This window comes from Arachis ipaensis, chromosome B9 (assembly GCF_059453495.1).
Source record: "Arachis ipaensis isolate K30076 ecotype BB chromosome B9, ASM5945349v1, whole genome shotgun sequence".
NCBI classification, from domain to species: domain Eukaryota; kingdom Viridiplantae; phylum Streptophyta; class Magnoliopsida; order Fabales; family Fabaceae; genus Arachis; species Arachis ipaensis.
In genome coordinates this window covers 12,264,457-12,408,635 of record NC_142444.1, presented here as the reverse complement: position 1 = coordinate 12,408,635, position 144,179 = coordinate 12,264,457, and the positions used below count along the sequence as shown (strand labels likewise).

Sequence of the window (144,179 nt, the reverse complement as noted above, 5' to 3'; positions counted from 1 at the left end):
ATTTATATACTAAATTAATTATTAAAATTAGTCATTAATTTACGATATATATATAGTTTTTTTATTTTTAACGTATATTTTATATTTTAATATGTATTATATATTAATTATTAATTTTAGTAGTTAATTTTAGTATATATTTAATATAATTATAAAATAAATAATACACTATATTATTTTTAAAACACTAAGGTATTAATAATTAACTTAGTCATAAAAAATGTATAGTACTCATAACTTAGTTATTGAAAAGTTTATATAGTCTTGGGGGAGCAATTTTGGGTAAATAATGGACAAATCTATTATCTTAGGGTTTGGGAAGATGATAAGTACATCAAGAATATGATATTTTGACTATATTTGGAAGAGAGATTAAGACTAATTAAAAAAAATTGGGAAGCAAAAATTAAAATATAAAATTAAATTAAGTCTTTATATTATATTTGGTTTAAAATATACATGATTAAATTATGTCTTAGTATTATATTTAATTTAATTAAATACAGAGATTGAAATAAGTAAAATTATATATACTCTTATTAATTAAAAAATAAAAACAAAATATTCAATTACTTAAATTACAATTTCATCAACAATTTTTTTATTATTTTGCAGTACCACCCTCCTCATCTTGTGACTCGTTCCACTTATTCTTCCGTTTTTTCTATTGCTGCTGTTGCGGTGTCGGTGCAGCCTGTGGTGGTGCCGCCTTAGCAGTATCCTCCTCTTCCTTCTTCTTCTTAGCAATGGTGTTCAGGGAAATGATCTGCTCGACCCTCCTTTGGCGGTATTCATCCTCCTTATCGGTAATCTTGCCATCACCGACACCTGACATTTTCTTGAGCAGAGATTTGGGGGTAGTAACCTCATTATTTATGGCGTCGATATTTCTTCATTTTCGTTGGTAGGAATTGAGGTGAGGTAGGAGCTCTTGTTCGGAACTGCCATAAAAGTCAATGTTGAAAGAAAAATGAGGCTGGTCTTTTGGGTGGAACAGGTCACTGTAGAGTGATGCGACATTTTCTCTCTCTTCTGTCCATATTTAATTAAGGTTATAAATATAGTAGGGGTGTGCATGGCCCGGCCCAGCCCGAAGGCCCGATCCGGTCCCGAACACTTTAGGGACTAATTTGGTGTGATTTCATCGGGTCTAGGGTCGGGTATGGGTCTCAAAAATAGACCCGGTCATAATTTCGGGTCGGGTCCGGGCCATAGCTCGGGTCACCTGAAATCGGCCCGGTGGCCCGGTCATCATATATAATTAATATTTTGTGTTATTAGTGATGGATAATGGCTATTATTATGTGAAATTTAAGTGTTGTAAACCTTAATATTTTATGTTATTAGTCATTATATATAAGACTATAAGTTAATATTTTATATTTAAAATGCATAAGACTTTAGACTAATGCATAATCTTGTGTTATTTGTATTGATTTAAATATTTGGTGTTATTAGGCAATATTAGTATTGATTATGGTTATGCTTTAATTTTAGAGAAGAGTTGGTTCTTAGTATATATTTCTAAGTGAATTTTACCATGTCAAATAATGATTGGAGTCTTGGAAATTTGGATATTTTTACATGCTAACTTACAAGAAGGTATCAAGGTAATATAATGTTAACGACCCGGTTTTCACCCGGTTTTTACCCGGTATAATCGTGGCCCAAAAGTGTATAGGTTTCATCGGGTCTAGGGTCGGGTTCGGGTCTTAAAAATAGGCCCGGTATATATTTCGGGTCGGGTCTGGGTCACACCAAACCCGGTTTCACCCGGCCCATGCACACCCCTAAAATATAGTAATCGAATCGGTTAAATTATAGAAAAGTTTTCAGATGTACCATATCACTTTATTGGAAATCTGCTATTCCATTATTTGTAGGCGTTCAGATCTATATTAAAATATTGTAATGGACATGATTGATTGTTAAAAATCTGCAATATACTTCATAAAATGGGAGTGCAAGGAAAACCTTCAACCTGTGATACCCTTATCCAAAAGCACCATGTTGTCAATTACAGAATTACCTTTGTGTTTTCCTAAACGCATCAAGCCATTGTCGATAGTAGGAAGTCGGTTGCCTAATTGCCTGGGGAGCCGATTGAAAAATATTGGGTTAGAGATTTTTTTTTAATGGTTTCATGGACGTTAGATATGGAAACAAAATACTCTGTAGATTATTGTAATTTGCAACAGTGATAAATGTATTGCAATAAAATATTAATATTTTGTTAGATTTATTTTAAATATTCAAATTTTAGTCTAACTTAATATAAAAACAACAAGTTTTTTTTTGTGACAATTCAAAAACAACAATTTATATTAGGTCAATTTAATATATATAATTTTGTAAATTTTATATAATAAATTTTTAAAATCTTATTTTTAAAGATTATATTTAATAATTATATAATACTTATATAAAAATTATTTTAGAATAAAAATAACATTATATATTATAAAAAATATCAATTACAATATAAAAATATAATATTGTTTATTAATTTCACTTTAAAATGAGTATTTTATTTATAAATTATGTCTTTATACCAAGTTAAATCTACATTAAGCATGATTCAAATCCAATTCAAAAAGTATATTAGACCATAAATTTATAAAAAAATAATTATATAAACATTTAAGATATCAAAGCTAAGCATTTGTACAAGAAATAATAAATATAAACACACAAAAATAATCTTGAGTCTCAATTGGACTAATATTTTTATTATTTAAGCTTTTTAGTTATTAATTTATATTATTTTTAATTATACACTACTCATAAATAGATAAAAATTATTATACTAATCCGTCGTTATAATACATTAACAAAAAATTTCATAAGTAGACACTACATACTAACACACACACTTACATATTAACATATAATTAAACTAATATTACTAACTACTAAAAGCTTTTTAAAACTTTTGGGAGTCTATTGCCCACCTTAGGTCCCCAGTTTCCGAGTTTTTTAGTACTGAAGTCTATTAAAACGAGTGTACATTGCTTTTTATTTTGTCATATCTAAATTGAAATATTTTTCTTTATTTTATTAGAAGTTGAATAAAAGATGAACTAAAATGTAATAAATTTAATTAATGTTTTGCTATAAAATTTTATAGTCATCTTTTTATGTAAAATTTAATATAAAAATAAATTATAATTGATAGATAAATAATATATATAAGTTATAATTTATTTATATATAAAATTATTGATTATATTTATATTATTATTTAAATCAATTCGTGAATTTAAGTTCAGATGGTGAATTTAATGACCTGAACTTGAATTTTTGGGTCAGTTTGGCTTAACTTACTCTTATCACTAACCTCAAATGATATGTGTAAAAATTTTATAAATAATTGTAAGTAGTTGATTTGGTAAGAATAATTGTATATACTTATTTTTCTACATAAATATACTAAATAATGAGAATCTACTACTATGATTTAGTAGCTATTTTTGTCAAATAAAGAAGTTATCTTTATTCTTATAAGATATAAAAATATCTATTTTTTATTTTTTGTTAATTAATTTATTTTATTAAGTATTGGATAAAATATGTAAAATATACTTGTTTAATGAACTTATTTAATATCTAATAAATAATAATTTTAACATCATAAAAAAATTTTAAAGTAGAAAATAAAATCATTCAATTATAATATTTATATATTAAAAACATAAAAAATAAAAATTATATAAATAAAAATGTATGTTCACAACATAAAATATGAATAGAAATTAAATAAATTTGTGGGTGTGGATAAAGAAATTGTTATGATATTATAATTTACATTTTATTGTACTAATTATCTTTTTTAGTTTTTGCATTTATTTTGCAGAAATAATTTACACTTACCTGTTTAATACTATACTTCGAAAAGGAATATCGGCTCTAATAATTCTGTCTCTGTCTATCAAAACAACTGAAAATGTCTCAAAAAAATTAAAGTAACATACACGCCTTACAAAAAATTTACGCTCCTCTTTTTCTCTAAAGCTAGGATGTCCTAACCAACGGACGGCTATTCCATCTCCATTATCCAATGGATGTGAATGAGTCGAATTACTTATCTCTCGATCTATTAGTGAAGTATCTCTCCAGCAATTATAAAAGATGTTCCACTAAAAATATTCTTATTATTGTTTTAACTCATATTCCCTAAAAAGTGGATCCTGCTCAAATAGCTCCGAATAAATTAAATACATGCATTAAGATACGAAGACTTCTTATTCTACAACATAACAACGAAAGCACTTTTTCACTTTTTCATATACTAGGAAATTTCACTTGAAAAGGAGAATGTTCCATACGAATAGAGATTCGGATACATAATCATAATTATGGATTCTAATGTACGAGATCTTATGGCAATTACCAATGAGACCCTATCAATTAGTATTATACAAAAGCAATTCATTATAGACACTAATATAATTAGATCTGCTCTTCATAGACAAACTTAGAATTTGCAATCCCAGGTAAGATCAGTTCAAGATCATGGGATCTTTTTCTATCATATAGGAAGGGATATTTCAAAAAATGTATTTCTAAGTAATTGCTCTAACTAAAAAGACGAAATAATTTTTCATTATCTTGATTGAAGTAATGAGCCCCAATATTGGTATATTAGGAGCTCATTACTTCAACTAGCTTAGTCTCTATATTTTTCGAATGGATCTCTTAGTTGTTGAGAGGCTTACCCAAAAGTAATATATAAAGCATACCCAGTAAAACTTACAAATAAATCAAATATAGAGAATTACTCTTTTTTTATTTTAGAACATTGGTGTAATATTAAAGTGCATTTGAATTATTTATATGATCCTAAATATATAAATTTTATTATTTTATTTGTGTAGTATTATTTAAGAATTTTGCTAACTTGTGCCTTAAGAACATAAATTAAGCATACCATAAAAATTAAAAATATGTATTTTATAAAAGTTATTACAAAAATTATTTATTTTTACATTTTCAATGCATTAAATACATTAAAAGTATGTCAATGAGTTATAGCTCAAATGGCATAATCTTCTCATACTCAATTAAAAGGTTACAAGTTCAAGTTTTCTATCTTTCGTAAAAAAAAAAAAAAAAAAACATTAAAAGTATTAAAAAAGTTCTATTGTTATCTTTTTAAAATGTGTCCTTATTTTCAGAACATAAGTTAATTAAGTCCTTATTTTAATTATTTCGGATGATAAAAGTACTGTATTAATAAATATGTATTGAATTTTAAAAATTGCTAGACTGTTAGAGGGTAATTGAAAAAGTTTAGGGAGCTAGTACTTTTATTAAAATTTGGTCAGCATTTAACTAACAAAAGAAAAGTAAGTAATTCTACACCATTAGATGTAATTTCACACTATTAAAAATATTAATGATAACTAATTAATTATTACAAATCACAAAATCTACTGACTCCCTAACACTTCTAATTAAATTTTATTATTTTTTACTATTATTTTTAACTATTGACCTAATTATTTTAGTTTAATAATTCAACAGCATATTTTATTCTACTAATTAATGATCAAAAATAATAAATTTTAATGATTTTTTAGTATTTTTTAAAAATTTATTTGGAGGATAATTGTATTGTAGAAAAATTATGATTGGGCACAACTGCACAAGTGAGAAAAAATGGTGAAATTATGGCCAAATAATTTACAATAATTTTTTCAGGATTTGCCCAGCTCTATAAGTCCGAAATGCTATCCAATAACTTCAAGCCATTGGAACAATAGTTTGGCTCAATTCGCCGCAGTCTCAATTCAACGCAGCATGAAAAGCTGCTTATTAGATTAGCCTTTTTTTTTTTTTTGTCATTTTAAGTATCATTTTAGGGATTCTTTGGTAATTTCCATATATAGTAAAAAACAAATGATTAACTTAAAAACGGACCATACATGGAATAGCAGATTTTCACTAAAGTGGTGTGGTATATGTGAAAGCTTTCCTAAATTATATATTGAAATTATTAGTTAAACTGATAGAACCAGTTTTACGTAAATAAAAAATATAATAGTTAAAAGTTTAAAATTAAAATTTAAAATATATATTTTTATTAATATTTTAAAAATAATTAAATTTTAACAAATTATAATTAATAAATTATAATTGAATTATCATTAAATAAGTATATAAAATTTTAATATTTTTTCATAATATAAATTTTTTAATTTTATTTTCATATTAAAGTAATTATTTTTTATTTCAACAACTAACTAATTAGTTTATATTTATTATATTATTTTTATTAAAATATAATATTTAATAAATATCATATAATTATAAAAAAATAATAATATTGCAATTCATAAAAATATTTGATATTTTTATTTATATATGTTTAATAATATTTCTATTAATAATTATAAATAATAAAAATATAATTAATTTAAATATAAATAAATATAAAATTAAAATAATATTAATAAAATTATTGTATGTTTTTACTATATAATTAATAATTAGCATATAAAGTAACAAAGAATAACATAATTTAGTGGTAAAAGAAATATGTAACAATAAAAAAGATTCAGATTTAAACCACATCTTCAACAATTTTAAGATTTTCTCTAAAACAGTTCGATTGAACTGATTTTTTATTGATTTCTACTAGTTTTAAATAGTTCTCACTGATTCTAATCTTTAAATGGTCATATTATTGAACCAGACTGATTAAAGATTTAGTTCATTAAAGATTTGGTTCATTAATTTTCCAATCGAACCAGCCGAGCTGCTCCAATTCTTATTATGAGGATGTTATGATTTGTTTATACTTTATAATGATTAGTGTACTGGGATTTTTTTGGACATTTTGTTGTATTTATTTTTTGTGTAATATTGGGTTTGATGGGTTATAAGGTAAAGTGTTGGACAGATAATGTAAAAGAGGAATGGGCTATAAGGTATGAATTTCTGGATCCTACTATTTTTTGGCTGCTTCGGCTGTAGAGGGCTGGGTATAGACCGAAATAAAAAAACAACGTATATTAGTGACTGATGAAGAGAATATTATCATAAGTTGCTTTTTCCCAGGGATGATGGATGAGTGACTGAAAGTCTGAAACTGCCGTGATTTGTGATTTACAGGGAAGTCTTAATTTGTTGCATATTAAGATGTCTATGGTGGCTATTATAGTTACCATGTCGTAAAATATATCGTTAAAATTAAAATAATATTTTTTATTATTTAATAATATTTTTTAATTTAACAATAAAAAATATTGATAATTTTAAGATAAATAATATTTTCACTGTTTTTAGCTTGAAATTTGAATTTGATCTTGATTTGATGACAAAAAAGCCCAATCATCTAGAAACAAGTATCTTAATCTACAAATATTCCACCTACCTAATCAAGTATTGTCAGCCACAACACTAAAAGAGGTTGGAACTTTCACATTGAAAGTAAGACCATAGTGATTAGTGACAAATGACAAAGTGAAGATGACACACATGGCATCTCTTACCAAATCCCAAGTTATGCCAAATGCAACGTTTTCCGTCTTCTTCTTTTATATTTTATTTCACAAATATCTTTATTAAAATTTTTTGACTTATGTTTCACATTTTTTAATATAATAGTGGGGGAATATAGGTTGGGTGTTACATCCATGTGCAAAGTACATGATTAAATTATAGGAAACATTTCAAATGCACCCGGAATATCAATACACTAATTGTTTTAACCGTTGATTTCAATTAATATATATTATATATATTTTTATAATTCAGATCAACGGTTAAAACAACTGGAGTACCGATACTTTCGGTGCACCTTATTTCCTAAATTATAATTAACACTCCTCTTTCCGTGTTCCATATGCTTATGCTTATCATATTAAAATATAATTAATAATTTTAATTATTAGTATATACACAAATAAATTTTAAAAAAATTTCATATCGAATGTTTTTATTTCAAAAAGAATTATGTTGAGATTCTTAAAATTTATAAAATAAAGATATATCGATCTTTTTATCACATTTTAATAATTTATTTATTCAAGTAAAAATAATAAATTTAATTAATGCAACAATTTATATATTTTATTATTATAAAATTAAAAAAATTTAACGTAATATATATTTTTTAAAAATATCCGACCCAATATTTTTTAAGAAGTTATTTGAGTATATCTTCATTAATTATTAATGGAAGATTCAAGTGACATAGAATAATTGTTATTGAAAAATAGTATATTTTTCTAACTAATAATTGTTGTTGGAAAAAAATTATACTCTGTTGTGAAATAAAAGATATATATAATAGAGATGTACAAATAGAAGACTCTAGTATTAAAATAATTAGCCCAATAATAATTTATATATATATATAATAATATTATATGTTGTAATGTGTATATATATACAAAGATAGAAAGAAGTATTAAAAATAGAGAGAGAGAGAATCGCATCTGTTTATTGTTGCAATCTCAATATAATAAAGATGGTTAATATTGCTATTAATATTATATGTAAAGAGTAATAGAAAATAGAATTTAAAATACTTATAAAATAAAAGAAGAGAAAGAATTGTAGTAGAAATATAAGGAGAATAGTATTTGATTGTAGCATAAAGAGGGAATAGATTTCTTATTACTTGCTTCTGTGTAAGAAAGAAAAGAGAGAGTATTTTTATTTCTTGTTGTGTGTTGTACGTAAAGGCTATGATGCCTTATTTATAGTAGTACAAAATCAACCTTCATTAAAGGTTGGTCTTCAAATTTCTTCCTTGAAAATAAATCTTTGCATGGGAAAGATTATTAACCGCCCAATTGATAAATGGGCATTCATTTCATGTTTATCCCAACACTCCCCCTTGAATGCCCATTAAGGATTATGCCTCGTTAAAACCTTACTAAAGAAAACCCAATGGGAAAAAACCTTAGTGAAGGAAAAAGAGTACAATATCCTTTAGTGATGGGGACTGCCTCATTAAAAACCTTGTCAAGAAAAACCCAATGGGAAAAAAACCTGACCAAGGGAAAAAGAGTACAGTCTCCCCCTCTTGCCGACATCATTTAATGTCTCGAAATCGGCGCATTCCAATCTCATGTACCAATCTTTCAAAGGAGGATTTTGGGAGTGATTTTGTGAATAAATCTGCCAGATTGTCACTTGAGCGGATCTGTTGCACATCAATTGTCCCTTGATTTTGAAGATCATGAGTGAAGAAGAATTTGGGAGAAATATGCTTTGTTCTATCGCCTTTGATGTATCCACCCTTAAGTTGAGCAATGCATGCTGTATTATCTTCAAACAGGACAGTTGGAGCTATCTTATGATCAATTAGTCCACATGATGACAGAATATATTGAATCAGACTCCTCAGCCAAAAACACTCGCGACTAGCTTCATGAATCGCCAGTATTTCAGCATGATTAGAGGAGGTTGCTGCTATCGTCTGTTTCGTGGACCTCCATGATATAGCTGTACCACCATATGTGAATAGGTATCCTGTTTGAGACCTCCCTTTATGTGGATCAGACAGGTATCCGGCATCTGCATAGCCAACTAGTTGTGACTTGGATCCATAGGGATAAAATAATCCCATATCAACCGTCCCATGAAGATATCGAAAGATTTGTTTGATTCCACTCCAATGTCTTCTGGTTGGAGAGGAACTATATCTTGCTAGTAAATTCACAGCAAATGATATATCGGGTCGCGTATTATTAGCAAGATACATTAGCGCTCCAATGGCACTAAGATATGGTACTTCAGGACCAAGGATATCTTCATTTTCTTCTTTAGGACGGAATTGATCCTTTTTCACATCCAAAGATCTTACGATCATTGGGGTACTTAATGGATGTGACTTATCCATATAAAATCTTTTCAAGATCTTTTCTGTGTATGTTTTTTGATGAATAAAGATCCCACTTTTTATATGCTCAATCTGCAGGCCGAGACAAAATTTAGTTCTTCCAAGATCTTTCATCTCAAACTCTTCTTTTAGAATTTTTATAATTGTTGGAATCTCTTCAGGAGTCCCAATGATATTTAAATCATCAACGTACACAGCAATTATAATGAATCCGGATGCAGATTTCTTTATGAAAACACACGGGCAGATATCATCATTCTTGAATCCGTTTTTGGCCAGATACTCAGTAAGACGATTATACCACATTCGTCCAGATTGCTTTAGACCATATAAAGATCTTTGCAATTTGACTGAGTATAACCCTTGCGAATATTCATTGGATGGTTTAGATATCTTTAGTCCTTCAGGGACTTTCATATAGATATCCCGATCTAATGAGCCGTACAAATAGGCTGTTACCACATCCATTAAATGCATATGCAGTTTATGATATGCAGATAAGCTGACCAAATAACGCAAAGTTATCGCATCCACTACAGGGGAATACGTTTCTTCATAATCTATACCGGGCCTTTGTGAAAAACCTTGTGCCACAAGTCGGGCTTTATAGCGCACAACTTCATTTTTCTCATTTCGTTTTCTCACAAATACCCACTTATATCCAACAGGTTTTACATCTTCAGGTGTACGAACTACAGGTCCGAAGACTTCACGTTTTGCAAGTGAGTCTAATTCAGCCTTCATGGCTGCTTCCCATTTTGGCCAATCATTTCTTTGTCGACATTCTTCGACTGATCTTGGCTCAAGATCCTTACTTTCATGCATGATATCTACTGCCACATTATATGCAAATATTTCATTGACAATTGTCTTATTTCGGTCCCATTTCTCTCCTGTAAAGACATAATTTATCGAGATCTCGTCATTTTCACAATTTTCAGGTACCTGAACGTCTTCTGGCGTTATATCAGAATTTTGGACAACTGCAGGTGTCTTTACTATGTCTTTTTCAACAGGAATCATATTTACCTCTTTTCTCTTTCGAGGATTTTTGTCTTTGGAACCGACAGGCCTGCCACGCTTCTGGCGTGTATTTGCTTCAGTGGCTATTTGTCCTACTGGGACATCAATTCGAATTGGGACATTTTCCGTCCTGCCACGCTTCTGGCGTGAATTCGCTTCAGTAGCTACTTGTCCTACTGGGACATCAATTCGAATTGGGGCATTTTCCGCTGGTATATAAGATTTGGTTATCCTCTTTGTATCGGAAAATGCATCAGGCAATTCATTTGCTATTCTTTGCAAATGTATAATCTTTTGAACTTCTAGTTCACATTGCGCTGATCGAGGATCTAAATGCATCAACGATGATGCATTCCAATTAAGTTCCTTTTCAGGAAGCTTATTCTCTCCCCCTAATGTTGGAAATTTTGATTCATCAAAATGACAATCCGCAAACCGGGCTTTAAACACATCACCAGTTTGTATCTCAAGATACCTCACTATAGAGGGAGAATCATATCCAACATATATCTCCAATTTTCTTTGGGGTCCCATTTTGGTGCGATTAGGTGGTGCAATGGGAACATATATCGCACACCCAAATATTCTTAAATGGGAAACATTTGGCTGCTGGCCAAAAGCTAATTGCATAGGAGAGAACTGATGGTAACTCGTTGGCCTCAAACGAATAAGTGCTGCAGCATGTAAAACTGCATGCCCCAAACCGAGGTTGGGAGATTTGTTCTCATAAGCAAGGGTCTAGCAATTAATTGGAGGCGCTTAATAAGTGATTCTGCTAACCCATTTTGTGTGTGAACATAAGCTACTGGATGTTCAACACTTATTCCATTAGCCATACAATAAGCATCAAAAGCTTGGGAAGTAAATTCACCAGCATTATCAAGACGAATTGCTTTAATTGGATTTTCTGGAAATTGTGCTTTTAATCGAATAATTTGAGCCAGTAATCTCGCAAACGCCAGGTTGCGAGAAGATAATAAGCACACATGTGACCATCTTGAAGATGCGTCTATCAGGACCATAAAATATCTAAAAGATCCACATGGTGGATGAATAGGTCCACATATATCACCTTGAATCCTTTCTAGGAATTCAGGGGACTCAAATCCAATCTTTACTGGTGATGGCCTTAAAATTAACTTCCCTTGAGAACATGCAGCACAACAAAATTCACTAGTTTTAAGAATCTTCTGGTTCTTTAGTGAATGTCCATGAGAGTTTTCAATAATTCTTCTCATCATGGTTGTTCCCGGATGACCCAATCGGTCGTGCCAAGTTATGAACTCATTTGAGTTAGTAAACTTCTGGTTTACAGTGGCATGTGATTCAATTGCACTAATCTTGGTATAATACAACCCAGATGAAAGTGAGGGTAATTTTTCTAATATAACTTTCTTATTTGAATCATGAGTTGTTATACATAAATATTCATGATTTCCCTCATTCATCGTCTCAACATGATATCCATTTCGGCGAATATCTTTGAAACTCAACAAGTTTCTCAGAGACTTGGTAGATAATAGTGCATTATTTATTATAAATTTTGTTCCTCCAGGAAACAAAATTATAGCTCTTCCGGAGCCTTCTATCACATTGCCTGAGCCAATAATAGTATTAACACACTCTTCTTTTGGCACAAGATGGGTAAAATATATATCACTTTTGAGAATAGTGTGTGAACTTGCACTATCCGCAAGGCATACATCTTCATTACATATCCTTGCCATTCTTCAAAAACAAATAATAATAAAATGAGTAGTATGCATAGTTAAGTTGAATACTTGATCAGAATTATTTTCTAAGAAACACTGTACATAAAATAATATCATATACCAAAATTTTATTTTAAAATTTGACACAATTAATAGTTTCAAAATTCATAAATATTAATATTTCGTTATTTATGTACATCACATTTGAAACTTAAATACATAGAAAATAAAACTTTAACAATAAATTTTTTTTTTTACATTATTTATTTACATAGATACTTCACAATTTCACATATTAAACTATTCCATCATTGATCAAATGGCCAATATTTCCTTCAGGGTCCTCAAAGAAATCAGATACATCATAATGAGTGGTGGAGTTCTCAGCATCATTTGAAACAAAATTTGTTTCCTTTCCTTTGTCGTTCTTTTTCAAAGATGCCTGGTAAAGATCGACTAGGTGCCTTGGGGTACGACAGGTACGAGACCAATGGCCCTTTCCACCACAGCAGAAACACTTCTCCTCGGTTGATTTATTCTGCCCGATATTCTTTTCTTTGTCCCACTTCTGGTGAGATCCTCTCTTTTGAACATAATTCCTTTTCCTTCCATAATTTTTCTTGTTATTAAAAGCTTGCCATTTACCTCTTCTGGGGTAATGATTTGCCGCATTTACTTCAGGAAATGGGGCGGCGCCAGCTGGGCGCGCTTCATGATTTTTCAATAACAACTCATTGTTGCGTTCGGCAACAAGAAGGCAAGAAATTAACTCAGAATATTTCTTAAACCCTTTCTCTCGATACTGCTGCTGCAGGAGCACATTCGAGGCATGGAAGGTTGAGAAAGTTTTCTCCAACATATCATGATCAGTTATTTTTTCCCCACACAATTTCATTCGTGAGGTGATCCGAAACATTGCAGAATTATATTCATTTATAGATTTAAAATCTTGTAAACGCAAATGCGTCCATTCATACCGGGCTTGAGGAAGTATCACCGTTTTCTGATGATTGTACCTTTCTTCAAGGTCTTTCCAAAGATCTGCAGGATCTTTTAATGTAAGATATTCATTTTTCAATCCTTCGTCAAGATGACGACGGAGAAAAATCATGGCTTTGGCTTTATCCTTCTGGGATGCATTATTTTCAGCCTTAATGGTATCTCCAAGATCCATTGAATCAAGATGGATTTCAGCATCTAGTATCCATGATAAATAATTGTTTCCAGATATGTCAAGAGCATTGAATTCAAGATGAGAGAGTTTTGACATAATGAAAATTTGTTACCTGAGTCTTCCTAAAAATTTGATCAGAGTCTCGTGCTGATAACGTGTTGTGAAATAAAAGATATATATAATAGAGATGTACAAATAGAAGACTCTAGTATTAAAATAATTAGCCCAATAATAATTTATATATATATAATAATATTATATGTTGTAATGTGTATATATATACAAAGATAGAAAGAAGTATTAAAAATAAAGAGAGAGAGAATCGCATCTGTTTATTGTTGCAATCTCAATATAATAAAGATGGTTAATATTGCTATTAATATTATATGTAAAGAGTAATAGAAAATAGAATTTAAAATACTTATAAAATAAAAGAAGAGAAAGAATTGTAGTAGAAATATAAGGAGAATAGTATTTGATTGTAGCATAAAGAGGGAATAGATTTCTTATTACTTGCTTCTGTGTAAGAAAGAAAAGAGAGAGTATTTTTATTTCTTGTTGTGTGTTGTACGTAAAGGCTATGATGCCTTATTTATAGTAGTACAAAATCAACCTTCATTAAAGGTTGGTCTTCAAATTTCTTCCTTGAAAATAAATCTTTGCATGGGAAAGATTATTAACCGCTCAATTGATAAATGGGCATTCATTTCATGTTTATCCCAACATACTCGTCCTAGATTATTCCAGTAATTCAAAAGAAAACAAGTCATATTTCGTAATTGAATTTGTAAAAAATTTAAATTATGTATTAAATATAGAAAAAATCTGCCTTTCAATCAAATGATCAGTAAAAAATGAAATATTAGTAGTTGATGGTATATATACTTAATTCATTTTTTTACAAAAAGTTTTTTTTTTCAATGAAAAAAACAAATTTACACCATCTATTTTTCATTTAGAAAATTTTAAATAAAAAAATATGTATAAAACTAAAAAAAAAAAGAAAAAATCGAATATTTTGGAACAGAATAGCATGCAGCGAATTAATTTGGGTTGGTTATAGCATAATTAGTTCATTCACCAATAATAAATTTTTGAATAAAATTTAAATTTGTTGCGATTTAATTTTTGATTGAGAAATTTTTGAGACAATAATTTTTAATATTTTTTGTTATCATTTAATCAATACAAATATTAAATTATTATCTTACTAATTTATATTTATAAATTATAAAAATATAAATATAAATTATTATTAATTAAATATTAATTAAAAATAATAATATTTATTGAACATCTAAAATTGATCTGATTCATCCATAAGATCAGAAAATATCATGTGAAAAATATATATAAAAAAGAGCCACTTAGAAAAAGATGTCAAAAACGTCTTTTTTTTAAAGATATTTTTTAAAAATTAAAATTTAACATATATAATCAATTAAATTATATTATTTTTATTAAAATTAGATTGGACAAATTAGTTTAACAAAAAAATTAATAAATTAAATTTTTAAATCGGTATAAATTAATATTTTTTATAAAAAATTACTACAATATTTTTATTATAAAACACAACTAAAATATTTCTCTCTCTCTATATATATATATTAATTTTAAAAATTTTAAATTCTAACCCTATAATGATAGAAAAAAAAATGATTAAAATTTAGAATTCTCAAAATTAATATATATAATAAAAATATTTTAGTAATTTTATATAATAAGGATATTGTAGTCATTTTTTACAAAAAATAATATTAATTTAGATAAATTCAAAATTTAATTATTATTTTTCGATCAAATTAATTTGTCTAACCTAATTTTAACAAAAAATAATATAATTTAAGTGATTATATGTATTAAATTTTAATTATTAAAAAATATCTTAAAAAAAAAAAAAGTTTTCTGCGTTTTTACGAGCATCCCGTAAAAAAAAAAAAACCATGCAGTGGTTTCCCCTATAAATTTTAGCTGGAGCCGGCACCTCAATTCTGAAGGAAAAAAAAAAACAAATCACGCTCGAGTCTAACGAAAAAAAAAAAAAAAAAACGCACACTGAATATTGATCTGAGAAACAGAGCAGCAAGAACGTAAGAATGGCGGAAGTGAAGAACAAGCAAGTGGTTCTGAAGGATTATGTAACTGGTTTCCCTAAGGAATCAGACATGGACATAGTTGAAGGCACCATCTCACTGAACCTTCCGGAAGGTTCCAACGAGGTCCTTCTCAAGAACCTCTACCTCTCATGTGATCCGTATATGCGAATCCTCATGAGCAAGATGGAAGGCCCCGAAGGCTTCCGTACATATGCCCCTGGCTCTGTAAGTTTTTTTTTTTTAATTTCTTTTTTTTTTTGCTTTGAAAATTCTGTTTAATGCAAAAAAAAACCCAAATTATCTCATTTAACTTAACATCTACAATTTTATATAGCTTTGAGCTGCTTTTTTATTGTCGCGCTTTAATCATTTGGATATTAATTGAGGAACCGAAAATCAGGAATTGATGGTAAAATTGAGAGTTGTGTCGGATTATTAGATGCCAATTTTTTTATGATATTATTAGATTAGTGCTGCATGTTCACCTGAGCTATTAACTTGGGAGGTTGGGAGTAATTGGGTTTTGGAAAACCAGAAAAAAAAAAGTGCTGCATGTTTGGAACTTTCTAGTTTTTGTCACATATTTGAAAGTTGAGTAAAGGTTACGCACTCTTTGATGTTATGTTTAAGGGACCTTATAGTGTACAGATGTGGGTGTACAGATTTTTGTCTTTTTGTGGCTGAAAAGCGTGTCACTAAAAGTGTTACTTAAAGAGAAAGTGTTACCCTTAATCGTTAACTTGGCTCTGATACCAATTTTAACATTCGACTTTTCTTTAATTTCAATTTTAACATTCGATTTCAATTTTAACATTCGACTTTTCTTTCTTTTTCGAAATTAATTTCTCAAATAAGATTATAATTTGTATAGATTCAATTGGTGGTGCAAAATTTAAAGTATTTACCATTATTTTTCTTGTGTGATTATTTATTATTAGTCCTTGATTTATAACTCTGATTTATAGTTTTTCAATCTTGTTTTAGTTTATAATATTCTTTTTTGCATGGATTATTGTATATAAAATTTTTTATCTGTTTGTCTTTTTCTTTAATATAATTTTTCAAATCCTCAAGAACTTCTTTTATTTCTACATTTTCTGTTGTTTCTAAATATCTTTTTAATTTTTCAACTTCATACTCCATTTTTTCTTTCAATAGTTTTAATTCTTTTAAGTCATAATATGGTTTTCCAGGCATTTATAAATTTTTTAAGTTTAATTCCAACTTGTTTATGTTTATTCTTATTTCTATCCTTTTTATTATAAGGTCATTAATTTCGATCTGAATATTATTTAATTCTCTTTTATGTTCCTTTATTTTACTTTTTAATTTTTCCGCCCTTTTTCTTTTTATTTTATTTTCTGGTTTTTCAATCTTTTTATACTTCATTATTTATTTTAGAATTTCTGCAAACTCTATCATCGATTCATCACTTTTTTCCAGAGATTCTATTAATTTCTCTAGTTCTTCAACTTCTCTTTTTAACTTGTCATAAATTATTTTTAGAGCTTCGAATGCTCTTTGATTTATTTCAGAAAACTGTAAATAATTCAAACGATTTTCTCTTTCAAAGAGCTCTTGTTTCTTGTCTTGATAAGTTACATATATTTCTTCTCTATTTATTGTCATAATTTAGTGTTTAGAGTTTCATTTAATTTTTCGACCTTTTTTGTTAATTCTTTTATTTCAGAATTTTCTTCCTTAATTTTTAACTTAGATAAACTTAAAGGGCTATTAATTTTAGATTCTTTTATTTGAAAATTCGATGAAAATAATTTTCCTGATGGTTCTTTTAATAATAGAACTGGGTTTTCAATAGCTTTATATTTTGGTATTTCTGTTTTTACAATTTTCTGAAATAATTCATCGACATAAATTCTTTCTCTGTTTTTAAATATTATACTATGATGGCTATTTGTTAAAGCATAATTTATTGCATATGTAATTGAAAATGGTTCATCATCTTGTTCCATTAGATTTTTTCTGTGAAATTTATAAGCCAAACTTATAGATCTTCCAAGATTTTCAGTTGATAAAGGTATAGCATATCCAAGATGGGCGTTGAATTTAACATTTACATTTGCCAAGTTTCCATGAACAATTCCAATTATTTGGTCTATTGGGTCATCAGTAATTCTTTTGTCACAGATTGCTAGGCTTATTGGTGAATTAATTCCTTTCATATATGTAGATTTGATTAAGACTTGTATAGTACTAATATGAATCCATCCAATTTTAGATCTTTTTTGTTGATCCTTAATTTTCTCGATCTGTTTACTTATTTCTCCATCATTTATCAAAGCTATTTCAAGTTCTCCATTGGCGGATTTTATCTTTATAGGGGCTTCAAGTTGAATTTTTCCATAGTATATTATATTTTTCCTATTAAAAACTTCTTTTAAAAGGTTCTGTTTATTAAAATTTTCATTTGATTTGAGATTTAATTCTGTTTTTAGAACAGCCTGTTTTTCATTATCTAATAAAGCAGTTAATCTATAATAATCTGATTCTTCTGTTAATTCTAAACTTTCTAAATAATTCATAATTGAAAGACTAGGATGAAGATGTACCTTTCTGGAGAAAAACTTCCTTTATTTAGTATATTTTACATAAGGTGTTCTTATCTCCAGAGGGGAGATTGTAAATACTAACTCCAGAGGGGAGTTTAGAACTATTTTTTCCTAAGGGAATTCTTCCTCAGACCATAGAATCGCCTTGGCAACTTCCTCCTTGCTCTCCTAGCATGTGAGTACTCTTTGCCTCCTGCTTTCTATTTTCTGATGCTTTCTACAATTGCCTAAGCAACCTATTTATAATGGTTGGGTCTGATGGACAATTCCCATCCTTACCCTTCTTATGACGTCATTGCTTACGTCATTGTTTATTATCTTGCACCAGCTACATTGTTGGTGCTCTATGACCTAAGCGCTTACGTCACTATGCAATAATGTTGAGAGATGCTTCAGATGTGCTGTCTTCCTCTTTCATTATGTGACCTTCAGATGCGTTGTCTTCTTCCTTTATCATGTGGGTTGATTCCGTTTTATTATTGCTTTCTTCAGATAGCTCTGAGACGCATAGCTGGCACTTGTGGTCTTCTCTGTCTTTTATCAAATAGCAGAGATTCCTCTTTATCCCTTCAGGGAGCTTTTCTAAGAGTCCAGATAAGTTGTAGAATGCTGATTCAAATTCTACTAAGAGTCTCATCTCTCTTTCTTCAATTTCATTCCTTTTACTAGACACAAGCAAAGTATTTCTGCTTTTATAATTAATTCTTGTGTGAGATTCCCTTGTTATCTTTTGAGTTCTTTCGAAGACCCTTGCTAGTGTGCTGGCTAGCCTTCCTTCATGACTGTAGATTGTTAAATCTTGAACTTGATCAATTGGTTGAAAATTTCCTGGGAAGACGGACATGAATATTACTTGGTGTGCTGGAACCAAGCATTCTTCTTCTTCATTAAAAATAGGTTGACTGTTCGTAAATTTTAGGGATATATCCCTTGGATTTACGTTGTCAATCATATTTTTAAATCTCTTCACTGCATCAACGAATCCTGCAGGAAACTCACTAATAATTTTTAGATCATTAAAAATTAAAATTGTATCAATTAATCCATACTGGAAAAACTGATAGGTGTCCGATGGGGATGCATCTGGAAATATAACCAGCTTTGTTAGCTGTTCTTTGGCAATAGGATAATATCCCAAAATTGCTCTTCTTTCTTCAGTCCAGTTTAGGACTATATTAAGGGTTTCTCTGAGATTTGATCTACAGACCCTTTTCTTTTCTTTGATTTCAGCCCTTGTAGGAATGTTTCTTATTATCCCTGTTCTCTGGGTTTGAATTGGAGCTTTATCTGCTCTTTTTAGGGTTTGCTCTGGATGAAGAGCTTCATATTCCCTGAAAGATTCCTTTGCTTCTTCCAGTGTTAAAAACCCTCCTTTATGAATTATCCTTGATTGATGTGTAAATGGTGCTGCTTTTTCCCAGGCATCATATACTCCTTTCATGGGGCCATTATAAATTACATAATATTTTTTATCTTGGGTGGATTTTTTGATAATTTCAGCAATTGTTTTATTTTCTGGAATTTTTTCTTCACCTGATTTGTCCACCACGCTTAGCTGGCTGAGCTCTGATGGTTTTGGTTGTTGTGTTGATTTCATTGCTTCGATGGCCTTCTTGAGGGATTGGATCTGTGTCCTTATTTGCTGACAATACTTGCATTTTTCGAGTTCTTGTTCGTATTTCTGAATTTCTTGATCTAATGCGTTGTAGACGAACTCCATTCTCTTGTTAATGTATCTGCAATAACATTTTTGTCACCCTTAATATATTCAATTTTTATTGGATATTGTAATAAAAATAATTGCCATCTTACCAATCGTCCATGATTATAATCAACTTTTAAATTATATCGTATGAAACCTGTTAGGTAGCTTGAATCTGTCCTTAATGTAAATTCTCTGGGTAGTAAATCAATTTTCCATTTCTTAAGAGATTTAATTGCTGCTAGAGTTTCCTTTTCATGAGTGGTATATCTCTGTTCTGTTGGAGTAAAAGTCCCTGAAATATACCTGCAAAGTAGTTCCTTTGGGGAATTTTTAGAATCTAGTGATTCTTTTCCTTGCTCCAAACTTTTTATAGCTTTCTTAGCTTTTAGACATCCTGACCAGGTTATGTCTGAAGCATCTGTTTCTACTATTAAGTAGTCATTTTCTTCTGGAATATAAAGTTCTGGAAGTTTTTCACATAATTCTTTAATCTTTTGAATTTGCATACTATCTTTTTCATCCCATTTCCATTCTTTTTTAGTACTTATTTTTGGAAATAAGCTTTTAGTGTATTCTGTTATATTCTTTAAGAATCCTTGATCAGAAATATAATTTATACACCCTAAAAATCTTTGTAATTGTTTTCTATTTTATTAGGAAATAAATTTACCTTTTCTAGGACATTTGGCTGAAGTTTTAGCTTTCCTTGAGTGGATAGAATTAATCCAAGAAACTCTATTTCTTGTTTTGCTATTCTTGCTTTCTTTTTGCTAAGAACTAATCCTTTTTCTTTACATCTTTCTAAAACTATTAATAATTTTTGAAGATGATCTTCTCTATCCTGTTTTGTAAAAATTAGTATATCATCAATGTACACTAAAACAAATTCATTTAACTCTTTTAGATTTTCTTCCATAAATCTTTGATAAATACCTGGAGCTTGTTTTAATCCGAATGGCAATACATTCCATTCATAGAGCAATACACTTGTTGATTCTTTTGTTGGACACGTAAAAGCAGTTAGTTTCTTTGTTTCTTCGTCTAAACGAAGTTGCCAATATCCTGATTTTGCATCAAGAGAGGAAAACCAAGTTGCTCCTTTGATTTTTTCTAAAATAGAATCTTTTCTTGGAAGTTTATGAGCATCACCAATAGTTGCTTCATTCATCTTCTTATAGTTAATAACCATTCTTCGTTTTCCCCTTTTAATTTCATTATTGTTTTCGACATAAAAGGCTGGAGCCGCATGAGGACTTTTACTTAATCTTATAATTCCTTTTTCCAAAAGATCTCTACATTCTAATGAAAACTCTTCTCTATCTCTTGCGGAATAAGGGATTTTATTTGGAACATTTATCTCTTTTGTTGGATCTTTTAATTTAATGCTTACTAATTCGTTATTTGTATTTTTAATATCTAAAGGATTTTCAGCACAAATTTCATCCAAAAGTTCTTCTATCTTTATTTCAAGATTATTTTTTGGGATATTTATTTGAAAGTATAAATTTAAATAACATGTCTCTAATATAGAAAATATTTTAAATTTTAAGATCTTATCTATAGTAGTAGTCGGTATTTTTATACGTTTTGATTTTTGATTTATTGAAGAATCGTATGGAGCTTTTAAAACTATATATGTTAGTTCTTGAATGAATGGATGATATAGCTTTAAAAAGTTATTTCCTATGATAAAATCCATTCCAGAATCTAACATGTATATAGATGGAACAATGAACCTATAATTTTGAATAAAAATTTCAACCATCTCTGCCTTTTGGTCAATTTTATGTATTGATTTGTCAGCTATTCTAACTCTTAATGGTTTCTTTAATTTTTTCCAATCAAGTTTTATATTTGAACTAGCAAAGCATTGTGTTGCTCCAGAATCTATGAAAGCATTTATAAATTTTTCTGTTATTTTTATAGTAATAAATGTAGCATTATTACTCAGTCTCTGAGTCTGTTTCCGAGACATATTCAAAAATATAGTCTAAGTTATCATCAGATTCTTCTAAAGGTTCCATGAAACAAGACTTAGCAATTTCTATTTGTTTAGTAAGATCCTTTTTATCTTTCTTTTTCGGACATTCATTTGCATAGTGTCCTTCTTCTTGGCAATACCAACACTTACAATTTTCTTTTTTATTTGGGCAATAATCACTTTTTTGTCTCTTATTTTTATTGTTATTTCTAAAATACCTCTTTTTTCTCCAGTTTGGATAGTATTTTCTTTTTCTAAATTGATATTTTCTTTTTCTTTGAAAATTTTTATTAAGACCATATTTTTGAGGTATCTCTTCATTATCCTGACAGCAAATTCTAATTATATTTGCAAATCTTTTTTGAGTTGCTTCTTGCATACAACGTTCTTTTATTTCCTCTCTTATTGCAGAGGTTGCCCCACCAAAATTATTTTCAATTGTTCCTCTATTTATTTCTCTTATAAATCTTCCCATTATAAACTCATTAGCAGGATATGGAAGTTTTGTTATATACATACTAAGATAATGATTTTTATCTTCTTCTTTTAATTTGTAATAATGTATTCTATATTCACATATATAAGACTCCACATTACATAAATCATATATCTGAATATTAGCTAAATGGTTTTTTGCTTCTTGATATTCTTTATTATAGACTTCTTGTTTATGATCTATAATATTTTTTCCAAAAAATTCTTTATATAGAATCATCATTATATATAATATCTTATCATAAGCTGTTGTTTTTGTTGCTAATTCTTCTATTATTTGGTTTTCTATTGATGTCATATAATCTCTTATAGTTCCTTTAGTATGAAACCCTATGTAATTCCAAATGTCTCTTCCAGACAATTCACTAAGTTTTGGGTTGGTAAAGGCTTCTAATAAAAAGGAATTTAACCAGTTTTCGAAAATTTCTTTTTCATTCTTTTTACAGTCTAAATCGAGCATTCTATCTCCTTCCATTTCCTGGATTTTAGGAACATATTTTGATGGTATTTTTGTATATTTTGAATCTTTATTTATAAATCCTTTTTTAAAAGCATAATTATCAAAACCTGTTTCCCATTTAAATTGAGATTGATTATCCTTAGATGTTCCAGCTTCATTTTTTACTTGTATTGGAATTGCTGGTTCTTCGTCACTTGAATAATCTAGGATGTGTTCTTCATTTTCTATATTTTCAGGATTTAATTCCTCTTCTATTTGAAATCCCTGTTCCATAATATTATTTTCTTGAGCCATTTTTAATTGTTTAAAAAGCATTGTAACTTCTTCTAATTTTTCTTCAATATTCATAATTTTAGTGGTGGTTTTACTTTTAAATCTGTTATGTTGATTATATTTTGGAATTTTTCTTCTTTGGGATTCTCTTTTTCCTTATTTCTCTGAAATTTTATGGATACTAAAATTTCTTCAAGCATGTCTACTATAGAATTTAATTGTGGGTTAAAGGTATGATAAAGATGTGGTGAATCATTTCCATGATAACATTTTTTAGAAATTCCGTGTGAAGAATAAGTTTTTTCAGGTTTTTGAAGTCCTTCAATAAAACTTATAGTAAAATAAAGATTTTGAGAGAAATCATTTTGTATTGATTTTAAGAATTCGGTGTCATTACAGTTAACATTAGTTAAAATCATTAATTTTTGATCTATTAATTTTGATAACTTAATTATTTCTTCTCTTAAATCTTCTAATTTACTTTTTTCCATTAGGTGACGCTTTTCTTTGTGAAGAGTTACGGTTTTAGGTGAAAAGTGTAGCTTTAGAATGTGTGGTTAAGATTTTGCCACATAGACAAATCTTTAAAATTGCATCTGTACCTTAAAAATGTCCTATGTTTAAATAACAAACATCACTGGGGCCACTGCATGTTTTTATCACTTATCATTTATCAGTGTCAGAGTCTTGATAAATTATAAAAAATGATACGTGCGTACAAAAAAATCAGACACTATATTTATACACATTTTCAATATATCTTTTGTATTTCAACATGTATGCTATATGAGTGGCTAATTTGGTGACTGATTTTTTCTGTACAAGCAAGAGGGATTGGTAGTAAAAAAAATTAAAGATGTGGAACTCAAGTATTTTGAGCATTATAGTGAATAGTGAGTGGTGATGATATACCTCTAGGTTCTTTGAGCACTTATATAGTTACTTTTAGATCATACGCCATAATAGTCCTCACATTTGTGGCAGGAATTGAACTTGTGTCCTTGTGGAATATGAGTTTGATTTTACCAACTGTATCAACCATCTTTTAAAAAAATGGGATACCCCATGGAAACAGCAATAGGATTAGGATAAAATTCAAACAGCATTTGTTTGTTAGGAAGTCAAATGTGTTAGTTTTCCTTATAATCATGGAACTTTGTAGCTATTGTGTTCTTCTTGATATTAGACTGTACACTCAATCCAATTGAATTAATAGAACTTTTAGTATTCTGTATAATTGTTGTACCATGGGAATGCAGAATTGAGAAATTTGAAATTAGAAATTCATTATTGATTATAATCTTCAACATAGTAAGCCTCAATTTACCTTAGAACAGGATGCTTTTCAAACAACATGGGAAACAATAGGTAAAAAAGAAACAATTCTATAACTTTTGGTTTGGAAGAGTGTAGAAATGAAAAATGGTTTAATGGTGTTTGTACTTTGCGAAACTCCCAATGATTGGTTTTGCAGTTTGATCTGAGAAGCAATTCATGTAGCAATCTGCTGTGTTGATGATTCTATTTCAATAACTGCTTCATTATTTCAGCCATTAACAGGATATGGTGTGGCTAAAGTCCTGGAATCTGGACACCCGGATTACAAGAAGGGTGATTTGGTGTGGGGGTTTACCAAATGGGAAGAGTACAGTTTGGTCCCGGCATCTCTAATACTTTTCAAAATCAAGCACACCGATGTCCCACTTTCATACTATACTGGAATTCTTGGTATGTTTCTTCAACAACTTTGGGTCTAATTGATTCTTGGTGAAATAAGCACTTGATGTCGGTATAATTCTCAACTGTAACCTTCTTATTATGGCAATTTCATGCGATAAATGAATCATTTGTTTGTCAAGTATTATTCGGAAACGGTGATACATTTGTCCTTCCTTACAAAATCTGTACATATAGAGGAGGACTAATATGTCTCTATTTTCTAAATGGAGTGAGACAAACTTTTCTAATAATCAGGGGATTGGTGAGGGATGGATTTGTCATTTTCAATGTCATATAATTGTGAGAAATTGGGAATATTTATGGATGGATTTGTCATTTTCAACTCGGAGAGACAAGTTTCCTGTGTTTTTAATTAGAGATGGGATTGGGGGAGTGAAGGTGATGGTTTCAGTGGCTAAGAGAAGGGGGGGTTGAATCTTAGCCCCTTTTTTTCTTGCTAACACTTGCTGGATTCAGAGGAGACTTTTCTGTTTTTAGCTCGTCCCTAGCCACGAGACATTTTCATTTTGTCTCGTCACTTGGCACGAGACATTTTTTGTTTTTGCTCCTGTGCAGTAGAAAACAGAAATGAAGTAGGAGAGGAAGAAAATCACACCAAGATATATCCTGGTTCGGCTGCTAAGTGCAGTGCAGCCTACATCCAGTCTCCATCACAACAATGATGGAATTTCACTATAATCAAACAGATTACAACTTGTAAAGTGCTAACCCAACTTACAAGGGGATTCCCACAGAATCATGAAACACAACATAGATGAACAAAGGAACTCTAAGACATCTATGGCTTTTTCTTTTAATTTTGCACTCTCTGCCTTTTTCCGCTCTATGGCTTTTTCATTACAAACCTCACTGTTTGCCTTTTACCATGAGACTCAAGACATGACAAAATTAAACAGAAAAATACAAAACTGAATACATTGAAGGAGAAGAGAAAACTGTTAGCTCAGGTAGCTCTGAGAACTCTGTGCCTTGCACTCTCAATTTTTCTCCTTGCTTCAAACAGTGGCTGTCCACCCTTAATATAGAAGAGGGGAGCCTCCACTTATTGAAGCCAAAACTGAACCAACTTCTTCTTCCTTCAACTAAACCGGTTCGGCCACATAGAGAGAGAAGAGATAACCATGCATTAACCAACATGCAATTACCTCTAGTCCTTTCTTGATCATCACCCTTCATCAATCCGAGCTCTCCATCCTTGGCTTGCTCTCCAAGATGAAATTCTGGCCCTTGATGCTTCATGATGATGATGACTTCATCTGCTTCAATCTCTGCCTTCAACCATCACTTCGCCACTCTAGCTACTTCCTGTGGTGGTTGAGCAGAATCGAAGACAAGCCATGCCTCCAAGGATCTTCTCTACTGGCCGAATCTTCTTCTTTCTTTTTGGGTATGGAGGATCCGAGATTACCTCACCAAATCTTACCAGATTAGGTGATAATCTCAGCCACAGCACATTTTTATTTTAGTATGTTTTCTTGCCATCATTGTGATGGTCTTGATGCATGCAACTTCTTCTCTTCGGTGATTGTAGCTTGGTGTAGCTTCCATGGTTCTCTGGTTAAGGACCGAAGAAAGAAGAGAAGCAAATAGAAAGAAAGAAGAAAGAGAAAAGCAAAACTATGAGAGTTATGAAAGATAAATTAATTAGGTGCATTTCTCCAAGCTTGTGAAGTAGCGTGTAAGCTACTATTGATTGCCATCAAATCACTTGACTTTTTCTCTTTCATATTTCCAAGGACTGCATTAACCTTACTTGATAAAATTTGAATTCCATTACAAGTTAAGCATGTGATGTCCGTTGGAAGCACTTTGCTTTCTCTTTTCTTTTGGTTTCGGATCAATGTAAACACCAAGTGTTACTTAATAGATTTTGGGCTTTGTAAAGTTGAAATTAATAGTTGGCCCACATGGTTAACATTTGCTTTCCTGGTGAAATTTGTAACGGATCAAGTGTAGGAAGCAAACATGGGCTTAACTTATTCTTGGCCCAATTGATAAAACTATTTCAGCCAAAACAACATTTAACAAGAATTACATGAGGCTGAAATTTATTTTATTGGGCTTGAGATCCTTTCTTTTTATTTCGGCCCAATATTAACCTGCACAACAAAATTATTTTAATTAGCTCATTAATCATAATTAGCTTAATAATTTTGCTGTTAATAATGTTTGATCATCATTAATTTGGTTTAGAGTTTTCCAAACTCTTCAATCTCCCCCTTGATGACAAACATTATTAAAATTGAAATGGAAGAAATTTAGAAATTGAGTAAAGATTACTCCCTTTGAATTTGAATTTCTCCCCCTTTCAAAATGTCACATTGCTCCCCCTTGATGTATGCTTATCTTACCATGGGAAGCACTAACCTGTAACACTTTAATCAAGCTTCTAATGACAATGTTATTTAGCATATTTTAAGATGCTAAATGCTTGATTTATGAGCAGTTTTAATTGATAATCAAATCTCTTTTGATATCACAAACTGATTTACTGCTCAAACTTACACATATCAACAGAACACAAACCAGTGTTGTTCAGAAAGTTTCCAAATATTTTCCAGTCCAGATTTCAGAGCAATGTCATTCAAAATAAGGAAAATATTTTTGAAACACATATTAGCACATCAAAACATGGCAGTTGTTAAATAACACAGCTTAAAGGAACTGCCAAATGTAAATTTTCAAACCAACAGGTTTATCAAAGATGAACCATCAGCCAGGCATCAATATATCAAACATCATAGTAAACCAAAAGCCAAATGCAGTACATACAGCAGGAAATATAATAGAAACATGCATTCTTTGAATAAGGGTAATCATGAATTTTCAATTTGAAAATTTCAACCCTTATCCCCTGTTTTTCCAGCCCCTGTTTCATTCCAATTTCAATTTTGGAATTTAAATCTCCTCCCCCTTTTGGCATCAAGGGGCATAAGGACCTGCAATAAGAGACATGAGCAATACATAATATTTATAACAAAGCAGTAATTGTTCAGAGTATCATACGGCAGGGAGTATCAAGTCATGCCTTTACAAAAAACAAAAGAAAGATTGAGCCTATTGTTGCCAATATCAAATAAAAGTAGAGAAATAGTCACTAATCATCAGAAACATTGAATTCAGAACCAGAATCATCTTCAGAATCTCCTGTTCCCATTTCATCATCAAAGGTTTGAATCATGAAACCGACCCTTTCATAGCACTTTCTCCAGGCTTTCTCATTTGCATATGCCAATTTCCGGGCAGCCTTGCTTGACTTTAGCATCAATTTGGACATATTGCGGAATTCACTGAGAGCCTCCCTGATGGATGCCGACACCTTTGAGGGTTCAGGGTGGCTATCCAAATCGCTTAGAGAGGGTTCGGAGGCAACAGATTTCTTGCTTTTCTTGTTCGAAACTCCTCCTCCTTTAATCTGTGACACTTTGTTCTCAACAGATTCATTAGACAAATCAACCTTAAAATATTCAAATATACATGTAAGAAACATGCCATAAGGAAGATTAGCCTTTTTTGTGCTTCTTACTGCTTCCCACATATGACGTGTCATAATATAAGCAAATGAAATTGGAGTGGAAGTAATAAGAGCAAAGAGGATGATAGAGTCAGAAACCGTTACTCTATGATGAGAACCACTTTGAGGAGTGATGATATGAGTGATGATACGGTGTAACAGAGAGTTCTCTGGGCCGAGGGATTTGTGAGTTGGTATTAATCCATCAAGCCCGGACAGATTGGCACAAATGTGTTGCATGACTGTTTGTTGAGTAACGCCCACTTGATCATCCCATTTATCAACCATATAAACCTTTGGTCCCTCATCTTCATACCCAAGGGCAGCACCAATGGTTTGAGGAGTGATGGTTATGTAAACACGCTTGACATAAGAGTGGATTGACCCACCAATCAAGCGCATGTTTGCATAAAATTCCCGGACCAGCCCCGGGTATACCAATTTCTGAATGTGAGTCAGAGGAGTCCATTTCAGAGCATCAAACAGAGACGAAAAGTTCATTCCTTTGGTGGCAAGATTTGGAAGGTTCACCAAGTAAGAGGGGCAGAGATTGCGCTGCAGAAGAACGTCTTTGTGAAATTCATAGAATGCACATGAGTGGAAGCGAGAAGGATCAAAATGTGAATGAGTTTTGTGGAATTTGTTTTTGAACTCTAGAGATTCCAGATTGGGGGGTTCGCTTGTGTCATGCAGAGTAAAGGTTTTCTGTTTCTTGTGAGAGCTTTTCGCATGAGAGGTAGATCTTTTTGGTGGTGATGGAGGTGGAGTAGTCTGAGATGCTTCTTCATCTTCTTCAACATTTGTTTGCTTGTTCTTCCCTGTCTTGCCTCTCCCTGAGGTTTTCTGAGCAATAACCTTTCGGCGCATGGTTTCGGTTTTCTTGGAGGGTGGTGACTGAGTAGAGGATGAGGTAGAATGGAGATGGATATGTGTATGGGTTGGAGGTGATGAGAAAGGTGGGTTTTTTGGAATGGGGGTTCGGCTACTTCGCCTAACAGCGGTTTTCTTTTTCATGGTGGATGAATGAGGGGTTGAATATGAAGGGGTGAGGGCCGAATGAGAGGAGGATGGAAGGAGGTTAGAGGTGCAATAAATGAGGATTGAAGAGAGATGATGGGAGGTTAATGACCATAATGGCACGGTTATTATCCAAATGGGAGTTTCAAAAAGTGATAAAGAGGGAGTTTTTCCTTGAATCAAGGGATTTAGTTGGAAGGAGAAGATATGATTTGACAACATGTATCTTCCAACTAGATTTGAAAAGACAATCTAAAAAAATTTTGTGATTTTATTTTTTCAAGGAAGGAATAACTAACTAAACTGCCATGGTAGGGTCAGAATTTATTAGGTGGGGCCCAGAAGAATTTAAATTTGTGTTGCCTCCCCCTGAACAGAGCTCCTCCATCAAGCTTGCGTTTTTTATCTCGTCCAAACCTACGAGACAAAACTGAACTGAATCAAATATTCACAAATTTTCAATAAAACTTAAATCAAACATTCCCAATCTTTTTCTCAAGGTGCAGAATCTGTCTTCACAGAGGGGTTTTGTAAAAATATCAGCAATTTGGTCTTCTGATTTTACAAATTGAATATCAATAGTACCCTTTTGCACATGTTCCCTAATAAAATGATACTTTATCTCAATGTGCTTAGTTCTTGAGTGCAAAACAGGATTTTTTGAAATATTTATTGCACTCATATTATCACAAAATAGGGGTATACTATTGATTTTTAATTTGTAATCTTCCAATTGTGTTTTTAACCAAATTAATTGAGTGCAACATGCAGATGCGGAAATATATTCTGCTTCAGCGGTGGATAAAGCCACTGTGGCTTGTTTCTTGCTTGACCACATGTTGAGAGAGCTTCCAAGGAAGCAACACATGCCGGACGTGCTTCTTCTATCCACTCTATCTCCCGCATAATCTGCATCACAAAACCCTACTGCACAAAATTCATCAGATTTAGGATACCACAAGCCATAATCACAAGTTCCCTTAATGTATCTAATGATGCGTTTAACAGCCGTAAGATGGGATTCTTTTGGGTGAGATTGAAATCTTGAACATACACCCACACTTTGAACAATATCCGGTCTAGAGGAGGTAAGGTACATGAGTGAACCTATCATTCCTCTATACCTTGTTTCATCCACATCTTGACCATCATCATCCTTTTCAAGTTTTGTGTTGGGATGCATTGGTGTACTCATTGCTTTGGAATTTTCTAGGCCAAACTTTTTGATAAGTTCTTTTGCATACTTTCCTTGGTAAATAAAAGTACCACTAGGAGTTTGTTTAATTTGGAGGCCAAGAAAGAAGGTAAGCTCTCCCATTAAACTCATTTCAAACTCACTAGTCATGAGTTTTCCAAACTCTTCACACAAGGAAATGTTGGCCGATCCAAATACAATGTCATCAACATAAACTTGAACAAGAAGTATGTCATCATTAGATGCTTTAATAAATAAAGTAGTGTCGGTGGTACCCCTTTGAAATTGATTTTCCAACAAGAAGGCACTAAGCCTTTCATACCAAGCTCTTGGAGCTTGTCTAAGACCATAAAGAGCCTTAGTTAATTTGAAAACATGATTTGGAAACTCCTTTTGTTCAAAACCGGGGGGTTGTGCCACATACACTTCTCTATCAATAAAGCCATTAAGGAAAGCACACTTAACATCCATTTGAAACATTTTGAAACCTTTATGGGCGGCATAGGCAAGAAGCAATCTAATTGCTTCCATTCTAGCTACCGGAGCAAAAGACTCATCAAAATCTATACCCTCTTCTTGATCGTAACCTTGGGCCACTAATCTAGCCTTGTTACGAACAACTTGTCCATCCTCACCAAGTTTATTTTTAAATACCCACTTAGTACCGGTAACTTTCTTACCATCCGGATGAGGTACTAGTGTCCAAACCTCATTCTTGTCAAATTGAGCAAGCTCTTCTTGCATTGCTTTAACCCATGATGGATCCTCAAGAGCTTGTTTGACATTGTTGGGTTCTATTTGTGACAAGAGAGCAAGATTGCTAGGTTCGGTTTGCCTTTTGGTGGAGGATCTTGTAGTTACGCCATGAGAAGGATCACCAATGATGAAATCATGAGGGTAACCTCTCATAGACTTCCATTCTCTAGGCTTTCGGACAGGTGTAGAGCTTTGATGAACTTCTGGTTGTCTCACTGTTTCAGTTGCTCGTGCCTGTTCAGGAGACAAAATAGAAATGTCTCCTCCAATCTGACGAGACAAAACCGGACTGACAGATTCTTCAATTTGAACAGATTTGGGATTTTCTTTACTTGTTCCAGCCTCTTCACAATCTGAATCAATATCCTTCACAATACTGGGAATTAAGTTAGAATCACAAAAGGTAACATGTATGGATTCCTCTATTGTCCTATACTCCTTGAGATAAACTCTATAGGCCTTGCTTGTGGTGGAATATCCAACAAACATTCCTTCATAGGATTTTGGATCAAACTTTCCAAGGTTTTCTTTATTATTAAGCACAAAACATTTGCATCCAAAAACATGAAAATACTTAAGATTTGGAGGGGTTCCTTTCCATAGCTCATAAGGTGTTTTCTTTAACCCTTTTCTAATGATTGTTCTATTCAAAATATAACATGCTGTGTTCACAGCTTCAGCCCATAAGAATTTAGGAATTTCACTCTCACACAACATAGCCCTAGTCATTTCTTGAAGGCTTCTATTCCTTCTTTCAACCACTCCATTTTGTTGGGGGGTTCTAGGACATGAAAAATTGTGAGAAATCCCTAAGTCATCACAGAATTTTTCAAAATCTTGATTTTCAAATTCTCTTCCATGATCACTTCTTAAATGGGCAATTTTCAAATCCTTTTCATTTTGAATTTTCTTACAAAGGGTGGAAAAAGCATAAAAGGCATCATTCTTATGAGCAAGGAAAAGTACCCAACCAAATCTAGAGTAATCATCTACCACCACAAGACCATAATGTTTACCTCCTAAACTTTGAGTTCTAGTAGGACCAAAAAGATCAATATGTAACATTTCCAATGGCCGTTTGGTTGAGATTCCATCTTTTGATTTAAAAGAGGATTTTACTTGTTTGCCTAATTGACAAGCATCACAAGTAAGATCCTTATCAAACTTGATGTTTGGGATCCCTCTAACCAAATTTCTTTTAACTAGCTTAGAAATTTGATACATGCTAGCATGTCCCAACTTTCTATGCCAAAGCCATTTTTCAGATTCAAAAGATGTGAAGCATGTTACATTTTGTTCCTTTAAATCCTCAAGAGTTAATCCATACACATTGTTGCATCTTTTAGCTTCAAGAAGAACATTCCCAGTTTTTTCACACACAACTAAACAAACAGATTTCTTAAAAATAACTTCAAAACCCAAATCACAAAGTTGACTAACACTAAGCAAATTATGTTTCAAGCCATGTACAAGGAGAACATCATTTATACAAGAAGAAAAGTTTTTACCAACTTTCCCAACAGCCACAATTTTTCCTTTTGCATCATCACCGAAAGTGACAAGTCCTCCATCATAGTCATCAAGCTTTATGAAGAAGGTTGCCTTTCCGGTCATATGCCTAGAGCATCCGCTGTCCATATACCACACATTTTCCTTCTTTTTGGATGCTAGGCACACCTACAAAACAATGCTTAAGTAACCTTAGGTATCCAAATCTTTTTGGATCCTTTTACGTTAAACCATCTTCTATGTCCTAAGCCATTGTAATCAAAAACAATTTTATAAACTTTGTCACCAACCATTCTTTCACCGAAAAAGCATTGAATGGGAAAGTGTCCATTCCGATTGCATAGTCTACAAAACCTTGGAGTTGCCTTTTTGTTAAAGTAGGTGGGATCTTGAAATCTTGTGTCATTAGAAGATGAAGCAATATTTTCAAAATGTGAATTTTCAGATTTATGAAACCCCAACCCAGCCTTATCATAAAGAGGTTTTTGACTAGCCAAGATGTGATTTAAACTTTCAGAACTTTGTGTAAATTTGGCCAAGTCTTCCTCAAGTCTTTTAACCTTTTTAAGCAACTCTTCATTTTGTTTAAAACAGTCCACATATGCAAGAACACAATGGTTACTTTCACAGCTCCTAACTTGGGCTCTTAACTGCTTATTTTCTTCAACAAGATCACAAGCAGTTTCGGCCTCTCTCACTTTTTCTTTTAGAAAACTGTTTTCGGCCTTAAGAATGGTAATTTGCTGTTCAAGTTCTTGATTTTCCAGCAGAAAACATCTTATTTTTTCAGAAAGGTGGTCTATCATAAGATGGAGATCTTCAGTGTTAGGGTTATGAAAGACTACCTGATCTATGTGGTCTGCCATGAGACATGTTTGTGACTTGGTCTCGGTTTCTTCATCATCATCATCAGAATCATTCTCCAAGTCTTCCCATGTGGCCATCAGTCCTTTCTTCTTTCCTCTTTTTGGCTTTTCCTCCTTCTTCAGCTTGGGACAATCAGATTTGAAATGCCCCATTTCCTTGCAATTGTAGCAAGTTACCTTGCTGAGGTCTTTCTTCACTTTCCTTGTGCTGCTGCCTTTGCCTCTGAGCTTAGCCATTTTCCTGAATTTTTTTGCAAATAAAACAAACTCATTTTCAGAAGAGTTATCACTGGATTCATCATCCAGGGGGTTAGTCACAGAAGAAAATGCAATTCCTTTCTTTTTTGTATCTTTTTTCAAATAGGTATTTTCAAAAGCAAGAAGATTTCCTCTCAAATCATCAAGTGTTATGGAGTCTAGGCTACTACTCTCAGAAATAATTAAAGCTTTAGTCTCCCACTCTTTTGTGAGACATCTCAACAATCTTCTCACTAGCACAGAATCAGAATGTGTAATTCCCAGAGCATCTAAGCCAACAATGATAGCATTGAAATGTTCAAACAGTTCATCAATGGACTCTCCTTCCTTCATTGCAAACGTTTCATATTCTCTGTTTAGCATATCTGCCCGAGTCTTCTTGACAATGGTGGTTCCTTCATGGGTGATTTGCAATTTGTCCCAGATTTCCTTTGCCGTTGTGCATCTTGATACCCGTCGGTACTCCTCAAAGCTGATAGCACAATTGAGCAGATTTATTGCTTTGGCATTTAACTCCACCTTCTTCCTATCTTCCTCGGTCCATCTTGCTTCTGGTTTGAGAGAAACAACTCCTTCTGCACTTGTGATAGTTGGATATTGAGGCCCTTCGAGAATAATCTTCCAAAGTCTGTAATCCACTGCTTGTACGAATATTTTCATCCTCTCCTTCCAATAGGTATAATTTTTCCCATTGAAAAGAGGAGGTCTGTTGCTTGATTGTCCTTCAGTTAGATTATAAGACACCACATTTGCGCCACTGTTTTCTGCCATGAGGATCTTTGCTCCAAGCTGCAAAGCTTGATCTCTTTGAGACCAAGCTCTGATACCAATTGATGGTTTCAGTGGCTAAGAGAAGGGGGGGGGGTTGAATCTTAGCCCCTTTTTTTCTTGCTAACACTTGCTGGATTCAGAGGAGACTTTTCTGTTTTTAGCTCGTCCCTAGCCACGAGACATTTTCATTTTGTCTCGTCACTTGGCACGAGACATTTTTTGTTTTTGCTCCTGTGCAGTAGAAAACAGAAATGAAGTAGGAGAGGAAGAAAATCACACCAAGATATATCCTGGTTCGGCTGCTAAGTGCAGTGCAGCCTACATCCAGTCTCCATCACAACAATGATGGAATTTCACTATAATCAAACAGATTACAACTTGTAAAGTGCTAACCCAACTTACAAGGGGATTCCCACAGAATCATGAAACACAACATAGATGAACAAAGGAACTCTAAGACATCTATGGCTTTTTCTTTTAATTTTGCACTCTCTGCCTTTTTCCGCTCTATGGCTTTTTCATTACAAACCTCACTGTTTGCCTTTTACCATGAGACTCAAGACATGACAAAATTAAACAGAAAAATACAAAACTGAATACATTGAAGGAGAAGAGAAAACTGTTAGCTCAGGTAGCTCTGAGAACTCTGTGCCTTGCACTCTCAATTTTTCTCCTTGCTTCAAACAGTGGCTGTCCACCCTTAATATAGAAGAGGGGAGCCTCCACTTATTGAAGCCAAAACTGAACCAACTTCTTCTTCCTTCAACTAAACCGGTTCGGCCACATAGAGAGAGAAGAGATAACCATGCATTAACCAACATGCAATTACCTCTAGTCCTTTCTTGATCATCACCCTTCATCAATCCGAGCTCTCCATCCTTGGCTTGCTCTCCAAGATGAAATTCTGGCCCTTGATGCTTCATGATGATGATGACTTCATCTGCTTCAATCTCTGCCTTCAACCATCACTTCGCCACTCTAGCTACTTCCTGTGGTGGTTGAGCAGAATCGAAGACAAGCCATGCCTCCAAGGATCTTCTCTACTGGCCGAATCTTCTTCTTTCTTTTTGGGTATGGAGGATCCGAGATTACCTCACCAAATCTTACCAGATTAGGTGATAATCTCAGCCACAGCACATTTTTATTTTAGTATGTTTTCTTGCCATCATTGTGATGGTCTTGATGCATGCAACTTCTTCTCTTCGGTGATTGTAGCTTGGTGTAGCTTCCATGGTTCTCTGGTTAAGGACCGAAGAAAGAAGAGAAGCAAATAGAAAGAAAGAAGAAAGAGAAAAGCAAAACTATGAGAGTTATGAAAGATAAATTAATTAGGTGCATTTCTCCAAGCTTGTGAAGTAGCGTGTAAGCTACTATTGATTGCCATCAAATCACTTGACTTTTTCTCTTTCATATTTCCAAGGACTGCATTAACCTTACTTGATAAAATTTGAATTCCATTACAAGTTAAGCATGTGATGTCCGTTGGAAGCACTTTGCTTTCTCTTTTCTTTTGGTTTCGGATCAATGTAAACACCAAGTGTTACTTAATAGATTTTGGGCTTTGTAAAGTTGAAATTAATAGTTGGCCCACATGGTTAACATTTGCTTTCCTGGTGAAATTTGTAACGGATCAAGTGTAGGAAGCAAACATGGGCTTAACTTATTCTTGGCCCAATTGATAAAACTATTTCAGCCAAAACAACATTTAACAAGAATTACATGAGGCTGAAATTTATTTTATTGGGCTTGAGATCCTTTCTTTTTATTTCGGCCCAATATTAACCTGCACAACAAAATTATTTTAATTAGCTCATTAATCATAATTAGCTTAATAATTTTGCTGTTAATAATGTTTGATCATCATTAATTTGGTTTAGAGTTTTCCAAACTCTTCAATCTCCCCCTTGATGACAAACATTATTAAAATTGAAATGGAAGAAATTTAGAAATTGAGTAAAGATTACTCCCTTTGAATTTGAATTTCTCCCCCTTTCAAAATGTCACATTGCTCCCCCTTGATGTATGCTTATCTTACCATGGGAAGCACTAACCTGTAACACTTTAATCAAGCTTCTAATGACAATGTTATTTAGCATATTTTAAGATGCTAAATGCTTGATTTATGAGCAGTTTTAATTGATAATCAAATCTCTTTTGATATCACAAACTGATTTACTGCTCAAACTTACACATATCAACAGAACACAAACCAGTGTTGTTCAGAAAGTTTCCAAATATTTTCCAGTCCAGATTTCAGAGCAATGTCATTCAAAATAAGGAAAATATTTTTGAAACACATATTAGCACATCAAAACATGGCAGTTGTTAAATAACACAGCTTAAAGGAACTGCCAAATGTAAATTTTCAAACCAACAGGTTTATCAAAGATGAACCATCAGCCAGGCATCAATATATCAAACATCATAGTAAACCAAAAGCCAAATGCAGTACATACAGCAGGAAATATAATAGAAACATGCATTCTTTGAATAAGGGTAATCATGAATTTTCAATTTGAAAATTTCAACCCTTATCCCCTGTTTTTCCAGCCCCTGTTTCATTCCAATTTCAATTTTGGAATTTAAATCTCCTCCCCCTTTTGGCATCAAGGGGCATAAGGACCTGCAATAAGAGACATGAGCAATACATAATATTTATAACAAAGCAGTAATTGTTCAGAGTATCATACGGCAGGGAGTATCAAGTCATGCCTTTACAAAAAACAAAAGAAAGATTGAGCCTATTGTTGCCAATATCAAATAAAAGTAGAGAAATAGTCACTAATCATCAGAAACATTGAATTCAGAACCAGAATCATCTTCAGAATCTCCTGTTCCCATTTCATCATCAAAGGTTTGAATCATGAAACCGACCCTTTCATAGCACTTTCTCCAGGCTTTCTCATTTGCATATGCCAATTTCCGGGCAGCCTTGCTTGACTTTAGCATCAATTTGGACATATTGCGGAATTCACTGAGAGCCTCCCTGATGGATGCCGACACCTTTGAGGGTTCAGGGTGGCTATCCAAATCGCTTAGAGAGGGTTCGGAGGCAACAGATTTCTTGCTTTTCTTGTTCGAAACTCCTCCTCCTTTAATCTGTGACACTTTGTTCTCAACAGATTCATTAGACAAATCAACCTTAAAATATTCAAATATACATGTAAGAAACATGCCATAAGGAAGATTAGCCTTTTTTGTGCTTCTTACTGCTTCCCACATATGACGTGTCATAATATAAGCAAATGAAATTGGAGTGGAAGTAATAAGAGCAAAGAGGATGATAGAGTCAGAAACCGTTACTCTATGATGAGAACCACTTTGAGGAGTGATGATATGAGTGATGATACGGTGTAACAGAGAGTTCTCTGGGCCGAGGGATTTGTGAGTTGGTATTAATCCATCAAGCCCGGACAGATTGGCACAAATGTGTTGCATGACTGTTTGTTGAGTAACGCCCACTTGATCATCCCATTTATCAACCATATAAACCTTTGGTCCCTCATCTTCATACCCAAGGGCAGCACCAATGGTTTGAGGAGTGAGGGTTATGTAAACACGCTTGACATAAGAGTGGATTGACCCACCAATCAAGCGCATGTTTGCATAAAATTCCCGGACCAGCCCCGGGTATACCAATTTCTGAATGTGAGTCAGAGGAGTCCATTTCAGAGCATCAAACAGAGACGAAAAGTTCATTCCTTTGGTGGCAAGATTTGGAAGGTTCACCAAGTAAGAGGGGCAGAGATTGCGCTGCAGAAGAACGTCTTTGTGAAATTCATAGAATGCACATGAGTGGAAGCGAGAAGGATCAAAATGTGAATGAGTTTTGTGGAATTTGTTTTTGAACTCTAGAGATTCCAGATTGGGGGGTTCGCTTGTGTCATGCAGAGTAAAGGTTTTCTGTTTCTTGTGAGAGCTTTTCGCATGAGAGGTAGATCTTTTTGGTGGTGATGGAGGTGGAGTAGTCTGAGATGCTTCTTCATCTTCTTCAACATTTGTTTGCTTGTTCTTCCCTGTCTTGCCTCTCCCTGAGGTTTTCTGAGCAATAACCTTTCGGCGCATGGTTTCGGTTTTCTTGGAGGGTGGTGACTGAGTAGAGGATGAGGTAGAATGGAGATGGATATGTGTATGGGTTGGAGGTGATGAGAAAGGTGGGTTTTTTGGAATGGGGGTTCGGCTACTTCGCCTAACAGCGGTTTTCTTTTTCATGGTGGATGAATGAGGGGTTGAATATGAAGGGGTGAGGGCCGAATGAGAGGAGGATGGAAGGAGGTTAGAGGTGCAATAAATGAGGATTGAAGAGAGATGATGGGAGGTTAATGACCATAATGGCACGGTTATTATCCAAATGGGAGTTTCAAAAAGTGATAAAGAGGGAGTTTTTCCTTGAATCAAGGGATTTAGTTGGAAGGAGAAGATATGATTTGACAACATGTATCTTCCAACTAGATTTGAAAAGACAATCTAAAAAAATTTTGTGATTTTATTTTTTCAAGGAAGGAATAACTAACTAAACTGCCATGGTAGGGTCAGAATTTATTAGGTGGGGCCCAGAAGAATTTAAATTTGTGTTGCCTCCCCCTGAACAGAGCTCCTCCATCAAGCTTGCGTTTTTTATCTCGTCCAAACCTACGAGACAAAACTGAACTGAATCAAATATTCACAAATTTTCAATAAAACTTAAATCAAACATTCCCAATCTTTTTCTCAAGGTGCAGAATCTGTCTTCACAGAGGGGTTTTGTAAAAATATCAGCAATTTGGTCTTCTGATTTTACAAATTGAATATCAATAGTACCCTTTTGCACATGTTCCCTAATAAAATGATACTTTATCTCAATGTGCTTAGTTCTTGAGTGCAAAACAGGATTTTTTGAAATATTTATTGCACTCATATTATCACAAAATAGGGGTATACTATTGATTTTTAATTTGTAATCTTCCAATTGTGTTTTTAACCAAATTAATTGAGTGCAACATGCAGATGCGGAAATATATTCTGCTTCAGCGGTGGATAAAGCCACTGTGGCTTGTTTCTTGCTTGACCACATGTTGAGAGAGCTTCCAAGGAAGCAACACATGCCGGACGTGCTTCTTCTATCCACTCTATCTCCCGCATAATCTGCATCACAAAACCCTACTGCACAAAATTCATCAGATTTAGGATACCACAAGCCATAATCACAAGTTCCCTTAATGTATCTAATGATGCGTTTAACAGCCGTAAGATGGGATTCTTTTGGGTGAGATTGAAATCTTGAACATACACCCACACTTTGAACAATATCCGGTCTAGAGGAGGTAAGGTACATGAGTGAACCTATCATTCCTCTATACCTTGTTTCATCCACATCTTGACCATCATCATCCTTTTCAAGTTTTGTGTTGGGATGCATTGGTGTACTCATTGCTTTGGAATTTTCTAGGCCAAACTTTTTGATAAGTTCTTTTGCATACTTTCCTTGGTAAATAAAAGTACCACTAGGAGTTTGTTTAATTTGGAGGCCAAGAAAGAAGGTAAGCTCTCCCATTAAACTCATTTCAAACTCACTAGTCATGAGTTTTCCAAACTCTTCACACAAGGAAATGTTGGCCGATCCAAATACAATGTCATCAACATAAACTTGAACAAGAAGTATGTCATCATTAGATGCTTTAATAAATAAAGTAGTGTCGGTGGTACCCCTTTGAAATTGATTTTCCAACAAGAAGGCACTAAGCCTTTCATACCAAGCTCTTGGAGCTTGTCTAAGACCATAAAGAGCCTTAGTTAATTTGAAAACATGATTTGGAAACTCCTTTTGTTCAAAACCGGGGGGTTGTGCCACATACACTTCTCTATCAATAAAGCCATTAAGGAAAGCACACTTAACATCCATTTGAAACATTTTGAAACCTTTATGGGCGGCATAGGCAAGAAGCAATCTAATTGCTTCCATTCTAGCTACCGGAGCAAAAGACTCATCAAAATCTATACCCTCTTCTTGATCGTAACCTTGGGCCACTAATCTAGCCTTGTTACGAACAACTTGTCCATCCTCACCAAGTTTATTTTTAAATACCCACTTAGTACCGGTAACTTTCTTACCATCCGGATGAGGTACTAGTGTCCAAACCTCATTCTTGTCAAATTGAGCAAGCTCTTCTTGCATTGCTTTAACCCATGATGGATCCTCAAGAGCTTGTTTGACATTGTTGGGTTCTATTTGTGACAAGAGAGCAAGATTGCTAGGTTCGGTTTGCCTTTTGGTGGAGGATCTTGTAGTTACGCCATGAGAAGGATCACCAATGATGAAATCATGAGGGTAACCTCTCATAGACTTCCATTCTCTAGGCTTTCGGACAGGTGTAGAGCTTTGATGAACTTCTGGTTGTCTCACTGTTTCAGTTGCTCGTGCCTGTTCAGGAGACAAAATAGAAATGTCTCCTCCAATCTGACGAGACAAAACCGGACTGACAGATTCTTCAATTTGAACAGATTTGGGATTTTCTTTACTTGTTCCAGCCTCTTCACAATCTGAATCAATATCCTTCACAATACTGGGAATTAAGTTAGAATCACAAAAGGTAACATGTATGGATTCCTCTATTGTCCTATACTCCTTGAGATAAACTCTATAGGCCTTGCTTGTGGTGGAATATCCAACAAACATTCCTTCATAGGATTTTGGATCAAACTTTCCAAGGTTTTCTTTATTATTAAGCACAAAACATTTGCATCCAAAAACATGAAAATACTTAAGATTTGGAGGGGTTCCTTTCCATAGCTCATAAGGTGTTTTCTTTAACCCTTTTCTAATGATTGTTCTATTCAAAATATAACATGCTGTGTTCACAGCTTCAGCCCATAAGAATTTAGGAATTTCACTCTCACACAACATAGCCCTAGTCATTTCTTGAAGGCTTCTATTCCTTCTTTCAACCACTCCATTTTGTTGGGGGGTTCTAGGACATGAAAAATTGTGAGAAATCCCTAAGTCATCACAGAATTTTTCAAAATCTTGATTTTCAAATTCTCTTCCATGATCACTTCTTAAATGGGCAATTTTCAAATCCTTTTCATTTTGAATTTTCTTACAAAGGGTGGAAAAAGCATAAAAGGCATCATTCTTATGAGCAAGGAAAAGTACCCAACCAAATCTAGAGTAATCATCTACCACCACAAGACCATAATGTTTACCTCCTAAACTTTGAGTTCTAGTAGGACCAAAAAGATCAATATGTAACATTTCCAATGGCCGTTTGGTTGAGATTCCATCTTTTGATTTAAAAGAGGATTTTACTTGTTTGCCTAATTGACAAGCGTCACAAGTAAGATCCTTATCAAACTTGATGTTTGGGATCCCTCTAACCAAATTTCTTTTAACTAGCTTAGAAATTTGATACATGCTAGCATGTCCCAACTTTCTATGCCAAAGCCATTTTTCAGATTCAAAAGATGTGAAGCATGTTACATTTTGTTCCTTTAAATCCTCAAGAGTTAATCCATACACATTGTTGCATCTTTTAGCTTCAAGAAGAACATTCCCAGTTTTTTCACACACAACTAAACAAACAGATTTCTTAAAAATAACTTCAAAACCCAAATCACAAAGTTGACTAACACTAAGCAAATTATGTTTCAAGCCATGTACAAGGAGAACATCATTTATACAAGAAGAAAAGTTTTTACCAACTTTCCCAACAGCCACAATTTTTCCTTTTGCATCATCACCGAAAGTGACAAGTCCTCCATCATAGTCATCAAGCTTTATGAAGAAGGTTGCCTTTCCGGTCATATGCCTAGAGCATCCGCTGTCCATATACCACACATTTTCCTTCTTTTTGGATGCTAGGCACACCTACAAAACAATGCTTAAGTAACCTTAGGTATCCAAATCTTTTTGGATCCTTTTACGTTAAACCATCTTCTATGTCCTAAGCCATTGTAATCAAAAACAATTTTATAAACTTTGTCACCAACCATTCTTTCACCGAAAAAGCATTGAATGGGAAAGTGTCCATTCCGATTGCATAGTCTACAAAACCTTGGAGTTGCCTTTTTGTTAAAGTAGGTGGGATCTTGAAATCTTGTGTCATTAGAAGATGAAGCAATATTTTCAAAATGTGAATTTTCAGATTTATGAAACCCCAACCCAGCCTTATCATAAAGAGGTTTTTGACTAGCCAAGATGTGATTTAAACTTTCAGAACTTTGTGTAAATTTGGCCAAGTCTTCCTCAAGTCTTTTAACCTTTTTAAGCAACTCTTCATTTTGTTTAAAACAGTCCACATATGCAAGAACACAATGGTTACTTTCACAGCTCCTAACTTGGGCTCTTAACTGCTTATTTTCTTCAACAAGATCACAAGCAGTTTCGGCCTCTCTCACTTTTTCTTTTAGAAAACTGTTTTCGGCCTTAAGAATGGTAATTTGCTGTTCAAGTTCTTGATTTTCCAGCAGAAAACATCTTATTTTTTCAGAAAGGTGGTCTATCATAAGATGGAGATCTTCAGTGTTAGGGTTATGAAAGACTACCTGATCTATGTGGTCTGCCATGAGACATGTTTGTGACTTGGTCTCGGTTTCTTCATCATCATCATCAGAATCATTCTCCAAGTCTTCCCATGTGGCCATCAGTCCTTTCTTCTTTCCTCTTTTTGGCTTTTCCTCCTTCTTCAGCTTGGGACAATCAGATTTGAAATGCCCCATTTCCTTGCAATTGTAGCAAGTTACCTTGCTGAGGTCTTTCTTCACTTTCCTTGTGCTGCTGCCTTTGCCTCTGAGCTTAGCCATTTTCCTGAATTTTTTTGCAAATAAAACAAACTCATTTTCAGAAGAGTTATCACTGGATTCATCATCCAGGGGGTTAGTCACAGAAGAAAATGCAATTCCTTTCTTTTTTGTATCTTTTTTCAAATAGGTATTTTCAAAAGCAAGAAGATTTCCTCTCAAATCATCAAGTGTTATGGAGTCTAGGCTACTACTCTCAGAAATAATTAAAGCTTTAGTCTCCCACTCTTTTGTGAGACATCTCAACAATCTTCTCACTAGCACAGAATCAGAATGTGTAATTCCCAGAGCATCTAAGCCAACAATGATAGCATTGAAATGTTCAAACAGTTCATCAATGGACTCTCCTTCCTTCATTGCAAACGTTTCATATTCTCTGTTTAGCATATCTGCCCGAGTCTTCTTGACAATGGTGGTTCCTTCATGGGTGATTTGCAATTTGTCCCAGATTTCCTTTGCCGTTGTGCATCTTGATACCCGTCGGTACTCCTCAAAGCTGATAGCACAATTGAGCAGATTTATTGCTTTGGCATTTAACTCCACCTTCTTCCTATCTTCCTCGGTCCATCTTGCTTCTGGTTTGAGAGAAACAACTCCTTCTGCACTTGTGATAGTTGGATATTGAGGCCCTTCGAGAATAATCTTCCAAAGTCTGTAATCCACTGCTTGTACGAATATTTTCATCCTCTCCTTCCAATAGGTATAATTTTTCCCATTGAAAAGAGGAGGTCTGTTGCTTGATTGTCCTTCAGTTAGATTATAAGACACCACATTTGCGCCACTGTTTTCTGCCATGAGGATCTTTGTTCCAAGCTGCAAAGCTTGATCTCTTTGAGACCAAGCTCTGATACCAATTGATGGTTTCAGTGGCTAAGAGAAGGGGGGGGGGTTGAATCTTAGCCCCTTTTTTTCTTGCTAACACTTGCTGGATTCAGAGGAGACTTTTCTGTTTTTAGCTCGTCCCTAGCCACGAGACATTTTCATTTTGTCTCGTCACTTGGCACGAGACATTTTTTGTTTTTGCTCCTGTGCAGTAGAAAACAGAAATGAAGTAGGAGAGGAAGAAAATCACACCAAGATATATCCTGGTTCGGCTGCTAAGTGCAGTGCAGCCTACATCCAGTCTCCATCACAACAATGATGGAATTTCACTATAATCAAACAGATTACAACTTGTAAAGTGCTAACCCAACTTACAAGGGGATTCCCACAGAATCATGAAACACAACATAGATGAACAAAGGAACTCTAAGACATCTATGGCTTTTTCTTTTAATTTTGCACTCTCTGCCTTTTTCCGCTCTATGGCTTTTTCATTACAAACCTCACTGTTTGCCTTTTACCATGAGACTCAAGACATGACAAAATTAAACAGAAAAATACAAAACTGAATACATTGAAGGAGAAGAGAAAACTGTTAGCTCAGGTAGCTCTGAGAACTCTGTGCCTTGCACTCTCAATTTTTCTCCTTGCTTCAAACAGTGGCTGTCCACCCTTAATATAGAAGAGGGGAGCCTCCACTTATTGAAGCCAAAACTGAACCAACTTCTTCTTCCTTCAACTAAACCGGTTCGGCCACATAGAGAGAGAAGAGATAACCATGCATTAACCAACATGCAATTACCTCTAGTCCTTTCTTGATCATCACCCTTCATCAATCCGAGCTCTCCATCCTTGGCTTGCTCTCCAAGATGAAATTCTGGCCCTTGATGCTTCATGATGATGATGACTTCATCTGCTTCAATCTCTGCCTTCAACCATCACTTCGCCACTCTAGCTACTTCCTGTGGTGGTTGAGCAGAATCGAAGACAAGCCATGCCTCCAAGGATCTTCTCTACTGGCCGAATCTTCTTCTTTCTTTTTGGGTATGGAGGATCCGAGATTACCTCACCAAATCTTACCAGATTAGGTGATAATCTCAGCCACAGCACATTTTTATTTTAGTATGTTTTCTTGCCATCATTGTGATGGTCTTGATGCATGCAACTTCTTCTCTTCGGTGATTGTAGCTTGGTGTAGCTTCCATGGTTCTCTGGTTAAGGACCGAAGAAAGAAGAGAAGCAAATAGAAAGAAAGAAGAAAGAGAAAAGCAAAACTATGAGAGTTATGAAAGATAAATTAATTAGGTGCATTTCTCCAAGCTTGTGAAGTAGCGTGTAAGCTACTATTGATTGCCATCAAATCACTTGACTTTTTCTCTTTCATATTTCCAAGGACTGCATTAACCTTACTTGATAAAATTTGAATTCCATTACAAGTTAAGCATGTGATGTCCGTTGGAAGCACTTTGCTTTCTCTTTTCTTTTGGTTTCGGATCAATGTAAACACCAAGTGTTACTTAATAGATTTTGGGCTTTGTAAAGTTGAAATTAATAGTTGGCCCACATGGTTAACATTTGCTTTCCTGGTGAAATTTGTAACGGATCAAGTGTAGGAAGCAAACATGGGCTTAACTTATTCTTGGCCCAATTGATAAAACTATTTCAGCCAAAACAACATTTAACAAGAATTACATGAGGCTGAAATTTATTTTATTGGGCTTGAGATCCTTTCTTTTTATTTCGGCCCAATATTAACCTGCACAACAAAATTATTTTAATTAGCTCATTAATCATAATTAGCTTAATAATTTTGCTGTTAATAATGTTTGATCATCATTAATTTGGTTTAGAGTTTTCCAAACTCTTCAATCTCCCCCTTGATGACAAACATTATTAAAATTGAAATGGAAGAAATTTAGAAATTGAGTAAAGATTACTCCCTTTGAATTTGAATTTCTCCCCCTTTCAAAATGTCACATTGCTCCCCCTTGATGTATGCTTATCTTACCATGGGAAGCACTAACCTGTAACACTTTAATCAAGCTTCTAATGACAATGTTATTTAGCATATTTTAAGATGCTAAATGCTTGATTTATGAGCAGTTTTAATTGATAATCAAATCTCTTTTGATATCACAAACTGATTTACTGCTCAAACTTACACATATCAACAGAACACAAACCAGTGTTGTTCAGAAAGTTTCCAAATATTTTCCAGTCCAGATTTCAGAGCAATGTCATTCAAAATAAGGAAAATATTTTTGAAACACATATTAGCACATCAAAACATGGCAGTTGTTAAATAACACAGCTTAAAGGAACTGCCAAATGTAAATTTTCAAACCAACAGGTTTATCAAAGATGAACCATCAGCCAGGCATCAATATATCAAACATCATAGTAAACCAAAAGCCAAATGCAGTACATACAGCAGGAAATATAATAGAAACATGCATTCTTTGAATAAGGGTAATCATGAATTTTCAATTTGAAAATTTCAACCCTTATCCCCTGTTTTTCCAGCCCCTGTTTCATTCCAATTTCAATTTTGGAATTTAAATCTCCTCCCCCTTTTGGCATCAAGGGGCATAAGGACCTGCAATAAGAGACATGAGCAATACATAATATTTATAACAAAGCAGTAATTGTTCAGAGTATCATACGGCAGGGAGTATCAAGTCATGCCTTTACAAAAAACAAAAGAAAGATTGAGCCTATTGTTGCCAATATCAAATAAAAGTAGAGAAATAGTCACTAATCATCAGAAACATTGAATTCAGAACCAGAATCATCTTCAGAATCTCCTGTTCCCATTTCATCATCAAAGGTTTGAATCATGAAACCGACCCTTTCATAGCACTTTCTCCAGGCTTTCTCATTTGCATATGCCAATTTCCGGGCAGCCTTGCTTGACTTTAGCATCAATTTGGACATATTGCGGAATTCACTGAGAGCCTCCCTGATGGATGCCGACACCTTTGAGGGTTCAGGGTGGCTATCCAAATCGCTTAGAGAGGGTTCGGAGGCAACAGATTTCTTGCTTTTCTTGTTCGAAACTCCTCCTCCTTTAATCTGTGACACTTTGTTCTCAACAGATTCATTAGACAAATCAACCTTAAAATATTCAAATATACATGTAAGAAACATGCCATAAGGAAGATTAGCCTTTTTTGTGCTTCTTACTGCTTCCCACATATGACGTGTCATAATATAAGCAAATGAAATTGGAGTGGAAGTAATAAGAGCAAAGAGGATGATAGAGTCAGAAACCGTTACTCTATGATGAGAACCACTTTGAGGAGTGATGATATGAGTGATGATACGGTGTAACAGAGAGTTCTCTGGGCCGAGGGATTTGTGAGTTGGTATTAATCCATCAAGCCCGGACAGATTGGCACAAATGTGTTGCATGACTGTTTGTTGAGTAACGCCCACTTGATCATCCCATTTATCAACCATATAAACCTTTGGTCCCTCATCTTCATACCCAAGGGCAGCACCAATGGTTTGAGGAGTGATGGTTATGTAAACACGCTTGACATAAGAGTGGATTGACCCACCAATCAAGCGCATGTTTGCATAAAATTCCCGGACCAGCCCCGGGTATACCAATTTCTGAATGTGAGTCAGAGGAGTCCATTTCAGAGCATCAAACAGAGACGAAAAGTTCATTCCTTTGGTGGCAAGATTTGGAAGGTTCACCAAGTAAGAGGGGCAGAGATTGCGCTGCAGAAGAACGTCTTTGTGAAATTCATAGAATGCACATGAGTGGAAGCGAGAAGGATCAAAATGTGAATGAGTTTTGTGGAATTTGTTTTTGAACTCTAGAGATTCCAGATTGGGGGGTTCGCTTGTGTCATGCAGAGTAAAGGTTTTCTGTTTCTTGTGAGAGCTTTTCGCATGAGAGGTAGATCTTTTTGGTGGTGATGGAGGTGGAGTAGTCTGAGATGCTTCTTCATCTTCTTCAACATTTGTTTGCTTGTTCTTCCCTGTCTTGCCTCTCCCTGAGGTTTTCTGAGCAATAACCTTTCGGCGCATGGTTTCGGTTTTCTTGGAGGGTGGTGACTGAGTAGAGGATGAGGTAGAATGGAGATGGATATGTGTATGGGTTGGAGGTGATGAGAAAGGTGGGTTTTTTGGAATGGGGGTTCGGCTACTTCGCCTAACAGCGGTTTTCTTTTTCATGGTGGATGAATGAGGGGTTGAATATGAAGGGGTGAGGGCCGAATGAGAGGAGGATGGAAGGAGGTTAGAGGTGCAATAAATGAGGATTGAAGAGAGATGATGGGAGGTTAATGACCATAATGGCACGGTTATTATCCAAATGGGAGTTTCAAAAAGTGATAAAGAGGGAGTTTTTCCTTGAATCAAGGGATTTAGTTGGAAGGAGAAGATATGATTTGACAACATGTATCTTCCAACTAGATTTGAAAAGACAATCTAAAAAAATTTTGTGATTTTATTTTTTCAAGGAAGGAATAACTAACTAAACTGCCATGGTAGGGTCAGAATTTATTAGGTGGGGCCCAGAAGAATTTAAATTTGTGTTGCCTCCCCCTGAACAGAGCTCCTCCATCAAGCTTGCGTTTTTTATCTCGTCCAAACCTACGAGACAAAACTGAACTGAATCAAATATTCACAAATTTTCAATAAAACTTAAATCAAACATTCCCAATCTTTTTCTCAAGGTGCAGAATCTGTCTTCACAGAGGGGTTTTGTAAAAATATCAGCAATTTGGTCTTCTGATTTTACAAATTGAATATCAATAGTACCCTTTTGCACATGTTCCCTAATAAAATGATACTTTATCTCAATGTGCTTAGTTCTTGAGTGCAAAACAGGATTTTTTGAAATATTTATTGCACTCATATTATCACAAAATAGGGGTATACTATTGATTTTTAATTTGTAATCTTCCAATTGTGTTTTTAACCAAATTAATTGAGTGCAACATGCAGATGCGGAAATATATTCTGCTTCAGCGGTGGATAAAGCCACTGTGGCTTGTTTCTTGCTTGACCACATGTTGAGAGAGCTTCCAAGGAAGCAACACATGCCGGACGTGCTTCTTCTATCCACTCTATCTCCCGCATAATCTGCATCACAAAACCCTACTGCACAAAATTCATCAGATTTAGGATACCACAAGCCATAATCACAAGTTCCCTTAATGTATCTAATGATGCGTTTAACAGCCGTAAGATGGGATTCTTTTGGGTGAGATTGAAATCTTGAACATACACCCACACTTTGAACAATATCCGGTCTAGAGGAGGTAAGGTACATGAGTGAACCTATCATTCCTCTATACCTTGTTTCATCCACATCTTGACCATCATCATCCTTTTCAAGTTTTGTGTTGGGATGCATTGGTGTACTCATTGCTTTGGAATTTTCTAGGCCAAACTTTTTGATAAGTTCTTTTGCATACTTTCCTTGGTAAATAAAAGTACCACTAGGAGTTTGTTTAATTTGGAGGCCAAGAAAGAAGGTAAGCTCTCCCATTAAACTCATTTCAAACTCACTAGTCATGAGTTTTCCAAACTCTTCACACAAGGAAATGTTGGCCGATCCAAATACAATGTCATCAACATAAACTTGAACAAGAAGTATGTCATCATTAGATGCTTTAATAAATAAAGTAGTGTCGGTGGTACCCCTTTGAAATTGATTTTCCAACAAGAAGGCACTAAGCCTTTCATACCAAGCTCTTGGAGCTTGTCTAAGACCATAAAGAGCCTTAGTTAATTTGAAAACATGATTTGGAAACTCCTTTTGTTCAAAACCGGGGGGTTGTGCCACATACACTTCTCTATCAATAAAGCCATTAAGGAAAGCACACTTAACATCCATTTGAAACATTTTGAAACCTTTATGGGCGGCATAGGCAAGAAGCAATCTAATTGCTTCCATTCTAGCTACCGGAGCAAAAGACTCATCAAAATCTATACCCTCTTCTTGATCGTAACCTTGGGCCACTAATCTAGCCTTGTTACGAACAACTTGTCCATCCTCACCAAGTTTATTTTTAAATACCCACTTAGTACCGGTAACTTTCTTACCATCCGGATGAGGTACTAGTGTCCAAACCTCATTCTTGTCAAATTGAGCAAGCTCTTCTTGCATTGCTTTAACCCATGATGGATCCTCAAGAGCTTGTTTGACATTGTTGGGTTCTATTTGTGACAAGAGAGCAAGATTGCTAGGTTCGGTTTGCCTTTTGGTGGAGGATCTTGTAGTTACGCCATGAGAAGGATCACCAATGATGAAATCATGAGGGTAACCTCTCATAGACTTCCATTCTCTAGGCTTTCGGACAGGTGTAGAGCTTTGATGAACTTCTGGTTGTCTCACTGTTTCAGTTGCTCGTGCCTGTTCAGGAGACAAAATAGAAATGTCTCCTCCAATCTGACGAGACAAAACCGGACTGACAGATTCTTCAATTTGAACAGATTTGGGATTTTCTTTACTTGTTCCAGCCTCTTCACAATCTGAATCAATATCCTTCACAATACTGGGAATTAAGTTAGAATCACAAAAGGTAACATGTATGGATTCCTCTATTGTCCTATACTCCTTGAGATAAACTCTATAGGCCTTGCTTGTGGTGGAATATCCAACAAACATTCCTTCATAGGATTTTGGATCAAACTTTCCAAGGTTTTCTTTATTATTAAGCACAAAACATTTGCATCCAAAAACATGAAAATACTTAAGATTTGGAGGGGTTCCTTTCCATAGCTCATAAGGTGTTTTCTTTAACCCTTTTCTAATGATTGTTCTATTCAAAATATAACATGCTGTGTTCACAGCTTCAGCCCATAAGAATTTAGGAATTTCACTCTCACACAACATAGCCCTAGTCATTTCTTGAAGGCTTCTATTCCTTCTTTCAACCACTCCATTTTGTTGGGGGGTTCTAGGACATGAAAAATTGTGAGAAATCCCTAAGTCATCACAGAATTTTTCAAAATCTTGATTTTCAAATTCTCTTCCATGATCACTTCTTAAATGGGCAATTTTCAAATCCTTTTCATTTTGAATTTTCTTACAAAGGGTGGAAAAAGCATAAAAGGCATCATTCTTATGAGCAAGGAAAAGTACCCAACCAAATCTAGAGTAATCATCTACCACCACAAGACCATAATGTTTACCTCCTAAACTTTGAGTTCTAGTAGGACCAAAAAGATCAATATGTAACATTTCCAATGGCCGTTTGGTTGAGATTCCATCTTTTGATTTAAAAGAGGATTTTACTTGTTTGCCTAATTGACAAGCGTCACAAGTAAGATCCTTATCAAACTTGATGTTTGGGATCCCTCTAACCAAATTTCTTTTAACTAGCTTAGAAATTTGATACATGCTAGCATGTCCCAACTTTCTATGCCAAAGCCATTTTTCAGATTCAAAAGATGTGAAGCATGTTACATTTTGTTCCTTTAAATCCTCAAGAGTTAATCCATACACATTGTTGCATCTTTTAGCTTCAAGAAGAACATTCCCAGTTTTTTCACACACAACTAAACAAACAGATTTCTTAAAAATAACTTCAAAACCCAAATCACAAAGTTGACTAACACTAAGCAAATTATGTTTCAAGCCATGTACAAGGAGAACATCATTTATACAAGAAGAAAAGTTTTTACCAACTTTCCCAACAGCCACAATTTTTCCTTTTGCATCATCACCGAAAGTGACAAGTCCTCCATCATAGTCATCAAGCTTTATGAAGAAGGTTGCCTTTCCGGTCATATGCCTAGAGCATCCGCTGTCCATATACCACACATTTTCCTTCTTTTTGGATGCTAGGCACACCTACAAAACAATGCTTAAGTAACCTTAGGTATCCAAATCTTTTTGGATCCTTTTACGTTAAACCATCTTCTATGTCCTAAGCCATTGTAATCAAAAACAATTTTATAAACTTTGTCACCAACCATTCTTTCACCGAAAAAGCATTGAATGGGAAAGTGTCCATTCCGATTGCATAGTCTACAAAACCTTGGAGTTGCCTTTTTGTTAAAGTAGGTGGGATCTTGAAATCTTGTGTCATTAGAAGATGAAGCAATATTTTCAAAATGTGAATTTTCAGATTTATGAAACCCCAACCCAGCCTTATCATAAAGAGGTTTTTGACTAGCCAAGATGTGATTTAAACTTTCAGAACTTTGTGTAAATTTGGCCAAGTCTTCCTCAAGTCTTTTAACCTTTTTAAGCAACTCTTCATTTTGTTTAAAACAGTCCACATATGCAAGAACACAATGGTTACTTTCACAGCTCCTAACTTGGGCTCTTAACTGCTTATTTTCTTCAACAAGATCACAAGCAGTTTCGGCCTCTCTCACTTTTTCTTTTAGAAAACTGTTTTCGGCCTTAAGAATGGTAATTTGCTGTTCAAGTTCTTGATTTTCCAGCAGAAAACATCTTATTTTTTCAGAAAGGTGGTCTATCATAAGATGGAGATCTTCAGTGTTAGGGTTATGAAAGACTACCTGATCTATGTGGTCTGCCATGAGACATGTTTGTGACTTGGTCTCGGTTTCTTCATCATCATCATCAGAATCATTCTCCAAGTCTTCCCATGTGGCCATCAGTCCTTTCTTCTTTCCTCTTTTTGGCTTTTCCTCCTTCTTCAGCTTGGGACAATCAGATTTGAAATGCCCCATTTCCTTGCAATTGTAGCAAGTTACCTTGCTGAGGTCTTTCTTCACTTTCCTTGTGCTGCTGCCTTTGCCTCTGAGCTTAGCCATTTTCCTGAATTTTTTTGCAAATAAAACAAACTCATTTTCAGAAGAGTTATCACTGGATTCATCATCCAGGGGGTTAGTCACAGAAGAAAATGCAATTCCTTTCTTTTTTGTATCTTTTTTCAAATAGGTATTTTCAAAAGCAAGAAGATTTCCTCTCAAATCATCAAGTGTTATGGAGTCTAGGCTACTACTCTCAGAAATAATTAAAGCTTTAGTCTCCCACTCTTTTGTGAGACATCTCAACAATCTTCTCACTAGCACAGAATCAGAATGTGTAATTCCCAGAGCATCTAAGCCAACAATGATAGCATTGAAATGTTCAAACAGTTCATCAATGGACTCTCCTTCCTTCATTGCAAACGTTTCATATTCTCTGTTTAGCATATCTGCCCGAGTCTTCTTGACAATGGTGGTTCCTTCATGGGTGATTTGCAATTTGTCCCAGATTTCCTTTGCCGTTGTGCATCTTGATACCCGTCGGTACTCCTCAAAGCTGATAGCACAATTGAGCAGATTTATTGCTTTGGCATTTAACTCCACCTTCTTCCTATCTTCCTCGGTCCATCTTGCTTCTGGTTTGAGAGAAACAACTCCTTCTGCACTTGTGATAGTTGGATATTGAGGCCCTTCGAGAATAATCTTCCAAAGTCTGTAATCCACTGCTTGTACGAATATTTTCATCCTCTCCTTCCAATAGGTATAATTTTTCCCATTGAAAAGAGGAGGTCTGTTGCTTGATTGTCCTTCAGTTAGATTATAAGACACCACATTTGCGCCACTGTTTTCTGCCATGAGGATCTTTGTTCCAAGCTGCAAAGCTTGATCTCTTTGAGACCAAGCTCTGATACCAATTGATGGTTTCAGTGGCTAAGAGAAGGGGGGGGGGTTGAATCTTAGCCCCTTTTTTTCTTGCTAACACTTGCTGGATTCAGAGGAGACTTTTCTGTTTTTAGCTCGTCCCTAGCCACGAGACATTTTCATTTTGTCTCGTCACTTGGCACGAGACATTTTTTGTTTTTGCTCCTGTGCAGTAGAAAACAGAAATGAAGTAGGAGAGGAAGAAAATCACACCAAGATATATCCTGGTTCGGCTGCTAAGTGCAGTGCAGCCTACATCCAGTCTCCATCACAACAATGATGGAATTTCACTATAATCAAACAGATTACAACTTGTAAAGTGCTAACCCAACTTACAAGGGGATTCCCACAGAATCATGAAACACAACATAGATGAACAAAGGAACTCTAAGACATCTATGGCTTTTTCTTTTAATTTTGCACTCTCTGCCTTTTTCCGCTCTATGGCTTTTTCATTACAAACCTCACTGTTTGCCTTTTACCATGAGACTCAAGACATGACAAAATTAAACAGAAAAATACAAAACTGAATACATTGAAGGAGAAGAGAAAACTGTTAGCTCAGGTAGCTCTGAGAACTCTGTGCCTTGCACTCTCAATTTTTCTCCTTGCTTCAAACAGTGGCTGTCCACCCTTAATATAGAAGAGGGGAGCCTCCACTTATTGAAGCCAAAACTGAACCAACTTCTTCTTCCTTCAACTAAACCGGTTCGGCCACATAGAGAGAGAAGAGATAACCATGCATTAACCAACATGCAATTACCTCTAGTCCTTTCTTGATCATCACCCTTCATCAATCCGAGCTCTCCATCCTTGGCTTGCTCTCCAAGATGAAATTCTGGCCCTTGATGCTTCATGATGATGATGACTTCATCTGCTTCAATCTCTGCCTTCAACCATCACTTCGCCACTCTAGCTACTTCCTGTGGTGGTTGAGCAGAATCGAAGACAAGCCATGCCTCCAAGGATCTTCTCTACTGGCCGAATCTTTTTCTTTCTTTTTGGGTATGGAGGATCCGAGATTACCTCACCAAATCTTACCAGATTAGGTGATAATCTCAGCCACAGCACATTTTTATTTTAGTATGTTTTCTTGCCATCATTGTGATGGTCTTGATGCATGCAACTTCTTCTCTTCGGTGATTGTAGCTTGGTGTAGCTTCCATGGTTCTCTGGTTAAGGACCGAAGAAAGAAGAGAAGCAAATAGAAAGAAAGAAGAAAGAGAAAAGCAAAACTATGAGAGTTATGAAAGATAAATTAATTAGGTGCATTTCTCCAAGCTTGTGAAGTAGCGTGTAAGCTACTATTGATTGCCATCAAATCACTTGACTTTTTCTCTTTCATATTTCCAAGGACTGCATTAACCTTACTTGATAAAATTTGAATTCCATTACAAGTTAAGCATGTGATGTCCGTTGGAAGCACTTTGCTTTCTCTTTTCTTTTGGTTTCGGATCAATGTAAACACCAAGTGTTACTTAATAGATTTTGGGCTTTGTAAAGTTGAAATTAATAGTTGGCCCACATGGTTAACATTTGCTTTCCTGGTGAAATTTGTAACGGATCAAGTGTAGGAAGCAAACATGGGCTTAACTTATTCTTGGCCCAATTGATAAAACTATTTCAGCCAAAACAACATTTAACAAGAATTACATGAGGCTGAAATTTATTTTATTGGGCTTGAGATCCTTTCTTTTTATTTCGGCCCAATATTAACCTGCACAACAAAATTATTTTAATTAGCTCATTAATCATAATTAGCTTAATAATTTTGCTGTTAATAATGTTTGATCATCATTAATTTGGTTTAGAGTTTTCCAAACTCTTCAGAAGGTTATATGGCTGGATTCATTATAGAGCATTTGGCTGACAAGCTATGTTATGGAGGAAATGGTACTTGAATGATTAGTTTTTAAGGTTCTAAAACCAGACTGGTTATTTTGCAAGATTATGGATGTTACTTGCTTATACTCCTTGGTATTATTGTTTGTTTAGACATTCTTTAATTTTGACTCAATGAATGCAGGTATGCCAGGAATGACTGCCTATGCTGGTTTCTTTGAAGTTGGGCTTCCTAAGAAAGGAGAGAAAGTTTTTGTTTCTGCAGCCTCTGGTGCAGTTGGTCAACTTGTTGGTCAATTTGCTAAATTCAGCGGTTGTTATGTCGTTGGAAGTGCTGGAAGTAAAGACAAGGTATTCATTTTATCTCTCTTGTTATATATATATATGTCTTGATATGTGGTAAATCCCCTTATTCTCCATATTTATTCTATTCTAAGTACTTCTGTTTTGTAAAGTAATATTCCAAATAAGCCTCTATGGAATTTTTAGTCTCCCAACAAATTTTAATTACCAAATCCCAGACGTTGACTTCATTAGACATATCAGTCTCCAACCTTTTACTTCGTTTGATAAATCAGTTTTCACGTCAAATTCTCATGTTAGAGGCTAGAATGTTTTGTCAAATCAGTCCCCATTATTATTGAAAAGAGACACTAAAGTCTCTAAAATTTATTCTCCAACCAATCCCCACTCAAGCGAGCTTTGTTAGCCTCTAATGGAATAATCTAATGTTAGGACTGATTTGTTTAACAGAGTAGAAGGTTGGGGACTAAAGTAGTTGACTAAATTATTTTAGGAACTAATTTGGGTTGTTATGCTATTTTTGTAATAGCATGATTATCATGCAGAAAACTGATGCCAATTTCCAAGCTTTTGTAAGTAACTATATATCTCAAGGTTATCAAACTCTAGTGTTAACTTGAGTTTTATGACTCAAGTTTACTTAAGCTCTACGAATTACGTGAACTCTTGTATTTGATAACTTTGACATGTGTTGACACTCCCAAGACATCTAGTACATATAGTCATCTTAGTCAAATGAACATATTGTCATTTATGTTTGTTAATACTTCCAATTTTTTTGCACATAATCCCATTATGCATCCAACCCCTCACTTATGATGTTATAAAGCATTTGACTGGCAAGACATGAAATCCGTTCATCTTAAATTTGCTCACAAAGAAAAGTTACCTAGTTATTCTTTTACCTGAGTTCTTGTCTTTTTACAACCAGGTGGATTTATTGAAGAATAAATTAGGATTTGATGATGCTTTTAACTACAAAGAAGAGCCAGACCTCAATGCCGCATTGAAAAGGTTTGCGATATAAAAATTTGAACTGCCATGGAGTTAAGTTTCCTTTTTAAGACTACATACTAGTGAATATTGGTTCTTATCATTTTACAAATCAGATACTTCCCTGAAGGCATTGACATTTACTTTGAGAATGTTGGGGGGAAGACACTTGATGCCGTGCTGCTAAATATGAGAGTCCATGGCCGAATAGTCGTATGTGGAATGGTCTCGCAGTACAATCTTGCTCAACCTGAAGGTGTAACAAATCTGGCGAATCTCATATTCAAGCGGATTCGTATGCAAGGCTTTAATGTTGCCGATTACTATCAATTATATCCCAAGTTCTTGGAGTACGTCGTGCCGAAAATCAAAGAAGGGAAGATTGTTTATGTGGAAGACATAGTCGAGGGCCTTGAAAAGGCTCCTCCGGCTTTGGTTGGCCTTTTCAGCGGTCGCAATGTTGGAAAACAAGTGATTGTTCTTGCTCGTGAATGAATGTGTAGTTTCATTTTCTTCCATTTGGTGTTTAGTATATATGGGTGAGTGTTTTCATTTGTTCTATAGCAAAACTTTCCAATTGCTTTTACCCTTTGGTTCCGATATGACAGAAAAAACACTGATTTCCAAACATAGTGGATGCTTTATGGAGTGTTGAGTAGGGCTGTAAATTGGTGAAAGGAAGAAAAAGGATCCATGTTTCAGTTACAAGTAAGCCATGAACATTGGTTAATACTTAATTGTTGGCTTATTGTTGTAAGTCGTTAGTCTAATTTTCTTAAATACTGCTATGCGTGTATTTAATATAGTTTTTATTAATATAATCTGCTGTTAAAGATGATGTTAACTCCCTTAGATTTTCACATTGCCTTTTGAGGGGCACGGATTCCATGTGCAGTGTGTTTGGCTTACCAATTTGCATAACATTTAACTTTGGCTGACCGGTGTGCCTGTCTGAATCTACTTTCATATGATTAGCTAGTAATACTTTAGTTGGAGTAACTTTATAAATATTAGTTTTATGATGGTTATTATTGTTAAATTTAAAATATTTTGTGGTATTATATCAAAAAATTAAAAAAAATCAAATATTTAAATTAATTTAGAATTAATAAAATTTTGTTAGGTAAGATATTTTTGTTGTATTATTTTGCACATCGTTAAACGCCGGAGTGAGGGGCGCCATTAAACCAGAGTGAAAGAGGATGGGATATCACCTCTGATGACAGCACAGCGTGTGGGGAGGATGGCTTCTTGGCCAATATCCTCGTTGCCAACGCGCACGACCCCTCCTCACCAACACGTCCTTTACCTCCGATGCCAGCATCCCCAACGCCCGCAAGACGACAATACTTCAGGTGTACAGTAACACCTCGTCAGCAACCATGGAGCAGATGCCCCGACAAAGAGGATTACAGTATGGTAGGGATGAGATTAGGAGGGAGATGCTGTCGCGTGTACATAGGACAGATGCCTTCCTCCTCTTTGTCGTTGTCTTAGCTTTCTCCTCTTCCTCTGCTGTTGCAAGCGCACTGCGCCTTCCACTATTTTTACCGCCGGCAACGACTCCAAACCTCCCCACTGTCTCTGCTGCTCACTCTTTCGCCGCTCCATCAACTCTTCTCCAGCATCCTCCCTCCTTCGGCGAGAACTCGGTGAAGCTTTGGACCCCACAACAATCTTGCATCAAGGAGAACGCGAGTTTCACAACAAGATCTTCCTTTTAATTCATTTGCAAACTTGTGAAATCAATGAATCACTTGGAATTTATGATAGATTTGTTGGATTATTACCATTTACAATTTTTTATTTTTTGTTAAACAAAAAGCGAAAAAACAAAGTTGGTTAGATTTATCTATTAGTCATTATTTGTTGGAGTTTTGAGAAGAAAGGAACATTTTATGAAAAGAAAAATAAACAATAAATGAATTTTATATTTTAAATTACTATATTCTAAACCAATTATTACAAGTTAAATAATTCAATTCAATCTTTTTGTAAAATAAGATATTCTGAAAATTAGTAATATTTTGAATAACTTAATTAATTATAGTAATATATATTGAAAATTAGTGATTTTGATACGTTAATTTTATTAATTATAGTTAAATGATAACGAAAATAATTTTATTAATTATAGTAAGATGCCATGTGAAATTAGTAGTTTTTTAGAGTAATTTTATGGATTATAATATAATTTAAAAAATTAGTTATTTTTAATAATTGTTAGATTAATTTTATTAATTATAGTAATATGCTATAAAAATTTATTAATTATTTAGAATATAGTAATATGCTATAAAAAATTAATATTTTTTAGATTAATTTTATTAAATTAATAGGTATTACTACTGATTTGGTAAATAAATCAAAAATAAAAAAATATACCTAAAAAATTTTAAAGTTCAAATAATAGAATAAATATATATAAAAAATAAGTAAAAAAAAAATCATAAACTCTAAAACCTAAATCTTAAACTAAAATTTTAAACCGTAAAACCTAAATTAGTAATATATATATATATATATATATATATATATATATTAAAAATTAGTGATTTATTACATTAATGTTATTAATTATAGTTAAATGATACAAAAAATAATTATGTAAAATTAGTAATATTTTTAAAATAACTTTATAATCTATATTAATATGATTTAGGAAATTACTTATATTTTTTATAATTTTATTAATTAGAGTAATATAATATGATAGATTAGTAAATTTTTAAAATAATTTTATTAATTATAATAATATGATATGAAAAATTAATAATTACTAAATTAATTTTATTAATTATAGTTGTCATTAAAATTAATTAATTATTCAAAAATGCCAAATCTTGTTTTTGGCTTTCACGGATTATTCAAAAACAATAGGAGTAGCGTGGCCATGGTGGATCAACAGATTTTGCCAAAAAAAAAAAAAACAGTGCAGAATATTCTAGAACAAAAAACTCTTAAATGGGTTTTTGTTGGTGACAAAGGTGGCATGGACAAAGCCACATGCAACTCAATACTCTCGATTCTTTTCGACATTGTTGACGGTTCTGTTCTCATCATTTCCACCGATCCAACTCACAATCTCAGCGATGTTTTTCAACAACGATTCACAAAAACTTCAATTTTAGTCAATGACTTCACCAATCTCTATGCTATGGAAGTGGATCCCACTATTGAGCATAAGGATATAGGCATCTTGCAGAGTGTGAGCAGTGAACTTCGGGTGTACCGGAGAAGACGGTGCCGAAGCCACCATAGCTGAATGGGGAAGAGAAGGAGTTGGTAGCGCGACGAAGGAGCGAGTAAAAGAGGCGGTGGGGAGGTTTGAGTCGTTGTTAGCGGTAAAGATAATGGAAGGGGCGGTGCGCTGCGACGGCAAAGAAAGTGGAGGAAAAGAACCTGGAAGAAAAAGCGGCTTTTAACAATTAAGTGAAATATATTTGTTTAAAAAAAATTAAAAGAAGTTACCCCTATTTTATGTGTAATTGTAAAAAAGACTCATAAAAATATATATTTTAATTTTGATACTTTTTGGTTTATTGGTGCGCCAAACAGCTTTTTGACACTTCGGTGCACAAACTCCTCCCGTGTACCGAATTCGTGCCCCTTTTGAATTTAAGAGAAGACTATTTTATCCGTAATAACTAATAACATGACTTTACCGAACATTTAAAAAAAAATCTAATTTAAAGGATGTCTTTATTTTATAGAAACGTTTTTTCTTTAATAATGCTCCATGGTATGTTTTTGGACAAACAGCATGGTATGTTTTTTTTTTAAATTAGATGTTTTATTTTTTTTCTTTTTGTTTGACAAGCTTTAACTATTATTAACCAATATATGCATTAAACGTGTATTGCTTTCAAAACATACGAGAAAGTATAGATAAATCAATTAGGAGTGTACCTAATTTTTTAAATTTTAAAAAATGTTCTCCCAGGGTTGTATTGCGCACGTTGGTCTTTTTTTTACTCTTTTTATTCTATATTTCTTATGATAATTTAAATTTCAAAAAATGTTCTCCCAGAGTTGCATTTTTTTTTTTTTGGTGACTTCCCAGAGTTGCATTGCACACGTTCGTCTTCTTTTTCTTTTTTTTTTTCCTCTTTTTATTCCATGTTTTTTTATGATAATTTGAATTCACATTTTGTAAAAAAAATACCTAATTTTTTTAATGGACTTCTTTTTTTTACTAATTGATTGTATTTGTAAGACTACGTTTATTTCTGAAGACATGACAAGATAAGACAATGAGAATAAGACATAAAAAATAGACACAAAATTTTGTATTTTTGTATTCTGTTTGGTGATAAACTAAAATAAATTATAAAATTTTATTTTATTCTCATTTTTGTTTCATTCAAAAAATTTGAGACAAAAAATATAATAATAAAAAATATAATTATGAAAAATTAACAAAAATAATGAAAGAAAAAATAAAAAATAAATTGTATCCCTTGTTAATATTTTTGTATCTTTTTTATTAGAATGGACATAAAATACACTAATTCAATATCTTTGGACATATAATTTTTCCTCTATCAAATTCAATTTTGTGTCCTATAAACAAACGCAACCTAATTAATTATCTAGCAAAGTTGAATATTTTATATACATTGTTCATGGAACTAACATCCCATTATCCTATCATTTTATGTTATCACTTCATGCTTTTGGTAAAAGATTGCATCGATCTTTATTTTATTAAATCCAATTAATTAATAAAATAAATAGGCAAATCATTTAAAAGTTTGGAAATTAATTTTATCATAAACAAAAGTTTATTTAATAAATTTTATATTTCAAAAGACTTTTTGTAAATAATATTATTTATTTTGATTTGTCTTCTCAAATTTGCATAAAATTTTTTTACTTTTTAGGATTTGTGACTTTTTGTTGTTGAATATAATTGTCTATATATATATATATATATATATATATATATATATATATATATATATATGACAAGAATAGAGGATATTAATTAATATAAGAGTTTTATTTCTTTATTTAATTATTTTTATATATATAAATATATGTGAGCATAATTTTTAGAGAAGAATTTTATAGTTTGCAAAGAGTTAAAAGATATTTTTTTAATTTAGATTAGATATCTATTGGTCAAAGAGTTGGCAAGCAAAAGTTAGTTTTGGTGTAGATATACATAGCAAAAGTTATCATTGAAAGATAAAGTTATTTTTAGGGCATTTTACTCAAATAAAATGTTTGAAAGGATTCTTTACTCAAATACAATATTTGTCATTCGTTTACATGAGTGTCCTGTTTTATTATTATGTAAACAGTGGTAGGTAACCACGGTTTCCAATTTAAACATAAACCGTAGGAGGTAGGGACGGTTTACTTATAGGAAACGTTGAGCATAAACCGCGGTTGCTTACCACGGAATATGCATGGAAAAGTTTGGTAGAAACTGTGGGTGGTCACCACGGTTTATAAAGAAACATTGTGAGCATAAAACCCTGTTGGCTATCACGGTTTATGCTTTGAGTAATATAAAATTATGTGACAAACGAATAATATTAAATTAATTAATTTTTTTGCAATATAATTTAAAAAATTAATAAATGTCAAATCAAATACTCTATATAATTAAATATCAAATTCAATACTCTACATAATTAATAGTTTAGATAGTTTAGAAAATTAATATATTAATTTTTTTAAATGAACTTTTTTACGTCTTATATATATGACAATCAAATAAATTGGCCAATATTCAAAATAAATAATATTGTAGTAGACAAAATTAATAATTTAAAAAATAAAAACAAAATATCTAATTACTTAAATTACAATTTCATCAACAATTTTTACTTTTTTGCAGCACCACTTTCATCTTGTGACTTGTCCCACTTGTTCTTCCTCCTTTTTTATTGTTGCTATTGTGGTGTCGATGTAGCCTGTGGTGGTGCCATCTTAGCAGCATCCTCGTCTTCCTTCTTCTTCTTAGCAATGGCCTTCAAGGTCTCCTCCTTCTCCTTCTTCAATGCCTGCTCCCTCATAACATCAGTGTGGGTCCTGACGAAGGAGTTCGGTGTCCTCTCGCCAGCAGAGAAGGGATCGTGGCGCTCTGGTAAGATGATGTACTTTTCTTTGGCAGTACTCATCCTTTTTGTGGGTAAATTTCTGTGGCTTTCTGAACTCCAATTCAGCATCGCCATCACCGGCACCTTTGACATCTCCTTGAGTAGAGATTAGGGGGCTGTAATCTCATTATCCATAGTATCGATATTCTCTTCATTTTCATTGACAAGAATTGAGGTGAGGTAGGAGCTCTTGTCGAAACCGCAATAATGGTCAGTGTCAAAGGTGAGAGAAGTGAGAGGTAGAATTGAATTTTCAAAATTTTTTTTTCAATGTTAAAAAGGACTTTTATTGCATCATAAAAGTGGTACAAGTGTCCAAATGCAGGACATGAGATAGAGAAAGTGGGGGTTTTCCAAATAAAAAAAAAAAACTCACTAAAGGCAAAGTGAATAAAACTGAACCAAACTTAGAAGAGAGAATTGAAGAAAAAACGAAAACCTAAGACAGTGAGTTTAGGCTAGAGAGATGAATTGTTGCGCTAGATTTACCGACATTTGAAACGTCTCTTCCGTCGTTTGGTTTGTGTGCTCAAAGACCCAAAGGTTTCTTGCCTTCCATATGTTCCAACAGATACTTGCCGCAAGACCCAGCAACCTCTTCCCATCATGCTGCCGCTCAAGCTTTGTCTTCAATTCCTGCCACCATTCAAAGAACTGGTCACCGGTAGGATGTGGAAGGTGCAGGTAAATTTGACTTCTACTCCAAATTTTCTGGGCTCTCTTGCATGTAATTAGACAGTGGGTGATTGACTCTGGTTGCGTGTGACAATAAGGGCAAAGTGAACTTGTACTTGGAAATCTGTGATGGATGAGCTCTAGCACTGGAATTCGACCATGGAGGCATTTCCAGAGGAACATCTTCATGCTGGGAGGGACTTTCAGCTTCCCCAAGTGCTGCCAAATATGTTTTTGCTTCATGTGGTCAAGGCAGTGCTCTAATGGAAGGTGAAAAAATAGGTAAGCAATGTTATAACCTGAGGCCGTGTCATACACTTTAGATTTGTTGAGACTCCATTGAAGCACATGTTCTCCATCTGCAGGTTGAATTGAGTAGATTCTGCTTTGAATTTCAGGGGGAAAACTGTTGGCAGTCAGGTTGTTGTTCCAATTTCTATCAGGCAGCATAAGATCTTTTGCCCAGAAGACCGGATTCTGCGGGGCAATAGGTTGTGACAGAGGGATACGGAACGGATACGGCAGAGGTAACCAAGGGTCGCTAAATACTCGGATGGAACTACCAGAGCCAACCCTCTAGTTCAAGCTTTTTTCAACAACCGTTCGGCTCTCTAAGATGCTGCGCCAATCCCAAGAAGGTGAGCCTCCTAACTCAGTACTAATCGCATTGTTGTACTTAAAGTATTTACCTTTCAGTGTTCTTGCTAGGATAGAATTAGGTTGAGTAGCAATCCTCCAGTACTGTTTTCCTAATAAGGCGAGGTTTTGAGCCCTCAAATCTTTCAGGCCTAGTCCCCCCTCCTTCTTAGGTCTGGACATTGTATCCCAGCCAATCCAAACCATTCTCCGTTCTGTTCCTTTTTGACCACACCAGTACTGAGTAAGAATTTTGTGAATTTTATTAATGAATGTGTCTGGCAGTCTGAAGCAGGAGAGTGTATAGATTGGAACAGCTTTCCCAACATCCTTGAGTAAAATATTTCTTACTGCGTTTGACACCATATTCTTCTGTCATCCTTGAACCTTTTTCTGAATCTTTTTCCTTAATCAAGCCGAATGTAGCTTTTTTAGATTTGTTAACTAAAGAAGGGAGGTCCAAATATTTGTCCTGTGCACCGATATGTTCAATATGTAGGTTGGCTGCCACCTGGGTCCGGATATGATTTGGGGTATTGTTGCTAAAGAATATTGAGGATTTGTTGAGATTCACTTGTTGTCTACTAACCCTCTCGTATTCACCCAGGGTGTTTAGAATTTGTTCACAACCATATTCTGTTGCCTTAGAGAATAGAATAGAATCATCAGCAAAAAGGAGATGGCTAATAGTGGGACTTCTTCTGCACACCTGAATTCCTTGAATTCTATCGCTTAATTCCGCTTTGTGTAGCAAGAAGGAAAGACCTTCTGCACAGAAAAGAAAAAGATAGGGGGATAGAGGGTCACCTTGGCGGATACCTCTAGTTGATTTGAAATAACCAAAGGGTTGTCTTTCCACAACAACGGAATAAGAAACGGTAGTTACTAATTCATGAATCCAGTTTATCCACCTTTCACCGAATCCGAACTTAGTTAAAATGAACCATAGAAATTGCCACTCCACTCTATCATAAGCTTTACTCATATCTAACTTGACTGCCATTTCATGCTGCAGACCTGACTTTTTATTCTTTAGATAGTGCATACACTCATGAGTAATCAAGATATTGTCTGAAATTAAGCGGCCCTTGATAAAGGCACTTTGGGTAGGACTAATTAGTTTATTCATACAATCCTGTAGTCTATAGACGAGAACTTTAGAAATAATTTTGTAAATGACTGTAGATAAACTGACGGGTCTAACCTGTGTCATCGTAGTAGCATTCAGAACTTTTGGGATGAGACAGATATGTGTATGGTTGAAGCTTTTCAAAATTTTCTCCCTTGAAAGAAACTTCGAACTGCTCGAAAAATATCTGCACCCACTATATCCCAAAAGAATTGAAAGAACTTTGCAGTCATGCCATCTTCGGGGCACTTTGCCGGTGAATACTAAAAGTGGCTCGCTTAACTTCCTCAATAGTGACTGGTCTTTGTAGCCTATGGTTCATGGAAGCTGTAACCTTAGGCTAAAAGTACGAGAATAGGGGATTCGGGTCAGCATGGGCAGTTGAGGATAAAATGTCCCGAAAGTAGTCTTCCGCCACTGCTGCAATTGATGAGTTGGACAAGGCTATTTCCCAATTCGGTCCATTCAGTCTCCAAATCTTGTTCCTTCGAGTTCTAGTCCTGAATTTCCGGTAGAAAAAATTAGTATTTCTGTCCCCCTCCTTTAACTACTTGATTCTCGACTTCTCCTTCCAGTACATCTCCTCTTGGATAAAGGCTTGTTCTAATTTATGTTCTAACTTCTGGATATCCTCTCCTCCATTAATCCCAACTCTCCTAAGCCCTTCAAGTTGTCATTCCAAATCTTCAATTAATTTTTTAGAATTAGACCTATCCATTTGCTGCCATGCCACTAATCGATGCCTGCATAATTTCAATTTTTGGGCTAAAACATACATGGCCGAACCATCAAAATATGTTTCCCAAGCTAGTCGAATGGTTTCCCTAACCTCCTCCCTGCCACACTATCTCTCTTGAAATTTGAAACGCCTTTTAGATCGTTCCATTAGGGGGTTTGTGTCAAGAATAAGAGGGGCATGGTCTGACCCTGTCTCTGTTAACCTTAAAACAACTGCATTTGGGTATTGGTGAGTCCATTCTTCGTTGTCAAGGCATCTATCTAACCGTTCCATAATTAGGTCCTCATTCCTCCTTCTATTGCTCCACGTGAAAGGCCTACCAATCATTTTCAAATCAACCAGACTGTTACTGCCAATAAAATTAGTGAAGGCCGAGATAGCTTGATGAGATGTCACACCACCACCAACTTTTTCTGATTGGTTTGTGATAGCGTTAAAATCTCCCAAAATCACTAACCTTCCCTCCAATTGCTGAAGCAAAACTGAAATATCTTCAAATTGGTTATGCCGAACTTGATTATTAGTGCTCAGATGGACTCCCACCAAACTTCATAGCTCGTTCAAAGCCAAGTCTTTAACTTTCGCAGCAATAAAATATTCGGAGTGGCGAATGATGCTTACCTCACAACCATCCTTCCATACCAAAATAAGTCCTCCCGCTGTACCTAATGGATCCACCAAAAACCAGTTTGAATATCCATATTGTCTCAATGCCTTTTCCACCATCCGAGGTTGATTTTTGGATTCACAGATGAAACCAACCTTGGGGGAGTGGGACTTATGAATCCCTTTCAGATTATGGACTGTCAGGGGTCTCCCCAAACCCCGACAGTTCCATGTTAAGATTCTCATGGTGCTGTGGGTGCCATTTGTCGGCTGGCACCCTCTACCTCTGCTTGTTGTATATGGCTTTCCTCTATACAGAGCTTCTTCTGTCTTTGGACATTTTCCTTCCCAATAGTTCTTCTCTTGACACCACTAATTGGGCTCATATTCACTGCACCTCTACGCGCCATCTGCTTCATTTTTATTTTTTTATCCAACCCCACTTCCGAAGTATCATATAGATTTGAGACCGGGATTTCATCTAGCACCATAATTGAATCACCCTCCCTTGAACCCATCTGATTGCTCTTTCCAGCATCAATAATTCTTTTGGTATTGTCATTTTGAGCAGCCCCAGTATTTATTAATGGCTCTCCCTTTTGGTCCTTCATACTGAGGCTGGAGAACCCATGAATCAGCCATGCCAGAGCTGGTTTCCTTCTTGGTTTAGCCTCATTCGGGCCTGTAAAGCTTGATTCTGCACTGGCCTTGTCCTCGTCCCTGTCTATTCTTCTACTAACTTGATTTGTACGAACCCAATCGCCTATTCGGTCTTGAGTCACTGCCCCCTCCTTAGAATCCTGAATCATGGCACTACAACCTTTAGATTCATGACCAAGGAGCGCACAATAAGTACAAAACTTTCTAATTTTGTCATATCTCAGCCCGATTTCCATATAACTTTTATTTGGTCCCTCAATTTTCAGACTGTCCTTAATACGTTGTTCCCCGTTGATCTCTATCTTTGCTTTGATAATCCTCGACTCCTTACCTCTGACATCGAAGAAGTCTATATCAATTACCTTTCCCACCTTGCTGCAGATCTTCCTACCCGCCTCAATAGTTTTGAATTTTTCCGGTAGCCCCCACAATTGAGTCCATATCAGGAAGGAACTAACCTTGTTTGCTTCAGCAGTATCCTCTTTTGACCATCTTCGAATATGAAGTATATAATCCTTGAAAAGTCAAGGAGAACCCTTTTCAATTCTGATTGTTTCCACTTCATTATCGAAGAAAAATTGAAATTGGTTATTTCCCATATCAGCAACTCTGAATCCTTGTGGTCTTCCCCAAATTACATTAAAAGCTTTGTCCAGAGTTCTTACTGAAAATATTTTCTCTGTAAAGAGTCTTCCTACAAGGCTTTTTGAGCAAGCTTCAATGCCTTCTAGCACATCCCTCTCCTCCAAACGTACCACATCATCTTCCTCCTAATTGCTATTTGTGTTCGGCTGTTGGTGAGTTTCGCAAGTCTCTGACATTTGGCTTTTAGAGAGAGCGTTCTGTCAACTCCAGCCGTCACAAGGAGATCTGTTCTGATCACACAAAAGCCCTAGCAGAGCACAGAAAAAACCCTACAGGGCAACGGGGCGGGTAGGGGCAGGTTTTTGCTTTACCCGACCCCGCCCCGCCGTACAACAATTCGCGTAGAACCCGCCCCACTTCTACCCACGGATAGTAAAACGTTGGACCCCGCCCTTATCCGCCCCTATAATTATTAAAATCTAATAAATAAAATTAAATATCAAAATTTATATAACCATCATCACATACATAACATAAATTAAAGTAAAAATTTAAATATGATACAATATTATTAATCATTTACTAATTATTTTACATATATTATATATTAAAATTATATATATTATATATATACCAGGGCGGGTAGAGGCAGGTATTACCTAAACCCGATCCTGCCCCGCCCTTCCCAAGAACCCGTCCCGTTAAAACTCGTCCCGGTGCGGGACGGGTAATTACCCGTCCCAAGTAAGTAGGGGCGGGATGAGTACCCGCGGGTTCGAGTGGTGTTGCCATCCCTATTTAGAGAGACACTAAAATTTTGTGTCTCAAAATTAAAATTTTTTTCATTACCAAATAGTACAATATTAAATATTGTTTTCAATATCCGGCCACGGCCCATACCGAACACTACCTTTGAGAACGTAAGAAAATCAAGACCCAAAAAAAAAAAGAGCATAAGAAAATTGTTTAATTTTGTGTTGGGCGAAAAAAGTGAAGAATTGAAGAAAAGAAGAATTAGAAAAATGAAGAGATGGAACAAACATGTTTAGCTTTGCAATTGGGCTGGAATGAATATTAGGGGCCATTACGTGAATATGTTGATTCTATTGGGTTAAAATACAATTCTTAGAAAATGTGAAAACATGGTATGTATGCTAAAGCAGCAGAAGTTGCTAGGTGCATTACAACCGAAGCCGTGATACATGGATGGCCCTAATCCTTAAACACGGAGCCAGTTTTGGTGTTTTCGTGCACATACATATTATTTGATTATTTTTTGAAATTTTATTGTAAACCCTCTAAATTAACTGTGCTCATATTTTATACTGTTTGAGTTACCTCGAAAAATACTACTTTAATAATTACAAACGTCATTTGTCCAATTGTCTTAAGAGTCTTCTTATAAGCGGATAGATGCATATACTAACATAAAATATTAAACGAATTAAATCAAGCATTAAACTTATGAGTTGTCACATCATTAGTTAGATGGAAGTATTTAATTAATTAATTAAGTCAATCATCGTATTTTCGCATAAACAAATTAAACCAGTCTGTGCAGACGCCGGCGGCCGCCAATGAATTAATTGGACAAATATATAATTATAGAGACTCATACAATGATACAATAGTCATTGCATACGCATCATGGAGAAGCACATGAAGCATCATAATTCATATTGATGAAGAGAATATTATTATAAGTTGCTTTTTCGCCATGGATGATGGATGAGTGACTGAAAGTCTCAAACTGCTGTCGTTTGTGATTATAGTTGCATACTAAGATGTTTATATTATGGTGATTATTATAATTACGATGTCTTAAAGATATATTAAAATTAAAGTAATATTTTTAATTTAACAAATAAAAAATATAATTAAAATATAAAAAATATCAATTTTATTTTAATAACACGTATATAATTATCTTACTCACTAAAACATAACTATTTGATGGTTAATAATACTGTTCCAGGTGTTACCTGAAACCGGATGATGTTTGAGCTCGGATACGATGTCCAAATGCTCAAGGGAGTGGTTTCCGACTTGTCTTGTGTCAGAGAGCCGCCGTCCGAGTTATGTGTTTGAAAAGGTGGGAGGTGGTACCTGCAAGACATTCCAATGCCTAAGTTAGCAAGGGATTAAGTAGGTTTTAGTGTATTAGAACTTAAGTATACCTGAGGGTGTCAGTATATTTATAGGGGATGAGCCATTAATCACTGCTGAAGTAGTTCTACTTCTGATGGTGGATAACTGTCCCTTTATCTTAGGATCGTTGAGATTTCTCTTCTAAAAGTGGGTGAGAGATTTGGGGAGGTAGTTACTTACATATGTAAGTATGAGCCTACATGAGGTTGGGTAGAGGCTACCTTTGTAGTTGGGTCTTTCAACCTTATTGGGATAGGCTCATATTTTTTGCCAGGGTATGAACAGTGCCTCTATTTGAGTCCAGCCTCCTCGCTGTGAGTCAGATTCAAGTATCAAAGAAATTGGAAGTATTCAGGTCGATGTCTTCTTTCAAGTCGAAAAACCGACGCGATTTCAAATTGAAAAACCGACGTGATTTTGGATTGCCAACTGTCACGTCTGTTGGCTTTTCGTATTAACACGTGGGAGCAGTTATGTTGGTAACGACACACCTTTTAAATGAGTGGAGTTTTTTTATGATTTTGCCCCTAGTGTCTTATAAATACTTTCCGCCTCTTTTGCTTTCTTCTTTTTCGTCTTCCTCTGTGAACTTTTTCTTTCTTCCGCACTTCCTTCGTCCTAGTGTTTGGTGCTTCAAGACGCTTGCTCTTCCTTTGTTGAAACTCCCCTCTCTTCGTTCTTCTCTAAAGAAATGTTAGTTTCTTACTGTTTGGCTTTACAATGTTCTTTCATGTTTATGTAATTTCTACTTGATGAACTAGGTGCCTGTCAAGGGATTTTATATAGTTTTTATATATCTCTATTGTTGTTTCGTTGCTGTACTCGTTAGGAGCCTTCAAGATTTGTTGTGTTTCGCTTTTTCTTCAAAATTTTATTTCTTTGCGGCTGTTGGTTGCTTTTTATTCACAAAAAACTACCCTGTTTTGGACTTGTTTGTAATGTTCATTTTTTGTGTAATATAGGTATCTCTTCTTGTACACCCTTCTACCTTTCTCAAAACATGTCTTCCCGGATCCCTGAAGACTTGTTGAAATGGGTAGATTCTTCCGTACGTTCTTCCCATCCAATAGTTGATAGTGTTTTTATGAAAGAACTCCATAAACACCATAGGATCTGTAGTTCTGCTGAGGATGAGGCCAAATATGAAATAATAGCCCCTGATCCTGTGGACCGAGTTTGTTGTGGAAGAGTTACTGAGTCAGAACCTCACTTTATTTGCATATATGACTGTCTGTTTATCCATCTGGGGTTACTTTTTTTTTTCTGATTTTAAGATAGAGGTGTTGTCCCATTGTAGAATGGCTCATTCCCAGCTCCATCCCAATTCTTGGGGGTTTCTTAAAATTTATCAGATTGTCAACTGCGAACTCGGATTCTCGATCTCCTTGAGAATCTTTTCTATCTTTTTCATTTAACAAAGCCTTTTAGTGCTCTGAATAAAAAAACAAACACAGTGAGTCTCCTTCCGAGCTATTCAAGGTCGGAAGGTATTTTCCATCTTTGATGAGTCATTTCATGATTTTAAGAATTTTTTTTTAAAGTTCGAGCTGTTGAGGGCCATCATCCCTTTTTTCTTGAGTGATAACAATGAACCCCATTTTCAATTGTACTGGGCGGAAGCAGCCCCTGTAGAGAAGTACAATTTAGTAGATCTAGACGAGGTAGAGGAGGCTGTGGTTGAGTTCCTCCGAGAGGCTTGGGGGCGGGCTCCAAACCTTGACACAAAGAAATTCCTCCTCAGAACTCCGAGTTATGTCCGTACCGAGTTAGGTAGCCTTTTATTTTTTATTTTGTAGATACTTTTTCACTTTTCGACCTTTCATATATTTTTTCTTTTTACTTTCTGACTTTCCTGTTGACGCCTCGTGTTTCTTTTTAGAAAAAATGAAAAGTGGGTCCAAGACATACCTTAAAGTCCATGAAGTCAAAAGGAATGCCCGTACCCGAGCTGCTCAGTCCCAGGAGGGTGGGACGTCGGCGACACCTTCTCCTCAGAAGTCAAATTCGGGGACTTCTTCCTCTTCCCTGGGTAAGTCGGTAAATCCTCTTCCTTCTCCTCCTCCTCCTCCTTTTTTAATCACTACGCCGCCTATCCCTCCCTTCTCAGAGCCAAGTTCCAAGAAGAGAAAAACCTTGCAGCCTGGTGTTTCCAATATTGGCGATGCTGGATTTGACAGAGTGAAATTCTGTGAGAAGCACATCATTCCTCACAACTCTATTTCCATGGATGATGTTTCGATTAGAAATCATCTCCAGATCTTGATCCCGGGAGGGATAAGGACTGTTGTGGTTTGCACTTTCCTCCTGAAAGAGTTGGATAGGACTCCTCTAAATGCCACTCAGCGTTCTTTGGAGGCCCTTCAGGCTGAGGTGGCCGCTCTTCGAGGGGCAGAAAAGGAGCTGGATGAGGAAAAAGGCAACCCTTCTGGCCGAGCTATAGAAAGCTTGGGAGATAGTGAGACAGTCTCTTGCTTCTTGTGTTATGGCCGAGGGGTTGTTAAAAAAGGCTGAACAAAGTTATGCAAGAATTTTTGGGGACAACCTGGATTTGAAGGAGCAGATGGAGCGGCTTAGGGAGAGTTACATGGACTTGGAAGTGTCTGTTGCTAAAGGTACTGATGAAGTGTTTGAGGTTCTCAAACAACAAGTTTGGGTTCTTGCTCCCGACTTGGATTTATCACCTCTTCACCCTAATAAAGTCGTAATTGACAGAAAGATCGTCTCTCCTCCTCGTCCTCTCACCGAGTCACCAACTCTGAGTTGAGAACTGCTGGGCAGCACTTGGTGGAATCTCCTCCCCAAGAAGTCGCTACCACCTCGGAGGTTCCTCCGAGTTCTTCGAGTTAGCCCGAGGTCGTTCCATTTAAAGAAGTTCCTCCGACCCCTCCAAATACCACTGCCGATCCGACCTCCTCTCCAGCTGATGACCAAAATTCTCTTATTGACCTTGTTCAATATTTTTATTAAGGCCCGGCTTGTGGGACCGTCTCTATGAATACTTTTATGTATATTTTGAATATTTTTTTGGTATGTTTGCTTCTGAGTTTGATCCTTTGGAAAGGATCTTTAACAACTATCTTTTTAAACGTTACGTTGATCCCTTTTAATAGGGTTCTCCAACTATCCTTTTTGAAGTAGTGATAAGTATTTCGAAAGGTTTTTTATTTGAATTTTCCTTTGAAGATGTTATTGCACTTGCTTAGTCGTACAGCCGCCATCGAGCTGTATTAGTGACTGTTGATAGGGCTCTTGAGGAAGCCTTTCAGTACTTTATCCTTTATTTTTAGGATTTCCTGGAACTTATTTGTTTAGACTAATTCGTCTGCTACTTAAACTGTTTGTGAGGCTTTGACGCAAGCCTTCATTAAGTATCCTAACTCCTTAGGGTTTGCAGGAATGAGTTTTTCCATTACTTAACATGAACGACCAATTTTGCTTTATTATTGAATCGTTTTTCTTAGGTTATTTCTGCGATGCATTTTAGTCTGCTCGGGGCTTTTCGACTTATAAGTCGTTTGCCATCTTGTTTCCAAGTTGTTATGATCATCATTTATAGCCTCTTTACACCGACTTGTACCTCGTCGCTTTATCTTACCGACCATATAGGTCGAGCAACGGGTTTTCGCATTTTTTTAGCTTAAGTTGGTGTGTATCGTAGGAATAATAATGGAATTTTAGAAAGGAAATATTGTCATTAATAAAACATATGTTACAAAGATGCTTTTGCTACTAAAGGAAAAATTCTTACCCTTAGCCCTCGCTTTGATGCCTCATTAAAACCCCCTTCAGGAAAATCCTTCTCGAGAAAAAACTGTGAAGTCGGGAAAAAGAGTACATCAGGGAACGAAATACGCTTCTAGCTGTAATATCTCTTTAGATTGCAAGCATGCCACGACTTTGGGAGCTCGGCTCCATTTAAGTCAGACACTTTGTAGTAACCCTTTTCCAATACTTCAACTATCTTGAAAGGTCCCTTCCACTTTGCAGCAAGCTTCCCTTCGCCCGACTTGTTTACTCCGATGTCATTTCATATCAGTATTAAGTCGTCTGTGGCAAAGATTCTTCGAATGAATTTTTTGTTGTATCTAGCTATCATCCTTTGCTTTAGCGCTGCTTATCTTATCTGTGCTTGTTCTCGGACTTCTGGGAGTAGTTCGAGTTCTTCTTTTTGGACTCTAATGTTGCCAACCTCATCATAAAATCTCACCCTTGGACTTTGCTCATTGATTTCTACTAGGACCATGGCTTCTATTCCATATGCAAGTTGGAAAGGTGTTTCTCTAATCGTGAAATGAGGTATTGTTCTATTAATGCATAAGACTTGTGGAAGCTCTTCTACCTAGGCTCCTTTTGCTTCCTGCAACCCTTTCTTTAGTCCAGCTTGTATGACTTTGTTGACTGCTTCTGCTTGTCCATTAGCCTGGGGATGTTCCACTGATGTGAATTGATATTTTATCTTCATGATGGATACCAAGTTTCTAAATGTAGAGTCGGTAAACTGGGTAGCATTATCTGTAGTGATGGATTGTGAAACCCCGAACCAAGTAATTATATTCCTGTACATAAATTTTTGACTTCTTTGTGCTATGATAGTAGCTAGTGGTTCTGCCTCTATCCACTTAGTGAAGTAATCTACTCCCATGATGAGATATTTGACCTGTCCAGGCGCTTGGAAAAAAGGTCCGAGTAGGTCTAATCCCCATTTTGCGAAAGGCCATGGAGAGGTTATACTAATGAGTTCTTCAGGGGAAGCGACATGGAAATGAGCATGTATCTGACATGGTCGACACTTTTTAACGAAGTCGATGGCATCCTTTTACAAGATCGGCTAGAAGAATCCAGCTCGGATCACCTTCCTGGCTAAAGACCGTGCTCCAAGGTGGTTTCTGCAGATGCCATTATGTACTTCCTCCAGGACTTCTCCGATTCTAGAACTCAAAATACACTTTAATAAAGGGGTGGGATATTCCGCTTCTATAAAGGATGTTTTGCACCAGAGTGTAGTTCTGTGCCTCTTTCCAAATTTTCTTGGCCTCTTTCAGCTCCTCGGAAAGAATGTCAAATTTTAAATATTTGATAAAGGAGGGATCATCCATTCGAGGTCCAAGCCAGAGATAGGTAGAACATCCAATTTATTATTCACCGACTTCGCAATTGAGGGCTCGTTTTATTATCTATTTTATCTCCTTTAGAGTTTCTTGTATCAAACTCATATTATTTCCTCCCGGCTTAGTACTTGCCAATTTAGATAGGGCATCTGCTCTGCTGTTGAGTTTTCGAGTTATGCGTCGAACCTTGGTATCATAAAATTGTTATAGATGCTCAAGTATTTTCTCCAGGTATCTCTTCATATTGGGATCCTTTGCTGGTACTTCTTATTGATTTGGGAAGTTATTATGTGAGAATCACTGAAGACTACCACTTTGGTCGCTCCTATTTCTTTGGCAAGTTTTAATCCTGCGATCAGGGTTTCATATTCGACCTGATTGTTGGAAGCGGAAAACTCAAATTTTAGAGAAACTTCTATTTGAGTTCCTTCTTGGTTGACCAATATTATGTCCGCTCCACTTCTGACCTTATTGGAGGACCCATCTACATAGAGCTCCCAGGTTATGGAGGTCTCAATCTGATCGCCTGTAGATTCTGCGACAAAGTCGGTGAGGCATTGAGCTTTGATAGCTGTCTGAGTTTTGTATTTCAAATCAAACTTAGATAGCTCTATGGCCCATTGCACCATCTGACCTGCAACATCTGTTTTCTGAAAGATTTGCTTCATGAGTTGGTTTGTTCGGACTCTTATGGTATGAGCCTACAAGTAAGGTCGGAGCCTTCTAGATGCTACAATTAAGACATATACAAACTTCTCAATTTTTTGATACCTTAGTTCAGGTCCTTGTAATACTTTGCCAGTAAAGTAGATGAGCTATTGTCCGACCCCGTCTTCTCGGACTAAAGCGGACGCTACTGCTTTCTCGGCAACAGCGAGATATAGCACAAGCTCCTCTCCTATTTCCGGCCGAGTTAGGATGGGAGGTTGGCTCAGAAATTTCTTGAATTTTTGAAAAGCTTCTTCACATTCGAAAGTCCATTTGAATTGGCATCCTTTTTTGAGTAGTGAAAAAAGTGGCAAGGACCTCAAGGCTGATCCTGCTAGAAACCTGGACAATGCTGCAAGTAGGCCATTCAGCTGCTTGACTTCTTTCAAACAAGTCGGACTCTTCATTTCTAGGATTGCTCTGCACTTGTCGGGGTTAGCCTCAATTACCCTCTGTGTGAGCATAAACCCCAAAAATTTTTATGCTTCTACTGCGAATGTGCATTTGGTGGGATTTAGTCTCATCCCATGTCTTCTTATGGTGTCAAAGACTTGTGAGAGGTCAGTTAGGAGATTGGTCTCTTCCTTAGTTTTTACTAACATGTCATCTACATATACCTTCATTTGATTCCCGAGGTGAGGCACAAACACCTTGTTCATCAACCTTTGATATGTGGCCCCTGTATTTTTTAATCCAAATAGCATAACCACGTAGCAATAGTTTGCTCTGGGTGTGATGAACGATGTCTTCTCCTGATCCGACTTATAAATCGGGATTTGGTTGTATCCCGAGTAAGCATCCATAAATGATAGGTATTGGTATCGCGAGGAAGAATCCACCAAAAAATCAATGTTAGGTAGGGATATGGGTCTTTTGGACAAGCTTTGTTGAGGTCGATGTAGTCGACGCACATCCTCCACTTTCCATTTTGCTTTTTTACCAGTACCACGTTTGCTAACCATGTCAGGTACTTGACTTCCCTTATGAACCTGGCTTCAAGGAGAGCTTGAACTTGGTCTTCGACCACCTGGGCCCGCTCGGGTCCAAGCTTACGACGCCTTTGTTGGACAGGTCAGGACCCGGGATAGACAGCCAGCTTGTACGTCATGAGCTCGGGGTCTATTCCTGGCATATCGGAGGCTTTCCAAGCGAAGAGGTCGGAGTTTTCTTGCAGTAGTTTCACGAGCTCCTTCTTCAGATCGGCTCTCACGTTGACTCCAATGTTAGTGCATTTTTCGACTTCTCTGATTTGAACCTCTTCTATCTCCCCTTCGGGTTGTGGTCGTTGCTCTTCTCTTCTTCGGACTCCTCAGAACTCAACGACATTGACTTCTTTACCTTTGCCTCGTATGTTCAAATTTTCATTATAACATTTTCTTGCTAACTTTTGATTTCCTCTAATGGTAGCAATTTTTTCTTCTGTAGAAAATTTCATGCAAAGATGGGGAGTGGAGACAACTGCTCCTAACCAATTTAAGGTTGTCCTACTGATCAGGGCATTATAAGCTGAAGTTATATCGACGACGATGAATTCGATGCTTAAGGTTTTGGACTTCAATCCCCTTCCAAAAGTTGTGTATAGGAAAATGAAACCCAGTGGCTTAATAGGAGCATCTCCCAACCCGAAGAGGGTATCCGGATAGGCTTTTAATTCCTTTTCTTCCAACCCCAGCTTATCGAATGCCAGCTTAAATAATATGTCGGCTGAGCTGCCTTGATCTACTAGGGTTCTGTGCAAGTGAGCATTGACAAGGATCATGGTGATTACTACCGGGTCGTCGTGCTCAGGTGTGATGCCCTGTCTATCTTCTTTAGTGAAGGAGATTGTCAGGAGATCGGGTTCATCATTCTTGACTTGGTAGAGTTCTTTTAAATGTCTCTTCTGAGACGGCTTGTTTAGCCCCCCTCTAGCGAATCCTCCCGATATCATGTGAACGTGTCGCTCTGAGGTTTGTGGGGGTTGACCTCTTCGGCCGACTTCTTCATCTCTCTTCCTTTTTCCGTGATTGTGGGGGTTGACCTCTTTGGCCAGTTTTTCTATCACATTTTTTAGGTCCTAACAATTATTTGTTGAATTCCAATACAGCTTGTGGTACTCACAATACTTGTTATGGCTTCCCCGCTTTTTGTTTTTTATCGGGCGCGGAGGAGGGAGCTTAGCTTCTCGGTGTGACAAATTTTCCTGTAAACGTCCACGAGAGAGAAACTCGTAACGGAGTATAATTGTGGTACCTTCTGAGCTTCTCGGGTCTGACTTCTTCTTTCTTCTTAGGCTCCTTCTCTTTTTCCTTTAGCTGATGCGGGTGTCCAAGTCGCCAACTCGGCTCTCGTAACCTGGCATTTTCTTCCATGTTGATGTACTTTTCAGTTCGCTCTTGTACATCGTTCAAAGAAGTCAGGTGCCTTTTTTAAATTGACTAGGAGAAGGGTCTTTCTCGGAGACCATTGATTAGTCCCATTATTACCGTCTCAGTAGGCAGGTCTTGAATTTCCAAGTATGCTTTGTTGAATCTCTCCATGTAGTCTCTCAGGAGTTCTCCGACCTCCTCTTTGACTCCGAGTAGGCTGGGTGCATTCTTGACCTTATCTTTTTGAATTGAAAATTGTGTAAGGAATTTACGCGCTAAGTCGTCGAAACTCGTAACCGATCTAGGGGCAGGCTGTCGAACCACTTTATGGCTGCTTTTGTCAAAGTTGTCGGGAAAGCCTTGCAGCGAGTAGCGTCCGAGGCGTCAGCCAAGTACATTCGACTTTTGAAATTGCTGAGGTGGTGCTTCAGGTCGGTTGTCCCGTCGTATAGGTTCATGTCAGGGCTTTTAAAGTTTCTAAGAACTTTAGCCCGCATGATATCTTCTATGAAAGGATCTTCTCCTCCGAACGGAGTATCTTCTCGAGCTGTGCGAAAATCCATGTTTCAAAGGTTAGATTCCAGCTTTGAGAGTTTCTCCTCTAGCTCTCTTCACCGTTTGATCTCCTTCCTCAAGCTTCTCTCCGCTTCTCGTTGTCGCTCTAATTCTTGCTCCAGTTGTTAAAGTCAACCTTGGTGCCCATGTAGCAATCCCATGAGGTCAGCACTATGAGGTTGTTCTTCCCCTTTAGGGAGACGAACCTCGGATGTCCTTTGGTGTTGGTCGTCGGAGGGGCTTCACCATGAGGTTCCTCCATTCTTGGGGGAGGTATCACTAGAGCTTGGTCGTTGTTAACCCTGTCTTGGTATTCTTGTTCTGATTCAGACACTGTGCGTCCATTTTCATACTAATCGTCTGCCATGGAGTGTTGTTTCCCAAGTCCCCGATAACGGCGCCAATGTTCCGGGAGTTACCTGAAACCGGATGATTTTGGGCTCGAATGCGAGGTCCAAATGCTTAAGGGAGTGGTCTCTGACTTGTCCTGCGTCAGAGAGCCGCCGTCCGAGTTATGTATTTGAGAAGGTGGGGGTGGTACCTATAAGACACTCCAATACTTAAGTCAGTAAGGGATTAAGCAGGTTTTAGTGTTTGTTTGGGCGTTATTATTTGAAAAAAGATCTTTTTTTATTTTTTAGCGTGTTTGGCAAATTTTGAGTAGTAAAAGTAAAAGTACTAGAAAAATTAGAAAAATATCTCTTTTTAGAAGCTGTAATTTACATCTTTTTTTAAAAGATCTTTTTTTCTTAAAAAAAAAAGATGTTTTTCATGTAATAAATAAACAAAAAAGTACTTTTATATTGTTATATCTAAATATAATTGATAAATAAAAAGATTTTTTTGCATGAGATACCCAAACATAAAATTACTTTTACTTTTTCATAAGATCTTTTAAAAAAAGATAACTCGAAAAAAGATATTTTTTTAGAAGCTCACCCAAACAAACCCTCAGTGTATTAAAACTTAAGTATACTTGAGGAGTCAGTATATTTTGTCCATGTATTTTTAAAATATAATTGTTAAAAGGCCACGTCCCGGTGATCAATTTTGGGTGGCTAAATGTAATTTAAATAGAAAAAGTATTCCTCTTCCAGTAAATGATTGATAATTGTAATGCACGTGGATATAACATTTTTTTAAAATATTTTTTTAATAATCATTCTTTTTTAAAAATTACATCATTTATTAATGGAAGACTCCAATGGTATAAAACAAAATTTAATTAACATATAATTTTAGAATACATAATAAAATTATTAATTAAAAAATTATAAAAAATATAAAATTTAAATTTTGATATATTATTATATATTTATTAAAATAATATATTTTTATATTTTTATTATTTATAATTTTAATTTATATTTTTAAGACATATGTTAGCTAATTTCATCAAATCATTGTGGTTACAAAATTATACACCTAATAAATTTTTTAATATACAAATAGGTTTAATTAAAAATGATAACATTACTCAAATTTGTAGGTATTTACCCCACTTTTTCTTGTTCGGAATAGATTTTAGTAGATTTAGGTAATATCCGTTACACTATATATATATATATATAATAATTAATAAAATAAATAAATAATATTATATTATATTTAAATTTTTATTTTAATTTATATTATGTATATGATGATAATTATATAAATTTTAAAATTTAATTTTATTTATTAAATTTTAATAATTATAGAAGGCGAATAGGAATAGAATAATTAGAGACACACGGATATTTGTAAAAACGTCTTAAAATTTAACTTTTTACAATTTATAAATAAAAATAAAATAAATTCTATACAAATTATTATAAAACAGGATCAAATCGAATAAAGCAAAAATCTGTCCAGTTCTACTTCGATTGCCACCCCTGGATCAAACCACCTGGTTATTTCCGTGATTTAAAAGAAAACAAGTCATCCTAACCACCTGAATATTCCAGGGATTCAAAAGAAAACAAGTCATCATTTCGTAATTAATGAGGTAAAAAATTTGAGTTATACATTAATCAATCCCGTTACTTATCATTTTTGTCAATTCTGATTTATAATGGTATTTAATAGAAGTATCTTTGTAGATGTTTCTAATAAAAATATTTTTTTATGACCATATCTAATAAAAATATCTTTATAAATATATTTTTTAGATGTGTCTCTTTATACATGTGTTTAAAATATAATAATTAATTATTATTAATAATAAATTGATAAATAGTATATTAGTACCCTATACTTTTCCCACGTTACTATAGAAAACATTCTTTCAATAAAATGATAAATAAAAACTAAAACCATTAGTAATTGCATTTGATGGTATATATGCTTAATTTTTTTCTTACAAAAGGCATTTTTTTCAAAGGAAAAAACAAATTTACACCATTTATTTTTTATATACAAAATTTTAAATAAAAAGAATGATGTATAAAAACCAAAAAAACAAAAAAGAAAAAGAATGAAACATTTTGGAGCAGAGTAACATGCAGTGAACCAATTCAAGTTGGTTGGTCAAGTGATCAATTAATTGGCAGGATTTTAAACGGAATTTCGCTGCCGATTACTTTTTTATTAATCGGATTGGAGGTTGTAAAAAAAAACATGCAGTGGTTCTCCTATAAATTTTAGCTGAAGCTGGCACCTCAATTCTGCAACGAAATACACACACTGAGTCTAACAATAAAATAAAAACACACACTGAATATTGATCTGAGAAACAGAGCAACAAGAACGTAAGAATGGCGGAAGTGAAGAACAAGCAAGTGGTTCTGAAGGATTATGCAACTGGTTTCCCTAAGGAATCAGACATGGACATAGTTGAAGGCACCATCTCACTGAACCTTCCGGAAGGTTCCAACGAGGTCCTTCTCAAGAACCTCTACCTCTCATGTGATCCGTATATGCAAATGCTCATGAGCAAGATAGAAGGCCTCGAAGGCTTCGGTACATATTCCCCTGGCTCTGTAAGTTTTTTAGTTTTAATTTCTTTTTTGCTTCGAAATTTCTGTTTAATGGAAAAAAAAAAAAAAAACAGATTATCTCATTCAACTTTAACATCTACAATTTTATATAATTTTGAGGAGTAAATGATTAAATTATTATTCAAAAGATTTTTCATTCTTTAAATTAGTATTCAAAAGATTTTTTTAATTAAATTTATTTTTAAAAAATTTTTAGTCATCTTAATTTTTGAGAGACGAATTTAATTTAAAAAAAAAAAATTTCGTCACCAATTTAGGGGACAAATTTCACCATTTAACTGAGCTGATTTTTTATTGTCATGCATTAATCATTTGAATATTAATTGAGATCCAAAAATCAGAAATTGATGGTAAAATTGAGAGTTGTGTCGGATTATTAGCTGCCAATTTTTTTTATGATATTATTAGATTAGTGCTGAATGTTCACCTGAGCTATTAACTTAGGAGGTTGAGAGTAATTGGGTTTTGCAAAACCAGAAAAAAAAAAGTTTTTGTCACATGTTTAAAGTTAGAAGAATGATTTACATCCTTTACATTTTGAATTTTATTTTAAATGGTAAAGTGTGATTTTTTACAATTTATTTCATAATTTATAAAAAATGATACGTGCATACAAAAAAAATCAGTCAGTATGTAAAATATAATGATACACATTTTTAATGTATCTTTTTTATTTCAGCATGCATTCCATATGGCTAATTTGGTGGCTGGTACATTTAGCATGATCAATAATTTATTTATCTTCTTGACAACATTGTTGTCATAAAATAAAATTGGAAATAAAATTGTGAAAGAAAGAGAAAGAGAATGAAAAGAAGGGGAAATCAACCATAATTTTTGAAAAAGGTACTATAGCAGGACAGAACCAGATACTATAATTAATTGACAAGCAAGAGGGATTGGTAGTAAAAAAAGGTAAGGATGTGGAACTCAAGTATTTTGAGCATTATAGTTAATAGTGAGTGGTGATGATATACCTCTAGGTTCTTTGAGCACTTATAGAGTTACTTTTAGATCATACGCCAAAATAGTCCTCAAATTTGCGGCACGAATTGAACTTGTGTTCTTGTGGAATATGAGTTTGATTTTACTAACTGTCTCGACCATCTTTTAGAAAAATGGGATACCCCGTGGAAACAGCATTAGGATTAGGATAAAATTCAAACAGCATGTGTTTGTTAGGAAGTCAAATGTGTTAGTTTTCCTTATAATCATGGAACTTTGTAGCTATTGTGTTCTTCTTGATATTAGACAGTACACTCAATCCAATTGAATTAAATAGTACTTTTAGTATTCTGTATAATTGTTGTACCATGGGAATGCAGAATTGAGAAATTTCAATTTAGAAATTCATTATTGATTATAATCTTCAACGTAGAAAGCCTCAATTTACCTTATAGCAGGATGCTTTTCAAACAACATGGGAAACAATGGGTAAAAAAGAATCAATCTATAACTTTTGGTTTGGAAGAATGTAGAAATGAAAAATGGTTTAATGGTGTTTGTACTTTGCGAAACTCCCAATGATCGGTTTTGCAGTTTGATCTAAGAAGCCATGCATGTAGCAGTCTGCTGTGTTGATGATTCTATTTCAATAACTGTTTCATTATTTCAGCCATTAACTGGATATGGTGTGGCTAAAGTCCTGGAATCTGGACACCCAGATTACAAGAAGGGTGATTTGGTGTGGGGGTTTACTAAATGGGAGGAGCACAGTTTGGTCCCATCATCTCAAATTCTTTTCAAAATCGAGCACACCGATGTTCCACTTTCGTACTATATTGGAATTCTTGGTATGTTTTTTCAACAACTTGAGGTCTTATTGATTCTTGGTGAAATAAGCACTTGATGTCGGTATAATTCTCAACTGCAACTCTATTTTGGTTTCATGCAATAAATGAATCATTTGTTTGTAAGTATTATTCGGAAATGGTGATACATTTGTCCTTCCTTACAAAATTTGTACATATACATGAGGAAATGATATTTGAATGATTAGTTTTCAAGGTTCTAAAACCAGACCGGTTATTTTGCAAGATTATGGATGTAACTTGCTTATACTTTGGATTATTGTTTGTTTAGACATTCATTAATTTTGACTCAATGAATGCAGGTATTCCAGGAATGACTGCCTATGCTGGTTTCTTTGAAGTTGGACTTCCTAAGAAAGGAGACAGAGTGTTTGTTTCTGCAGCCTCTGGTGCAGTTGGTCAACTTGTTGGTCAATTTGCTAAATTCACCGGTTGTTATGTCGTTGGAAGTGCTGGAAGTAAAGACAAGGTATTCATCTTATTTCTCTTGTTATATATATATCTCTTGGTATGTGGTAAATGACCCTTATTCTCCATATTTATTCTATTCTAAGTACTTTTGTTTTGTAAAGTAATATTCCAAATAAGCCTCCACGGAATTTTTTGTCTCCCAACAAATTTTAATTACCAAATCCCAAACGTTGACTTTACTGACAGATTTGGACTGATTTGTTTAACAAAGTAAAAGGGTGGGGACTACAGTAGTTGACTAAATTATCTTTAGGAACTAATTTGGGTTATTGTGCTATTTTTGTAATAGCATGATTATCATACAAAAAACTGTTGCCAATTTCCAAGCTTTTGTAAGTGACTATATATCTCAAGGTTATCAAACTCTAGTGTTAAATTTCCTACAAGTTTAGGTCCTTATTATGTCAAATTTACGTGTGAATCAATAGACTCTTATGAGTTGAATTAGGTGAACTGTTGTATTTGATAACTTTGACTTGTGTTGACACTCCCAAGACATCAAGTACATTAATTCATCTTGGTCAAATGAACATCTTGCACATAATCCCATTAAGCATCCAACCCCTCACTTATGATGTTATGAAGCATTTGATTGGCAATACCTGAAATCCACTCATTTTAAATTTGCTCACAAAGAAAAGTTACCTAGTTATTCTTTTACCTGAGTGCTTGTCTTTTTACAACCAGGTGGATTTATTGAAGAATAAATTAGGATTTGACGATGCTTTTAACTACAAAGAAGAGCCAGACCTCAATGCTGCATTGAAAAGGTTTGTGATATAAAAATTTGTACTGCCATGGAGTTAAGTTTCCTTTTTATAACTACATACTAGTGAATATTGGCTCTTATCATTTTACAAATCAGGTACTTCCCCGAAGGCATTGACATTTACTTTGAGAATGTTGGGGGGAAGACACTTGATGCCGTGCTGCTAAATATGAGAGTCCATGGCCGAATAGTCGTATGTGGAATGGTCTCGCAGTACAATCTTGCTCAACCTGATGGTGTAACAAATCTGGCGAATCTTATATTCAAACGGATTCGTATCCAAGGCTTTGGTGTTGCCGATTACTATCAGTTGTATCCCAAGTTCTTGGAGTACGTCGTGCCGAAAATCAAAGAAGGGAAGATTGTGTATGTAGAAGACATAGTCGAGGGCCTTGAAAAGGCTCCTCCGGCTTTGATTGGCCTTTTTAGTGGTCGCAATGTTGGAAAACAAGTGATTGTTCTTGCTCGTGAATGAATGTGTAGTTTCATTTTCGTCCATTTGGTGTATGAACGTGTAGTTTCATTTTCTTCCATTTGGTGTTTAGTATATATGTGTGTGTGTTTTCGTTTGTTCTATAGCAAAACTTTCCAGTTGCTTTTGCCCTTTGGTTCTGATATGACAGAAAACACACTGATTTGCAAACATAGTAGATGCTTTATGGAGTGTTGAGTAGGGCTAAAATTGGTGAAAGGGAAAAATGATCCATGTTTCAGTTACAAGTAAGGCATCAACATTGGTTAATATGTTGGCATATTGTTGTAAGTCTTTTGACTAATCTATTCTTAATCAAGTCCATTCTTAATATATAAAAGTAGGTACATAGATTTACCCACATTACTTCTAAGTTATTTCTCTTCTCCTACTAACGCCATATCAGCACGATCGTTTACTTGACAAAATTTTAGAATCTACCACTCAAATCTTGCCAAATCAACTTTTATTTTTCAAATAAAAAAAAAAACACAAAAAACAACTTTTCTCATACTTCTCGAAATCCTCTTCCTCTTGGCACCTCTTCTGTACCAAGATCCTATTTCCTCCATCCTCTTCCGGTCCCATGAGCCATTGTTTTTTCCTCAAAACAAATTGTCCATCGCGATGTTCATCCCAGCGGAGCCGCATTGCATAAATTGCAGAAACATGGCAAACTCCATTCCTTCTATTGCGGTTCCTGCTGGAGTTAGATTCTGTGTCTCAGACCAACGTCACTATTCGGCGCTGCCAACATAGAAAATTCGTCCCAGGTATCTTCCTAAAGATTTTCAACTTTGCCATTTACTCTTCTTATTCTGTTATTCAATATCATTTTCAATAGCCCTATTATTTGTTGATAATCTAAAATTAAAAACTCAAGAGAGTATTAGAGTCAAATTCAGAGTTTTACAACCATGATTTTATTCATATTTTACACCATTTGGCATGAAGTGCATATAACTAATTCCCTCTCAAATCAAGCTTTCACAGCTTTTTCTTTTTTTCAAAAAAAAAAATAGAAAAAATAAATTCTAAAGTAGAATGGAGTAATTATATCAATCTGCAGCTAAAATTAGAAACCACCACAAAAAAATATATCTCATTTGAGAATTATCAAGTGATATTAATTTTTTTGTTCAATTATTTTTAATTTTTTATCATAGTACAGTAATCCTATCAATACAGCAAAAAAGAAAACACTTCTATAGTGCTAGATTTTTAGTAATTTTGTAATGTTACTATTTAATTAAAAAGATATTTTTTTAAAAGTTAGGGAGAGTATTTGACTAGCTCTGTTGAATATTGACATTTTTTTAATCAATTGTGGAACTTCAGAAGACTAACTATTCTCCATTTATTTGTCCTATTTTAGTCTTTCTTTTTTACTTTGTCATTTTTAGTACATATCAAGCAAAAGTAACAAAAATATCCAAGCTTCTATTCTTAATATATAAAAGTAGATGGATAGGTTTTACTCATATTATTTTTAAAACATCTTTCTCTTCTTACTAATGTCATGTCAACAACATTGCTTACTTAGTAAAATTTTAGAATCAACCACTCAATTTTTGCCAAATCAACTATTATTTCTAAATCAGCAAAAAAAGTAAAATATACAAAAAACAATACAATAATACCAACGACAATAATTAGAAATTAATAGTATTTAACCAAATTTGTAACTTACAACGACATTAAATCCATATCCCTATATTTATTATATCTTACCATTATAAACAATACAATAAATTTATCACCCCAATAATTAATTTATTAATTTCTATAAATAACTCATTCAATGTAATAAACATTCATATTACAAATATCATAATAATATTATTAATCATAATAAATTTTACGTTACAAATATTCAAATTCCATATTATTTGAACTAGTTATATAAATCTCTTATCACTATTCCTTCAAATAACAACAAATTTAACACAAAAATTTATGTCCGAACTACACAACATCTCAAACTTACTTAAGGGAGATAACTATATGTTGAATGTGAAAAGTGTAAGAAGAAAGCATATGAAAAAAGAGATAACGACGTTTGTAGCACATGTAATCAAAAGTATGTACATAGGTTTACCCACATTACTTCTAAGTTATTTCTCTTCTCCTACTAACGCCATGTCAGCACTATCGCTTACTTGGCAAAATTTTAGAATCCACCACTCAAATCTTGGCAAATCAACTTTTATTTTTCAAATAAGAAAAAAACACAAAAAATAACTTTTCTCATACTTCTCGAAACCCTCTTCCTTTTGGCACCTCTTCTGTACCAAGATCTTATTTCCTCCATCCTCTTCCGGTCCCATGAGCCATTGTTTTTCCCTCAAAACAAATTGTCTATCGCGATCTCCATCCCCAGCGGAGCCGCATTGCATAAATTGCAGAATCAGGGCAAACTCCATTCCTCCTATTGCGGTTCCTGCTGGAGCTAGATTCTGGGTCTCAGACCAACGTCACTATTCGGTACCGCCAATGTAAGAAATTCGTCCCATGTATCTTCTTAAAGATTTTCAACTTTGCCGTTTACTCTTCTCATTCTGTTATTCAATATCATTTTCAATAGCCTATTTATTTGTTGATAATCTAAAATTAAAAACTCAAGAGAGTATTAAAGTCAAATTCAGAGTTTTACAACCATGATTTTATTCATATTTTACACCATTTGGCATGAAGTGCATATAACTAATTCCCTCTCAAATCAAGCTTTTACAGCTTTTTCTTTTTTTCAAAAAAAATAGAAAAAATAAATTCTAAAATAGAATGAAGTAATCATACCAATCTGCAGCTAAAATTAGAAACCACCACATAAAAATATATCTCATTTGAGAATTATCAAGTGATATTGATTTTTTTGTTCAATTATTTTTAATTTTTTAACATAGTACAGTAATCCTATCAATATAGCGAAAAAGAAAACACTTCTATAGTGCTAAATTTTTAGTAATTTTGTAATGTTACTGTTAAATTAAAAAGATATTTTTTTAAAGCTAGAGAGAGTATTTGACTAGCTCCGTTGAATATTGACATTTTTTTAATCAATCGTGGAACTTCCGAAGACTAACTATTCTCCATTTATTTGTCCTATTTTTGTCTTTCTTTTTTGCTTTTTCATTCTTAGTACATATCAAGCAAAAGTAACAAAAATATCCAAGCTTCTATTCTTAATATATAAAAGTAGATGGATATGTTTTACTCATATTATTTTTAAAACATCTTTCTCCTCTTACTAATGTCATGTCAACAACATTGCTTACTTAGCAAAATTTTAGAATCAACCACTCAATTTTTGCCAAATCAACTATTATTTCTAAATCAGCAAAAAAAAAATAAAATATACAAAAAACAATACAATAATACCAACGACAATAATTAGAAATTAATAGTATCTAACCACATTTGTAACTTACAACGACATTAAATCCATATTCCTATATTTATTATATCTTATCGTTATAAACAATACAATAAATTTATAACTCCAATAATTAATTTATTAATTTCTATAAATAACTCATTCAATGTAATAAACATTCATATTACAAATGTCATAATAATATTATTAATCATAATAAATTTTACGTTACAAATATTCAAATTTCATACTATTTGAACTACTTATATAAGTCTCTTATCACTATTTCTTCAAATAACATCAAATTTAGCACAAAAAATTTATGTCCGAACTACACAATATCTCAAACTTACTCAATGGAGATAACTATATGTTGAATGTGAGAAGTGTAAAAAGAAAGCATATGAAAAAAGAGATAACTACGTTTGTAGCACATGTAATCAAAAGTAGGTACATAGGTTTACCCACATTACTTCTAAGTTATTTCTCTTCTCCTACTAACTCCATGTTAGCACTATCGTTTACTTGGCAAAATTTTAGAATCCACCACTCAAATCTTGCCAAATCAACTTTTATTTTTCAAATAAAAAAAAACACAAAAAATAACTTTTCTCATACTTCTCGAAATCCTCTTCCTCTTGGCACCTCTTCTGTACCAAGATCCTATTTCCTCCATACTCTTCCGGTCCCATGAGCCATTGTTTTTCCCTCAAAACAAATTGTCAATCGCGATGTCCATCCTGGCGAAGCCGCATTGCATAAATTGCAGAAACAGGGCAAACTCCATTCCTCCTATTGCGGTTCCTGCTGGAGCTAGATTCTGGGTCTCAGACCAACGTCACTATTCGGCACTCCCAATGTAGAAAATTCGTCCCAGATATCTTCCTAAAAATTTTCAACTTTGCCGTTTACTCTTCTCGTTCTATTATTCAATATCATTTTCAGTAGCCCTATTTATTTGTTGATAATCTAAAATTGAAAACTCAAGAGAGTATTAGTGTCAAATTCAGAGTTTTACAACCATGATTTTATTCATATTTTACACCATTTGGTATGAAGTGCATATAACTAATTCCCTCTCAAATCAAGCTTTTACATCTTTTTCTTTTTTTTCAAAAAAAATAAAAAAAATAAATTCTAAAGTAGAATGGAGTAATCATACCAATCTGCAGCTAAAATTAGAAATCAGCACATAAAAATATATCTCATTTGAGAATTATCAAGTGATATTGATTTTTTTGTTCAATTATTTTTAATTTTTTAACATAGTACAGTAATTCTATCAATACAGCGAAAAAGAAAACACTTCTATAGTGCTAGATTTTTAGTAATTTTGTAATGTTACTGTTAAATTAAAAAGATATTTTTTTAAAGCTAGAAAGAGTATTTGACTAGCTCTGTTGAATATTGATATTTTTTTAATCAATTGTGGAACTTTCGAAGACTAACTATTCTCCATTTATTTGTCCTATTTTAGTCTTTCTTTTTTGCTTTGTCATTTTTAGTACATATCAAGCAAAAGTAACAAAAATATCCAAGCTTCTATTCTTAATATATAAAAGTAGATGGATAGGTTTTACTCATATTATTTTTAAAACATCTTTCTCTTCTTACTAATGTCATGTCAACAACATTGCTTACTTAGCAAAATTTTAGAATCAACCACTCAATTTTTGTCAAATCAACTATTATTTCTAAATCAGCAAAAAAAAAAATAAAATATACAAAAAACAATACAACCAAATTAGAAATTAATAGTATCTAACTAAATTTGTAACTTACAACGACATTAAATCCATATCCCTATATTTATTATATATTACCGTTATAAACAATACAATAAATTTATAGCCCCAATAATTAATTTATTAATTTCCATAAATAACTCATTCAATGTAATAAACATTCATATTACAAATGTCATAATAATATTATTAATCATAATAAATTTTACGTTACAAATATTCAAATTTCATACTATTTGAACTACTTATATAAGTCTCTTATCACTATTCCTTCAAATAACATCAAATTTAGTACAAAAAATTTATGTTCAAACTATACTACATCTCAAACTTACTCAATGGAGATAACTATATGTTGAATGTGAAAAGTGTAAGAAGAAAGCATATGAAAAAAGAGATAACTACGTTTGTAGCACATGTAATAAAACACCATAATATCCAACAATACGGTAACTCTTTATGCTTTTCATAATCCTATCTATCAAATTATTAGTTACTAACCCAATACTTATTTTAGGTTCAAAATTCAATTAAAGGTTTCTGAACAAAGTGGTACAACAACTTTTGTACTATTTGATGGCGAAACAAAAAAAATTGTTAGGTACAACGGTTTCAAATCTAATGGCACTCCAGAAAAGTACCACCCCAATTAAAAAATTTTTGCAACCTCACTTATATTTGAAGTCAATGTAAATGATTTTAATCTTAAATAAAGTTCTCAACAATACACTGTTATCAAGACATTTGTTTTATCAAAAAATACTGAATCACAACACCCATTACAACAATAAAACAGGTAATATTAAAAAAATCACTTATTTTAGACATCATTTTTTTTAATTTAAATTATTCATTGATTATAAGAACCAACTTCGCCAACACTAATATCATCAGACGAAGATCACATACCCATCAAGAGATTAAGGAGAAAGAAAATCATACAAATTCAAGACACATCTTCAGAAGAAGAACATACTTGCAAAGATAGAACAAACAACACAATAAAAAGTGCATATAACTCAAAAACATGCCTGAACCTATTACAGAAAGAAGAAAGTAACAACTCTAACAACAACCAATAAATAAAAAAAAGGACGAACACAACATAAGAAGATTAAGTTCATCAACTAACAAATGCAAAAATCAAACCACCAAATAAAAATATTATTTTGTACATATAATTCTAATATCCAAATCTTTTATACTACAAATTATTTTAAATAAAATTTTTAAATTTAAATTTAATTTATATATTTAATTTAATTCTACAAAATAAAATAATTTTTAATATTTATTATATACTATCATTAATTTACCGTCCCGCACATCGTGCGGGTCTTATTCTAGTGTTCTTAAATACTTTGCTGAGTGTATTCCTGTTAATATAATCTTCTGTTAAAGATGATGTTAACTCCATTAGATTTTCACATTGCCTTTTGAGTTTAGGAGAAGACAATATTTTATCCATAACAACATGGCTTTACGAAACATTTTTTTTTAAATCAAATTAAAAGGAAGTCTTTATTTTAGAGAAACGTTTTTCTTGAATAATGCTCCATGGTATGTTTTTGGACAAACAGCGTGATATGTTTTTTTAAATAATTATTCTCTACCTACAAGTCATTTTACCCTAATTCACCTTACGCGCCTCTTAATTTAATTAACTTTTCAATCAACGTGCGAATATATAACTGTCTTTTTCGAAAAAAATTTTGTTTTCGTTTTCGAATTTTTTCAATGTTTTCGATCTACGTTCTCTTCCATCTCTGCGTTTCTCTTCGGTCGTTCTCTACGTTTTTTAAATCAAGCTCTAAAATCAATTTTGAACAGTTATTTCGTTGTTGAAGATAATGAATAATTTAAGTTCAATTTGTCAATTGAACCAAAACGAAGTTGATTATTGTTTTGAATCTAATCAAGTGGCTGAAGTGTGATTCGATTCTAGTTAATATTTTAGTTAGTAGTTTATGATTTTGCAGATGAATAATTTTATTTTTGTTTGTGAAAATTGTTGTTCATCGTTGATAGTTTAAATTGAATGTAATGTAAAAGTTCTGCATTAAAGAAAATATTTTTCTGTATTTGCAGTAAATTTCGGTGTAACACGAAGATATTTGAGTATATTGTTTAAGAATTTTCGGTGTATGTGTGCTGATAAGTTCAGCATAATTCAAAACTCTTCTTTTCCCTCCTTCTCATCTTCTGCTGCTTCTTCTTCTTTTTAATCATCATTATCATCTTTTTTTTTTCTTATTCATCCTTTTTTTCTTGTTTTATCTTCTCAAGTTTCTTCTTGTTTTACTCTCTTAACAAAAATAAAAACAAAACAAATCAAACAAAGAAGAAGAAGAAACACATAATGGTACAAAATTACTTGGAAGATGATGAACTTACATTCATTTAACTAAAAGAAAGAAAGAAATAAGGAAAAAAAGAAGAAGAAAAATACAGCATTAGAGGAAATATTTTTCTGTATTTGCAACAAATTTGGGTGTAACACGAAGATATTTAAGTGTATTGTTTAAGAATTTTCGGTGTATATGTGCTGATAAGTTCTGCATAATTCAAAACTCTTTATCTTCCTCCTCCTCATCTTCTGCTACTTTTTCTTTTTCTTTTTTTTTCTTATTCATCTTTTTCTTTTTATTTTACCTTCTCAAGTTTCTTTATGTTTTGCTCTCTTAACAAGAATAAAAACAAAAAAATCAAACAAAGAAGAAGAACAAACACATAATGCTGCAAAATTACTTGGAAGAGGATAAACTTACATTCATTCATGATTCAACTAAAAGAAAGAAAGAAATAAGGAAAAAATGAAGAAAAAATGCAGCATTAAAAGAACCATTTTTCTTTATTTGTAACAAATTTGGGTGTAATACAAAGATATTTGAGTGTATTGTTTAAGAATTTTCGGTATATGTGTGTTGATAAGTTCTGCATAATTCAAAACTTTTTCTCTTCCTTTTCCTCATCTTCTGCTACTTCTTTTTTTTTTTTCATCATCATCACCATCTTTTTCTTCTTTTTTTTATTTATCTTTTCTTTTTTGTTTTACCTTCTTAAGTTTCTTCTTCTTTTACTCTCTTAATAAGATTAAAAATAAAAAAATCAAATAAATAAGAAAAAAAATACATAATGCTGCAAAATTACTTGGAAGATTGTGAACTTACATTCATTCAACTAAAAGAAGGAAAAAAATAAAAAAGAAGAAGAAAATATATAGCATTAGAGGAAATATTTTTCTGTATTTACAGCAAATTTAGGTGTAACACGAAGATATTTGAGTGTATTGTTTAAAAATTTTCGGTGTATGTGGTGCGGTATTTATAACCCACAAACTAACCGGCAAGTGCACCGGGTCGTACCAAGTAATACCTTACGTGAGTAAGGGTCGATCCCACGAGAATTGATGGATTAAGCAACAATAGTATTTGATAGGCTTAGTTAGACAAACAAAAAAGAGTAATTGAGAGTTCAAAAGCATTAAACAATAAAGAAGAGTTTGAAGACAGACAGGTGAATACGTGAGGAATAAAATATTGAGAAAGCAGTTAAGGCTTCAGAGTTATCTATTTTCTGGATTGACTTTTCTTATTAACTAATTTTAATCATGTAAAATTTAATTCATGGCAAACTATTTGTGGCTAGACCCTAATTCCTTAGACCTTTCTAGTCTCCTCTAAAATTCATCAACTGCCAATTCCTTGGTCAATCAATTCCAATTAGAGGGTGATGATCAAATTCTAGTTTATATGCCACAAGAATCCTAATTATCCAAAAATAAAGAAATTATATGTCACGTATCCTGTTAAATACAAACAATTAGAAATTCAGGATAATATGTTTTCAAGCTATTGTCAAGTATAGAGCTTTTCCAAGTTATACAAGAAGTCAAATAGAACATGGGTCATACTTCCGTTCCACCCAAATTCATAAAATAAAGAACGAAAATAATTATTGAAATATAAATCAAAACATGAATTAAAATAAAAAAATAATATTACCAATCCATACAATAGACAAAGCTCCTAACCTTAACAATGGAGGATTAGTTGCTCATGGAATATGGAATGTAAATTTGTATGGAATAATGTTGTTGAATGTTCTTTTGAAACCACCCTATTGGGATCCCTTTTATAACTAATCCTAATAATTTAAAAATTAAATTTCTAAAATTAAAATTAAAATAATCTCTTTTCCTAAAATAAGATTTGAATTTAAATTCGAATTAATTAACAAGTCTTCAGCTGATGGGTGGGGACCACTTGATTTGTCCCTTCTGCAGCTTCTAATCTGTGATTTATGGGCTAAGAACTGGGTCAAAACAGCCCAGAAATCGCCCCCAGCGTTTTTCTGTGTTTTCTGCACGTGGCGCATGTCACGCATACGCGTCGGTCATGCGTTCGCGTCATTTGTGCAAATTCCAGTCCACGCGTTCGCGTCAGGCACGCGATCGCGTCATTGCAATTTTCTCCATTCCGCGCGGTCGCGTGAGCCATGCGTCCGCGTCGGTATTCGCTGGTCATCTCCTTGGTTTCTTCTCTTTCTCTGTAGAAACTTCATCAAATCCATCCGAATGCTACCTAAAATGAATAAAATTGCATAAAACTCAAAATAGCATCCATAGTGGGTAAAATATAATTAATTCTTAATTAAACTCAACAAGTTAGATTCAAATTCACTAGGAAAAGATAGGAAAGATGCTCACGCATCACAACACCAAACTTAAACTGTTGCTTGTCCTCAAGCAACCAAAAACTAATATAAGCTTAGGATGTGAATTTGCATGAGAATGAGAGTTCGATTAAGCTCATGTCTCTTCTTATAGTGGGGTTTACAACTGCAATCCTGAATAGTTTTGGCATCTCACTTTATCCTTTGAAGTTCAGAATGATTGGCATCCATAGGAATTCAGAATCCAGATAGTGTTATTGATTCTCCTAGTTCAGTATGTTGATTCTTGAACACAGCTACTTTATGAGTCTTGGCCATGACCCTAAGTATTTTATTTTCCAGTATTACCACCGGATACATAAATGCCATAGACACATAATTGGGTGAACCTTTTCAGATTGTGACTCAGCTTTGCTAGAGTCCCCAGTTAGAGGTGCCCAGAGTTCTTAAGCACATTCTTTTTGCTTTGGACCACGACTTTAACCGCTCAATCTCAAGCTTTTCACTTGACACCTTCACGCCACAAGCACATGGTTAGGAACAGCTTGATTTAGCCGCTTAGACCAGAATTTTATTCCTTTGGACCCTCCTATCCATTACTGCTCAAAGTCTTGGATCCTTTTTACCCTTTGCCTTTTAGTTTAAAGGGTTATTGGATTTTTTTGCTTGCTTTTTTTATTATTTTTCTCTTTTTTTTCGCAAGCTTTGTGTTTTTCACTGTTTTTTCTTGCTTCAAGAATCAATTTTATGGTTTTTCAGATTATCAATAACATTTCTCTTTTTCATCATTCTTTCAAGAGCCAACAATTTTAACATTCATAAACTTCACTATAAAAAATATGCACTGTTCAAGTATTCATTCAGAATCACAGAAAATACCACCACATTTAAGTAAATAAGACTATTCTTCAATATAGACCCACTTTCTCATGAAATATATTACTCCTGTATTTTTTATTTGAATTTAAGCTCAGTGAGTAATATATGAGATCTTTTCAGAATTAAAGCAATAGGGAGAACTAAACTAGTCCTAGGATTCTAACTAATAAAGGATCATGCAACAAACAAAGCAAAATAGCAGAAAGCCGGAACATAACATAAACAAAAGAGGGGAGGAATAAAAAATGAAAGGAACTCAACCACCTTAGTTATCCTAGCGGTCGTTTTATTCTTCAGGTTGTGCTCCTCAGTGAAGATGATTCGCCTCCCTTTTGGTGCTATAAGAATAAACAGAAAACCTTTACGCGAAGCGTCAACACCAAACTTAAAGGTTTGCTTGTCCTCAAGCAAATAAGAACTGAAAATAGAAGAGACAATTATTAAGATGAAAGAAAAAGTAGAGGATAAAAGAATAAGCGAGAATAGGGATTGGGAGAGAGAGAGAAAAAGAAAACTGGGCGGCACAAACGACGCGTTTGCGTACGGCACGCGATCGCGTATGTCGCGCATTCTTCATAATGACGCGTTAGTCAGGCACGCGATCGCGTCATTGGATTTTGTGCGATTCGCGCGAAGCCAGCCGCGCGCCCGCGTGACTTTCTGTTCGCATGGCTTGGAAGCCAAATTTTCATATGACGCGTTCGCGTCATGCACGCGCTCACGTGGATGGCCATATGTGCAACTGACGCGAACGCGTCAGTCAAGCGTCCGCGTGACCAACTTTGTGCTTTTAGCACACTTCTTACCCCAAGCCAGCACAACTTTTTGTCCAAACGCTCTTTGACGTCGAATTTGCAGGTCACGCGTTCGCGTCGGTGACGCGCCCGCGTGAATGGTGAAAATCACAAACGACGTGAACGCGTGGGGTACGCGTTTGCGTGGGATCGTTTGTGCGAAAGGCATGAGTCCAGCGCCACTCCCGCGCAACTCTCTGTCAATTTTCATTGTTCACGCACACATGATTGACGCGTTCGCGTCAATGACGCTTGCGCGTCGTGTGGCCCTTTTTTTTTTCAAATAGCTTGAGGTGTTCGGTTCCTGTGATAAAATAGCTGCATGATCAGAAAATTAGTAAGAACTTAATAAAAACTAAACAAGTAAGAAAACTACTACTACGAAAAATAACTAAGGATACGAAATTATCGGGTTGCCTCCCGACAAGTGCTTCTTTAACGTCACTAGCTTGACGGTCAGTTTTGCTAGTTCAGTAGATGAGTGGACCTCTGTCGATCGACCTCGCCTCCAAGGTAGTGCTTCAGCCTCTGGCCATTCACTGTAAACTTCCTGTCAGAATTCTCTTCTTGTATTTTCACATGACCGTACGGTGAAGCTCTAGTAACCACAAATGGTCCTGACCACCGGGATTTCAGCTTTCCGGGAAAGAATTTGAGCCTTGAATTGTATAGAAGCACTCTCTGTCCTGGCTCAAAGACTCTGATGGCTATCTTCTTGTCATGCAATAGCTTAGTTCTCTCCTTATAGAGCTTGACATTCTCATAGGCTGAGTATCTGAATTCATCAAGCTCATTCAACTGAAGCATTCGCTTAATTCATGCAGCTTCTGAATTAAGGTTCAGGTACCTGATTGCCCAGTAAGCTTTATGCTCCAGTTCGACTGGCAAGTGACAGGCTTTGTCATAGACCAACTGATAAGGGGACATGCCAATAGGAGTCTTGTACGCTGTCCGGTATGCCCAGAAAGCATCATCAAGCTTCCTAGACCAGTCCTTTCTTGAAATATTGACGGTCTTCTCTAAAATTCTCTTAAGTTCCCTGTTGGAAACTTCAACCTGTCCACTTGTCTGAGGGTGATAGGGGATTGCCACTTTATGACGGACTCCATATCTATGCAGAAGAGATTTCAGCTGTCTGTTACAGAAGTGACTTCTTCCATCACTAATGAGTGTCTTTGGGACACCAAACCGGCTGAAGATATATCTCTGAAGAAAGCTCATTACCACCTTGGCATCATTGGTGGGCAAAGCCACAGCTTCTACCCACTTGGACACATAGTCGACTGCCACTAGAATATAGTTGTTTGAATGTGAGGGTGGAAAAGGTCCCATGAAATCAATACTGCACACATCAAACAATTCAACCTCAAGAATCCCCTGCTGTGGCATTTCATGGTTGGCAGGGAGATTCGTGGCTTTTTCACATCTGTCACAGTGCTTTACAAATGCTCTTGAGTATCTGAAGAGAGTCGGCCAGTAAAACCCGCTCTGAAGGACCTTTGTAGCTGTCCTTTCACCACCAAAGTGGTCTCCATACTCAGAACCATGACAGTGCCAAAGAATCTATTATTTTTCTTCATCTGGGACACACCTCCGGATAATTCCATCTGAACACCTTTTAAAAAGGTATGGTTCCTCCCAAATGTAGTACTTTGCATCAGTCAATAGCTTCTTCACTTGTTGCCTACTGTACTCCCTTGGGATAAAATTCATGGCCTTATAATTTGCAATGTCTGCAAACCATGGAGCCTGCTGAATAAGGAATAATTGCTCATCCGGAAATGTCTCAGTTACAGCTGTGGGTGGTTGCACTCCTGCTTCAGGCTCAATTCTGGAGAGATGGTCAGCTACTTGATTTTCTGACCATTTCCTGTCTTTTATCTCAATATCAAACTCCTGAAGGAGCAACACCCATCTGATTAATCTTGGTTTAGAATCCTGCTTGGTTAGAAGGTACTTCAAAGCAGCATGGTCAGTATAAACAATAACCTTAGAACTAAGTAAATAAGACCTAAACTTATCAACATCATACACAACAGCTAGTAATTCCTTTTCTGTAGTTGTGTAATTTTTTTGAGCATCATTTAACACACGACTGGCATAATAAATGACATGTACAAGCTTACCATGCCTCTGTCCTAAAACAGCTCCTATAGCAAAATCACTAGTATCACACATTAATTCAAATGGTAAATCCCAGTCAGGGGGAGCTATAATGGGAGTAGAGGTAAGGTTTGCTTTCAGAGTTTCAAAAGCATGCAGACAATCAGAATCAAAGACAAAAGGAACATCAACAACCAACAGGTTGCTCAATGGTTTAGCAATTTTAGAAAAATCATTTATAAATCTTTTATAAAATCCTGCATGACCCAAGAAACTCCTAATTGCCTTAACATTAGTTGGCGGTGGTAATTTTTCAATTACCTCCACCTTTGCTCTGTCAACCTCAATTCCCTTACTTGAAATCCGGTGTCCAAGAACAATGCCTTCTGTAACCATAAAATGGCATTTTTCCCAATTTAAAACAAGGTTTGATTCTTGACACCGTTTCAAGACAAGAAATAAATGTTTAAGGCAGGATTCAAAAGAATTACCAAAAACAAAAAAAGTCATCCATAAATATCTCAATAAACTTTTTAACCATATCAAAAAAAATTGAAAGCATACACCTCTGAAAAGTTGCTTGAGCATTGCAAAGTCCAAATGGCATTCTCCTGTAGGCAAATACTCCAAAGGGGCAGGTGAATGCTGTCTTTTCTTGATCTTGAGGGTCCATTGTAATTTGATTATATCCAGAATATCCATCTAGAAAACAATAAAAAGCATGACCAGCTAACCTCTCAAGCATCTGATCAATGAAAGTGAGGGGGAAATGATCCTTCCTTGTAGCAGTGTTGAGCCTCCTGTAATCTATGCATATTCTCTATCCTGTGACTGTTCTTGTAGGAATAAGCTCATTCTTTTCATTCTTGATCACTGTCATCCCTCCTTTCTTGGGAACTACCTGCACAGGACTTACCCAAGGACTGTCAGAAATAGGGTAAATAATACTTGCTTCTCATAATTTTATTACCTCTTTTTGGACCACCTCTTTCATAGTTGGATTGAGTCTCCTTTGTGGTTGCACAACTGGTTTGGCATCATCTTCAAAGAGGATATTGTGCATACACTTGGTTGGACTAATCCCTTTCAAGTCACTAATGGTCCACCCAAGAGCTGTTTTTATGGCTCTTGAGCACTGAAACAAGCGCATTTTCCTCTTCAGGCTTCAGAGAAGAGCTAATAATTACTGGATATGAATCATTTCCACCCAAGAACACATATTTTAGAGAAGGGGGTAGGGGTTTGAGCTCAAGCTTGGGGCTTTCTCCTCCTTGATTGGCGTGTTCATCAGCTCCTTTTGGGGTGGTGAATCGTCAACTTCAACTAATTCACACTCAGAAATAGGATCCAGAACATCATTAAGTACTTCAGTTTCCAGTACTTCTTGAACAAGTGGTTCAATAACATCTATTTTCATACACCCCTCAGAATCATTGGGGTGTTTGAGGGCTTCAAAAACATTTAGGACCACCTGTTCTTCATTGACCCTCAGGGTTAATTCACCCTTTTGCACATCAATCAGAGTTCTACCTGTAGCTAAAAATGGTCTACCAAGTATAATAGAGGGTTTTACCTCCTCTTCCATGTCTAATATAACAAAATCAACAGGGAAAATAAATGGTCCTATTTTAACAAGTAAATCTTCAACCACACCCACAGGTAATTTAATAGAAAGATCAGCAAGTTGAAGAGAAATACGAGTGAATTTTACCTCCTCAATTTGAAGCTTTTTCATTACTGAAAGTGGCATGAGATTGATACTAGCTCCAAGATCACATAAAGCTCTCTGAATACCGACTTCTCCAATGGTGCAAGGAATGACAAAGCTCCCTGGGTCTGGCATCTTCTCAGGAAGGGTGTGTTGAATAATAGCACTGCATTCCTTGGTTAACACCACGGTTTCTTGCTCCTTCCAATTCCTCTTGTGGGTCAACAACTCTTTCATAAATTTAGCATAGAGAGGCATTTGCTCCAGAGCCTCTGCAAAAGGAATGTTAATCTGCAGCTTCTTGAAGACATCTAAAAATTTAGAGAATTGCTTTTCTTTGGACGCCTTCTGAAGCCTCTGAGGATATGGCATTTTTGGCTTGTATTCAGGGGCCTTTGGTAAGGTGGGATAAGTGTCAAGAGAGTCAGGAAATGGGTTGTCTAAACGTTTAGGAGGGGCGTGCTCTACTTCTTCCTTCTTCTCTTCTGGAGCTTCCTTTTCAACTAGATCTTCATTGACCTTAGTCTCAGAACCAGCTACCTTACCACTTCTCAATTGAATGACCTTGTAATCTTCTCTTGGGTTCACCACTGTATCACCAGGGAATGTATTTGAAGACCTTTCAGGTAATTGCTTGCTCATTTGACCCATTTGCACCTCCAAGTTTCTAATGGAGGCTCTGGTTTCTTGTATGAAACTCATCATCATCTCCCATTTAGAATCTTCTTGGGATTTAGAATTTTCCTGTTGAGGTGGTTGTTGTTGCTGAGACTGAAATTGGCGGTTATTATAGTTGTTTTGTTGAAAACCGCCCTGAGAACTATTGTTGAAGTTCTGAGGTCTCTGAGGTTGATCTCTCCACCCAAAATTTGGGTGATTCCTCCACCCCTGATTGAATGTCTTAGAATAGGGATCATTGTTGGGATTTCTAGGACCACTCCCCATGTAATTCACCTGTTCAGAAGAAGGTTGAGCATAATCATAATCATCATTTTGCATGAAGTTACCTGCCATGTCATAGGAGACTTCCTGTGGTGGATTTTGGGTGTTGATAGCTGAGACTTGCATGCCACCCATCTGTTGAGTAAGTAGATTTATTTGCTGAGATATCAGCTTATTTTGAGCAAGAAGAGCATTAACAGCTTCTACTTCCAACACGCCTCTCTTCTGAGGGGTCTCAGAGTTCACAGGATTCCTGTTAGATGAGTATAAATATTGGTTGCTTGCAACTAATTCAATAAGCTCAATAGTCTCCTCTGGTGTCTTCTTCTTGTGCAGTGAACCGCCTGCAGAAGTGTCTAGGCTCATCTTGGACATCTCACCCAAACCTTCATAAAAGATATCTAGTTGGGTCCATTTGGAGAACATGTCCGGAGGGCATTGCCTAGTCAGTAGCTTGTATCTCTCCCAAGCTTCATAAAGAGTTTCACCCTCCTTCTGCCTGAAAGTCTGAACCTCCAATCTAAGCTTAGTCAGCTTCTTTGGTGGGAAAAATTTAGTGAGAAATTCTGTAACAACCTTTTTCCAAGTATTCATACTCTCCTTTGGTTGGGAATCTAGCCATAACTTTGCTTTATCTCTCAGAGCAAACAGGGAGAGCATCAGTTTGTACACCTCTGGGTTCACTCCATTTGTCTTCACAGTATCGCAAATCTGCAGAAAATCATATATAAACTGGTTTGGATCTTCATGAGGAAGTCCATGATACTGGCAGTTTTGTTGCACCAGGGTAACCAATTGTGGCTTCAACTCAAAGTTGTTTGCAGCTATAGGAGGTACCACAATGCTTTTTCCATAAAGATCCGCAGTAGGGGCAGAATAAGAGCCAGGCACTCTCTTCTGTTGATCATCCCCATTCGAATTTACCACATTAGCATTAGCATTATTATTTGCCATAGTGGATTCTGCAGCTTTGCAAAGTCTTGCTTGTTGTAAACGCCGCCTGAAAGTTCTTTCAGGTTCAGGATCAAAATCTAAGAGATGTTCTTTGTCTCTATTCCTGTGCATACACAAGCAGAAAATAAGAAAAAATGGGACTCTCTACGTCAGAGTGCAGAGAAGTCCCTGTGAGGTAACCTGTGTAAAATAATAAAATAAAAATACTAAATAAATAAATAAAAAAATTCGAAAATTTAAAGAAAAAAATAAACAGAAAAATTAAAATAAAATTAACTGGGTAACACCAAACTTAAATTCAAAAATAAAAAAAAATAAATTTTTAGTGCTATTTTATTTAATTATATATATATTTTGAAAGTAAAAAAAAAATACGGTATAAAGGGGAGGGGGGAAACGTAAACGAAAGGGAAAAGAAAAAAAATTAACGTAAAGAAAAGAAAAAAACAAAATAACGTAAGAAAAATGCAAAATAAAAATTAATGATAATAGAGAAAAATATAATAAAAAAAATTATCTAATTTAACCAATCAAACAACGAATAGTTGTTAATCACGGTCAATCCCTGGTAATGGCGCCAAAAACTTGGTGTAGTATTTATAACCCACAAACTAACCGGCAAGTGCATCGGGTCGTACCAAGTACCTTACGTGAGTAAGGGTCAATCCCACGAGGATTGATGGATTAAACAACAATAGTATTTGATAGGCTTAGTTAGACAAACAGAAAAGAGTAATTGAGAGTTCAAAAGCATTAAATAATAAAGAAGAGTTTGAAGACAGACATGTGAATAGGTGAGGAATAAAATATTGAGAAAGTAATTAAGGTTTCAAAGTTATCTATTTTTTGGATTGACTTTTCTTATTAACTAATTTTAATCATATAAAATTTAATTCATGGCAAACAATTTGTGACTAGACCCTAATTCTTTAGACCTTTCTAGTCTCCTCTAAAATTCATCAACTGCCAATTCCTTGGTCAATCAATTCCAATTAGAGGGTGATGATCAAATTCTAGTTTATATGCCACAAGAATCCTAATTATCCAAAAATAAAGGAATTATATGTCACGTATCCCGTTAAAATACAAACAATTAGAAATTCAGGATAATATGTTTTCAAGCTATTGTTCAAGTATAGAGCTTTTCCAAGTTATACAAGAACTCAAATAGAACATGGGTCATACTTCCGTTCCACCCAAATTCATAAAATAAAAAACGAAAACAATTATTGAAATATAAATCAAAACATGAAATAAAATAGAAAAATAATATTATCAATCCATACAATAGATAGAGCTCCTAACCTTAACAATAGAGGATTAGTTGCTCATGGAATATGGAATGTCAATTTGTATGGAATAATGTTGTTGAATGTTCTTTTGGAACCACCTATTGGGATCCCTTTTATAACTAATCCTAATAATTTAAAAATCAAATTTCTAAAATTAAAATTAAAATAATATCTTTTCCTAAAATAAGATTTGAATTTAAATTCGAATTAATTAACAAGTCTTCAGCTGATGGGTGGGGACCACTTGATTTGTCCCTTCTGCAGCTTCTAATCTGTGATTTATGGGCTAAGAACTGGGTCAAAACAGCCCAGAAATCGCCCCCAACGTTTTTCTGCGTTTTCTGCACGTGGCGCATGTCACGCGTACGCGTCGGTCACGCGTTCGCGTCATTTGTGCAGATTCCAGTCCACGCGTTCGCATCAGGCACGCGATCGCGTCATTGCGATTTCCTCCATTCCGCGCGGTCGCGTGAGCCATGCGTCCGCGTCGGTATTTGCTGGTCATCTCCTTGGTTTCTTCTCTTTCTCTGTAGAAACTTCATCAAATCCATCCGAATGCTACCTAAAATGAATAAAATTGCATAAAACTCAAAATAGCATCCATAGTGGGTAAAATATAATTAATTCTTAATTAAACTCAACAAGTTAGATGCAAATTCACTAGGAAAAGATAGGAAAGATGCTCACGCATCAGTATGTGTGCTGATAAGTTCTGCATAATTCAAAACTCTTCATCTTCCTCCTCATCATCTTCTGCTACTTCTTTTTTTTTTCATCATCATCACCATCTTTTTTTCTTTTTTTATTTTATAATTCATCTTTTCCTTTTTATTTTACTTTCTCAAGTTTCTTCGTATTTTACTCTCTTAACAAGAATAAAAACAAAAAAATCAAACAAATAAAAAGAAGAAACACATAATGCTGCAAAATTACTTAGAAGATTGTGAACTTACATTTATTCAACTAAAAGAAAGAAATAAATAAGGAAAAAAAGAAGAAGAAAAAATGCAGCATTAGAGGAAACATTTTTCTGTATTTGCAGCAAATTTGGGTGTAATACGAAGATATTTGAGTGTATTATTTAAGAATTTTGGTGTATGTGTGCTGATAAGTTCTGCATAATTCAAAACTCTTCCTCTTCATTCTCCTCATCTTCTAATGCTTCTTCTTCATCTTTTTATTTCATTTTTTCATAATTTTTTTTGAATTCAGTTTCGCAACTTCTTTCACTTTTCGCGATGATTTTCAGAGACTTTTGAGAGATTTTGATTTTTATTTGAAATTTGAGCGTTGCAGTTTTGATTGAGGAAAAAAAATTGTTTGCCGTTATTCAAGAGTTAAGAAAGCGCATGTTTACACGCAATCTACACTGAAAGTCGTTTTTGTTGAATTTAGACCAAAAAAATTTGTGTATGTAACATATCTCCCGCTTTAAAAAAATACGAAAAAGTATAGGTAATTTTTTAATTTAAAAAAATATGCTTTCAGTATCTGCACTATGCACATTCCTTTTCTTTCTCTTTTTTTTTTTCTCTTTCATCACATTTTGTCTAAAGAAAATTTTCAAAAAAAAAAAGCATAATTCTTTTTTTTCTCTTAATGGATTTTTTTATTGACTGCAGTTGACTACACCCTTAATTGATTACCTAACAAAATTAGTTACCTAACAAAATTAAATATTTTATATACCTCAAGATCTTTAAATTACCGAGTCTTTAGCTTACCACCAAACTATGATACTTCTTAATAATAAATATACTATTTAATTAATATATTATAAAAAATATAATTAAATTATTTTATATTATTTTAATTTATAACTACTTAATTTTAAATTCATTATATTTTTTTATTATAAATAATTATTATTATAAATATAAATTTTATTAAACACCTAAAAAAAATTACAAATATTTTTAGTAATTATAACATAATTTTTTTTATGATTATATAATATTTATTAACGTTATTTTTTTAATAATTGCACATAGTATATAACAATATAATAGGTATAGAATTAATCAATTAATTATTAAAATTTAAAACAATAATGATTATTTTGGTATAAAAACAAAATGAAAAAAATATTTATTGTGAAGAAGAAAATATTAAAATTTTATATAATTATTTAATTGAGATTGGTTCTATCAATTCAATTAATAACTTATCGGTTAAATTAATAAACCAACAAACTAATAACTTAACCAGTTCAGTTCTGACAACTATGATTTATGGAACTAACATCCCATTATCCTATTATGTTAGAAAAATTTGAGGAACCAACTACAATATAAGCCAACATCTTTTTATTTCTAATTTTGAAATTCTTAAAATTAGAATAGTGGGATGTTTTTTATTTTGGTAATGTATATTTTTTGTCCCTAATATTTGCAATTTTCTTCAAAAATATCTCTAGCTTTTAGTTACATTCAATTTTGTCCCTAACTTTTTTATGAGTCAAAATTATCCTTAGGGACAAAATTGAAAACTTCTAAGGGTAGTTTTAACACAAATAAAAAATATTAGGAATAAAATTGAATTAATCGAAAACGTTAGGAACAAAATTGAATGAACTTAAATGTTAGAGATATTTTTGAAAAAAAAATCACAAACATTTGGGACAAAAAATATACTTTATTATTTTTTTTTATAACGAACCTATTTTTTAATTAGTTAGTTTTACTTGTCTACACTCCTAATTAGTTCTCTAGAAAAACTTGTACCGTTAATTTTTACGATACCATTTACAAATACAATTTTCAATAAATTTATTCTTCTGTGGTTAAGAATGATTTTCGGTAGAAAAATATTACTGAATTTTTGTAACAGTTTTGTTCTCAACAGTATATACATATTCTTTGACCTTACTTCATATTCAAAAATCGAAAATATTTGATAATCAAAATAAATTAATCAAAATTTATCTTATTTATCATTCATTAATTATTATAATAATTAATAAATATTAAATAAGATAAGTTCTCGTGTTTTTTTTATTTCGCTAATATTACCGGAGAGACATTAATGTAGTCCTTAAAACATTGAATATGTATTATTAAAGACTAAAGTATCTGATTTTTCCCTTTATCTTCCCACCACTCATACAACATTATGTGATTGCTGCACTATTTTTTTTATCAAATAATGTTTATGCATTGTAGCATTTGTTTCCACTCAAGCTCACTGTTTTAGATATGAGAAATTCTTGGAAATCAGTCACTTTTAATATTTTTTGTCATTATTTTACCAACACAAATATTAAATTATTTTTAACAAGTAAATTTTATTAATTTATGTGTATAAATTTTAAAAAATTTAAATGCAAATTCTATTAATTCATGTGTGTAAAACAATAATAAATATAAATGCAAATTATATATTTAATGTGTACAAAATGTCTATAAATATGAGTACAAATTATTACTGACCAAATACTAGTAAAAAATGATAATATTTGCTGGCTATGTAACATTGCTCTTCATATAGATAGCATAAAAGAAAGAAAGAAAACCAAGCATCTTGCTGATATTGCTGCTATCATTCACGGGCAAGAACAAGAACTTGTTTGCCAACATTGCGACCATTAAAAAGGCCAACTAAAGCAGCAGGGCCGTTTTCAAGTCCCTCAGCTATGTCTTCCACATACACAATCTTCTCTTCTTTGATTTTCGGCACCACATACTCCACCAACTTGTGATACATCGGATAGTAATCGGTGACAGCAAGACCTTGCATACGAATCCGCTTCATTATGAGATTTCCCAGATTTGTTACCCCTTCAGGTTGAGCACGATTGTACTGCGAGATCATTCCACATACCACTATTCGGCCATGGACTCTCATATTTAGAAGCACAGCATCAAGTGTCTTCCCTCCAACGTTCTCAAAGTAAATGTCAATGCCTTCAGGGAAGTATCTGTTTTATAAAATGGTGAGAGTCAATATTATTCACTAGTGGGTAGTTGTTCAAAGGAAACTTTAACTCAAAGGCAGTTCAAGTTTTTATATCACAAACCTTTTCAATGCAGCATCGAGGTCAGGCTCTTCCTTGTAGTTAAAAGCATCATCGAATCCGAATTTATTCTTCAATAAATCCACCTGGTTGTAGAAAGATTAGTATTCAAGTGAAAGAATGTGAGCAACTCTAAAATGAAATAGCTTTCAGGTCTTGCCAATCATATGCTTTACAACATGTGGGTGAGGGGAGTTGATACAAGATAGGATTATTTGCAAACAATTTGATGAATAATACCTTGTCTTTACTTCCAGCACTTCCAACGACATAGCAACCGGTCAATTTCGCAAACTGGCCAACAAGTTGACCAACTGCACCAGAGGCTGCAGAAACAAAAACTTTCTCTCCTTTTTTAGGAAGCCCAACTTCAAAGAAACCAGCATAAGCAGTCATTCCTGGCATACCTGCAATCATAACAATAACAGGTTAAGCAACCCAAAAGGCAAAACAATCTCTGACAAGCAGTAAGGTATTGGTTCCAAATGAGTACAAAAGGTTATTTGATTTTCATTTCTTCCATATCATAGCTGGTCAGCCAAATACTCTATAACGAATAATGATCAATTCCAGCATTGCAAGTATAGTTAAGGGTTGCAGTTGCATATTATATTAACATCAAGTGTTTCATTCACCAAGAATCAATAAGAACTAGCTGTGGAAAGTTACATACCAAGAATTCCAGTATAGTATGAAAGTGGAACATCAGTGTGCTCGATTTTGAAAAGAATTCGAGATGAGGGGACCAAACTGTACTCTTCCCATTTAGTAAACCCCCACACCAAATCACCCTTCTTGTAATCCGGGTGTCCGGATTCCAGGACTTTAGCCACCCCATATCCAAATAATGGCTGCAATAATGCAACAATCAACAGTTAGTAGCTACATAAATTTATGATTGAAATAGAATCATCAACAGCAGAACAATGCTAAATGAATTGCTTCTTAGATCAAACGGCAAAACCAATTGTTTGGAATTTTGCAAAGTACCAACACAATTAAACCATGAAATTTTTCTTTTCACAAATTGTGGTTGATTTACTCTTCTCATTTCTTTTTCCTTTTTACAAACTTGTTTCCTATTTTAAGGTGGAAATTCAGGTGCAGTTAATTTTATCTGAAATTAATAGCTGAGAGCTATTAGATGACAATTTAATCAAACTTATCAAATTATTTATCGGTTCTCAGTTATCAACTTTACATAAATTTAACTGCAACCCTATTTTAATTGGATGAAAGTTGAAACAATGCTGTAAGTAAATTATTACTCTGATAAGTGATAATAACACGGCCACTGATGTTGGTTATTGATAACACAACATGAAGTAGTCTCAATTTTCTTCAGATATCATTCACTTACCTTCAAAATTGGTGACAAAGTCTAGAAACTTCCAAGCATACAGCACTTCAATTCATATTCTCAACAAGATTTCGCAGCTACTACTAATTTAAACACTAATCTAGAAATAGGTCACAATTATCAACTTTATAATCAAATTCCTGAGTTTTGGTTCCTCAATTACAATGATACGTAGCGTGAATAGCAAGGAAAAATTAACAGAATTTGCCAAGTGAAAAAAGAGGGAAAAAGAAAACTTACAGAGCCAGGGGCATATGGAAGGAACTTCTCAAGGATTCCTATGTCGCTCATAAGGTTTCGCATGAAAGGATCACAAGACAAATAGAGATTCTTGAGAAGGATCTCATTGGAACCTTCTGGAAGCTTGAGAGTGATGGTGTTTTCAACTAAGTCCAAGTCTGATTCCTTAAGGAAACCGGTGACATAATCCTTCAAAACCACTTGCTTGTTCTTCACTTCCGCCATTGATGGTGTCTCTCTCTTCTCTCTTTCACGCTTCCAATTATATTTATAACTTGCAAGATTTGCGTCATTGCTTACGATCTTAAGACAAGATAATACCAATTCACGTCACTATGATCATACTTTCAGTGTGAATGTTCTACCCTCTTCATTTATTTTCAAATTTTAATGCGCTGACTTCTAACTTCTGTGCGGAGGTTGCTACTTCGCTAATAAATTAAGGATTTAAAATCTTGACGATAAAATTACAAAATAAATTTTTTTTAATAAATTTATTATATATAAGATACATGTTAACTAAATTTATAAATTAAATTTAATTAATTAGTAAAATAAATACTTAAATAGGCAAATATAGACATAGTCTCCTATGCTATGGTCAGCAAAGAGTTAAGGACCTAAGGCAATCATTATTTAGTGTTTGGTAGATTTTAAAGAAATCTATTTTTAGTTATATACGACAATGAAATGTCACATATCAGAAAGTGTAAAAGGTTTTTATGAGTGACACCGAATTTGAGAACACAAACATTAAACAAATAATACTACTGGTTATAATTGAACCGATAATGAAATCAGTCAAGTTATTAGTTTATTAATTTATTGATTCAACCGAAAAATTATTAATTGAATTAATAAAATCGATTTTACGTAAATAAAAATATAAAATAGTCAAAAATTTAAAATTAAAATTTTAAATATATATTTACTAATATTTTATAAAAAAATTATGTCTTAAATTTTTAAAGTCACCAAAAAAATTTTAAATTTTAAAAATAACTAATATAAAAATAAACATAAAATTTTTCAGTATTACTATAATAATATTTTAATTTGACACAATAAGAATAACAATTAATTCATAAAACTTATCATCTAATTATAATATCAGTAGATTTTAATACTAGCATCAAAACAGATAATTTTAATCACAATACTAACGTTAAAATAGATTAAACATATTAATAAATTTTTAGTAACATTTATATTTATATTAATAATTGTACATAACTAAAATATAATTAATTCAAAAAATAGAGAATATAAAATTAAATTAAATTAGATATTTATAAAATTTAATTGAATGTTTAGTATATAATTAATTTTTGTCATATATGTAATAGAAAACAAAATAGCTGAGTGACAAGAAAGGAGTGCCTCAGTTAGGAGGTTCCCAGTTTGAACCTTCCCTTATTCGTCAGTGCCAACTAGCATTGGTTCTTAATTTAATTTAATTCTTTAATTATTTTATCTTATTATTAGAATATAAGGTACGGGTTAAGTTAATCTTAGTTAATATACTAATACTATGAGTAGGCAAAACATCACAATTAAGTGAATTAGTTAGAGGCATCATTTGGCCCACTAATAATAAGTTAATAACAGTCTAATGCATTCATGCATCTATCTAATTAATCATGAACATTTACAAATAGGTTAATAGATTTTAATATTATTATCTTACAATTGAGTGGGTTTAATTTAAACGTAAAAATAAAAAATACGTGATGGATATTATTTCACACTGATGAACTTTATAAAAGACTTTATTTTTAATAAATTTATTAATATATAATTATTTATATATTTTATCTTATCGTCTTAAATTTTTAAAAAAAATAATTTATTTTATGATGTGGTATTAAAAATTTTATGATCCAAATATTTAGAGTTTTATCTTTTTATCCAAAAAAAATTAAAAAAAACATATAAAAAAATTTATATAAAAATTTAAACAAATTTAAAAAATGCTCTTACTTAAAAGAGTAATGCTACACATCTGTTAGAAAGATAAGAGAGAACAATAAAAAAAATTGAATGTATTCAAATTATATGGAATAATACAATATAAAAAGATATTTATAAGTGTTAAGAGAATCGAAATAATAAATACGTAATATTCTATAATAAATATTCACATATGCTACATAATTTTAATAAATGCTAATTGATTCTAATATACTAGTCAATAGCCCGTACAATTGCACGGTCATGATACGAAAAATAAATAATTTGATATTTTAATTAGAATGAATAAATACAATTAGTTAAAATAGAACGCGCATGTTACTTTATGCCTATGATGCACGGACACTGACACGGACACGGGACACGACACGACACGGGACACATCGACACGCGAATTTTAAAATCTTACATGACACGGGGACACGCATATATATAAAATATAAAGTATTTTTTAGATAAATTGTAATGATATTTTAATATTTTATTGATATTAAAATATAAATTAAATTTTTTAATTATTTTTAATGTCTTATTTTAATTATATCAAGTATTTAAAATATTTTTTGTTTTAATAAATAATAATATATACTATATCTAAATTTATTTTAAGAATATATGTTAAGAATAAGACTGGACACGCCGACACGTGATGGTATTTAGGTGTGTCCAAGCGTGTCCGGAGAAAAATTTTTTATCTTTTTATTAAGACACGGTTGGACACAACAGACACGCGTGTCGGACGAGTGTCGGTGAGTGTCGTATCCGAAATGTGTCCGACATGCGGACAAGATAACTCAGCGAAGTGTCCGTGCTTCATAGCTTTATGCATTTATAAATAACCAAAAAAATATATATAACAAAATGCATACATATTAAAAAATAATGAGTGAAAGATATATTAAACAAAATAGAGACAGAATAAAAAAAATAAAAAAAAAGAAAAAAAAGAAAAAAAAGAAAAAAAAAATAAAAAAATTAAAAGAAAAGGATGAGAAATAGTAAAGTATAAATTTAGTAATATACATTCCATGAATTTTTTTCATAAATTCAAAAATTATTTAACTTTTTTAATTTGGTCAAATTTAAAAAGTGTGAAAAGATTATATGTAAGCATGTAATACATTAATTTGGTATTTTTTTTATAATTATCTTTTTTTAATTGTAAATACATTATACTATAACATTCTAAAATGTTTTTCAATTCTCTGTTAGTAATTTACCACAAAAATATAAATAAAAAATAAAACAGATAGAGAATCAAAATTAAAATCGTAATAATAATTGGTGGAGAGTGGCTACTCTCTTTTTTCTGATGTGGAGGTGAGAGTGAATTTAGAATTTTAGAATTAATGGGTTATTAATTTTAAGGAATTTGTTTTGTTAATTATTTATTAATTATTATTAATTGTTATACATATTAATATTAATATTGGTAAGAATTTTTTATTTAATTTTAAAAAAATGTGCATTGATATTTAAAAATTAATAGTAAAATATAATTTTTATTAAAGAAATTTTGGTAAAATTAAAATTTAATAAATAAAAAATTATTGAAAAGTATATTAAGAAAAAATATTTTACTAATTAAAAAACTTTTTAAAGATATTTTCGTAAATATACAATTTAGTAAATAGAAAAATAATTTGTTAAAACGTATTTGAATAAACTGAATCTTATAAAATAGGTTAACATTCTAATTTATCTTTATATTTAATACAATAAAGCAGTATCATTACAAAAAATAACCACAACATAAAATAACATTAATATAAAAACAAAACAAAATAAATTATAAAATCTTATCAAATATTTCTTTAAATACGATATTTTGAGTTAAAATAGAATCATCATTTTCCTCGCCAGATACCAAAATTCTTAAACCATCTTTGCTCTTTACTCGAGAAATAGCGACATAAAGTTGACCATGAGAAAATACCGGTCGACGCAAGAACAGTCCAACACTGGATAGAGTTTGACCTTGGCTCTTATTGATAGTCATTGCAAAACACAAGTTTATAGGAAATTGTCTCCGTTGAAATTTGAAAGGTATCCTAGCATCACTCGGAATTAAATTCATCCGAGGAATGAAAACTTTATCTCCAATGTGACTCCCTGAGACAATCTCAGCTCCAATCACATTTGTTCCTAGATCTCTAACAATAAGGCGAGTACCATTGCATAAGCCACCAGCTGGATCAATATTTCTCAACAAAATAATAGGCACGCCTTTCTTCAATTTCAATGAGTGATTCGGTAACCCTGAACATTTTATTTGATTCAAAAACTCAGTATTTATCCAATCAACATCAACGTCACAATAAGCATCACTACCACATATAGAATCAGCACTTAGATACTCTTTTTCTGCCCCAGGTAGCAATTGAACAATGTGATCATTGATTTCTTCAACAATTTCTACTGTTGGAGCTAATATGGCTCTGTCTTGGAAAAAACCAGTATCATCAAAGTTTCTAACTATGTCAGGATAAATTGCATTTATAATATCATCAACTGGATTATCAGAAGGAAAAATCAGAAACTCATTTGGAATTTTAACTAAAAGCTTTTTGTTAATTATTGTCCCAATACGCCCTTCTCCAATCTGAAGAATCCAATCGGAAAACCTTTTCAATTCGTCCAAATTTGATTGATTTGTAGCACTTTCTAATCGCATATTTTTTGTCAACGTCAACACTTCAAAGTGCTTCCAAAGAATTGAAGAATTGATTGATGCCATAATAATCTCAGCACGAGAAGCTTTAGGAATAACAGGCAAAACCTGTCGAAAATCACCTCCAAGAACAATGATTTTTTCCCCAAAAGGTAGATCTTTGTAAGACACTAAAATCGACATCATTATGTCTCAAAAACTTCTGTCTAAAGCTTCAAATGCCAACTTGTTAGTCATTGGAGCTTCATCCCAAATAATCAGCTCAGCAAGCCGAATTAAATCAGCCTTAGGACTATTTTTCGGAATTCTACAAATAGTATCTTCATTCAATTCAAGTGGGATACCAAACATAGAATGAGCTGTCTTACCACCAGGTAACAATAATGAAGCAATTCCATTTGAAGCAACATTAATAACAATTCTTCTTTGAGAACGCAATTTGGCAGATAAGAGTCTATACAAAAAAGTTTTTCCAGTCCCACCAAACCCATAAATGAAAAGCAACCCATGTTCCTTGTTAGTAACACAATGTATAATCCTATTATAGATTGACTTCTGTTCTTCATTCAACTTTGAAAAATTTGAATCGTGTTCTTCAAGCATCACAGAAATGTCATATTCCAATTCACGCAACACCATAGAATTACTAAATTCTGAGACCAAATCAACATTAGGAAGAGGCATACCAGCAAAATCTCTTAATGATTTTCCATTGGCCTGTAGCAATTTCTCTATCTCTATTAGACAAAATGTTTGTAACTCTTCGTCAGTCATTGTTATTCCTGCAATATATTTTTTTTCAGTTAGTAAATTCATCAATATATCAAAAACTTATATTGTTTGAAAATTTTCCCTATCATGCTATGTATGTATTTCAAACTTTGTGCATATCACTTTCTATTTATTTATTGTTAAGAGTTTTTCTTAATCCTATAAATAAAAAAGATAAACTAAAGATTAAGTAAATATCTGGAAAACGAAGCTCACTTCGTTTGTAATAAATGATATCATCAGATAAATATTTCCAAGTTTGATTCCAAACTAAAACGGGCCTAGAGACAAAATCAGATATTAACAATGAAACAAAAAGTTTTCTCAATTGGGCGCCAGAAGATAACTCAGCTGCTTCATTAATGGCCAAGACAAACTCATTATCATCTATTAAAAAACCCATAGCAGAACATGCCTCTTGGAATGTATCATATAAAACAGAATTGACAGTCTTTATACTTCGAAAACTGGTGCATTCTCTTTGCACATTGAGAAGCATACGCATATAAAATAGCTCACCAGTTGAAGGATGAACAAAACTCAATCTTCCTATAGAAAATCCCCTTCTTCTTGGTTTTCACTGTCGAGATTGTAAATCATAAACGAATTTACTTGGGAACTCAACATATGTTAGTGTTCGCCCTTCAACATATGTTCGATTAGCCATCATTCAAGCAGTAAACATTGTCATCAAATCTCTATTTCTTATTAAAACAGAGCCAATAGTATCATGATCATCGAACACAACATGCTGCTGATTAGGTAAATGAAATGTGAGTCTTTGCATAGGTGGCCATCTATGATGAATTTCATATGCAAAAGTTTTCCACATTGATTCACAAGGTGAAAGATACCGACAATCATAATACTGTTTGATCTCATCAACCACTTCAAAAGAATGAGTTGTCTCAGTTGAATGACTAATGGTTGCAATTACACGATCTGGACCCTTGTTAATGTACTTGAAAAGATACTTTATAACATTTGACTTGTTGCAAAATTCCAAATTGATATGAGCCTGGTACTTCATCAACAATAATGGATTATATGGAACAACAAATCTATTATCAAGATCAACACCATGACTTTTAACTGTAACACCAATATCTCGACGCTTGTAAATAGGATAACCATCTTCATCAAAACTCGTATAATTAACAAACTGCTTCGGATAAAACTTGGATCATCTTCCATCTTTCATGCATGGAGAAGTTGGTCTTACCCTACCACAAGGGCTATGAATCATGTATTTACTAACCACACTATACAAATGTGGAAACTTCATAGGATTAGAAAGTTCTGCACAAATCAACTCATCAACAATTTTAATATTCTGCAATCTATTCCTTCCATCAAGCCAAAGTAGAATATGTGCATGTGACAAACCTCTTTTTTGAAACTCAATTGTATACATACCTAAAAAGTAAAAAAATATCTGAAAATATAGAAATTTTTATAAGTAAGCATAAATTTAATATAGAATTCTCTATATTCGATATACCTGCATTAAGAGGACCAAAAAAAACACCATTCTTAAGATCATTAAGAAGACACTTCATATTAGCATGAAAGACTCGGCAAGCAATGTCTGGCCGATTAGCAATTGGAACTTGATCACGATTAGTATATCTTTGAAACTCAGGCCAGTTTGGATTGCAAGTAAGGGTAAGAAATAGATCTGGATACCCAAAATGTTTACAAATAGCCATAGCATCTTGGCAATTATTAAACATGTAACGTTTACCACCAGTGAAGGAAGAAGGCAAAATCACTCGAGTACCAATTGATGATGCTTCAGTATCACCGCATCGCATAGCTTCTTCAATACCTTGTAAGACTTCTCCTCTAATTGTGCTCTGTTTTTTCCTGATTTCATAAAGCCTCTGTGACTCAATCATAGAGAATGAATCAACAACAAACTGTTGGAACAATCTTCTAGACTTATGAATAATGCTATCATCATGCTCTCTCATTTGCAAACGAAAACAGATAAATTCTCGCACAGACACTCTAGTCCTTCTCCCTGCAACATTTATATCTTGAATATCTCGATAAGGAATACCCAATTGATAACCATCTTCCCCGTAAGGAAAAAGCAAGGGATATTACAATGGCCAGTATAAAGCATGTGTCTCATATATTCTTTGAAGTTGGCCAGCTACAGATTTAACAATGACATCACGACCAGTATCAGAAGAATCAAAATCACCAACAACCAAAGCAGCAACTTCATCGCACGAAGGATAATTATAAACTCTTCGATCACGTTCTCTTTGACTAAACAATTTCAAAGAAAACACCTCAGACGGGTGATTCTCATGGAATTCTCTCACTCTTCTAAATGATTGTGCTATGGGATTGTGTTGATCAATCATTTGGGTCAAATCAATTATCAACTGTCTATCTATATTTAAACTTTGCCTATAATTAAGAAAAATAGTAACACAATATTACTAAGTAATTTTACTTAAAATGAAGAAACATGCATTTTTTATAATTAGAATGAATCTTAACAACAATATTTAAACAATAAGATACGAACATTTTGATTATAATAATCAAAGTTACATTCATATTAGTATCTTACCAACTAAAAATTAAATTGAAAATAAAAGAAACAAATTAGAATTACAAACAATCATAACAAAATTTTTGTAAGAGTTGACCTTACCCAAATATTCCTTCTCTATGCGTTAACTCATGTTCTGTGTCATATATGTATAATTGGACAAATTTTGGAACTTGACCAGCCTGAGGTAATAAACTTTCAATCCTATGATAATTTTGGCCACTTATGATGAATTGTGGTGGGCCAGTTCCATCATTCACTGAGTCTATTACTTTACCACCAAAAGAAGTGAAAGCAAACATACTATTATAATACCGAATTTTCTTCTGAAACAGTAAAGACTTACTATCATGACCATGAATCAAAATATATAATAAATTTGGAGCTTTCTGAAGATACGGTAATTGAATTTTTCCTTGAAAACAACAAAGTGCAAAAAGAGGCTGATTAATTCTTGACCATTTTTCAACCCGCTCTAGTAACCAAAACGACGCACCACAATATAGACAAGTATACACAGGATCACCAATATCGAGACAACCTACAAAAATGAATAAAAAATTTAAATAATAAACAAATCCTTACAAATTTAACTAAATAAAAAATTATATTAAATGAAGACTTAAATGCTTCTTAATTTTTTTTTACTTAAAAAAATATACCAGTAAAACAATTAAAGATTCAGAAATTATTCACTGGATACTCATTGTCTATAAATTGAAAATATAAATATTTAATAATAATAATAATAATCTAACCAAATTTGAGACACTTATATTGAAAGTATTTAAAATCAATGAATACTATTTTTTATCATATTATATTTGGTAAAAAAAATGTCATAAAATTTATTACGACCAGAATATTGAAATTATAAAGGAACATAACGTGACTAAATATACTGAATGAGTAGATTATATCTAAATTAATACGAAAAATGCAAATTCCATAAATAAATCAATTATAAGTATACTGAAATACCTTGAATTTCACTTTGTGAAAAAAGTGGATGATCAATAGGAGACCGAAGCTCATTCCAAGAATTTACAGTAGGATCATGTATTTCAGAGTCATCTTGATTTGGGTTTTTATTATAAAACAAAAAAACTTATTATAAATAAATCAAATATAAAGATATACACGTCAAAGAAATATTTAAACAGACAATCATGAATTATGAATTTATTAATAACTAAATGCATAATAAACAACATAAAAAAATAAAATATACAAAAATTAATTCAATAATGAAATATATAAACCAAAATAAATAGACAAAAAATATAAACATGATAACAATGATTAGAAAAAAGTCCTTTTTATATTTTAAAATAATTAAAAAAATAATGTAAATAATAACTATACTTTCTAAGTTAACGAAGAAATTAGAAAATTTGAAACAATAAACTCATACCTGATAATATGAAATTGGCATTAATAATTGGAGTATCTTGCAAAATAATTGATTCCTCTAAAGAAAAAAAAAAGAACTTTAAATGTAAAATTAAAACTATGGGAAGATCAAAAAAATTAAATAGGTAGGTTAATAAATACCACATACAAATATATTTGAACTTAAAATAAGAGAAACATTAGAAGTAGGAACAACATCAAACAATAAAGCATAGAAATCCAACCAATGATATTAATTGAACACCGATTTTATAATAGTAACAAACATCTGTAATGAAAAGATGTAAATTTTAATTTCTTTCAAAAAAATCCAAAAGTGAATATAGCAAAACTGGCCTCTTCTATCTTCAACTTGTTGCCCTCTCTTTCTCGTTAAATAATTTTTTCTATATAATCTTGCAGTAGCATAAGATTGAGACATTTTATGAAATTTTAACCAAGCTAAAGGAATTTAGAACCAACTAATATTCACTATAATGGTATTTCGAATAAAGTAGTACTTTCTTTTTAGACACCACTTCAGTTATATATAACCCAAAAAAAAAAGAAATCAAAGAACCCCCATAAGTTCATTTGAAGAGAATGAATGAGAATGAAAGAGTGTAACTTGTTTTCTCACTGCATACACTTATAACCTTGACTTTCAGAAAATAAAATCAGTATAAGTAGAAACGCTTTTCAGAATACTCTTAAAGCATGGAAGTAATGCAGCAGACTTGTGAAACTTAGCATCCAATTTATAGACAGAGAAATGAAACCAATTCAGGATTTAAATTATAAAATTTGAACCATGGAGGGAAAAAAATAAAAGATCATTGTGTATATAACACTCACTTTGAAATTAAGGACCACGCTGGAAAGAAGGATGAGCACTGATTATGAGGTAAAACAGTATGAATGACCATCACATCATCGAAAATTTGACAGCAATCAACACCTACCAATCGAATGTGCAGAAGGCAGATAATCATCCATCCGAAGAATGAAGAGCAGGAGATCTGACGTGATTTGTAGAAAGGGAAGGTTTTTCCTTTTTGAAAGAAAATCTATCACCAGAGAGGCCATAAAAGTACTTGCTAATGCGATTGATTTGCAATAAATGACAAAGGGGAGTTAGTCACAAGTAACAATACCTACTCTCATTGACCAAATAACTTTTTTGATAGAATAATAGAAGATAGTACTATTTGTTATAGAAGATGATGTCATTTCTCCCATCAAACCACCAAAATCTGATTTTTCATGTGAGGGTACTCAGAAAAACAGGAAAGAGAATCACTTTCCCCACCTAACCACACATCCAATCCATTTTTTGTTTTTGAAGAAAAATTCAAAAACCAACATCCCATCATAACTTCGAAACTGACAAAATAAAATGAGAAAGCAACAACTTTGACTGACATCAGAATCATGTATAAAAGAATGAGATGAGATCACAAATAACATCATTCAAACTAACATCCCATCACAACTTCAGAAGAATGGAATTCACATTATATTTTTAACAATTTGAAACATATAATAATAAAAATACAACCTCACCTCCCTAGAACTGATTGAGAAACAATCTATACATACTATGATTTGATGAGCACTTTAACAAAAACTAACTCCCATCACAACTATTAGATCTAAATTACTAAAAAAGAACCACTAAATTTGTCTAATTACCACTCAAAACTAATCAATGAAGTATAAAATGAGAAATTGAATTAACTATAATTTGATGAGCACTTTGACAAAAATCAACTCCCATCGCAGCTATTAGTTCCAAATTACTAAGAATAAAAGAACACCAAATTTATCTAATTACCACTCAAAACTGACCAATGAACTATAAAATGAGAAACTGAATTAATTAAGAAGCTTATACGCTAAACACCACAATACATATATACTAATGATATCAGCATGACAATGTGCAAAACCAACAACCTTATAACAATAAGCCTAATCCAACCACGATTATCAAGAAAAACATAGGATATATAAAAGAACTGATTTTGAACAGATAGATAGTAAAACATATGATGATATGAAGGAACTACATTATTCATAAATGAAATTGAACATATAAACTACATTCATATCAAAATTACATGATTCTAGCAATAAATCAATGAAATTGTGGGAATCACAAAGTCATTTATGAATGGCTCCCGAAGCACCAAAACATGATGAAATTTCAAGAAATTGAATAAAATTACAAAGAGGGAGCTGAAATTAAAGAAAACAATAGGAGAATATGACAGAATCATATTACATTCTTCTTTAATATTTCTATAAAAATGAGAAGAGAAGGATGAAACTCTTTTCTCAGTCAAACTGAGAGAGAAAAAGTGAAGTACAATATGATAAGAATGAATGAAGACATTCTCCTAATGCATCTAAAACAACTTTGCATAACCTAATAAATAGCATACATGCTTGAAATCACATGAACAGAATCTTCTCTCACACCAAAGACCATAACAATAATAAAATTCAACAAATGTGTATCTAACCAATCACATCAACTACACAATTTCTCAGGTTACTTTCTATCAAAATGAACTTGTATCTATAGAGAAAAACTACCTACCTTAATTGCCCTAACCTCCTAACAATGACTTCATCCTAAATTTCACAGCAATCAACCACTAAAAAATTCAAAGGCTATTCACTTAGCCATAGCTGATGAGATACTGGGTATGATATTCTCATTCTCATTCAAGAGGAAAGTACACTATTTATATATACTTATCTCAATTCATGTGATATATTAGCATTTTTAAATAAATGAAATGACCTTTAACCCATGATCTGATTTAGCTCTTTCACTTAAAGAAAAGAAAATTGACTTCCAAGACACAAAACTTATATCCAATTGTATTTAATCTGTAATCTATCTCTAGTATCTAATAATAGATATTGATACATTGATATCGATGTCAGAGAAGGCATTTGAAAGAAAACTAATAGATTCCTCATAATTCTTGATATAAAGCCATGCAAGAATGACTAATATAGTAATACCTCTGATAAATAATCCAACATAATTCCTAATATTTAATTAAAAGCAAAACACAAGCTACAATAACCATAGCAAATTAGATTCAATTGATAGAGAAAAGAAAATGCAGTTAACCCAGAAAAAATTATTAGCTATTTTCTGTTAATTTTTTGTATAGACATATAAAGCTCGAGAGATATTGATTTTGAATAAAAGGAAAAGATCATAAAAGGAAATCAATGATAGAATTAACCCATCATACCCTGGTCTTCAACTTCCAGCCTCATCAATCTCCGAATTTGCCACTCTCCTGTTCTTCACAGACCGATAGAACTCCTCACAAAACTCATGAAACTTTGTGTCGGAATCGAAAATTTCTCTATCGGAGAATTATCCTTCAGGAACCTCTGATCACATTGGAGTAGGTGGAGCATCAGTGGCTGTGGCAAACCGGGAACAATGCACTGGCGGGGTATCGAAGGCGGACGGCATGGAAGAGTTCAACGACGATGATTGCGGCGAGAAGCATCGCCAAGGGAGAAGAAGGTGTTGCTAGTTGGGCTTGAAGGGGAATTGTTGGAGATGAAGGACCTGAAACCAAAAAGGTTTAAATAAAAAATAAAATTAAAAATATTACAAAATGGAAAGAAGACGAAAGAGAAGAAGAAGAAAAGAGCTGCGTACCATTGTTGATGGGTGAAGAATCATAAGCCATAGCTGTTTTTCTGTCTTCCTTACCTCTTCTTCTTCCTAACCTCATTTCTTTATTTCCTTCGTTGGACTCTTGGGCTTGAATTTTGTCCGAAAAAGAAAAATCAAAAAAAGAAAAAGTGGGTTAGAAATAACTCTCTTGCTGTCGTACATACCTATTACAATTACCTAATCCCTTTGACTATAGATTTTGAAATCTAATAAATCTATTCTATGAATAGACTGTAAAAACAAAAAGATAAAGAAGAGAATTTTTTTCTAAGAAAATTTTAAATTCTATGAAAATTCTACCTCGGTGATGTTTCCTCTTGAATTCTAGTATGTATAGATTCTAACATCTCCTCAAATTTAAGTGGCACACTTGAGTTTGAAACTTATTTAAAACAACGAAATAAAGAAAAAAATGGTAGAAAACTGATAGAACGGATACAGACGAAACTGCCGCAAGGAAGCGCAGACGGAACTGTCGAAAGAAAACACAGACGAAACGACTACAAGTTAGCGCAGACGAACTGTCACAAGAAAATGTACACGGAACTGCCGTAAGGAAGCGCAGACACAACTGCTGAAAAAATGGCGAATTGCCCAAAAACTGTCGAAAAGTGGTAAACTGCGAAGAGATGGAAAAATATTGGAGGTTGACGAAAAATATTTGGTTTCTCCATGAGAATATGTATGCAGCAGATGACAATGGTGTTTGATTCATTAGATTCGAAAAGACAGAAAACGGAAAGGATAAGCTAATCGGTAAAGTAAAAAAAGTATCAAAAGAGTGACAAAAGATGACTAAATCCCCATTTTGGACCCTAAGATTCACGCTATTATTCATTTTGGTCCCCTAAATTCAAAATTACCTATATTGGTCCTTCAGATTTAAGTCCGGACACCAATGTGGTCCCTCGACTCTTTCCGACGATGACTAGACAAACGGAATACTGAGATGGCACCCTCCCTACCATGCTGGATGATGAGTAAACGACATTGTTTACCCTTGGCACCCAAACAAGTTAGAAATGTCGTCGCTTTATATATGAAGGGAGAAGGAACGATGGAAACCCAAAATAAAGTATTCTTCTTCTTCGCTACTTCCACTATTCTTCATTTCTAACTTGTTTGGGCGTCAAGGGTAAACGACGTCGTTTACTCATCATCTAGCGTGGCAGGAAAGGTGCCATCTCAGCACTCCATTTGCCTAATCATCGTCGGAAAGGATCGAAGGACCATATTGGTGTCCGAATTTAAATATGGAGGACTAATATAGATAATTTTAAATTTTGGAGACCAAATTAAGTAATCACGTGAATTTCAGGGACCAAAATGGAAACTTAGTCATTTATAAAAAAAAATAGCATAAAAAATGTGAAAATACGTTAATTTTATCAGAAAAAACAATCTATCTTCTTTAAGAAATATATCATGGCTCTGATGGACTGATACCATGTTAAAAAAATAAGAGAGAATCACACAAAATTACAGTTATATATTTGTCTTATATATGGTCCTTTCATGCGAAACCTTATGAAGGTTACACAGGAGGCGCTGAGGCATTCCTTCCATATGCCCCTGGCTCTGTAAATTATATATTTCCTTGCTGTTTACGCTATACATCATTCTCATTGAGGAACCTGAACTCAAGAATTTGATTATAAAGTTGATAATTGTGTGGTATTTCTAGATTATTTTTCAAATTATTAGGAGCTGTGAAATCTTACTGAGAATATAAATTAGAAGTGCCGTATATTTGGTACTTTCTAGTATTTTGTCACGTATTTTTAAGTTAAGAGTATAATATCTGAAGAAAATTGAGACTAATTGTCAATAACTGAGTATGATAACTAAGTATGTTGTGTTATCAATAACTAATTACAATATTGTTGTCATCTAATTAAAATAGAAAACAATTTTGTGAAAAGAAGAAAAAATGAGTAGCAGAGTAAATCAACCACAATTTGTGAAAAGAAAAATTTCATGGTTTAATGGTGTTGGTACTCTGCAAAACCATCCAATGACTGGTTTTGCCTAAAATTCTGAAAATCAAACGAGTCATAGAGGTTCAATGTTTAAAAATTCATCCGAAATTCAATTGAAAATGGAATCGGATATAATAAATAGGTGAATTTTACCAAATTTTTAATAAAATAATATATAATTTATCTTTTATGTCATGTCAACTTTTAATTGGATGATATAATTCATAACTTAATTATAAAATAATTCTACCATGATTAAGATATAATCCAATTAAAAATTGATACGTCATAGAAAATAAATTACATATTATTTTAAAGAAGATTTAGTAGAATTTACTAATAAAATAATATATTTATGTATAAAAAATAAATTTCTTTAAAAAAGATTTTTTTTGTGTTTTATTATTATAAATTAATTAACCGTTAAAAAATTGCATCGGATCGATTAGTTAGTCAATTTTTTATCGATTTTTTTATTTAACTAGTTCGTAGTCAATCTATTTTTTATTTGAACCTAATTAATCTAGTGACCGATTTTAGATTAACCCAATTAAACTGGTCGGTTCGACCTGATTCTTATAAACATGGCTTTGCCATTTGATTTAAGAAGCAATTCATTTAGCATTCTTATGTTGCTCATGATTCTATTTCAATTATAAATAAATGTAACTTCTAACTGTTAGCTGTTGTATTATTGCAGCCATTAGCAGGATTTGGGGTGGCTAAAATCCTGGAATCTGGACACCCGGATTACAAAAATGGTGATTTGGTGTGGGGTTTTGTTAAATGGAAAAAGTACAGTTTGGTCCCGTCATCTCAAACTCTTTTCAAAATCAAGCACACGGATGTTCCACTTTCATACTATACTGAAATTTTTGGTATGCAATTTTTTGTTATATATCAAATAAATGACACAGTAAAATATAGAGATAAAAAATTAGAAATTTATATAAAATATGGAAACAATTGAATAACTTTCTTTGAGAATTACAACTTCTCTCTATCACAAGGAGACTACAATAGCATTCTCTCTTGATAAAAGGAGAACACACTTCTCTCTACATATATAGGAGAACACTACTCAAAGAAATATTATGTTATTCTATCTGGATGACTTGATTGAAATGAATTAAAGAAAAACTCAATTTATATGTCAGTCTCTTCAATATGAACCATCCGTCAATTAGAGATATATAATTCTTCTCTTTTTCAACTATTAAAATTCTAAGGTTATAAACTAAGATTGTTTATTACCTTTTATTTTATTTAGTTATTATTTATTTATTTATTTTCTACAATTAGCTTTACTAATTTTCACAATCTTCCACTTAAAGCTAATTTTAATAAATTTTCAAAATTTATGTTGCTCATGTATTCCATAGGCCGTATGAGGATCTACACCATTCAAACTTTTCTGTGTTGATTGATTTTGTCATGGCATCTGCTAGGTTATCTTTAGTGTGAATCTTCTGCATATCAACACTTCCTTCTTCTACTACTTTCCGAACAAAGTGATATTGTACTCCAATGTGTTTTGTTCTTGAATGAAAGGTAGGATTCCTTGCAATGTGCAAGACACTCTGACTGTCACAATACAAAGAAATCTTCTATTGTTTGTGCCCAAGTTCTTATATCAACCTTTGGATCCAAATAGCTTCCTTGCATGCTTGTGTAGCTGCCATATATTCAGCTTCTGTAGTAGATAAAACTACAACAGTCTGTAATTTAGATAATCAGTTCACAGCTTCTCCTACAAGTGTAAACACATAACCTGTAGTAGATTTTCGTTTATCAAGATCACCTGCAAAGTCTGAGTCGACATATCCATTGACAATGAATTCCGATCCTTCAAAATATAATGCAACATTCGAGGTCCCTTGATGTATCTCAAGATCCTCTTAACAACATTCCAATGCTCTTTACCCGGATCTGCCATAAATCGACTTACCACCGCAACAATATATGGTCTTGTACAGATCATGGTATACATAAGGCTTTCCACTGCTGATGCATATGGTACTCAAGACATTTTCATCCTTTCTGCTTCACTACTATGGCACATACTTGAGGATAATTTAAAATTCATAGGAAGTAGGGTTGAAATTGGCTTACATTCTTACATGTTGAAGCGTTGCAAGATCTTCTTCAAATAATTCTTTTGCGATAGCCAAATCTTCCTATCTTTTTTGTCTCGGTGAATTTGCATCCCTAAAATCTTGTTTGCTGGTCCCAAACCTTTCATATCAAACTCCCTAGCCAACTGTGCCTTCAATTCTTGGATTTGATCTTTGTTGGGACCTACCACCAATATGTCATCCACATACAACAGCAGAATGATGAAATCATTATCACCAGACCCCTTGTAATAGGTACAATGATCTGAACTAAGTTTGTTGCATCCAAGGCTAATAATGAAAGAATTAAATCTCTTGTACCAACACCTTGGCGCCTGCTTTAGACCGTACAGAGATTTAGTTAACCTGCAAACCAAGTTTTTTTTTCCTTGTTCTTTAAAACCTTTTGGTTGGAGCATATATATCTCTTCTTCAAGTGTTCCATGAAGAAAAGTAGTCTTTACATCTAATTGCTCTAGATGTAAATCAAATATAGCACACATAGCCAAAACAACTCTAATAGTAGTTAATCTCACTACTGGAGAAAATATTTCATTGAAGTCAACACCTTCTTTCTGAGCATATCCCTTGACAACCAATCTTGCACGATATCGTTCCACCTGATCATTACTATCTCATTTGATCTTGTAAACCCATTTGTTACCAATGGATTTCTGACCTGCTGGAAGTTCAACAAGTTTCCAAGTATGGTTCCTATATAATGCCTCAATTTCTTTTTGCATTGCTGTCATCAACATAGAAGCGTTTGGATTGCTCATAGCCTCCATAAAAGTTGTTGGCTCTCTATCTTCTGTCAAAAGACAATATGCATCATGGTTTGTCAAAACATAATTTGAGTACCATGATGGTGTTCTTCTTTGTCGAGTGGATCGACAAACTTCTATGTCATTGGCCTCTGTTCTTGTTCTTCGTGCTGTGGTTCTGCTTCAAAAAGATCCCCTTCTCTGGATTTTTCATCTATTTGAACAGTGGTTATCTCTTTAATAGTACTGTCATTTTCTTGTTCTTTTTGTAATTCATCTTCTGAAAATATCACATCTCTACTGATAACTACCTTGCGGGTAGTGGGATTCCACAGGCGATATCCCTTAACTCCGTCAGCATAACCCAAGAATATACATTTTTTAGACTTTGGGTCCAGTTTTGTTCTTTCCTGGGAATTGTACATCACGTACACAGGACAACCAAATATATGTAAAGAAGAATAATTAGGTGGCTTACCTTGCTACATTTTCATTGGTGTCTTCAACCTAATTGCAGTTGATGGTGACCGATTTATCACATAACAAGCGATTTTAACAGCTTCTGCCCAAAAAAAACTTGGCTAAACCTGCAGTTTGCAACATAGCTCATGCTTTTTCTAGGAGAGTCCTATTCATTCGCTCTGCTATACCATTTTGCTAAGGCGTATATGCAACTGTGAATTATCGTTGAATAGCTGCTTGCTTGCAAAATGTTAGAAAATCACCATCGACATATTCTCCTCCATTATCTGTCCTTAAACACTTGATCTTCTTTCCAGATTCAAGTTCTAATTGTGCTTTGAACTCTTTGAACATCGCAAACACGTCTAACTTCTTCTTGATCGGGTACACCCATAGCCTCCTAGAGTAATCATCAATAAATAATACAAGATATTTTGCTCCTCCTAGGGACATCTCTAGTAACTCCCATACATCAGAGTAAATCAATTCCAATATGTGCTTGCTTCGAGCAGTTAATCTACCAAACGTCAATCTATGTTGCTTGCTTGTAACACAGTGCTTACAAAATGGTAACTTTACCGATTTGAGCCCGGTAATGAGATTACGCTCCACAAGAATCTTCAAGCCTCGTTCTGACATGTGGCCCAGTTTGCGATGCCATGTCATCATCATTTCTTCTTGGCTTACTAAAGTAACTGATGCCTCTGCCTCTTGTAAAGTATCTCCCACAAGCATGTATAGATTTGCTGTAATTTTTTCTGCTTTTATTACCACAAGAGCTCCTTTAACAACTTTTAAGATCTCACCTTCAATATGGGTCTTACAACCAACTTCATCTAATTTCCCAATCGACAACAAATTCTTCTTCAAGTGTTTTACGTGTCTTACCCCTTGAAGTGAACGAATAGAACCATCAAACATTTTTATTTTGACAGTACCCATTCCAACAATTTCTAAGGCATGATCGTTTCCCATAAACACCGATCCTTCCAAGACAGGTTCACATGTACAAAACCAATTACGATGAGGAGTAATGTGCCAGGTTGCTCCTGAATCAACAATCCAAACATCAGTGAGCTGTTTGCTGCCTTTAGAACCAATTGTTGCTTCGCCATACACGATTTCTCCATCATCAGAGGTGTTCGCAACATATCCTTGAGAACTTGATCCTTCTGGAACCTTCTCTATACTCTTCTTATTCCAACAATCTTTCTTGAAGTGCCCTCTCTTTCTCCAATTGTAGCATTTGACCTGCTTTTTACTTTGTGACTTTGGTCTACTTTGACTCTCACTGGAACCACGCTCTGTTGATCTCCCTCTTGTCATCAACAAAGCCTCTGCTTGTTTTGAGCTCTCTAATCTATCTTTCTTATTCTTGTGCCTAGATTCTTCTTCAAGAACCGCAACAGTCATATCATAAAAAAAAGATAATCAGTCAAAATATTATTAGTTAAGCTAATGATAAGCTGATCATATGAATCTGGTAGACTTTGAAGTAAGAGCTCTGCACATTCATTTTTCGCTATGGTATATTCCAATGATGAAAGTTGGGAAAATAGCGTATTTAGATTGTTGATGTGATCCGTTGCCGATATGGACTCACTCATTCGAAGAGTATAAAGTCTTCTCTTCAAGAATATCTTATTGTGAAGTGACTTGACTTCATATAATTTGTGAGAGCATCCCAAATTTACTTTGCTGTCTTTTTCTCTGCTACACTTGATAAAACTGAATCAGCTAGGCCAAGTGTAAGTTTACAACAGCATTGTTATCCATCTCCTTCCATTTTTTATCCGTAATTTCAGTGGGTCTACCTTCAATTGCTGCCACGCAATTGTCTTTTCTCATAATGGCTTTTATCTTCAATTTCTATATGGAAAAATTACTCCCACTAAATTTTAGAATTTCATACTTTGCTGCCATTTTTTTTATGTAGTAACTTGCAGCGAAAGAAAAAAAAATGATCAATCAGCAACCTTTGGCTCTGATACTACTGTTAGGTACCAGACAAATGACACAGCAAAATATAGAAATAAAAAATTAAAAATTTGTATAAAATATGAAAACAATTGAATAACTTTCTTTGAGAATTACAACTTCTCTCTATCACAAAAAAACTATGATAACATTTTCATCGGCCAGTTCTTATTGATTCTTGGAGAATGAAGCACTTGATGTTAGTATAATATATACTTACTGCTTTGATATATCTGTTACATACCGTGTATCTGTTAATCTTCCCAAAGATTGTTTTGCCTTTTTTCTTGCTTGACCTGTTATTCTTATGAATGCAGGTATGCTAGAAATGACTGCTTATGCTGGTTTCTTTGAAGTTGGGCTTCCTAAGAAAAGAGATAAGTTTTGTTTCTGCAGTTGCTCAACTTGTTGGCCAATTTGTGAAATTAACCGGTTGCTATGTTGTTGGAAGTGCTGAAAGTAAAGACAAGGTATTATTCATCTCATCTTATACATGACTTCGTATATGGTAAAGGATAAGTCTAGTTAAGACAATAATAAAAATCAGCCAATTCAACAACTAGCCAACATGGATTTTATTAACCCATTTTTATCAAGTACATGAAGTCTACTTAGTCAAATGAACATATCGCTCTTTATGTCTAAGAATCAAATGTTGCGCTTATCAATGTTTGTTAATGCTTCAAGATTGTTTACAAGTGATCATATTTTGTATCAGCTGCTCTAACCCCCAATGCTGTAAAGGATATGATTGGGAAGACCTGAAATCAATCCACTCATTTTAAACGGGTGGATTCTAACATAACTATACTACAGTAATTACGATAGGTAAGCGTTAAAATTAAAGTCACACTTGTTTTTATATGAAAACACTTGTATTTAAACGATATGTAAAAAAATAGAATTGAAATTAGTGCATCCAAGATATTGAAAATTTTAAATTTTTTAAAAAATGAGAAAAAACTAGTGAAGGAATTAGTCTGGTGCAGAACATTCAATTTTAGAGAATAAAATGAATTACTTAATGCAAAGTGAGACACTAATTTAGTGCATCTACAATGATGACATAATGGATGACACATAGACGAATATGGTTGCGACACGTGGTACAAACAGACATGTGGCCAAATAGCATTGTGACACGTGGCACACCCATCCACATCAGTATGCCATGTGTCACTGGTCAACAAATCATCATACATTACACGTGGCCAAATAATGGAATGACACGTGTCACTAACGGGCCACATTATCAAGCCATGTCATCACGTCATTAATGGAAAATGGGTCAAAGACTAATATGGTGTATTTTTGTCAATCTCAGAGACGTAGTTGGTGCAATTGGAATCTCAGGGACGATTTTGGAGTTTAATTCTAGTTATACTAGAATGACTCCTTCAGATTTGTTCGCCAGGTTATTTTACCTAATTATTCTTCACCCGGATGCTAATCTTTCCACAACAAGGTGGATTTATTGAAGAATAAAATTGGATTTGACAATGCTTTTAACTACAAAGAAGAGCCAGACCTCCATGCTACATTGAAAAGGTTTCTGAGATAAAAATTTGAACAGCCATGAAAGAGTTGACTAGTTTAGTTTCCTTTTAACAACTACACACTAGTGAATAATATCGACTCTCACCATTTTACAAATCAGATACTTCCCCTAAGGCATTGACATTTACTTTGAGAATGTTGGAGGGAAGACACTTGATGTCGTGCTGTTAAATATGAGAATCCATGGCCGAATAGTGGTATGCTGATTGATCTCGCAGTACAATTGTGATCAACCTGAACATGTAGCAAATCTCATAACTAAGCGGATTCATATGCAAGGTTCTGCTGTCCCCGATTACTATCCGAGGTATGCCAATTTCTTGGAGTATGTGGTGCGGAAAATCAAAGAAGAGAAGATTGTGTATGTGGAAGACATAGCTGAGGGCCTTGAAAACGGCCTTGCTGCTTTGTTTGGCCTTTTCAATGGTCGCAATGTTGGCAAACAAGTTCTTGTTCTTGCTCGTGAATGAATGTCTGAGACATCTATAATGTCATTCTAAATTCTGCCACATTTTATGATAGAGTAAAGTTGGTGGTAATGAAGACTTTTACGTAGTTGACAATTAAAAATTATTAGATAGTCATTTAATTAAATTTGTCAAATTATTTAATAAATTTTAAATATTAACTTCATCTAAAGATAACTGTACCTGAATTTTTACATAAGTTATTAGGGCCAAATTCTAATGTTTGGCGACAAAATCAAAAAATCTTTTTGATAAATAAAGCAATCAGTAGGTAAAAGTTTCTTACATGTAGTTTTGTGAAAGATGAGAAGCAAAATATGTATGTTTTTTCATATTACTGTTATTGAATGAGCATGTTGTTTTAATTACTGTGCTTCTTTGAGGTAAAACAAGGAAAAGAAAACAAAAGAAAAAGCAAAGACTAAACTTGAAAATAATCCTTTAAAATAATTCCTTTAGTCTAAAATATTTTTAAAAATGATTTAACTTGAAATAAATTGAACTAGAAGTACATTATGTTTGGAATTAATTATGTAAAATATGAATTGATTTAATTCAAAAAGTAATAATTTAATTTAATTTTACAATTTTATTTTTTATTACCACAATTTTCTATGGCTGCCAATAACCACCATAGCCGGACTTTTGTGCCACCGTGGCACCGTTATCATTTATAGTTGACTTTCTACCACCTAGTCTCTTCTCCTTTTCAAACTTTTTTTTTATTAATACTTTTTTAAACATCAAATTATTTTAAGTGTAACCAAATTTTAAAAATAAAAATATTTCAGACAAATGTTAAAGCAAATTCATTACAAATCAATTTAATTTCTATTTTTATCTATTTCAAACAAAAAAAAAAAATACACCCTTGAACGTTTATAATATCAACTTGATACTACAAAGAAATGTAACACTAATTTAGAAGATACACGTGATATTTTTTTATTGTTTTAAAAAATAAAAATTTAAACTAAGCAACTTAAATTTTTGGATCAATCTCCTTTAAAATTTAAGAAGGAAGAGCAGAAATTTCTTTTTATATATATTCGAGTTATATAAAATGATATAATATACAAAAAAAAATATTAACTATAATAAAAATACAATCTCTTATAATAAATATATAAATATATTAAATAATTTTAATAAATATTAATTAATTTTAATATATTCTAACAAAAGTAATAATATTACTTTAAGTCATTACCATTACATTTTAAATTATAATTAAATACTAAAATTAATTAAGTTAACTAACAAAAAATTAATTCTCTAATTTTTTTATAAATAATAAAAATTATAAATTTAAAATAATAAAAAATATTATTTTATTATTTAGGCGACAGATTTGTACTAGAGATGTCAACGGAGTAAGACGGGGACGGGAGATGCCTCTCTGCTCCCCATCCTTATCTCCAGATTTACTCTTCATTTTTGTCTCTATTTTTTGTTGTGGGGAAAATATTGCTCTCATCTCCATTTTTTGCAGGATTCCATTTTCTATAATTATTAATTTTTATAGAAGCGGAATTGAAAATATCTATCCTATACAAAATAAGATTTTATACAAAAATTTAAGGTGATTTTTTTCAAAATGATGCAGTGAGGTGCCACAGTGAGTTAGAGCGTAGAGCAGTGGACGAGATAAGAGACACGACAGCAAAAAGGAGAATGAACACAATGACAGAATTATAAAAAGAAATATCACAAATACAGAAAATTACACAATGAGGGATAACAATGCGATAAAACGGGAAAATGGCAAAAAGATAACTGTAAAGAGATTAAATAGAATATGAATAATCTTAAGAATCTATAAATGAAAGAATAATTATACAAATAAAAATTAAAAATTTTAAGTTTATATATATATATAACATGTGAAATTATTAAAAATATATATAAAAAATAAATTATTAAAAATAATTAAATAAATTTATAAATTTTAGAAATTAACGAAATTAAGGAGAGATTTCCACTTTAATCCCGCGCCTATTTATGGGGAATTTTGTCCGGGTTTTCATTTTCGCACAAAAAATTCCCCATAGTCAAATCTTGATTCAAGACCGTCCACAGAAATTTCCACGTCCCAAAAAGTTGTCATCCCTAATCTTAATCAGTCTTGATAAGCAAACCATTATTTTTCTGCTAAAAATAAAAATTAAAATAAGAACAATATATTCACTGGAGTGACCGAGTGACTTGCAATGGAAAACCGGTGACCACTAAGTTCATCCGCTCGAACATGCAAATATTCATTTAACATTCCAATTTCCCTTCTTCTCTTTCGCCACATTATCTCTAAATTCTAATAGTAACTTCTCTGTGTGTGTGGCCTTCGTTTTCGGAATGGCGGAAGTCAGGAACAAGCAAGTGGTTCTCAAGGATTATGTGAGTGGTTTCCCCAAGGAATCGGACATGCACATAATTGAAGGCACCGTCATCTTGAAGCTTCCAGAAGCTTCCAGTGAGGTCCTTCTCATCAAGAACCTGTATTTGTCATGTGATCCTTACATGCGAATCCTCATGACCCAGGGTGCTTCTTCCTATATCCCTGGCTCTGCAAGTCACTCTATGAAAATAAGTTAATCACATCAAATATGAAATCAGATTAGGTTTTGAATTGTAAATTGTCTAATAAAAATTTTGGTCGTTAAATTGAGTTTTAGCTATTTGCTGGAAAAATACTGTTTGAATGCTGAGGGTTTTAATGAGAATTGAGAATACAAAAGAAGCTATTGCTGTATTTTGCAGAATTGAGTTGCGTATTTTTCGCTTTATGGAATCCATAGTTTTGCAATTGGATGCACTTTTTAAAAAATTACTATTGAGACAATATTTTATTATTTATTCTGTTATATAATAAGTTCATCTGGTCTAGTCAAATGTGTCACGTTCCTAATATTAGGGTTTTATTAATAAAACTCCTACAAAAGTTAAAGTGTGACACAACGCAGGGTGCAGTTAATTGGAAATGATTCATTCTCCCTCAACTCAGGTTAAAGAGTAAAGTAAAATTGATCATGAAAAATTGGTCCCCAATCATCTAAGTAACTAGTTTAAGCAAACTTGACCTGCTGATGTGTCAGGTGCTGTCTTAGACCAGTTACTTAGATGATTGTGGGGTTTTATCGTTTAGACAAATGGTCAGGACAGGAAAGGGCATTTATCTTATTTTAGATATGAAAAAACTTTAAAACTCTATAAGCCAAGGAAGAATTAGTCTACGGTAAAGTATTATATAATCCATGAACTCATATTTATGTGGGTACATATTGTTGATAATTGTTCTTGCAGCCATTGACAGGATATGGTGTAGGTAGAGTCCTAGAATCTGGGCACCCGGATTATAAGAAAGGCGATTTAGTGTGGGGAATTACAAAATGGGAAGAGTACAGCTTGGTCTCTTCAGATCAAACACTTTTCAAAATTGAGCACACTGATGTTCCGCTTTCTTATTATACTGGAATTCTTGGTATGTAGTCTTCTGCCATTTCATTTTATATAATAATTCTTAGTGAAAATGACGAGCTTGATGCATGATAGCATGATCTGCAACCCACATTTTATGAAGTTTTAATGTGATATATTGAAAGTTTATTTTATATTTTTCACTTAGTTGCACAATTTACCTTAGGTAAACCATCTAAAAATGGATATGTCACTTTCAGAGATGTAGTAGGATTAAGTTCCCATTCTTCATGTGCATATTCGACTGCTGAGAATGGGTTTTTATCAATGTTTCCCTGGTGAAAATAAAACTTCAGTTGCGATTCCATTTAAGCATTTAATTTTTTTATTTTTCTTGCCATCCCCGTTGAGACCCTGGTTGTGACACATGAAATGTTATTGGAGAAGAATTCTGTTTCCCAGGGGTGGTTATTTGCTTGTTTGCTTCCTATTTTCTTCTGTTGTTCTGGAAATTAAGCCTTTATACTCACTTTGAACCAATAGATTCACTACTTTTGTATGTGTGTCACATCGAACTCTTAATGACACTGCTTAAAACATGTTAATGACATTGGACTTTATTTAATTCTCCTTAGTTACATGTTTTCTCTTGTTTTATTCTGCCATTTCACCCTTGTCGTTTTCTTCTTTGAATAGGTATGCCTGGAATGACAGCATATGTTGGTTTTTTTGAATTATGCTCTCCCAAGAAAGGAGAGAAAGTTTTTGTTTCAGCCGCTTCTGGTGCAGTTGGTCAACTTGTTGGGCAGTTTGCTAAATTGGCCGGTTGTTATGTCGTTGGAAGTGCCGGAAGCAAAGAGAAGGTATTCTCCTATTATCTAATTATTGGTGCTAGCATCGCATTCGCAATAAACCAGTGTCATCCTTTGATACCTTTCCTTCTCTTAAGGGTGCTACTGATTCTGTTAGCTTAATTGTATTGCTGGAATACTTTTGCCAATTTCCAAGCATAACCTGTTTTCTTCCATTCCTACAAATCACTTCATCAGTGGAAACTTTTGAGGAATGTGGCATACTTGTAAGATTTTGTAACATTCTAGGTGAATTTGCACTAATTTTTTTAAAATCATATATGCTCATACTGTAATTAAAATTATCAAATATCGATAGTTCCACTCCTTGATGTGGTTTATATTTCAAACAAGAAAAAAAAAATGTAATACCATACCATGTGTTACATGCTTAAGCATGTTGGTAAATGCACACTCTTAAATTTTGGAATAGTTTTCGGATCGACTTAAAGGAGTATGATTGCCATGAATGAAATCCATTCAATTTACTCTGTTACCAATCTCTTTACATTTGAAATGTATGTTTCTCACGAACAGGTGGATCTATTGAAGAATAAATTAGGATTCGATGAAGCTTTTAACTACAAAGAAGAGTCAGATCTCAATGCTGCGTTGAAAAGGTCAGTGTTTAAAGTCCCATGATGAAGTGTTAGTTTGATTTGTTTATTGCCATAAAAATATGTTAGTTTGTGCAATTTCCGTTGATCAAATATCACTCTACAAATCAGATGCTTTCCCGAAGGCATCGACATTTACTTCGAGAATGTCGGTGGAAAGACACTTGATGCCGTACTACTGAATATGAGACTTCATGGCCGCATATCTGTCTGTGGAATGATCTCTCAATATAATCTTACTCAACCAGAAGGTGTAACAAATTTGGCGAATATGATATTTAAGCGCATTCGAATGCAAGGTTTCATGGTTAGTGATTCCTATAACCTTTATCCCAAATTCTTGGAGTTTCTTCTGCCACATATCAGAGAAGGGAAAGTTGTGTATGTGGAAGACATAGCTGAGGGTCTTGAGAATGGACCTGCTGCACTGGTTGGCCTTTATAGTGGTCTCAATTTTGGAAAACAAGTGCTTCTTGTTTCTCGTGAATGAAGGCTTGTGCTTTTGGCATAGCTTGTTTTTTTCATCATCGTTTTGTTCACTCATTACTTTTATGTGGAATGTATGGTTTAATTTTCGTTCTACATGGCCTGTGTAGTTAACGGTACGTATGTTATTCCCGATGCATGGACACTGACACGGACACGGGACACGACACGAGACACACCGACACACAAATTTTAAAATCTTATAAGACACGGAAACACGCATATATGTAAAATATAAAATATTTTTTAGATAAATCGTAATGATATTTTGATATTTTATTGATATTAAATTATAAATTAATTTTTTTTAATTATTTTTAATCTCTTATTTTAATTATATCAAGTATTTAAAATATTTTTTATTTTTAATAAATAATAATATATACTATATCTAAATTTATTTTAAGAATATATGTTAAGAATAAGACTGGACATGCTGACACATGATGGTATTTAGGTGTGTCCAAATGTGTCCGGAAAAGAATTTTTTTGATTTTTATTAAGACATAGTTGGACACAGCAGACACGCATGTCCGACGAGTGTCGGTGAGTGTTGTGTCCTAAATGTGTCCGACACGCGGACATGATAACTCGGCGAAGTGTCCGTGCTTCCTAGGTTATTCCTAATGATTGAAAAATCTTAAGAAAATGTTCCTTTAACATTTAATTTATGAGGAAGCATAGGGAGCCAATGGAATATTTGTATAATATGTACAATGGAGGTTTAGGGATGTCCGATTTAGTATTAGAGATATAACCATTAGTGTTATCTTTTTCTATTAACTTAAATTTTGGGATGAGTGGTTTCATGACATGGTATCAGAGCTTAAGATCCGAAATGTCAAGAGTTTGATCTTTGGTGAACCCCAAAATCAGTTTAAGTTTTTGGAATGAGTGGTTTCATGACATGAGATATTAATTATTCCTATACTCGGATAGTTATTTTGGGTGATGTTTATTTTTTAACTCATATTGAGCCAAATAAATAGGACATTGTACACATTATACAAATATTTCATTGGCTCCCTAGCGGGACTTTTAAAGTTTAAAATAAGTTTTAATATGTCTATTGACAGTTTAAAATCATCTCTAATGCAAAAATTTATAATAATTTTTGTCATTGATTTTTGGTTCGTGTTTTAAAATTATCTTTGATTAAACCTTTATTAAAAGGAACACGTGATTATATATTATTTTCGGTCCCCCACGTTAAGATAAACCAAATAACATTGGGCAATAATTCCTCACCAAAAACTTGTGACCATAAAAATTCTTCAACCAAATCAAGAAGGACGAGAGGATAAAGAGAACGTGGATCAAAATTAGCAACGACCAAAACTTGTTGTCTCTATAACTTCTTCTATGCCTTTTGATCTCTACGTACGTAAATTGTGATTGTAGCAAGTTTAAGAGATTATGGCACAAGTGAGGAACAAGCAAGTGCTTCTGAAGAACTATGTCACTGGTTTCCCAAAGGAAAGTGACATGGAGATTGTGGAAGGTAGCATAACATTGAAGGTTCCAGAAGGTTCTAGTGATGTTGTGTTGCTCAAGAATCTCTACTTATCATGTGATCCGTACATGCGGATCCTCATGTACAAGGATACTCCTTTGTCTTTGGGATTTCAATATTCTCCTGGCTCAGTAAGTTGTCATAATAACATTTTACTTTTTATTTATTTGAGTTTTGAGTTAATTTTTTTTCCCTAAATTAAAGTTTTATGCAGTATTGATATATCGTCTCTGTTTAAATATAAGTATATAACAAAATTCTACTATAATTTACTACTTGCACATCAGAAATTAGTTACTCGTAAAATATGGAATATAATCACATGTGTATATTTATAAATGAGATACAAATTATAATTATAGCTACGTTTATGTTCATAAAGAATTTTTAACAACAACTCATGTTAAAAAAATAATTTTAATATATTGATAATAAAAAATATATTTATACAATTTAATTTCCTCAATTAAAATCATTCCTTAGAGTATAAAGAATAGAGAAAGTTTAAGGGGTCAGCAACTTTTGTGTTTTGTAGTCAGTACTTAACCATCAAAAGAAAAGTGAGTGATCTCTCACCATTGGATATAATTTCACACCATTAAAAACACTATTGATGGCCAATTGATGGTAACAAAATACAAAAGTTACTGATCTCATAGCACTCCTTTAAAAAATATACATATCTTCTTCCTTTGGAGCATATTTGTATCTACAACTAAACAATTTTTTGTGTCTAGTGTCTCTATCGAAAATGTTTGGTAACCAAAGAAAATCAACCAAAAACAGCCATAACTTGTCTTATTTAACATTCATTAATTGTTGCGACAATTAATTAATACTAAATAAGACAAGTTCTGTCTATTTTTTTTTGTCTACCTAGCATTATCCTATCTCTATATTTCAGTCTCAAAGACAATATACGAAGTTACGAACACAATTTGAATGACAATTATTGAATGATTAAATACATTCAATAAATGCATTCAATTTATCAGCCTACACATTCTTATCATCCTTCCGCATCCTCCTGAACACCTTAGTAATTGTTGGTTTCCTATTCAACTCTAATTATGCCTACAATTTAAAATTATAACATATATAAATTGTATTTGTAATTGTTCATTGTCTTTCTAAAGCAAATAATAAATGGTTACATCAATCACCAAATTTTGCATTGATAGCATGTGAATTTTAATATTGTTGCAGCCATTGACGGCATTCGGTGTGAGTAAAGTGGTTGAATCTGGAGATCCAAAGTATAAGAAAGATGATTTAGTGTGGGGGGTTACTAAATGGGAGGAATACAGTTTGGTCCCTTCCGCTAAAATACTATTCAAGATTGACCACACTGATGTTCCACTTTCTTACTATACTGGAATTTTGGGTATGTGCTCATCAATCATTTCATTTTAGACCAAATTATACCCGTCATTAACTCATTATTAAAGAGTGAATTTTTTTAATAGGTATTTTTCATGTTTTAATTAAAAACACTGTTAAATCTAACAGGTAAAACAAAAATTATATAATTTAAAATATTAAATACATTAAAAGATTTAATATACTTGCTCCTTTTTTTTTTTTTGAAAAAAAGAAGCTCAACACATTAAGTGGAGCAAAACATAACAGAAAGAACCAGTGTACATCATAAAGCAATCTAGCCAACTAATAACACTAATGCTTATCCCCTTATCATCTCCGTCATTGCCATAAACAACAAAAAGGATCCACACCTAACCACTCCTTATATTTCATGAAGGACATATGAATGATCTCATCAACCCCTTTTCCTTTATTCTGAAAAATCTTTCGGTTTCTTTCTAGCCAGATGTTCCAGGTAATTGCACAAAAATCCATCAACCACCTCTTGCGCTCCTCCTTACTAGCTGATATCTCAGTCCAACTTATAAAATGTTCCTTCAATGTCTCCGGGCAAGACCATAGCCTTCCAACAAATAATAACCAAGCACACCAAACTTGTCAAGAAAAATCACAACCAAGGAACAAGTGGTGACCATATTCAATACTCTTGTTACAAAACACACATACAACATCTTCGTGGTGGATAACTCCCAACCGACACAGCCTCTCCTTCGTATTGACCCTACCAGTCAAAGCAAACCAGACAAACAGTTTAACTCTTGGTGGAACTAAACCTTTTCAAATTGTCTTTATAAAGTTGTAGCTTGTTATATCCTCCGAAATGATGTCCTCCTATAGTATCTGCATAAAAGATTTAGTAGAGAAGACCCCTTGTTTATCAAATTTCTATACAACTCTATCCTCACTGCCATATTCAAACAAATCACAGCCTAATAATAAAATTGTGTTTTATAACAGAATGGTGAAATTTTTTATTAATACAAAAAAATTATATTTTATTTTCTATGATTTTATTTTTTTTATTATAATATAAATATAGTTTAATTATATAATTTATGAAATTTAATTATAAATATAAATTAAATTTGATTATATTGTTTACAAAGTTTGATTATAAATGAAAATATATTATTCTATATTTCGATTTATAATTATCTTTAAATAATTAACTAAATAGTTGATTACCTGATTGATGCTGATTTTTTGTGTCTGTATAACATGATGAAAACTTCTTAATCTATCATTAATAAAAGATGATATGTATCCATACTAAATTCACTTAATATCATTGAATTTGTTGTTTGAACACACAGGTATGCCGGGAATGACAGCTTATGGTGGTTTCTTTGAATTAGGGTGTCCTAAGAAAGGAGAGAAAGTGTTTGTTTCAGCTGCCTCTGGTGCAGTTGGTCAACTTGTTGGCCAATTTGCTAAGTTGACTGGATGCTATGTTGTTGGAAGTGCTGGAAGTCAAGAAAAGGTATTACCCTAATTATTATTTTTCGATTTAATTATTTTGTTGATTTCTATAATTTTATCAAATTTTTAATTAGGTCTTTATATTTTTTTTAATTAAGTCTCTGTACCATATCAGATTTTACAACTAAGTCCCTACCGTGACAAAAATATTAAAATTAATAGAATATTTTGTTAAACTATATAGAATATTCAGTAAAGTGTTAGGCATATTCGTTTTGTTTAACGGAATATTCCTTAATTCTAACGTTTTTATCATCGTAGGACTTAATTACAAAATCTGATATGGTATAGAGACTCAATCGAAAAAAAATTATAAGGACCTAATTAAAAATTCAGTAAAACTATAGGAATTGACAGAGTAATTAAACCTTATTTTTCAACTGTTCAGAATAAAACATCATGTGTACCAAAAAAATTAAAGGTTTGATTACTCTATTAGTATTAGTCTCTATAATTTTACAAAATTTATAATTAGATATCTATATTTTTTCTTTTAATTAGATCTTTACATAACTTTTAATTTTGTAATTAAATCTTTGTTAGTATAAAATATGTTAGAATTAACAGGATATTTTTTCACAAATTAAAGATAATCATAATTAAGAATCTAATTAGATATTTGACCATATATTTTTTGCGAAGAATATTTTATTAATTTTAATATTTTTTGACACGAAAAAAACTTACTTACAAAGTTAAAAGCATTGTAAGGATTCAATTAAAAGAAAAAAAAATATAGAAACCTATTTATACATTTGATGAAACTATAAGGACCAACAGAATAATTAAACCAAAATTAAATTACATGATTTACTTTGTGTTAGATTTTCATTAATTATTAAAGGTGTTTCACTAGATGTATATCTTTTTCTATTTGATTTGGATCTTGATTTAAATATATCTATGTAAAGATGTATTTGTTTTATAACAATACTATGTGTACAACCATAAAAAAAAAGCCCATAAAAAATTGTAATCTAAATCATTAACAGTACTTCTGTTTTTCTTAAATTATTTCAAAATAAGAGTGCTTCGTTATGACAAAGATAATTAGTCTTGCTTTTTATTTGAATCCATTTAATTTCTCCTACACACCTAGGTGGATATATTGAAGAATAAATTAGGATTTGATGAAGCCTTTAACTACAAAGAAGAATCAAATCTCGATGCTGCTTTAAAAAGGTTAGTACTTAAATACGATAAGTATGGTACATGAACACTAAAAAATTAGATTATAAATATGAATCAAGTTTGATTATATTTCAGATACTTTCCGGAAGGCATTGACATTTACTTTGAAAACGTGGGCGGCAAGACACTTGATGCTGTGCTGTTGAACATGAGATCCCATGGTCGCATACCGGTATGTGGAATGATTTCACAATATAATCTCAGTCAACCAGAAGGTGTAACGAATTTGGCAAATCTCATATACAAGGAGATTAAGATGCAAGGTTTTATTGTATCTCAATTCTATCCCCTTTATCCTAAATTCTTGGAGTTTATTCTGCCTCATATTAGAGAAGGGAAGATTGCATATGTGGAAGACATAGTCGAAGGTCTTGAGGGTGGCCCTGCAGCCTTAGTTAGTCTTTTCAGTGGTCAAAATCTCGGTAAAAAAATTGTGGCTATTGCCCCTGAATAATTTTCGTTCTATGTTGTGCGAGTGAATCAATCATTTTTTAGAAAATTTCACTCCCCTTCCTGCTAGATATTAAAATGACACTTCCCTCCATTCTATTTTATAAATGTACATTTCCTTCTTTTTTAACTTTTAAAAAATCTTCTCTTTAATCTATTTTAAACTTTTTGTGTTAACTAATATTAACTTTATCTATTTTTTAAGAAAAAATAAATTATTTTTAAAAAAAATACCCATTAACAAAAATTTTATTTTTTATTATTAAATTTTGTTTATCAAAATACTCTTTAATAAATTATTCTTTTATTAATTAAATTGTATTTTTAAAAATATTTAATAATTATAATTTTTTTAAAATACCCTTCAATAATTTTTTTAATTATTAAATTATAATTTTATCAAAATTTTTATTAACAATTTTTTTTATATTTTATTATTAATTTTTTGATATCTATATATATTATATTAATATTAAATAAAAAATTT

The 144,179-nt window shown here is 33.4% G+C and overlaps 14 protein-coding genes and 1 pseudogene across 15 annotated transcripts; 5 read left to right on the top strand and 10 right to left on the bottom strand.

The window, feature by feature from the left end:
* Positions 1-15,699: 15,699 nt before the first annotated feature.
* LOC107615011 (2-alkenal reductase (NADP(+)-dependent)) lies at positions 15,700-58,153 on the top strand. Its single transcript, XM_088498327.1, has 5 exons — positions 15,700-16,086; positions 24,896-25,073; positions 56,204-56,370; positions 57,254-57,336; positions 57,432-58,153. The coding sequence occupies exons 1-5, from the start codon at positions 15,862-15,864 to the stop codon at positions 57,808-57,810; spliced, it is 1,032 nt and encodes a 343-aa protein (XP_088354453.1). The 5' UTR covers positions 15,700-15,861; the 3' UTR covers positions 57,811-58,153.
* LOC148543765 (uncharacterized) lies at positions 33,259-34,971 on the bottom strand. Its single transcript, XM_088498326.1, has one exon. It carries the CDS (start codon positions 34,969-34,971, stop codon positions 33,259-33,261), a length of 1,713 nt encoding a protein of 570 aa, XP_088354452.1.
* LOC148543764 (uncharacterized) lies at positions 42,829-44,541 on the bottom strand. Its single transcript, XM_088498325.1, has one exon. It carries the CDS (start codon positions 44,539-44,541, stop codon positions 42,829-42,831), a length of 1,713 nt encoding a protein of 570 aa, XP_088354451.1.
* On the bottom strand, positions 52,399-54,111 carry LOC148543763 (uncharacterized). The gene has a single exon (XM_088498324.1). The coding sequence runs from the start codon at positions 54,109-54,111 to the stop codon at positions 52,399-52,401; it is 1,713 nt and encodes a 570-aa protein (XP_088354450.1).
* Positions 58,154-66,709: 8,556 nt separating the features above from the next.
* LOC148543762 (uncharacterized) lies at positions 66,710-67,330 on the bottom strand. Its single transcript, XM_088498707.1, has 2 exons — positions 67,226-67,330; positions 66,710-67,075 (listed from the first exon to the last, which is right to left on the bottom strand). The coding sequence occupies exons 1-2, from the start codon at positions 67,328-67,330 to the stop codon at positions 66,710-66,712; spliced, it is 471 nt and encodes a 156-aa protein (XP_088354833.1).
* A 10,398-nt stretch (positions 67,331-77,728) lies between these two features.
* LOC148543761 (uncharacterized) lies at positions 77,729-78,349 on the bottom strand. Its single transcript, XM_088498706.1, has one exon. The coding sequence runs from the start codon at positions 78,347-78,349 to the stop codon at positions 77,729-77,731; it is 621 nt and encodes a 206-aa protein (XP_088354832.1).
* A 3,440-nt stretch (positions 78,350-81,789) lies between these two features.
* On the top strand, positions 81,790-86,163 carry LOC107617220 (2-alkenal reductase (NADP(+)-dependent)). The gene is made up of 5 exons (XM_088499512.1): positions 81,790-82,282; positions 83,916-84,093; positions 84,414-84,580; positions 85,270-85,352; positions 85,448-86,163. The coding sequence occupies exons 1-5, from the start codon at positions 82,058-82,060 to the stop codon at positions 85,824-85,826; spliced, it is 1,032 nt and encodes a 343-aa protein (XP_088355638.1). The 5' UTR covers positions 81,790-82,057; the 3' UTR covers positions 85,827-86,163.
* Positions 86,164-107,591: 21,428 nt separating this feature from the next.
* Positions 107,592-110,243, bottom strand: LOC107617219 (2-alkenal reductase (NADP(+)-dependent)). The gene is made up of 5 exons (XM_016318974.3): positions 109,900-110,243; positions 108,973-109,150; positions 108,540-108,706; positions 108,303-108,385; positions 107,592-108,203 (listed from the first exon to the last, which is right to left on the bottom strand). The coding sequence occupies exons 1-5, from the start codon at positions 110,122-110,124 to the stop codon at positions 107,825-107,827; spliced, it is 1,032 nt and encodes a 343-aa protein (XP_016174460.1). The 5' UTR covers positions 110,125-110,243; the 3' UTR covers positions 107,592-107,824.
* Positions 110,244-113,659: 3,416 nt separating this feature from the next.
* Positions 113,660-114,724, bottom strand: LOC148543760 (uncharacterized). The gene has a single exon (XM_088498705.1). It carries the CDS (start codon positions 114,722-114,724, stop codon positions 113,660-113,662), a length of 1,065 nt encoding a protein of 354 aa, XP_088354831.1.
* A 9-nt stretch (positions 114,725-114,733) lies between these two features.
* Positions 114,734-115,315, bottom strand: LOC148543759 (uncharacterized). Its single transcript, XM_088498704.1, has one exon. It carries the CDS (start codon positions 115,313-115,315, stop codon positions 114,734-114,736), a length of 582 nt encoding a protein of 193 aa, XP_088354830.1.
* A 667-nt stretch (positions 115,316-115,982) lies between these two features.
* Positions 115,983-117,285, bottom strand: LOC148543758 (uncharacterized). Its single transcript, XM_088498703.1, has 3 exons — positions 116,814-117,285; positions 116,571-116,728; positions 115,983-116,474 (listed from the first exon to the last, which is right to left on the bottom strand). Exons 1-3 carry the CDS (start codon positions 117,283-117,285, stop codon positions 115,983-115,985), a joined length of 1,122 nt encoding a protein of 373 aa, XP_088354829.1.
* On the bottom strand, positions 116,939-123,123 carry LOC107617222 (uncharacterized). Of its 2 annotated transcripts, XM_016318977.3 has the most exons (7): positions 122,971-123,123; positions 122,549-122,877; positions 120,236-120,370; positions 119,296-119,352; positions 118,863-118,955; positions 117,984-118,422; positions 116,939-117,733 (listed from the first exon to the last, which is right to left on the bottom strand). In XM_016318977.3, exons 2-7 carry the CDS (start codon positions 122,571-122,573, stop codon positions 117,418-117,420), a joined length of 1,065 nt encoding a protein of 354 aa, XP_016174463.2. In that variant the 5' UTR covers positions 122,574-122,877; positions 122,971-123,123; the 3' UTR covers positions 116,939-117,417. The 2 variants fall into 2 exon arrangements, 1 of the variants encoding a protein (XP_016174463.2); XR_015899083.1 differs by lacking the exons at positions 116,939-117,733; positions 117,984-118,422; positions 118,863-118,955; positions 119,296-119,352; positions 120,236-120,370 and adding an exon at positions 119,374-120,231.
* A 494-nt stretch (positions 123,124-123,617) lies between these two features.
* Positions 123,618-132,311, top strand: LOC107617221 (NADP-dependent alkenal double bond reductase P2-like; annotated as a pseudogene).
* A 2,008-nt stretch (positions 132,312-134,319) lies between these two features.
* Positions 134,320-138,354, top strand: LOC107615010 (2-alkenal reductase (NADP(+)-dependent)). Its single transcript, XM_088499488.1, has 6 exons — positions 134,320-134,873; positions 135,609-135,786; positions 136,419-136,585; positions 137,111-137,193; positions 137,302-137,800; positions 138,293-138,354. Exons 1-5 carry the CDS (start codon positions 134,661-134,663, stop codon positions 137,678-137,680), a joined length of 1,020 nt encoding a protein of 339 aa, XP_088355614.1. The 5' UTR covers positions 134,320-134,660; the 3' UTR covers positions 137,681-137,800; positions 138,293-138,354.
* A 609-nt stretch (positions 138,355-138,963) lies between these two features.
* Positions 138,964-143,845, top strand: LOC148543757 (2-alkenal reductase (NADP(+)-dependent)-like). Its single transcript, XM_088499401.1, has 5 exons — positions 138,964-139,320; positions 140,396-140,573; positions 141,886-142,052; positions 143,151-143,233; positions 143,318-143,845. Exons 1-5 carry the CDS (start codon positions 139,093-139,095, stop codon positions 143,694-143,696), a joined length of 1,035 nt encoding a protein of 344 aa, XP_088355527.1. The 5' UTR covers positions 138,964-139,092; the 3' UTR covers positions 143,697-143,845.
* Positions 143,846-144,179: the final 334 nt, after the last annotated feature.

Excerpts from the sequence above, each read along its gene's own strand:
- LOC107615010 (XM_088499488.1), top strand. The coding sequence starts at position 134,661 with ATGGCGGAAGTCAGGAACAAGCAAGTGGTTCTCAAGGATTATGTGAGT. Across the intron at positions 135,787-136,418 it reads TTATTATACTGGAATTCTTG|GTATGCCTGGAATGACAGCA; the intron begins GTATGTAGTCTT and ends TTCTTTGAATAG. Across the intron at positions 136,586-137,110 it reads GTGCCGGAAGCAAAGAGAAG|GTGGATCTATTGAAGAATAA; the intron begins GTATTCTCCTAT and ends TCTCACGAACAG.
- LOC107617222 (XM_016318977.3), bottom strand. The coding sequence starts at position 122,573 with ATGAGGCTGGAAGTTGAAGACCAGG. Across the intron at positions 118,956-119,295 it reads TGCCAATTTCATATTATCAG|ATGACTCTGAAATACATGAT; the intron begins GTATGAGTTTAT and ends ACCCAAATCAAG. Across the intron at positions 118,423-118,862 it reads TTCACAAAGTGAAATTCAAG|GTTGTCTCGATATTGGTGAT; the intron begins GTATTTCAGTAT and ends TCATTTTTGTAG.
- LOC148543763 (XM_088498324.1), bottom strand. The coding sequence starts at position 54,111 with ATGGCAGAAAACAGTGGCGCAAATGTGGTGTCTTATAATCTAACTGAA.
- LOC148543757 (XM_088499401.1), top strand. The coding sequence starts at position 139,093 with ATGGCACAAGTGAGGAACAAGCAAGTGCTTCTGAAGAACTATGTCACT. Across the intron at positions 139,321-140,395 it reads TTCAATATTCTCCTGGCTCA|CCATTGACGGCATTCGGTGT; the intron begins GTAAGTTGTCAT and ends ATATTGTTGCAG. Across the intron at positions 140,574-141,885 it reads TTACTATACTGGAATTTTGG|GTATGCCGGGAATGACAGCT; the intron begins GTATGTGCTCAT and ends TTGAACACACAG.
- LOC107615011 (XM_088498327.1), top strand. The coding sequence starts at position 15,862 with ATGGCGGAAGTGAAGAACAAGCAAGTGGTTCTGAAGGATTATGTAACT. Across the intron at positions 16,087-24,895 it reads GTACATATGCCCCTGGCTCT|CCATTAACAGGATATGGTGT; the intron begins GTAAGTTTTTTT and ends TCATTATTTCAG. Across the intron at positions 25,074-56,203 it reads ATACTATACTGGAATTCTTG|GTATGCCAGGAATGACTGCC; the intron begins GTATGTTTCTTC and ends CAATGAATGCAG.
- LOC148543765 (XM_088498326.1), bottom strand. The coding sequence starts at position 34,971 with ATGGCAGAAAACAGTGGCGCAAATGTGGTGTCTTATAATCTAACTGAA.
- LOC107617219 (XM_016318974.3), bottom strand. The coding sequence starts at position 110,124 with ATGGCGGAAGTGAAGAACAAGCAAGTGGTTTTGAAGGATTATGTCACC. Across the intron at positions 109,151-109,899 it reads TTCCATATGCCCCTGGCTCT|CCATTATTTGGATATGGGGT; the intron begins GTAAGTTTTCTT and ends GCATTATTGCAG. Across the intron at positions 108,707-108,972 it reads ATACTATACTGGAATTCTTG|GTATGCCAGGAATGACTGCT; the intron begins GTATGTAACTTT and ends TTATGATTGCAG.
- LOC148543764 (XM_088498325.1), bottom strand. The coding sequence starts at position 44,541 with ATGGCAGAAAACAGTGGCGCAAATGTGGTGTCTTATAATCTAACTGAA.
- LOC148543758 (XM_088498703.1), bottom strand. The coding sequence starts at position 117,285 with ATGAGAGAGCATGATGATAGCATTATTCATAAGTCTAGAAGATTGTTC. Across the intron at positions 116,729-116,813 it reads TTTTGGTCCTCTTAATGCAG|GTATGTATACAATTGAGTTT; the intron begins GTATATCGAATA and ends TTTACTTTTTAG. Across the intron at positions 116,475-116,570 it reads TTCCACATTTGTATAGTGTG|TTTGTTAATTATACGAGTTT; the intron begins GTTAGTAAATAC and ends TATCCGAAGCAG.
- LOC148543761 (XM_088498706.1), bottom strand. The coding sequence starts at position 78,349 with ATGATATCGGGAGGATTCGCTAGAGGGGGGCTAAACAAGCCGTCTCAG.
- LOC148543760 (XM_088498705.1), bottom strand. The coding sequence starts at position 114,724 with ATGTCGATTTTAGTGTCTTACAAAGATCTACCTTTTGGGGAAAAAATC.
- LOC148543762 (XM_088498707.1), bottom strand. The coding sequence starts at position 67,330 with ATGGTGGAAAAGGCATTGAGACAATATGGATATTCAAACTGGTTTTTG. Across the intron at positions 67,076-67,225 it reads TATGGAAGGATGGTTGTGAG|CAATTGGAGGGAAGGTTAGT; the intron begins GTAAGCATCATT and ends GTTTTGCTTCAG.
- LOC148543759 (XM_088498704.1), bottom strand. The coding sequence starts at position 115,315 with ATGACTGACGAAGAGTTACAAACATTTTGTCTAATAGAGATAGAGAAA.
- LOC107617220 (XM_088499512.1), top strand. The coding sequence starts at position 82,058 with ATGGCGGAAGTGAAGAACAAGCAAGTGGTTCTGAAGGATTATGCAACT. Across the intron at positions 82,283-83,915 it reads GTACATATTCCCCTGGCTCT|CCATTAACTGGATATGGTGT; the intron begins GTAAGTTTTTTA and ends TCATTATTTCAG. Across the intron at positions 84,581-85,269 it reads GTGCTGGAAGTAAAGACAAG|GTGGATTTATTGAAGAATAA; the intron begins GTATTCATCTTA and ends TTTTACAACCAG.